We start from the raw sequence: 144,179 nt of genomic DNA, 5'->3' as shown, positions 1-144,179 counted from the left end.
TCAACCTAACACATATTAGACATACAATTCTTATTGGCCAGTAATGCTGTTGGCAGGTGTGTAGTTTTACTTTAAGCTACAGACTACAGTGATGTAAAAGGTGTTAGGGGAGACTAATGTAGACACATGGTCGACTAGGGCTGTAACCATTATGGAATTTTGGGTAACAATTAATTGACCACGGTTATTGTCATAATTATCAGTTTTTTTAATGCAAAAAGAATGCATCTGAAAATTAGCTACAATATACTTAATGAATACAACACAGCTTTGGTGATACCTCGTTTCAAAAACAAACTTTTGGGAACTAAGCTTTTCCTCCTGACCATTCCGTTCTACTCATAAAATAATGACTAACTTTAACCTCTTCATGTTAAAATGAAAAACTGCCTTTGGGGAAACTATATTCTTGAGAGAAAAAAATATCTGAGAGGTATAGCACAATGACCATGGGGGGAGGGGGGGGTTATGTGCTGGGATAACACTAGCACCCTGTTATGAACAGCTCTCATCGTTGGTGGTCAGACACACTGCACCACCCAAATAGTACAGTAGTGTTTTTTATGTCTGGACTGTGAAGTTAGGGTTGGAGGGAAAATGTAATGCATGCAGACTCACCCCCACATGTCAGACATTGAGTAATTAAGCACACAATGAAGAATCAGTCTGGGACTTGGCTGAGAACCAACTGTTTAGACTAGAATAGTACTAATCTTGACTCAGTTCCTTTCCTGACTCACAACTGAACCCACAACTCCTGCAGGGCTGTAGAACGGTCCTCGGCTCTGCATTTGATGTCAAATGCAGATCCGAGGACCATTCATTCAAAGTTGCCCCTCTCACATCAAAGTCTTCCTGTAATTCCAGCGTTTTAGGTTTCCCGTGATGGAATGGCTCATTGGCTGTGTGGGTGTGTGACAGAGTATATCTGGAAATATATCTGTTTCCGTAGCAACATGACCGACTCATCTAGGATTGACTCATCTCAGTTGCAAAAGGCCCTTCCTGTGTACCAGACGACAAGCACATTTACAGAAGTACAGAAATAGCTCCTTCTCAAGCCACAAAAAAATGTGTTTTTAATTCGTCAAAAGGAGCCTCTTACAAATAGCATGCTTGTGTAATTTGACAGTTAAAAAAATATATATATACGGTACCAGTCAAAAGTTTGGACACACCTACTTGTTCAAGGGTTTTTCTTTATTTTTACAATTTTCTCTATTGTAGAATAATAGTGAAGACATAACAACTATGAAATAACACATATGGAATCATGTGGTAACCAAAATAGTGTTTAAAAAAAAGAAAATAAATGTTTGATTTTAGATTCTTCAAAGTAGCCACCCTTAGCCTTGATGACTGCTTTGCACACGCTTGGCATCCTCTCAACCAATTTCATGAGGTAGTCACCTGGAATGCATTTAAATTAACAGGTGTGCCTTGTTAAAAGTACATTTGTGGAATTTCTCTAATTAATGTGTTTGAGGCAATCAGTTGTGTTGTGACAAGGTAGGGGTGGTATACAGAAGATGGTAAAATACCAAGTCCACATTATAGCAAGAACAGCTCAAATAAACAAAGAGAAATTACAGTCCATCATTACTTTAAGACATTAAGGTCAGTCAATCCGGAACATTTCAAGAACTATGAAAGTTTCTTCAAGTGCAGTCGCAAAACCCATCAAGAGCTATGGTGAAACTTGCTCTCATGAGGACCACCACAGGAAAGGGAGTTACCTCTGCTGCAGAGGATAAGTTCATTAGAGTTACAAGCCTCAGAAATTGCAGCCCAAATAAATGCTTCACAGAGTTCAAGTAACAGACACGTCAACATCAGCTGTTCAGAGGAGACTGTGTGAATCAGGCGTTCGTGGTTGAATTGCTGCAAAGAAACCACTACTAAAGGTCACCAATAAGAAGAAGACGAGACTTGCTTGGGCCAAGAAACACCAGCAATGGGCATTAGACCGGTGGAAATCTGTCCTTTGGTCTGATGAGTCCAAATTGGAGATTTTTGGTTCCAACCACCGTGTCTTTTTGAGACGCAGGGTAGGTGAACGGATAATCTCCGCATGTGTGGTTCCCACCGTGAAGCATTGAGGAGGAGGTGTGATGGAGTGGGGGTACATTTACATTTACATTTAAGTCATTTAGCAGACGCTCTTATCCAGAGCGACTTACAAATTGGTGCATTCACCTTATGACATCCAGTGGAACAGCCACTTTACAATAGTGCATCTAAATCTTTTAGGGGGGGGTGAGAAGGATTACTTTATCCTATCCTAGGTATTCCTTAAAGAGGTGGGGTTTCAGGTGTCTCCGGAAGGTGGTGATTGACTCCGCTGTCCTGGCGTCGTGAGGGAGTTTGTTCCACCATTGGGGGGCCAGAGCAGCGAACAGTTTTGACTGGGCTGAGCGGGAACTGTACTTCCTCAGTGGTAGGGAGGCGAGCAGGCCAGAGGTGGATGAACGCAGTGCCCTTGTTTGGGTGTAGGGCCTGATCAGAGCCTGGAGGTACTGAGGTGCCGTTCCCCTCACAGCTCCGTAGGCAAGCACCATGGTCTTGTAGCGGATGCGAGCTTCAACTGGAAGCCAGTGGAGAGAGCGGAGGAGCGGTGTGACGTGAGAGAACTTGGGAAGGTTGAACACCAGACGGGCTGCGGCGTTCTGGATGAGTTGAGTACTTTGCTGATGACACTATCTGTGATTTATTTAGAATTCAAGGCACACTTAACCAGCATGGCAACCACAGCATTCTGCAGCGATACGCCATCCCATCTGGTTTGCGCTTAGAGGGACTACCATTTGTTTTTCAACAGGACAATGACCCAACACACCTCCAGGCTGTGTAAGGGCTATTTGACCAAGAAGGAGAGTGATGGATTGCTGCATCAGATGACCTGGCCTCCACAATCACCAGACCTGGTTTGGGATGAGTTGAACCGCAGAGTGAAGGAAAAGCAGCCAACAAGTGCTCAGCATATGTGGGAAATCCTTGAAGACTGTTGGAAAAGCATTCCAGGTGAAGCTGGTTGAGAGAATGCCAATAGTATGCAAAGCTGTCATCAAGGCAAAGGGTGGATACTTTGACGAATCTAAAATCTAAAATATATTTTGATTTGTTTAACTTGTTATGGCTGCAATCCCGTTAACGGGATAATTGTCATCAACAACCGCTGAATAGCATAGTTCTACATTCAATAAATATTTTGAAAAATATTTATATTCGTGAAATCACAAGTGCAATATAGGAAAACACAGCGTAGCCTTTTGTTAATCCACCTGTTTGTGCTTTACAGCGAAAGCAATCCAAGCGTTTGTGTAAGTTTATCGATCGCTCGACAAAACATTAAGTACACTTAGCATCAAGTAGTTCGGTCACGAAAATCAGAAAAAGCAATCAAATTATTAGTTTACCTTTGATGATCTTCGGATGTTTTCACTCACGAGACTCCCAGTTACACAATAAATGTTCCTTTTGTTCCATAAAGATTATTTTTATATCCAAAATACCTCTGTTTATTTGGCGCGTTATGTTCAGAAATCCACAGGAAAGAGCGGTCACGACAACGCAGACATATTCCAAATAGTTTCCGTAATGTCCACAGAAACATGTCAAATGTTTTTCATAATCAATCCTCAGATTGTTTTTAAAATATATAATCGATAATATATCAACCGCAACGGTCTTGGTCAGTAGGAGAGGGAACGGCAATGTCTGCCCAAACTCTGTTGCGCGAGCAAAACTCATGCGAACACTTGACGCGATGTTATTGTTCTGGCTCATTTTTCAAAATAAAAGCCTGAAACTATGTCTGAAGACTGTTGACACCTTGAGGAAGCGATAGGAAAAGGAATCTGGTTGATATCCCTTTAAATGGAGCAAAGGGAGGCTATGGAACATGGAGTTTTCAAAATAGAAGCCACTTCCTGGTTTGATATTCCTCAGGTTTTCGCCTGCAATATCAGTTCCGTTATACTCACAGACAATATTTTGTCAGTTTTGGAAACTTTAGAGTGTTTTCCATCCAATACTAATAATAATATGTGTATATTAGCAAAAATAAAGAAAAACCCTTGAGTGAGTAGCTGTGACCAAACATTTGACTGGTACAGTCTATATACACTGCTCAAAAAAATAAAGGGAACATTACTTAAACAACACAATGTAACTCCAAGTCAATCACACTTCTGTGAAATCAAACTGTCCACTTAGGAAGCAACACTGATTGACAATACATTTCACATGCTGTTGTGCAAATGGAATAGACAACAGGTGGAAATTATAGGCAATTAGCAAGACACCCCCAATAAAGGAGTGGTTCTGCAGGTGGTGACCTAAGACCACTTCTCAGTTCCTATGCTTCCTGGCTGATGTTTTGGTCACTTTTGAATGCTGGCGGTGCTTTCACTCTAGTGGTAGCATGAGACGGAGTCTACAACCCACACAAGTGGCTCAGGTAGTGCAGCTCATCCAGGATGGAACATCAATGCGAGCTGTGGCAAGAAGGTTTGCTGTGTCTGTCAGCGTAGTGTCCAGAGCATGGAGGCGCTACCAGGAGACAGGCCACTACATAAGGAGGAGGCCGTAGGAGGCCAACCACCCAGCAGCAGGACCGCTACCTCCGCCTTTGTGCATGGAGGAGCAGGAGGAGCACTGCCAGAGCCCTGCAAAATGACCTCCAGCAGGCCACAAATGTGCATGTGTCTGCTCAAACGGTCAGAAACAGACTCCATGAGGGTGGTATGAGGGCCCAACGTCCACAGGTGGAGGTTGTGCTTACAGCCCAATAGCGTGCAGGACGTTTGGCATTTGCCAGAGAACACCATAATTGGCCAATTCGCCACTGGCGCCCTGTGCTCTTCACAGATGAAAGCAGGTTTACACTGGGCACATGTGACAGACGTGACAGTCTGGAGACGCCGTGGAGAACGTTCTGCTGCCTGTAACATCCTCCAGCATGACCGGTTTGGCGGTGGGTTAGTCATGGTGTGGGGTGGCATTTCTTTGGGGGGCCGCACAGCCCTCCATGTGCTCGCCAGAGGTAGCCTGACTGCCATTAGGTACCGAGATGAGATCCTCAGACCCCTTGTGAGACCATATGCTGGTGCGGTTGGCCCTAGGTTCCTCCTAATGCAAGATAATGCTAGACCTCATGTGGCTGGAGTGTGTCAGCAGTTCCTGTAAGAGGAAGGCATTGATGCTATGGACTGGCCCGCCCTTTCCCCAATTTTTGTGTGATTTTGTTGTCAGCACATTCAACTATGTAAAGAAATAAGTATTTAACAAGAATATTTCATTCATTCAGATCTAGGATGTGTTATTTTAGTGTTCCCTTTATTTTTTAGAGCAGTGTATATTCCTGCACATCAGGAAATGCAAACTTATAGTGTATTCAAGGTTGAAAAAGGCTTCTACAGTTTCCACTTTACAATTTCAGACTTGATTTGCACATACACAAATGTCCATAAATTATAATCCACACTGTATTTCACATTTTCCTGTTGCTGCAGGTGTATTTTTCGTCTGTGAGAAACTGGTCAAATGAAGATCACATATCTGTATGTGACTTTACATATAGTATAAGCTCATCCATGACAGAGCAATATCTATTGAAACACAGGATTCACCATGCACATATCTTAAGAGACCAGTAACAAAAGGGATATGAGTCAACAGTTAGATTCTGTGGTGAGATGACTGTGTAGAGTGACATTCTGGATATCTTTGTCTTATTGGCATGGGTATTGGTTAGAGACTACAATCATGCACTCAAAATGTCCACCTTATATCTGCTAGTGGTAGAATGCCAGGTATGTTTTTATGAGTTGTCTTCCCTTCTAGAATAATTTCTGGTGTAAGGTGATTAGTGCAACAACAGTAATCAGATCACAACCTTTTCTGTTGAATTAGAAGCCAGCATTTAAAAAAAGTTCACATTGACTTGAGTGGAAACAGCCAAACCCCCCTATCCTCCTACACGCAGCAACACTGAGCAAGCATTTCTCAGTCATAATGTCTCTACAGTTTCCCTTTGATGTGTAAAATATACTTCTTTGTACACATACACTGAGTGTACACAACATTCTGAACGGCTGCTCTTTCCATGACATAGACTAACCAAGTGAAAGTTATGATACTTTTTCAAATCTACTTCAACCAGTGTAGATGAAGGGGAGGAGACAGGTGTGAATGATTTGTAAGCCTTGAGACATGGATTGTGTATGTGTGCCATTCAGAGGGTAAATGGGAAAGACAAAAGATTTAAGTGCCTTTGAACGGGGTATGGTAGTAGGTTCCAGGCGCACCGGTTTGTGGCAAGAACTGCAACGCTGCTGGGTTTTTCACACTCAACAGTTTCCCGCGCGTTTCAAAAATAGTCCACCACCCAAAGGACATCCAGCCAACTTGACACAACTGAGGGAAGCATTGGAGTCAACATGGGCCAGCAGCCCTGTGGAATGCTTTCGACACCTTGTAGAGTCTTTACCCAGATAATAAATTGAGGCTGTTCTGAGGGCAAAGGGGGGTCTAATTAAAACAAGCCATGGCAGGGTTCTGTCCTGTATGTGTTAATATACTGAAGCCTGTGTGTGTGGAATGTTACGTCCACCAGTGTGGGAACTGCAGCAGAGGAAGTGTCTGTTTACAAAGGAGCTCCTCAGTTCCCATGGACCCCTCTGGAGGAGAGCCTGGAGGGTTGATCAGCCGCACTAGCCTGGGATACTGGGGATACGGATGTATAACATGACCAGAGTGTCTGTAGTCTGGGATACTGATGTATAAGATGACCAGAGTGTCAGTAGTCTGTGATATGGATGTATAACATGACCAGAGTGTCAGTAGTCTGTGATACTGATGTATAACATGACCAGGGTGTCAGTAGTCTGTGATACGGATGTATAACATGACCAGAGTGTCTGTAGTCTGGGATACTGATGTATAAGATGACCAGAGTGTCAGTAGTCTGTGATAATGATGTATAACATAACCAGATCATCAATGGTCTGGGATACTGATGTATAACATAACCATATCATCAATGGTCTGGGATACTGATGTGTAACATAACCAGATCATCAATGGTCTGGGATACTGATGTATAACATAACCATATCATCAATGGTCTGGGATACTGATGTATAACATAACCAGATCATCAATGGTCTGGGATACTGATGTATAACATAACCAGATCATCAATGGTCTGGGATACTGATGTATAACATAACCAGATCATCAATGGTCTGGGATACTGATGTATAACATAACCAGATCATCAATGGTCTGGGATACTGATGTATAACATAACCAGATCATCAATGGTCTGGGATACTGATGTATAACATAACCAGATCATCAATGGTCTGGGATACTGATGTGTAACATAACCAGATCATCAATGGTCTGGGATACTGATGTGTAACATAACCAGATCATCAATGGTCTGGGATACTGATGTGTAACATAACCAGATCATCAATGGTCTGGGATACTGATGTGTAACATAACCAGATCATCAATGGTCTGGGATACTGATGTGTAACATAACCAGATCATCAATGGTCTGGGATACTGATGTGTAACATAACCAGATCATCAATGGTCTGGGATACTGATGTGTAACATAACCAGATCATCAATGGTCTGGGATACTGATGTATAACATAACCAGATCATCAATGGTCTGGGATACTGATGTGTAACATAACCAGATCATCAATGGTCTGGGATACTGATGTGTAACATAACCAGATCATCAATGGTCTGGGATACTGATGTGTAACATAACCAGATAATCAATGGTCTGGGATACTGATGTGTAACATAACCAGATCATCAATGGTCTGGGATACTGATGTGTAACATAACCAGATCATCAATGGTCTGGGATACTGATGAATAATGGCCAAAGAGTCAATCTCCTCCTGTACTCTACTATCATGAGACACTAGTATGAGGTTATCGCTACGACAGAGGCAGTATACACACACACACACACACGCACACACACGCACACATGCACACACACACACACACACACACACACACACAGATGTCCAATTCAGAGGTCAATTTCATATCACATCCAACCCCCTCAGTTTGGGAACACACACTCCCACACCCAACCTTCCCGGGGTTCAGTGTGGGATCCTGAGAACTTGACCAGTCATTAGGGGAGTTATGACAGGCATGCAGAGATGGGAAGTGGTGGTTTTGGTGACTCAGCTAAGGCATGAGCGAATCTGATCTGCTATAGCTGCTCACTGTTTTTTCTCTCTCTAACATATCTGGATATCTGTGGTGCACCTGGTTGGGGGTGCTGTGTGACTGGGGCATTCAACTATGTGTGGGCAAGGAAAGGGTTTCACTCAGTGTGATGAAACTGGCCAATTTCTGATCGATGGAGTCTGTCTGTTGTTCTTTGTGTTCAGAGGGTTTGGGTTCTGAAGAGGACCAGGAGTGAGTGAATGGTAAGCATATGCTGGGTCATCCATGTTCGAGTGTCGTTTGTGTTGTCAATGTCTTTAGTGTCTGATGCTGTTCCTACTATCACAGGGCGTAAAGCCATGCAACTTTGTGGAAACATTGAGACCTGATGAGAAATAGAAACGGATCAGTCATGGACGTTGGCTCGGTTAAATTACATAGAAATCAGATGGAGGTCCATAGGCACATTACCATTTCAAATGATTGAGCTAATGTGTGAGTTGTAATGTATGCTGCCTGCCAAACGGAAGCACACATTGTATGCATTTGGAAGACTTACAATAACTTCCAGAGTTACTGGACCAACATGGCATAATGTATTGATCGGAGCTGACTTTGAATTGAGGACTGTTGTCTCCTGGCATGTTTCACATGTACAGTAGCCTACTTTTTAACAAGTCTCTACAATTAAAGAGATTGGAACATAGTTTCATTTCTATATACTGTTGCGCTTCTTGTTAGGCTGTAGTCACCATCCTGTTCTGAACATGCCCAATGAATCAGTAATAGGCATATTGAAAGCAGAAGTGGAATCCATTTTATTTAACACTTGACATGATCACCTAAATGTGTCCATGACCAAGATATGGTTCCTCTTCTACTCAGTCAGTTTTGTTGTATAATCAAGAACACGTGAAACATGCACAGTCTTTAAAGGTCAAATGCAGCCGTTTTTATCTCAATATCAAATAATTCTGGGTAACAATTAAGTACCCACTGGGCACACCACGTAATTTCAACGTAGAGATTTGTCTGATATTTGATTGTGACGTCGATCAATGAGATTTCAACCATTAGTCGCCCACTCAAAAAGACAGACAGAAGTTTGTTGAATTCCATCTAAAAGTAGTTTTAAGTCGCAATACAGTGTCAGATATTTTGTATTAATTAAACAACTTCATGTGTTATCACTGAACTTCATCTAATAGCACAACCAAATTACCTGGAGTGCTGTTGAGATTACGTTAAAGTACATGGTGCAAGTGCTGCATGCTGTTGGAGTTTCTGAGCAGATTATTAGAGCAATTGTGAAGCTCTCCACAGACCTGTGACCTTTGCATGCTATCTTGAACATGATTACATAAGAAGACATTTATAGTTACAGGAGGCTAACCTCAAAATGTGGCCATGGAAGTGAATAACTACTGTTACATTAGTTTATAAGATAGACTTAACTTTAGGCTATTCACTGTGTAATAAACATAGCATTGAATTGTGTTTGGTTGACAATGCAGCATTTAAAGGATATCTAATGCTTGTATAGTTTCATCTGAGCCACTGGCTTAATCCTATTCTTTAATTTGTATTTTTGTATTAGTTGAACATGTGAATCCAACACATAATTTGTTAACTTGTTAATAGGCTATTTACTGTATTGCAAAAGTTTAATTTAGTTGTGTTAGGTTGTCAATGTAAACAAATATCAACATTGAAAGAAGATGTGTCTTTTGTGCCACTGACTTAGTCTGGCTGTAATTCCAGTTTGTCTACAAATGAATAATTGATATGTTGGATTCAATGTTGTACTTAAAATGAAGAGTAGGATTAAGCCAGTGGCTCAGATGAAACTATCCAAGCATTAGATATCCTTTAACTTCTGTGTTGTCAACCAAACACAAGTCAATCATATGTTTGTTATACACTAATACAGAATAGGACTAAATCAAATCAAGCTTTAACTTCGATTTTTGGTTGAGATGAAGACGTGAATCCAACATGTGAATGATTAATTTGTAGACGAACTGTAATTAAAGCCAGATTAAGTTAGTGGCACAGATGGAACTATTCAAACAGAAGATCTCCTTCAAATGTTGATACCATTCAAAATCCGGTTTGTCTACAAATGTATAATTGACATGTTGGATTCTTGTCTCCATCTCAACCAAAAAGCTAAGCTAAATAATAGGACTAAATCTAGTGTAGTTAAACTTGGTCTATTTTTAGTTGAACCCTGGCTTGAATTTAAACAACAGCTGTTGATGACAGCAACGGCATCATTGATGGTATATGACTTATAAAGTATATTTACATTTAATTTGCTCTGTTAAACCTACCTTTCGAAATGACTTTGATAGCAACAGTGAATCTATTGAATTTTTAAGTGGGGGATTCTCAACAGTCATTCTCACAATATCACATTGGTAGTAGTCAGTTACAAATATAAAAGCTAAGCAGGGCTGGGCTTGGTTAAAACCCCGGATGGGAGACCAAATAGCTGTAGGAGGTGCTGCCCAGCCTATAATATTTTTTGCTTTTGATAGTGCATATAACATTGAAGTTCTGACGTTGTTTCAAATGTGAAAATTCAACATATTTTATACAAGGTTTGTCTATGTTGAAAATTGGTTACAATGATTACTTAATTCTGTGGTAATTCTGTGGACTTTTTTCAAATCCAATGTATTTTCCACGTAGATTCCATATCACAATACGTTGACAAATGACGTTGAAACAATATTGATTTAACCACTTTGTGCCCAGTGGGTATTTTACTGTGATTCTTTTTTTTACCTTTTTGATTAAAAACAAACAAAAATTGCTTCTTAGCAAGACACATTTCTCAAGCAATCATTTTTCTAGGACTGTCTGGGAGTGGTCTGAGTGGTGAGGGGAAACCTAAAAACGGGCTTTTTTGGCAGAGAGCTTTGAAACTCTCTTTGTTATTGGTCTATTAACTAATTTACCACCTGGTGATGTCTGCACAAACTGGAATTAAAGCCAGACTGTTTTTGACTGCACTGGGCCTTAAAACAAATGCACCTCATTGGTTGTTTGCTAGATTGATTACCCTAAGGTTTTCTTTAAGGCATAGTATAATACAATCCCCCATAATATATAGTACACATATTTCTAATGGAAAAATGTAGTTTAGTGCAAGGAATTATATAACGATAGAGTCACACTTTATAACCCAAATCAGATGGTTAAGCTTTTAGTTGAAGTGGGAAGGATTCTTGGCTGAGGTGTTTTCTGTGATATATGGGTCTCTATGGGTAAGAGAATCCCCCACCCTCATTCTGGTTCCGCTCATACTGCACCCATTTACTGTAAATGGAGCGTCTGTTGTGTTGTGTGGTGGGCGTCTGTGAAGTGCTGGTAGTTTCTGTATTATGACTAGGGTACACACCAAAAGCAGTGCAGAGTGGGTAGGTGAGTGTGGGAGGCTATGTCTGAAATTACTCAGCATTCTGTTACTGGGCAGAAAAAGGAGGCCTCCATGAAATCTGCTTGCCAAGAACAATGGAAGATCTTAATTTGATCACTCCTTTGTCGCTGGGAATTTTCCTATAGATGAACTTCATTATTTACATAAATTCACTGAAAACCCGGTACCATAACACAGTTCTATTAACAATATTGCGTTTTTCATGTAGCCTAATTTTGTCAGCTTATAGCCTAACCATTGATCAAGCAACTTTATGAACTAAAGGGTTCTTTGGTTGTCCCCATAGAATCCTATTTGGAAAGGGTTTTACATGGAACTCAAAAGGGTTCTACCTGGAACCAAAACAAGTTTCTTCAAAGGGTTCCCCTATGGGGACAGCTGAAGAACCATTTTAAGTTGTAAATAGCACCTTTTTTTCTAAGAGTGTAAACATTCAAATCCTGTTGCTGCCGGATTCTTTTGCTATAACATTACTGGTCAAATTAAGATCATACATTTGTATAGCTACTAGTCAATTAGATTAGTACATTTTGTGATATGACAATCCTTTAATTTGAAGGTAGATGAAGTTTTGTATTACACACTCATAGCAATTTAGTAATTGCTTTGTAATTGCATAGAATGGAGTTGAGTAGTTTTTGAAATAAGGATTTGTCTTGAAATGTAAGCATATGTGGGTTAGTATATTTCTGTTTAGTAGATTTGAAATGGCACAAGTATTTATGCTAGAGGTTAGATACATCTGCTAAGGTTGCTAAGAAATACTGTAAGAGGTCTCTCTGTGTAATGCGCATCTCAACATTACTTTGAATAACTTGTCAGTTATCCCGTTGTGTGGGTTTTGGTTATAATTTGTATCTTCTTTTAGAGTGGGAGGTTTATGATTCCTTGTATAGATGATGTCAGATAGAAGATGCATAAATGTCAAGTTAATGTCACTGATGAATATGAGTAGCAGTAGCCTAGTGTCTGGGTCCTGAGTGAAATGAGAGTCGTCGTGAGTTCTGATCTGAACTCAATGATTAATACCTAAACAATGTGTAGGGAAGAACTTTTCAGTACAAATTCATGTGTTTGTATGTAGTTAGATTCAGCAGACTTCTTCATCGAATACAGGGGAAAGTGTGTGAACAGGGGAAAGTGTGTGTACAAGGGAAAGTGTGTGTACTGTGGAAAGTGTGTGTACGGAGAAATGTGTGTGTACAGGGGACTGTGTGTGTACAGGGGAATGTGTGTGTACAGAATGTGTGTGTCGAGGGGAATGTGTGTGTAGAGGGGAATTTGTGTGTAGAGGTGAATGTGTGTGTAGAGGGGAATGTGTGTGTAGAGGGGAATGTGTGTGTAGAGGGGAATGTGTGTGTAGAGGGGAATGTGTGTGTAGAGGGGAAAGTTTGTGTACGGAGAAATGTGTGTGAAGAGGGGAATGTGTGTACAGAAGAATGGGTGTGTACAGGAGAATGTGTGTGTACAGAGAAATGTGTGTGTACAAGGGGATGTGTGTGTAGAGGGGACAGTGTGTACAGGAGAATGTGTGTGTAGAGGGGGATGTGTGTGTGTAGAGGGGGATGTGTGTGTGTACAGGGGAATGTGTGTGTACAGGGGAATGTGTGTGTAGAGGGGGATGTGTGTGTAGAGGGGGATGTGTGTGTAGAGGGGGATGTGTGTGTACATGGGGAATGTGTGTGTACAGGGGGAATGTGTGTGTACAGGGGGAATGTGTGTGTACAGGGGACTGTGTGTGTACAGGGGACTGTGTGTGTACAGGGGACTGTGTGTGTACAGGGGACTGTGTGTATACAGGGGCATGTGTGTGTACAGGGGGAATGTGTGTGTAGAGGGGAAAGTGTGTCAAATTATTAGACAAGAATGATTGTAGTTGAGTTGAAGCCCTAAGATTCAAAAGAAAGACTCAACTTGTTTTACTCCACCTTGGAGATATACCTGTAGTAAAAATTTAGAATATTTAGTGGTATGTTTTACATTAACAATAACTGTTTGTCCTCCTAAACTCATGTACTCTTAAAACCTGGACCTTGGGATTCATTTGTTTTCAGTTGCACTATATATATTTATATTTATAGCAAGGAATACGATTACACAACAATATGTTTAGTCAACAGTTTAAGTTGACAAATACATCAACACAATGTACCCGGAACAAAAATATTAACCCAGTGTTAGTGGTGGATCCCATGTTTCACAAGCTGAAATAAAATATCAACACATTTTTTCATACGCACAAAAAAGCTTATTTAGCTCCAATTTTACGCACAAATTTGTTTACATCCCTGTTAGTGAGCATGTTTCCTTTGCCAAGATAATCCATCCAACTGACAGGTGTGGCAAATCAAGAAGCTGATTAAACAGCATGATCATTACACAGGTGCACCTTGTTTTGGGGACAATAAAAGGCCACTGTAAAATATGCCATTTTGTCACACAACACAATGCCACAGATGTCTCAAGTTTTGAGGGAGTGTGCTTTTGGCATGCTGACTGGAGGAATGTCCACCAGAGCTGTTGTCAGAGAATGTAATGTTAATCTACCATAAGACGCCTCCAATATCGTTTTAGATCATTTGGCAGTACGTTCAACCCGGACTCACAACCGAAAACCACATGTAACCATGCCAGTCCAGGACCTCCACATCTGGCTTCTTCACCCGTGGGATCGTCTGAGGAGGGGGGAGGAGGAGGGGGGTGGGGTTTGCTGAGGAGTATTTCTGTCTGTAACAATGCCCTTTTGTGGAGAAAAACTCATTCTGATTGGCTGCGCCCCTGCCCAGTCATGTGAAATCGATAGATTCGAGGGATGTTTATTTCAATTGACTGATTTCCTTATATGTAAAATCTTTGAAATTGTTGTATGTTGCATTTAGATTTTTGTTCAGTGTAGTTACATTTCTGCTGACTCACGGTTGAGAAGCATCATCATCTCATTGGCAGTAACAGTACCTGAAAGTGTGGTTATACTTCATAGCTCCTCAGTACAACTTTTTTTATAACCTTTATTTAACTAGGTAAGTCAGTTAAGATCAAATTGTTATTTATAATGATGGCCTACCAGGGAACAGTGGGTTAACTGCCCCGTTTAGAATTACATATTTTTACCTCGTCAGCTCAGAGATTCGATCCAGCAACCTTTCAATTACTGGCCCAACGCTCTAACCACTAGGCTACCTGCCGCCCCAGCTATAATGACATGGCATAGCATCATGGCCTATAGGCCTACTGCAGTTGCCTACAGCTTTAACCTGTTACATCCGATGGTATAATGTATTGAAGTCTCTTACTTTGTAAACAATCATGACAAAATTGTAGCTACTCTGAACTGACGGGTGTCTTGTCGTTCTAGAACTGGTTGACAGGTTATAGCCAGTAGATGGCGGTAAAGTCCCAGGAAAGTATCCTAGCTCAAAAAGTTTTTGCCAATGAAAAGAGCAATTGGACATTTTTTAACACCTCATTCTACTTTTAGTTTTTCTCATTTCAACATGGTCCTAGAATGCAATGATATCAGAGTAAAATATCATATTTCATATATGCCTAATGTTTATATAGGTCTGTATGTACAGTATCACACTAGAATAGGCCTATATCAAGTTAGAATGCAGTAAATTAGTGGTCCTATAACACAGATCATCCGCATTGTGAATTATACAATCGCTATATGTACAGTACCAGTCCAAAGTGAGGACACATCTACCTATTCCAGGGTTTTTCTTTATTTTTTTTACTATTTTCTACATTGCAGAATAATAGTGAAGACATCATAACTATGAAACAACACATATGGAATCATGTAGTAACCAAAATATATTTTATATTTGAGATTCTTCAAAATAGCCACCTTTAGCCTTAATGACTGCTTTGCACACTCTTGGCATTCTTTCAACCAGCTTCACCTGGAATGCTTTTCAAACAGTCTTGAAGGAGTTCACACATATTATGAGCACTCATTGGCTGCTTTTCCTTCACTCTGCGGTCCAACACATGCAGAGATCATCCGTTCACCTACTCTGCGTCTCACAAAGACACAGCGGTTGGAACCAAACATCTCAAATTTGGACTCATCAGACCAAAGGACAGATTTCCACCAGTCTAATGTCCATTGCTCGTGTTTCTTGGCCCAGCAAAGTCTCTTCTTCTTATTGGTGACCTTTAGTAGTGGTTTCTTTGCAGCAATTCGACCATGATGGCCTGATTCACACAGTCTCCTCTGAACAGTTGATGTTGAGATGTGTCTGTTACTTGAACTCAGTGAAGCATTTATTTGGGTTGCAATTTCTGAGGCTTGTAACTCTAATGAAGTTATCTTCTGCAGCAGAGGTAACTCTGGGTCTTCCTTTCCTGTAGCGGTCCAGTTAGATCAGAGCGCTTGATGGCTTTTGCAACTGCACTTGAAGAAAATTTCAAAGTTCTTGACATTTTCCACATTGACTGACCTTCATGTCGTTTCTCTTTGCTTATTTGAGCTGTTCTTGCCATAATATGAACTTGGTCTTTCACCAAATAGGGCCATCTTCTGTATACCACCCCTACCTTGTCACAACACAACTGATTGGCTCAAACACATTAAGAAGGAAAGAAGTTCCACAAATGTACTTTTAAGAAGGCACACCTGTTCATTGACTACCTCACGGAGCTGGTTGAGAGAATGCCAGTAGTGTGCAAAGCTGTCATCAAGGCAAAAAGAGTTGTTACTTTGAGGAATGATTCATGATACATGATACATGATACATGATTGATACATGATTCCACATGTGTTATTTCATAGTTGTGATGTCTTAACTATTATTCTACAATGTAGAAAATAATACAAATAAAGAAAAACGCTTGAATAAGTAGGTGTGTCCAAACTTTGAACTGGTACTGTGTGTACATTATTACCCTGTAATGTCTGGTGGTCTATAGTCTACTTTCTCCTTTGCTGTATGTTTTTTATGCTCTAATGGCCACATTCAAATAGGTCTATCCTTTAACAGAATTATGCACATTTTATGGTAATATGTTACGCTATCTGTATTGTTATTTTGTCAAAACGAAAAATAACGTACTTTTGCTCACTCAGTGAAATGCCAACATCCCTTCCGTAGAAATGAAGTCTCACCGTGAAAATGAGATCCAAGTCATCTTCTTCAAAATATTTAGCTTACATGATTTTCACTATATGTGCGATAACAATAAGAATGGTAGATAGGATATAAATCACATTACGTTCTCATACAAATGTTCTATAATTGTGGCTGTCTATTTAATTTGGTTAGTGTGATATCATGGAATACACTGCATCTTATATGCATTTTGAAATTCCGAATAGATTTGGTGAATGGATCTTATTCAACTAAGCTATTCACATTTCTTGCTTAGTAATGTAAGCCTAATTGTAAATAATTTTACAAGTGAATATTAAACAAAAAAATTGTATGAATTGTTCAAAATGTCAGACATCTATCTTTATCTCTGTTGTTTAGGATCTGGTTTCAAATCCTCTTGAATTTAAATGATGGTATATTTGGAATTGTGTGCATTTTTGTTTTTGAGAAAAATGCTCAGTAAGCTGAGTGAACCAAAGGCTATTGTAGTCAGTAAAAAATGTAATAATTTATTACAACATTTATATTCGAAAACTATGCATGGCATAGTTATTGCTTATGAAATGATGTTGCTTTTTTACTTTGGTAAAAAGTTAACCTTAATATTAGGCTATTTGTAAATAATCTATTCATACCGTCCTGCTTATATATCAACTCCGAAAATAACTGTTGTATCTTTTTGATTTGAATTATTTGCATCCATAACAGCAGTGGTGCAGGTGTTGACACAGACGCCCAAACTATGAGTTTGTTTATTAATACCGCTTCCTGAACAAACAAATCGATCAAATGTCACGGCCTGTGCTGAGGCTTCCTGTTTGATACGGAGGTGATAAGAAAAAACCTTCACTGACATTTAATTTTGTCTGGATTTAGAGATGACTATTTGGTGCTCATTATGCAGTTCACAGCACTTTGGAGTGGTAGCCTATTTGAGGTCAATATAAAACCGATGATATATTTGTTTTTGAAACATGAATACATATTTTACTGGTGAATATGAATCAAATTTCAAATAGATGATCATCATGATTATGAAATATTGATTTAGAAGTACAAATGATTTCCCTCAAAGCATACTGAAATACCAGAGTTTTAATGAAGCAATAAGGCCCGAGGAGGTGTGGTATATGGCCAATATACCATGGCTAAGGGCTGTTCTTCCACACGACGCAACGTGGACTGCCTGGATACAGCCCTTAGCCGTGGTATATTGGCCATATACCACACCTCCTCTGGCCTTATTGCTTCATTATAGTATACCACAAACCCCTGAGGTGCCTTATTGCTATTATAAACTGATTACCAATGTAATTAGACCAGTAAACAACTAAGTTGTGTCATACCCGTGGTATACGGTTGGATTTATCACAGCTTTCGGCCATGTGTATAATAGACAAGGGTTCATTTAAAAAGCAAGACAGGACAAACATGGCTTCACATTTTGTTGCTGTGCTAACCAGGCTTGATTTGGGAAAAGTCAATGACATGTTCTCTCACATATCTGTAATAACTGATACAAGAAATGAATATAAAGTTACCGTTGTCGTTTCTACCATTATGATTGGGGATGAATATTTGTTTTAAAAGTCACAAGTGTCACTTGTTCCCTTCAGTAAAAAAGTTTGATATTGGTCGCTAGTGTTCTGGAGAGTTGTAGCCCACGCCGCTAGAAGTTTGATATTGGCCGCTAGTGTTCTGGAGAGTTGTAGCCTACGCCGCTAGAAGCCTATTGGAAAGTTGTGACTGTCCCTTTCTGACTAACCACCTTCTGACTAACCATCCTTTGTCTTTTTCACTTTCAGTCACTGGAAAAAAAAAGTCATAACTTTTAAGAGCTGTTTCCGCATGATAGGACGTACTGCTATATAAATCAAGCAATACCTTCTGATTTTATGCCACACTCTCTCGATCTCCAACCAAGCTAAATGGTTCCCTTCTGCAAGAACAAAACACTATGGGTAAATATACACAGATGATTTCAGTCTGGATTTTGTCATTTGTAGTAAGTATAGGATTTGCTATTTTTATAAGGGAACCTTTTTGCATTGAATAGTTGCATCCTTGATTAGGCATCGTGCCTCTCTTTGTTGGGCAACAAGTTTGTTTTTGTGTGTGTGTGTGTGAGCTCGTATCAAGCTCTGACCAAGCTCTGACCATCATCCAGTACCTGACAGCAGTGTTTTGACATGTGTCCTGTCTGTACTGATTGACATGTGTCCTGTCTGTACTGATTGACATGTGTAATTTCTGTACTGGTTGACATGTGTCCTTTCTGTACTGGTTGACATGTGTCCTTTCTGTACTGGTTGACATGTGTCCTGTCTGTACTGGTTGACATGTGTCCTGTCTGTACTGGTTGACATGTGTCCTGTCTGTACTGGTTGACATGTGTCCTGTCTGTACTGGTTGACATGTGTCCTGTCTGTACTGGTTGACATGTGTAATTTCTGTACTGATTGACATGTGTAATTTCTGTACTGGTTGACATGTGTAATTTCTGTACTGGTTGACATGTGTCCTTTCTGTACTGATTGACATGTGTCCTGTCTGTACTGGTTGACATGTGTAATTTCTGTACTGGTTGACATGTGTAATTTCTGTACTGGTTGACATGTGTCCTTTCTGTACTGATTGACATGTGTCCTGTCTGTACTGATTGACATGTGTAATTTCTGTACTGGTTGACATGTGTCCTTTCTGTACTGGTTGACATGTGTCCTGTCTGTACTGGTTGACATGTGTCCTGTCTGTACTGGTTGACATGTGTCCTGTCTGTACTGGTTGACATGTGTCCTGTCTGTACTGGTTGTTTGGGCATTGCTTGTCAGAACAAGCTGCAGTGTAGAGAGTCTGATGGATCTAAGTAATAGACAGCAGAGCTTTAGAATAGCAAAAAGACTACTTCATTGAAATCTCTTTATGGAAATCTGTCTTCATGACAAAGGCAACATTGTGAAACATGACCTCAGAGGCACTGAGCACTTCGGGAAATTCAGGTCGAAATAATATAAGATAACATAATATGATCCATCTATTTATGATGTGTACCTCACATCATTTATTTGTCTATGTGGTGTTATAATCTAAACGTGTTATCACGGTCACTTTTATGTAGCTTTCTATAATAACTATGTCAAACATCATGAAGATGCACACGACATAGCTAGAGTTTCAGTACGTTTTTTGTGCAAAGGAGCAAAATACATATTTTTTGTTGACAAAATTGAGGTAAAGTGTGTGTAACTTAAAGTAATCTTATCACCCTTTTTTTAGAGAAGACTCACATTGTAATATTGTCCTTGGGTATCTGACAGATAAATTGTGACATCAAGTGAAAATAAGAGGGTGACATAACTTGGTGATTGAAGCAGATTGCGTCTATGAAACTCTACTTCTGAAACGGTATTGCACAATATACCAAGCTGAGGCAGAGCGAAACTTCAGTGGACTTCCACAATGTAACTATTTCCTAGCTGTCTGACTGTGCAATTGTTCACCTCTGAAAAATGAAATTGAACAAGTGTCCTGTATTTAAGACCCTGTCATAGAAATGTGAGATGTTATCATGACAGACCCCTGATGTTCACCATAACAGAACCTGTATGCAGAGTGGTATGGCCATCAGGCAACACAACAAAGTCATTATACAAGTAACCAAGAGACTTAATAGTGAGTCATTCATGTTCTTCAGAACTGAATATTTGTTTTAATTAAAGACATACTGAGATAAAGTCAGGGTTTTATCCACACAGACAAAGGTAATATAACTGCAATACAATAACTTGTTCCAACCCTTACCATCACCTAGGGCAGTGAATACACTCCAGCTAAAATGAACAGACACACTAATTGGAAAGGTCAATGTTGACATTTGCAAAATAAATCTACCTAAATCAATGTTTCCCAACTCCAGTCCTCAATTAGTCCCAACAGTAGCCCTGGTCAAGCACACCTGATTCAACTTCTCAACAAATCATCAAACCTTCAATCGTTTGAATCAGCTGAGATATGTCCGGGGCAACAACAACAAAAAGTTGCTGTCGGGGGGTACTCATGGACTGGAGTTGGGATATGTCGGGGGCAACAACAACAAAAAGTTGCTGTTGGGGGGTACTCATGGACTGGAGTTGGGATATGTCCGGGGCAACAACAACAAAAAGTTGCTGTTGGGGGGTACTCATGGACTGGAGTTGGGATATGTCCGGGGCAACAACAACAAAAAGTTGCTGTTGGGGGGTACTCATGGACTGAAGTTGGGATATGTCTGGGGCAACAACAACAAAAAGTTGTTGTCGCGGGGTACTCATGGACTGGAGTTGGGATATGTCTGGGGCAACAACAACAAAAAGTTGTTGTCGCGGGGTACTCATGGACTGGAGTTGGGATATGTCTGGGGCAACAACAACAAAAAGTTGCTGTGGGGGGGGTACTCATGGACTGGAGTTGGGATATGTCTGGGGCAACAACAACAAAAAGTTGCTGTCGGGGGGTACTCATGGACTGGAGTTGGGATATGTCTGGGGCAACAACAACAAAAAGTTGCTGTTGGGGGGTACTCATGGACTGGAGTTGGGATATGTCTGGGGCAACAACAACAAAAAGTTGTTGTCGCGGGGTACTCATGGACTGGAGTTGGGAAACACCGACCTAGGTTGATAAAATGTTTTTATGTCAGTTTTGACCTTTCTAATTGGTGTGTCTCAAGTTAATTTTAGTTGGAGCGTATTCACTGGAGCACATGGCATTTAAAGAGAGAATTGAGGACAGGCATGAATGTGACCCCTGACTTTTCAAGGTTATGTTAGTCAAGTCAAACGTTAAATGTCACATGGCGAAGAAATCAGCCCTATGAATTTGCATGCTGATGGTAATTATAATTCTCTAGCACAGTGTAATAGAAACATACATATGACAGTTCATGCACTTCAGGTTTAAAGGACAAATAGACAAGTTCAGAGCTGTCTAGACAGTCCAGATATAATCCACGCAGACTTTTCAGAGATGATTGGTTTATGACACCCTATAGCTGGACTTCCACTGCTCTAACAGGTTTCAGAGTTAGGCAGTCTACAGTGTGTATATACAGGTATGTACCACATCATAATACTGTTGTAAACATGGAATATGATGACTATCAATTTGACAATAGTACAGGACTATGTGAATGAAGCAACAATAACTGAGTTATAACCATATATGACCTTGTGTTAGTGTGAGAGAATGTGTACAGCTCACACAAAAGAGGGGAGATTTGAGCACTGAGCAGTGAGTCGAGGTGCGCGTGGGCTTGTTTTGAATGCACAGATGGCACCAACCAAACACATAGGATGTTGAAATGTCACCCAGAAGTACCAAATCCTCCACAAAATATCTCAGTATGAATAATAAGGGTGAGCTTTTTGAGAAAACCACAAGCCTTTCTCAGTTTTGTTTTCAGGCGTAATTTGTTTACCTGGAAGTTGGTTATCTTGTTAATGTAACAGTAAAATGCACATTCTTGGAACTACCACATGGTATCTTCTTTGTTCATTTCTGAAAAGTTGCTTTACACAATAGGTGATCCAATAGGTGATCCAGTGTGTCAGAACATGTAAATTGTGATGTTTAGTCTACCACTAACAACAAGAGAATACAGTAGATGATAACAAATAAATGAATTTCCCCTATAGAGATTCACCTGTAGAAATGATGTACTATACTTTCAATTATCTACTGTAGAGTATTCAACCTCTTGCTTATACTGGGTGGATTTAATGGAGTTACAAAGAGGGGGTCTATAATATGTCCGTGTGCGTGTGTGCGTGTGTGCGTGCGTGCCTGTGTGTGTGTGTGTTTGTGTGTGTGTGTGTCAACACTCCCACCTGTGAATGTGTGTGCTGCATGACATTTGGGTTGCTCCTAGCTAGACTGTGTGAGGCCTGCAGACTCTAAACAGCTTTCACGCAGGGACAAAATGTCTGCTGCACATGAGGAACATACCGTACCTCAGTCCATGTGATGTGGAGTCTCTTACACTACAGTGTTCAGAAAATCTAACATTAATTTACTGATGGCCAGAATGGTCTGATTTTTGTGTAAAGAAAATGCTCTATTTTAAAGGCACAAATAAATGCCTTTGTGAGCTTAGTACAAGTCATAGAACATAATCTAAGGTTGTATGTATCACTGTTTAAATTTGTGTTATCATTTGAGTCTTTATAAACAAGCAATACATAGCATAATATGTTAATTTCTCATGGACTTCAGTCCTTGAATCCATAGCTTTGTTTACTAAACACACTGGCCGTGTCAAGTTGTTGAAATTGTGCCTGGTGTTCCAGTTTTCACCTGTGGGCAAATGCATTTCAAGTTACAGTCCAACTATATATATACAGTGCCTTGCGAAAGTATTCGGCCCCCTTGAACTTTGCGACCTTTTGCCACATTTCAGGCTTCAAACATAAAGATATAAAACTGTATTTTTTGTGAAGAATCAACAACAAGTGGGACACAATCATGAAGTGAAACAACATTTATTGGATATTTCAAACTTTTTTTAACAAATCAAAAACTGAAAAATTGGGCGTGCAAAATTATTCAGCCACTTTCCTTTCAGTGCAGCAAACTCTCTCCAGAAGTTCAGTGAGGATCTCTGAATGATTCAATGTTGACCTAAATGACTAATGATGATAAATACAATCCACCTGTGTGTAATCAAGTCAAATATCCCTTTTAGGTAAAAGTCAGAATCTGATGAGGTTTCAGCTTTCAGATGGAGGAAGGAGCTGGCTTTTGTTAACGTTATGTGTTACCATGGAGGCTATAGTTGACCTTGTGAAACGTTCTCTGTGTTAAATCTACTCAGATAATTTTTTTTAGTTGTGTGAGTTTCAGTATTGATCGTTGGGGTTCGTTATTACGTAGGACTGATTGACCTTTATCTCCAGTGCCCAATATCAACCTTCTCTCTAAGAGCGCTTTTAGATAGAAACCAGTTTGAAGACACCTACATTTAACTTGAATCTATTTACCTTTTGATCATTTTACAGACCATGGTAATGTCATGCTTTATGGGTGGTGCTGTTTTCAGAACACTGCAGAACACTTCCCTCCTTTTGTTGTCTTTGTCTTTGACTCTTCTGAGGGAGTTCTATATGGGACAGTAATTCTGATCAAGTTTGTTTAAACAACTCTAAATTCACATTTTTAAACTGCAAGTGTTGTATAGTTCAGCGGTCCTGTCTTTTCTCTAGCTTAATATCTCTATCGTTCTCTGTCTGTGACAAATAGAAAGGGGGGAAAAGACTCGGCAAGTGTTGCCCACGGCTCAGAAATCCTCTCAGTTTAACCACGGAACGCATCAAAGAAATGCTCTCATAACCTCTCCTGTGTCATCTGACTAATTGTGATAGTAAAAATGCACAGTAAACCCTATGTGTTGTTTTTTTACAAGCACTGTCATGTTTTCTGTTGAATACAGAAATGGGTCAAATGATCTGTTTACTGCAAGAGTTGTTTATTCGATTTTGGAAACAAGTTCACACTTAACAAACCCAGTGAAAATTGTTGACATAAATCATTGCTTGTCTTTAAATGTATCATTTTTTATGAACCACAACAAATTCCATTCTATGAAAAAATGTAAGTATTTGTTATTTTTGTTAAAGGCCTCAAAGTTCTTGTTGGGCCTCAACTTTTTATTAATATGTCAAAAGTGAACCAAATCTGCATAAATTAAGACATGTAATTGTGTAATAAACTTTGGGTAGACTTGTTTTTATATAAATAAATCTAGAAGTCATTCTGAAACTATGATGGATGGGTTGATAATATTACATATTGTATGCTTCGGGGAAACCTGCCTCATGAAATGTTCTTTCACAACCCACTCTGTTTCCCACTCAGTTTCCCACTCTGTTTCCTACTCTGTTTCCCACTCAGTTTCCAGAATCTTTAACCTTTTTCAGCAACAACAAATGTCTATCAAAAAAACAACTGCAATATATTTTTAGGCTCTATTTCTTTGTCCCCAGAGACATGTATTATTGATGGAAATGATTGTTTTAATAAAGAATTAATGGTAATCTAAAGTATACCTCTACCATGCAAACGTAGACTTAGTTAATTACAAATTAGTTTAAGACGATAGTTGTACATTTCCAAAACATTTTTGCCTGCTTTAGCCAGTATTTAAGTTTGATAACGTTTATGAAGTTTATTTCCTGTTTCACACTGGTACAGCGTGATTAAGTGTAATATTTTGTACTTAGTTGGTTTCCAATAATATTTAGATGACTCCATAGTATAATTTAATTGTGCATAGTTGAATATTTTCTGTATTAGTTGGAAGTACTTTGTTTTAGAATCTGGACTACCTGCTTTCATGACCATAAAGAAGGCACATTACAGATTACTTGTAAGTGTTATTTTTTGTTATCGTTAATGAAGTGTATACAGTATTTATCCTGTATTGTTGTGATGGCTGTCAGTTTGGTGTACAGTATAATGTGAGTGAGTGACAGATATGTCCACTGTGTTTGTTTCAAAGCTCAGAGACCTGTAACTCGTTTCACCTGTGCATGCCTCTTTAGCTCCGCAGGTTTCTACTAGTCAGTGTGTGGTTATTTCTGTCTGAGTATTGCTCTTAAAGTCCTTTATCCACTTATCATTTGGTAGCCAACTGTAACATTTTGCAATTCAAAACAGAAATCTTTGCTATTTGCATACATATAACCTCTTGATTATGCTTGATGCTGTGCGGTCCTGTATGTTGTCCTGTGTGTGGGAATGTGTTTTTCTTCAAATGGACACAGGCCATTTGTATCTGTTTTCTATAGTTTTGATGGAGATATGACATCTAAGTATCATATTAGAAATCCTTGTAAAACATGGGCCTGGTGTAATATGCCCTATGTACACCTGTATCTCAACAGACACAGGGCATGGTTAATCAATGTGTGTGTATATTTTAGGATTTGTTATATGCTTTGTTAAAAAGAAAAGGAAAGTTGAAAGTAGAAACATTACAAGATTCGGACGTGTTCTATAGCTTTTCTGAACCAGCATGCAGCCTCTCACTTCCTGTTTGAAGCTGTTTTGTTTACCATTGAATGTGCTATTTTTAAATGGCTTAGGCATATAGCTTATTCAAAAATGTCTTGGTTTCATTTGTTGTTTTTCCTCCTTGTTCACTCTTGGAGTATACTATCAATCTAAAAATGATACATTGTGACTGTTCATTAATAGAATCTGACCACTACCCAGGGACCTTCGGCATATATTTCTTTCTTTGTCAGTTGAACAGAATTAAATGTGTGCGTGCTCATAGTCTGTGTGTATACACATATATCTATACTTAGATGACTGTCTACCTGAATTGTTTTGTAAAAAGATCTCTGTCACTACTTTATCCTCATTCTGGCATCTATTTTATTCTTACCCATGCAATGCTTTTTCTCTGACACACACCCAACTGACATACTCTACCTTGTCTCTACCTTCTTGCCTTTGTGCTGTTGTCTGTGCCCAATAATGTTTGTACCATGTTTTGTGCTGCTGCCATGTTGTGTTGCAACCATGTTGTTGTCATGTGGTGTTGCTACCATGCTGTGTTGTCATGTGTTGCTGCTACCATGCTGTGTTGTCATGTGTTGTTGCTACCATGCTGTGTTGTCATGTGTTGCTGCTACCATGCTGTGTTGTCATGTGTTGTTGCTACCATGCTGTGTTGTCATGTGTTGTTGCTACCATGCTGTGTTGTCATGTGTTGTTGCTACCATGCTGTGTTGTCATGTGTTGTTGCTACCATGCTGTGTTGTCATGTGTTGTTGCTACCATGCTGTGTTGTCGTGTGTTGCTGCTACCATGCTGTGTTGTCATGTGTTGTTGCTACCATGCTGTGTTGTCATGTGTTGTTGCTACCATGCTGTGTTGTCATGTGTTGTTGCTACCATGCTGTGTTGTCATGTGTTGTTGCTACCATGCTGTGTTGTCATGTGTTGTTGCTACCATGCTGTGTTGTCATGTGTTGTTGCTACCATGCTGTGTTGTCATGTGTTGTTGCTACCATGCTGTGTTGTCATGTGTTGTTGCTACCATGCTGTGTTGTCATGTGTTGTTGCTACCATGCTGTGTTGTCATGTGTTGTTGCTACCATGCTGTGTTGTCATGTGTTGCTGCTACCATGCTGTGTTGTCATGTGTTGTTGCTACCATGCTGTGTTGTCATGTGTTGCTGCTACCATGCTGTGTTGTCATGTGTTGCTGCTACCATGCTGTGTTGTCATGTTTTTTTGCTACCATGCTGTGTTGTCATGTGTTGCTGCTACCATGCTGTGTTGTCATGTGTTGTTGCTACCATGCTGTGTTGTCATGTGTTGTTGCTACCATGCTGTGTTGTCATGTGTTGTTGCTACCATGCTGTGTTGTCATGTGTTGTTGCTACCATGCTGTGTTGTCATGTGTTGCTGCTACCATGCTGTGTTGTCATGTGTTGTTGCTACCATGCTGTGTTGTCATGTGTTGCTGCTACCATGCTGTGTTGTCATGTGTTGTTGCTACCATGCTGTGTTGTCATGTGTTGCTGCTACCATGCTGTGTTGTCATGTGTTGTTGCTACCATGCTGTGTTGTCATGTGTTGCTGCTACCATGCTGTGTTGTCATGTGTTGCTGCTACCATGCTGTGTTGTCATGTTTTGTTGCTACCATGCTGTGTTGTCATGTGTTGCTGCTACCATGCTGTGTTGTCATGTGTTGTTGCTACCATGCTGTGTTGTCATGTGTTGTTGCTACCATGCTGTGTTGTCATGTGTTGCTGCTACCATGCTGTGTTGTCATGTGTTGTTGCTACCATGCTGTGTTGTCATGTGTTGCTGCTACCATGCTGTGTTGTCATGTGTTGTTGCTACCATGCTGTGTTGTCATGTTTTGTTGCTACCATGCTGTGTTGTCATGTGTTGCTGCTACCATGCTGTGTTGTCATGTGTTGTTGCTACCATGCTGTGTTGTCATGTGTTGTTGCTACCATGCTGTGTTGTCATGTGTTGTTGCTACCATGCTGTGTTGTCATGTGTTGCTGCTACCATGCTGTGTTGTCATGTGTTGTTGCTACCATGCTGTGTTGTCATGTGTTGCTGCTACCATGCTGTGTTGTCATGTGTTGTTGCTACCATGCTGTGTTGTCATGTGTTGTTGCTACCATGCTGTGTTGTCATGTGTTGTTGCTACCATGCTGTGTTGTCATGTGTTGCTGCTACCATGCTGTGTTGTCATGTGTTGTTGCTACCATGCTGTGTTGTCATGTGTTGCTGCTACCATGCTGTGTTGTCATGTGTTGTTGCTACCATGCTGTGTTGTCATGTGTTGTTGCTACCATGCTGTGTTGTCATGTGTTGTTGCTACCATGCTGTGTTGTCATGTGTTGCTGCTATGCTATGTTGTTGTCTTATAGGTCTCTCTTTATGTAGCCTTGTGGTGTCTCTTTTGTCCTAGATTTTTATTTTTAATCCCAACCCCCGTCCCTGCAGGAGGCCTTTTTCCTTTTGGTAGGCCGTTATTGTAAATAAGAATAAGGTTATTACCTAGTTTAATAAAGGATAAATAACATTTAACAAAATATTCCCAGACTGCCTTAGCCATGTAATTCACACCTTAAATTCAGCTCCACAAAGATATTGATTATCAGCCAACTGTCTTTGTGTCTGACTAACTCCAATAGCACTTTGTGATCGGTAAACACAGACATGGGGCTAATTGTAGTTTCCGTCCTCTCCTTTTAGTGTCTGTTTACAACATGTGTGGGGGAAAGAAAGGAGGAGAAGAGGAGAGAAGTGGCGGAACAGTCACTCTCTCATGCGTATGAATTAACTATACATGTTGATGATGAACAAAGACCTGAAACCTCAAAGAGAAACGATCAGATCACACATCTCTTGTCCTTCCCAGCGTGTGATAAATGACTGCTTGTTTAGTCAACCTCCTACTTGCCCCCGCAAAGCCATTCTCAGTTGGCCAGCCACACGTAGGAGACGTTCAGACAATGTACTGTACAGGAGATGTTTACTAATCACCCCACAAACCATCCCAACCACATAATGGATGGATGCACGCCTGGGTTCTTCCCCTCTTTTTATTTGAGATTAATTCACTAAAGTGGAGTTCATCCATTAAGTAGCCATGGATGATCAATAGCTGTTTATCCATGACAGAGTGGACAAAGCGCTGGCTGCCATAATCTCTAAGCCTGGGTGCTGATGTCAATGCTGTGCTCCTATGCCTTGTCTCATTCACCACATCTGTCTGTGATGCAAGACCGAGAGAACACACCCTACAAAGATGGGACAGTGACCTTGATATAGAGTATTTGTTCTGTCTGTAGTTCTGTTCTGGGAACAGGGTCACAACAGCTCCCAGTCACTATGCTGTGCATTCAAAGCCATAAAATTGTCATTGGGCAGAAAGAGGTCTGTGAAAAAAATCAAAGGGGGAAATGTCATATGTCCATTTCAGGCAGTAAAACACTGTTAGAGTGGTTGTTTTTCAGGGTGTATTATGAGAAGCGTGTGGAAGTGCATGCAGATCTTTCTTTGTGGTGCATCTTTTCTAGTAGCTTAGCTGGTAATTCTCAGAACAATTTAACTCATGCACACTGTGTTGTTGTGATGGTGCTTTAGATGAAAACACTGTCTGTTTATCCATTGTGATGAAGAGCGAGAGTTGAGGTGTGTAGAAGTCATCTGATCAGAGTGTGGTTTGCTTTTATTGTTGTGGGCGGTTTTCTCTTCATTGGATAGAGACTCAAAAGATGAGTGAAACACTTTGAAATCTCTCTCTCTCTTTCTCTCAATTCAATTCAAGGGGCTTTATTAATTAACGTGGGAAACATATGTAAACATTGCCAAAACAAGTAAAGTAGATAATATACAAAAGTGAAATAAACAATAAAAATTAACAGTAAACATTACACTCACAAAAGTTCAAAAAGTCTAAAGACATTACAGATGTTATATTATGTAAATATACAGTGTTGTATCGATGTACTAATGGTTAAAGTACAAAAGGGAAAATAAATAAGCATAATTATGGGTTGTATTTACAATGGTGTTTGTTCTTCACTGGTTGACCTTTTATTGTGGCAACAGGTCACACATCTTGCTGCTGTGATGGCACACTGTGGTATTTCACCCAGTAATTGAGTTTATCAAAATCGGGTTTGTTTTCGAATTCTTTGTAGATCTGTGTAAGCTGAGTAAATATGTGCCTCTAATATGGTCATACATTGATTGGGCAGGAGGTTAGGAAGTGCAGTTCAGTTTTCACCTCATTTTGTGGGCAGTGTGCACATAGCCTATGTTCTCTTGAGAGCCAGGTCTGCCAACGGTGGCCTTTCTCAATAGCAAGGCTATGCTCACTGAGTCTGTACATAGTCAAAGCTTTTCTTAAGTTTGGGTCAGTCACAGTGGTCAGGTATTCTGCCACTGTGTACTCTCTGTGTAGGGTCAGTCACAGTGGTCAGGTATTCTGACACTGTGTACTCTCTGTGTAGGGTCAGACACAGTGGTCAGGTATTCTGACACTGTGTACTCTCTGTTTAGAGCCAAATAGCATTCTAGTTTGCTCTGTTTTTTTAGTTAATTCTATCCAATGTATCAAGTAATTATCTTTTTGTTTTCTCATGATTTGCTTGGGTCTAATTGTGTTGCTCTCCTGTGGCTCTGTAGGGTGTGTTTGTGTTTGTTAACCGAGCTCCAGGACCAGCTTGCTTAGGGGACTCTTCTCCAGGTTAATCTCTCTGTAGGTGATGGCTTTGTTATGGAAGGTTTGGGAATCGCTTCCTTTTCAGTGGTTGTAGAATTTAATGTCTCTTTTCTAGATTTTGATAATTAACGGGTATCGGCCTAATTCTGCTCTGCATGGATTATTTGGTGTTTTTCATTGTACACAGATTATATTTTTGCAGAATTCTGCATGCAGAGTCTCAATTTGGTGTTTGTCCCATTTTGTGAATTATTGGTTGGTGAGCGGACACCAGACCTCACAACCATAAAGGGCAAAGGGTTCTATAACTGATTCAAGTATTTTTAGCCAGATCCTAATTGGTATGTCAAATTTTATGTTCCTCTTGATGGCATAGAATGCCCTTCTTGCCTTGTCTCTCAGATCGTTCACGGCTTTGTGGAAGTTACCTGTGGCGCTGATGTTTAGGCCAAGGTATGTATAGTTTTTTTGTGTGCTCTGGGGCAATGGTGTCTAGATGGAATTTGTATTTGTGGTCCTGGGAACTGGACCTTTTTTGGAACACCATTATTTTGGTCTTACTGAGATTTACTGTCAGGGCCCAGCACTTGCAGAATCTGTGCAGAAGATTTAAGTGCTGCTGTAGGCCCTCCTTGGTTGGGGACAGAAGCACCATATCATCAGCAAACAGTAGACATTTGACTTCAGATTCTAGTAGGGTGAGGCCGGGTGCTGCAGACTTTTCTAGTGCCCTCGCCAATTCGTTGATATATATGTTGAAGAGGGTGGGGCTTAAGCTGCATCCTGGTGTCACCCCATGGCCCTGTGGGAAGAAATGTGTGTGTTTTGCCTATTTTAACCACACACTTGTTGTTTGTGTTCATGGATTTTACAATGTTGTATGTTTTTCCCCCAGTACCACTTTCCATCAATTTGTATAGCAGACCCTCATGCCAAATTGAATCATAGGCTTTTGGAAATCAAAAAGCATGAGAAGACTTTGCCATTGTTTTGTTTTAGTTTGTTTGTTTGTCAATTAGGGTGTGTAGGGTGAATACGTGGTCTGTCGTACGATAATTTGGTAAAAAGCCAATTTGACATTTGCTCAGTACATTTGCTCATTTGCTCAGTAAATTGAGGATTTTCCCAAGGCTGCTGTTGACGCATATCCCACAGTAGCTTTGGGGTCAAATTTGACTCCACTTTTGTGATTTGGGGTGATCAGTCCTTGGTTCCAAATATTGGGGAAGATGCCAGAGCTAAGGATGATGTTAAAGAGTTTTAGTATAGCCAATTGGAATTTGTTGTCTGTATATTTGATCATTTCATTGAGGATACCATCAACCCCACAGGCCTTTTCGGGTTGGAGGGTTTTTATTTTGTTCTGTAGTTCATTCAAGGTAATTGGAGAATCCAGTGGGTTCTAGTAGCCTTCCATGGTTGATTCTAAGATTTGTATTTGATCATGTATATGTTTTTTCTGTTTGTTCTTTGATATAGAGCCAAACAGATTGGAGAAGTGGTTTACCTCTTGGGTAGATAATTCTTCGTGTTGTTGTTTGTTTAGTGTTTTCCAATTTTCCCAAAAGTGGTTAGTCTATGGATTCTTCAATTGCATTGAGCTGATTTCTGACGTGCTGTTCCTTCTTTTTCCGTAGTTTATTTCTGTATCGTTTTAGTGATTCACCATAGTGAAGGCGTAGACTCAGGTTTTCTGGGTCTCTATGTTTTTGGTTGGACAGGTTTCTCAATTTATTTCTTAGATTTTTTTCATTCTTCATCAAACCATTTGTCATTGTTGTTCATTTTCTTCGGTTTTCTATTTGAGATTTTTTGAATTGATAGGGAAGCTGAGAAGTCAAATATACTGTTAACATTTTCTACTGCCAAGTTTACACCTTCACTATTACAGTGGAATGTTTTGTCCAGGAAGTTGTCCAAAAGAGATTGAATTTGTTGTTGCCTAATTGTTTTTTGGTAGGTTTCCAAAATACATTCCTTCCATCCATAGCAGGTCTGGGAGAGTGTCTCGCTGGTCTGGGCGGGGTGTCTATAAATTGGATCAATCGTGTGGCAAAGTAGTTATTTATTTAAACCTATTTCTATTAAGGTTATTCATATTTTAAACATAATTAATTTTTGTAATCCGTTGTTGATTTTCATGTAATTAAAAATTGATGTTTTACTCAAGTAGATTGTCATGTCTGTTTTCTATGAAAGCCAGCCGTTGTAATGACTTAATTCAGTGAAGACAATCCTGTCGTTGCCCCTGATCTTGATCCAGTTAATACAGCAGTTAACAGAGATGCACTGTATCAAGCAGAAAGACAAAGCTCCCAAGACACTATTCAGTCTTTTTGGTATAGACTGCATAATAAATCATTCACAACACTTTCTCTGCCCTTAGGAATGTGGTCATGAAGAATGACTGCCCTTGTGAAAAATGTCTCTGACATCCATTTTAAAGTATACAAAGCCCTCTTTCCATGGAAGGATGATAAACAGCTAACTGAAAACACCTTCAAAACGTCTTTGTTCTAATTGTTGCAGTGCGTGTTGTAAATTGACGTTTTTTAATTTCATTTTTATTTTTCATTTTCTGAGGCCTCTTTAATCATAATGTCCGCCTGCTATGTTTTCAGGTGACCTGTGAAATGTGTCTTGCATAGGAGAGCCTGTCATCGTCGGCTGGGGTGACGTGGCAGTGAATGGGACTGCTCTCTGTCTATGACAGACACTAAGTAATGCTGCAATTTGAACTTAGGGGCAGTCATTTTAAGTCGGTCTATGCTGGACTTGACATTTTTGTTGTGTCCTGCAGCATCCTTCTGGAGGCTTTGCAATGAACACAGGACAGCAACACTTTGTATGTATTTTCCTCTGTCTTCAAGGGAATGTTTCACGGACATACTGTAGATAAGCCTATTCCATGACTAAATTGTACTTCAATCCAGAGCAGACCACTGAAAATATGGTTTCATGAACATGATTTAAATACTCTCCCACTCACTGACTAGTCCTCACTCTACTAAATTAGAACTATTCTGTCTAATCTATGACTGTGAAACGAACCAAAAATTTCTGGATGTGTAAATATATTTTACTACTTTGAGTAGTGTGTGGCACAGTGAATAGTCTTCTCAAATTTCAGCCTCATATACAGGGCCTTCCTTCAAACAACCTCTGATTAGTCACGGTCGACCCTCACAGTCCAGGTACAACAAGAGCACCCAATCACAGCTCCTCCTCTGACCGGTGTCAAACAAAGTCAAAGTACATTTTAAACCAACAGGAGATTCTCTTCGGGATGGAAATCTATGTTTTTTTAACTTCAAATCATAGTTTGATTTTTCGGATGTTAAACATTTTCCCATACAGTGAGAAGAAAGCTGACATTACATCAAAACACAGACCTAATTGTCATGGAAATGAGTTATTATCCTGATCAGCAATACCATTAAATATTTTGAAAAGATGAATAAGACATGTTTTATTAAGATTCAAGCAAATGTCGATACTTTAAGGTTGAGCTTTGCGTTTAATCTGCGTTTTTGCTCAATTCTCTGTTTACACATGTTTACAATACTTGACTGAGGACTTATTGTGTAAGAATGTTATTGTGAACCACTAATCTAACTATGGGTTAGGGAAGTCCTGTGGGAATGGGGGTGGGCGTGAAATGTTAGTCTTGTTCAGTCTTGTTGCTTATTTCTTTGGATCACAAAAAAATACTTGACTGAGGATGTGGGTTTTCAGACAACTTTCTGTCAATAGCTAATAAGAGCTTGGTGAGTGAGACTAGGTTGCTTGGGGGTAAGAAATAACACCCTGTGGTTTATGAGCAAGGAAAATCCATCCAAAAACAGAGATGAGAAACAGAGATGAGAAACAGAGATGAGAAACAGAGGTTAGAAACAGAGGTTAGAAACAGAGGTTAGAAACAGAGGTGAGAAACAGAGGTGAGAAACAGAGGTTAGAAACAGAGGTTAGAAACAGAGGTTAGAAACAGAGGTTAGAAACAGAGGTTAGAAACAGAGGTGAGAAACAGAGGTTAGAAACAGAGGTGAGAAACAGAGGCTCATAACAGTACACACTTAAACTTGCATTTTAGTTTACTATGGTGTGATGCAAATAATATTTGATATAATCTAGGGAAATTATATACATTATTTCCTGCTAAATGTAAGGCATGATTTATTTATCTAAATATTATTGTTTGGGTATGGCAATTTAAGTGGAGAATGGGAAATTGTAATGAAATATTTTGGCAAGACTGGTTTGTTGAAGTAACGCCTCGATTGAAGCGAGGTCCAAACATGTTACACATCAAAAATAACAAATCACTTTATCGCATGAAACGAACATCATAAAGCTTTTGTATATGATAATGATAGCAAAGGTTTGTTTGTCTGTTTACATTATTTATCTGCCCCTGAATACAATGTGTCTATCTATTTATTAGCCCTCTTTCTCTGTTCCACTTTAGATTTCGTTGGATGAGACGGATGTGTCATGAGACCGAGGTGAGATGAACTACCGTTTGAAATGTGAGGACGCTTAGACAGAGACTTCACAGTTAGATCACACTAGTTGGATAACACCAGATCACATCAGTTAGATCACACCATCTTTCTCCTAGTGTACCAAGGGAAGGTGGTAACTCAATGATTTAGTTTGAACTATACTAAATTTACTCTATGTGCATTTGACTTTTCATGTTTTGAAGCTGCAAATGAATCTCTATCTATAAGGATGTTATATCATTCATTGACAAAGGCATTTTGGTTCAGAGAAATATTTGATTGAAAGGATCCACTCAGAGGACCCCCAAAGCATTGCAATCAAATATAACTTTTTAAACACATTCCCCACTTACTGTCATAGACTGTTCTCTCTGGTGTACTGATGCACCAAGTCTGGAACCAACAGGACCCTGAACAGCTTTTACCCCCAAGACATACGACTGCTAAATAGTTAACCAATAACTACCTGCACTGTCTGTATTGACCCTTTTTGCACTAGCTCCTTTGACTCATCACATATGCTGCTGCTACTGTTAATTATCTATCCTGTTGTCTAGTCACTTTATCCCTGCCTATATGTACATACATACCTCAATTACCTCGTACCCCTGCACATGGACTCAGTACTGGTACCCTGCGTATATAGCCGAGTTTTCATTACTCATTCCTCGTGTTGTCATTTTTCTATTCCTTGTTTTTTCCCCTCTGCATTTTTGGGAAGGGCCTGTAAGTGTTTCCATGATAGTCTACACTTGTTGCTTACAAAGTATGTGACAAATAAAATTTGATTTGACTGTAATATGATGTACTATATGTCTCTGTTAGTGTGGTTTGGGATTTCCTGTGTGAGCCTGCTATGTGGCTCTCCTCACCTCGTCCTCTCACTCTGGGGGCCCTGTCAATAGCCATATTCCGTTTCCATTTCCTCCCTCTAGAACACCAGGCAACCCATTACTCTACTGTTAAAGCAGGATGGACTTTTTGGGATAAAGCACCTCATAGCTCCCAAGTGATGACATGGATCTGTTAGATGGCTCTAAAGCTGTTTCTGCCGACTATTGGCTTTAAAAAAGGCCTGAGGCTGAAATACTAGGAGACTACCTTTTAATGACTAGTCAAGAGACAGAGGGAAATGGCTGGACGCAGGAGTTCACGGTAAGCTGGGTTCATGCTGCTGGTTTGTTGAAGTTGACTCCTTGATGTCTCAAAATGGTTCTGTACCTCTAACATAACAACGATAAATGATTTTATACTGAGGACATTTTCTGACTTAAGTTTTTTGTTATATATGGATAATTATATATGTTTGAAATAATTGAAGAACCATAAGTTCACCCTGATGTGCCAAAAGGCCAAATAAATGTTTCGCATAAATAGTGTCTCAATCCTAAACTCTTCTGTAGTTGACAAGGAAACGCTCTTGACTTTGAGCTCAGTTCTCAAATGCAGAATGATTAGTGAGTCCATTTCCCCTCAAATCACCCAAAATAAACACTAGCTTCCAATGAAGACACTGTCATTTTGTGTCCCGATCTGCACAATGGGGTGTGTTTAGGGTCATGAAGGAAAGGGGGGTATCTGGGGGCATGCTTCTGAACAGGGTTAGTCTGATTCAGGGTGATTTAAAAAGGGTGTTGAGCGTGATTCTGACAGGTTCAGACAGCAATAGTTGAGGTCATGGACAGGGTTTCCCCAGGAGGTGAGGTTGGAACATACACTGCTGTAGTAGAATGAGAAGTTATCCTCTACAGTTTGTCTGTGATATGATGCTGAAGACAGCCACATACAAAACACTTACAGCTATCATCAGGGATTACTGAGGTTTTACAGCCCAAGTTCATTCTGATTAGGACTGTTTTTATGGCTCATTTGTGTCATAACATGTTTCATTGTTTATGACCAAAGTCCTGAATTCAATCAAAACTGGTTTATTGGGTAAGGCAATACGACATTATTATGTAGGATTTGGGGTGGCATGGATCAGGCTTCAGAATATTTGTCAATCTGTGTGAGACAGAACATACCCAGGATGCACCTGGCTCCACACATAACGTCACAGAGAGTGAGGAACAAGCCCACTAAAGCGCTGTGCGGTTGTCTTATTCCGGTCTTGTTCATTTGGATTCAATTGGGATGCTCCTATACAGCTTTTTAAACCACTGTTTCTCATGTTTAGTGGATCTGGTATTAGATTCTATACAGTGTTATGTTATAATAGGGGATTCAATAGAATGTATTATTGCATTTTGAAACTCATTATATATTGTGGTCATGAAGAAAATGCTATTTGTCAAGACAATGTATCTCTGACATAACACTTTTGTCTTTTTACATGACCTTGTTACATCTGTCTGTGTTCCCTTTAACAACTCTGGTGACTCAGCGAAAATACAGGAAGTTGTGTTACTTCCATAGTTATGTACTGTATGTCTCTGAGCTTTCGGTCCAGCTTGGCTTATAATTCCCATTTCTCCCGCTCCTTGCAATGGACACCCACCAAATCACCAGCTCTTATCAGTTAACTGCTTTCTTAGCTATATTAATTGATATTTAAAAAAAATAAATCAATAAACTATATTACATGTAATAAAAGAGAGGGGTTATTATGTCCAATGCTTGTCGACAGCAGCGTGTCAAGGTCAACAGAGTGGAGAATGTGTCTAGAGCAACACAGACCTGCAGGAGCCAGGGCACACGTGATACACGTCAGATGAATATCTGTTTACACGCCACTGAAAGCCGCCACACAAAGGCTGGAGTGACTCATGGTAACCAGAGACACAAGCTGTGCTACTAGCTCCTCTCCTGTTGTTAGGCTCACTCAGGGCCACTACTGTTAAGGTACACAGTTGCAATTGGGAGTAATAGCACTAAGTTGACACTAACTCATTTAGTACTTATTTGTGTGAGCATGTATGTACTGCGTGTGCCTGTTAGAGCATGTTTGTATCTGTTAAATTCGTCATTATATTCCTGACTGAAAGACTGACTATATCCCAATGATAGGACACACATCACTACCCCCCCGCCAAAACACAATCCGACCACACGTCCACTCATATAATGATCTGTGGTGAGGTCATCACTCCAAGATGGCTGTCTGCCTTTTGTTCCTTCATGTCCGAACTGGCTACAGTTACAGGCAGATAGAGTGAGCGTCTGAACAGTTTCTGTCTGGCTCTCGTGAGGGTGCTCAGTAGGGCCTCAGGGTTCTGGCTCTACAATGTACAGACAAGGATACGCCCAGACATGTTGAACAGTCAGTAGCTCACTCCCCCCACCCGGTTTACTGCTCTGTCCAGTGTAATATAAACACAGCCTTGTTGCAATCTGAGCCAGCTGCTGTTCAGCTATAATGCAGTGTCCTAGTGAAACGTGTGTACTGTATAGCCTGCTACTTAAAGTCAGCACACGGATCCTTCATTCAACTCATTTTAGTAATTTAGCAGAAGCTCTTATCCACAGCAAATTTCAAACAAGTGCCTTACTCAAGGACACATCAATAGATTTTTAACCGAGTCAGGGATTTGAACCAGCGACCTTTCTGTTACTGGCCCAAATCTCTTAACTTCTAGGCTACCTGCCTTCCATTATCATAACCTAATGACACAGTCCCCCACCCCCAATCAACAGGCTTCCTACTGTGTAGAAACCTGCAACTATTCTGTTATAGAATTTAGGCTACATTCAATCTCTGGCTTGTTTAGACTCACTATAACCCACTATTGGCCTCTTGTACATAATTCAGTGTCACTTCAACACCTCCCCTTCACCCATGTGCCCCTCCAACACCCCCCTAACACTGACACAGCCCCTAACACTTACACCAGTCAATTACCCTGACATCTCTCCCAAAAACGTCACCTTTCTACCACATTTCAAGAAGGCTTCTCTTAAAGGAGCATAACTTTATTTTTGTGTGAGACAAAATTAGAATTGAAGGTGTAACTGGCAGGAAGTGAAAGAAAAGGGAGACACTAACAGAACTGTTGGACGACTACTTTATTCTCAGCACCGTACCAATAAAATGATGATCCTTCTTCGAACCCAGCTTATATCCCTGCAATAAACACTTTATACCCAATGTGATAATATGAGTCTGTTCAAAACTGTTTGTTTCCTGCTTGCCTAGGACAACTACATAGCAGTGAATTCAGAGGTGGCCTCTTCCCCACAACTGATGACTCATCATAAATTCACCATTAGAACTCTGGGTGTTAACAGATGCTGTCCACTGATTACTAATGCTTGACAACAAGTGCTTTGCCAGTGAGGTATATCACACAGAGGCTTTATCATTGAACTTGGGACCAAACTTGGATTAAAAAGCAGATTTGAACCATGCTGAGTGTCAGGAGCACATAGTCTCATGGGTGACTGGGCAGTTCAACCTGATCAGAACTCTGGTGGTGGTTCCCTTGTTTGGATAAACTGTTACAGATGTAGGATCTTAACTTGATCACCCTGGTGCAGGACATCTTTCCTGAAATGCAGTTTTTTTTCTGTAGCATATACAAGGTTTAAAAGGACATCTGAAGTTTGTAATTTCCACTTTGACATCTCAGACTTGATTTTCCCTTACGAAAAACGTATCAAACCCTACAAAAATGTCTATTCATTATAATCCACATAATTTCCTGTTGCTGAAGGATTATTTTCCTGTTGTAGCAAACTGGCTCAAATTAAGATCCTACATCTGAAGATGGTCTAGTCATGTCACAGGGATGTGACTGTGAGCTGGGTTGGGTTGTCAGGACTGGGGTTGTGATAGTCAGATTCAAGGCTGGAGTAATTTGGAAAAAATAAAAGAAAAAGAGAAGTATATTCTCTCTCATTGGATAAAAAAATAAGCAGGGTACTATAATCCTCAGCTGAAAAAGACAGTCAGTGGTTTGTAACCACAGGAACTAGGGTTGGGCGGTATTCAGTTTTTCATACCTTCATACCGTTTTTGTACCACGCCGTGGTAAACGGTACTACTAGAAGTGCACACAAGGGGCGCTATTTCAACAACAACAGAACTTGACATACAAAACAATTCAGGCAACAGGGATCTTGATCCAGGAGGGGATTGCATGTCTCTGTTGTAACCAATAAACTTGATCTTGACTTCTAGCCACTTAGCTAGCAAGTTAAAAAAACAAATGCAAAGCTAGATCCCTGAACTGGATATAATTTATTTGACACATATTAGATCTCTTATAGTTACACTTAATTTAGTTAGTTAAAAGCAGATATAGGATATCATACCATCAGTATTTCAAAATACCCTGGTATACGGTATAAATGGTATATGGCCAAGCCTAACTGGAACTTTAAATGGCTACCAGTATGACAATGCTGTTTGCATGGATTGCAGTCCACTTATAACACCACCCACAGGAGCATTTGCACTACAATCAAATGGAACATGTCTAATTAAATAATTATTAGTAGTACAGTCTAATATTCTTCAAAAAGCATATGAAGGGTTAGTTACATGTTCTCTCTGGTTAAAAGGAGAAGCTCTGTGTTGCTGAGAGGAGGCACGCAATCTCTGTCAACTAGTTTCAGTGACAGGACCTGTTAACTCATTGCAGGACTCTTTCCTGTTCAGGCCGCAGTCATTTTGATTGTGTACTCACAGAGGGAAATGCAGATTCATGTAACAAAAGAAGCTCATGTAACACATCTTGTGTTAGGAAATACTTGAACTATGATTTTTTATTGTTTACAGTTTCAACGAAGTTGACAAAATTAAATATTACATAAGGCCTGCTTCACGTCATAAATATGTTTGAAATTATAAGAAAAAACACTGTCTAAGAGCATCATGCAGCGATATGAGTTTGGAGACTTTCATCCCTGAGCTCATCTACAGAAACTATCTACCGCACTCTGATTATATACTTTGGAAAGTATTCAGACCCCTTGGCTTTTTCCACATTTTGTTACATTACAGCCTTATTCTAAAATCTATTAAAAATAAAGAAATCCTCAGCAAAGTACACACAATACCCCATGATGACAAATCGAAAACAGGTTTTTAGACATTTTTGCAAAAAAACAGAAATATCTTATTTACACAAGTATTCAGACCCTTTGCTACAAGACTCGAAATTGAGGTCATTGAGAAACTTGGTCATTGAGGTGACCAAGAACCCGATGGTCACTCTGACAGAGCTCCAGAGTTCCTCTGTTGAGATGGGAGAACCTTCCAGAAGGGCAACTATCTCTGCAGCACTCCACCAATTAGGCCTTTTTGGTAGACTGGCCAGACGGAAGCCACTCCTCAGAAAAAGGCAATTGACAGCCCGCTTGGAGTTTGCCAAAAGGTGGTGGTGGCAGCATCATGCTGTGGGGACTGAGAGACTAGTCAGGATTGAGGCAAAGATGAATGGAGAAAACTACAGATAAATCCTTAATGAAAATCTGCTTCAGAGCGCTCACGACCTCAGACTGGGGTGAAGTTTCACCTTCTAACAGGACAATGACCCTAAGCACACAGCCAAGACAACGCAGAAGTGGCTTCCGGACATGTCTCTGTATGTCCTTGAGTGGCCCAGCCAGAGCCTGGGCTTGAACCCGATCAAACATCTCTGGAAGGACCCTAAAATAGTTGTGCAGCTAAGCTCCCCATCCAACCTGATAGAGCTTGAGAGGATCTGCAGAGAAGAATGAGAGAAACTCCCCAAATATAGGTGTGCCGAGCTTGTAGCGTCACACCCAAGAAGACTCGGGCTGCAATTGCTGCCAAAGGTGCTTGAGTCACGATAATATAATACCCACCAGAGAGGTTTTACCCTCAGACTCAATGGCCAAATATCTGGATCAAGTCTATGTGTTTACCCTGTGTTGAAACCACTGCCTGGAACTGTTTAATTAGTCAAGCTTACAGTAAGTACAGACATCTATCCTCTTTCTCATTCTATTATAATTTCAGTAAAACAAAGTACTGAGTAAAGGGTCTGAATACTTATGAAAATGTGATTATCATTTTTTATTTTTTAAGAAATTAGTCAACATGTTTAAAAAAAATGTTTTTGGTTTGTCATTATGGGGTATTGTGTGTAGATTGATGAGGTGCAAAAAGTATTTAATCAATTTTAGATTAAGGTTATAACTTAACAAAATGTGGAAAAAGTCAAGGGGTCTGAATACTTTCTGAAAGCACTGTACCTGCATGGAAATAGCCTAGCCAATCACAAGTGAGAAGAGTAGACTGACAGGTAAGATGAGCAGCAAAAAGAGCTCAACATGACAAAAGCTCAGTGTTCTGAGATATTATAATAATAATAATAACTTTATTTCTATACCGCTTTTCAATACAACAAAATGTTTCACATCATGTGGTCCTTCTGTGGCTCAGTTGGTAGAGCATGGTGCTTGTAACGCCAGGGTAGTGGGTTCGATTCCCGGGACCACCCATACGTCGAATGTATGCACACATGACTGTAAGTCGCTTTGGATAAAAGCGTCAGCTAAATGGCATATATTATTATTATTATTATATAAAATAACTAAATAAAAGTACTTACAAAGAAACAAAGACAGGAGGAAGGAGAATTAAGGAGAAGCATTCCAAATGTTTTTGTCAAACAAACTGAAACATTAATCTTATCAAAGAAAAACCTTCAAAACCCTAAATAACAATTAGTCATCATGCCATCTCTTGATATGAATCAGGGTGTTAATGTGAGAGCTTCCTGAGTGTGTTAAATTATGGCTGCAGGGGCAGTATTGAGTAGCTTGGATGAAAGGTGCCCAGAGTAAACGGCCTGCTCCTCAGTCCCAGATGCTAATATATGCATATTATTATTAGTATTGGATAGAAAACACTCTGAAGTTTCTAAAACTGTTTGAATGATGTCTGTGAGTATAACAGAACTCATATGGCAGGCAAAAACCTGAGAAGAAATCCAAACAGGAAGTGGGAAATCTGAGGTTGGTCGATTTTCAACCCAGCCCCTATTGAATACACAGTGGGATATTGGTTATGTTGCACTTACTAAGGCTTCCACTAGACGTCAACCGCCTTTAGAAACTTGAATGAGGCTTCTACTGTGATGTGGAGCCGGATGGGAGCTGTTTGAGTCAGTGGTCTGGCAGACAGCCAGGTCCTGGTCACGCGCATTTCACATGATAGCAACCTGCGTTCCATGGTATTTCTACAGACAATGGAATTCTCCAGTTGGAACGTTATTGAAGATTTATGATGACAACATCCGGAAGATTGATTCTATACTTAGTTTGACAAGTTTCTTTGACCTGTAATATCACTTTTTGAAATGTTCATCCGACGTTCGGCTGGACCTGTACGAGCGTTTGGATTTGTGTACTAAACGCGCTAACAAAAGTAGCTACTTGGACATAAATAATGGAGTCGCTTTGGATAAAAGCGTCTGCTAAATGGCATATATTATTATTATTATATATTACATTATCGAACAAAACAACATTTATTGTGGAACTAAGATTCCTGGGAGTGCATTCGGTTCAAGATCATCAAAGGTAAGGGAATATTTATTATGTTATTTCTGATTTCTGTTGACGCCAACATGGTGGATATTTTTTTTTTTTTCTTTCTGAGCGCCGTCTCAGATTATTGCATGGTTTGCTTTTTCTATAAAGTTTTTTTGAAATCTGACACAGCAGTTGCATTAAGGAGAGGTATATCTATATGTCCGTGTCTAACAATTGTATTTATCGACATTTATAATGAGTATTTCTGTAAAATGATGTGGCTCTCTGCTATATCACCGGATGTTTTTGGAACTAGTGAACGTAACACGCCAATGTATACTGAGATTGTTTTATATAAATATGAACTTTATCAAACAAAACATACATGTATTGTGTAACATGAAGTCCTATGAGTGTCATCTGATGAAGATCATCAAAGGTTAGTGATTCATTTTATCTCTATTTGTGCTTTTTGAGACTCCTCTCTTTAGCTGGAAAAATGGCAGAAGTTTTCTGTGAGTTAGTGGTGACCTAACATAATCGTTTGTGGTGCTTTCACTGTAAAACCTATTTGAAATCGGACACTGTGGTGGGATTAACAGCAAGATTACCTTTAAAACGTTATAAGATACATGTATGTTTGAGGAATTCTCACTTTCACTGGCTGTTGTCATATCGACACCGTTGACAGGATTGCATCCCTAAGAAGTTGAGTGAGGCAACATGTTTCATGACTAATATCTTAGGAAAGTACTGAAGATTCTTAAACTGACAATTTATAGCCCCGGGGCAGGATAACCCTTGCTCAAGGACATATTTTTCACGTAGCCGGCTCTGGATTTGAACCAGTCAATCAATCAATCAAATTATTTTATAAAGCCCTTTTTACATCAGCAGATGTCACAAAGTCCTATACAGAAACCCAGCCTAAAAGCCCAAACAGCAAGCAAAGCAGATGTTGATTGATGTGAAACTCTCCACTTAGATGGAAGTGAAAGTCTTCAGTTAGATGGATGTGAAACTCTTCAGTTAGATGGATGTGAAACTCTCCAGTTAGATGGATGTGAAACTCTCCAGTTAGATGGATGTGAAACTCTCCACTTAGATGGATGTGAAACTCTCTACTTAGATGGATGTGAAACTCTCCACTTAGATGGATGTGAAACTCTTCAGTTAGATGGATGTGCAACTCTTCAGTTAGATGGATGTGAAACTCTCCACTTAGATGGATGTGAAACTCTCCACTTAGATGGATGTGAAACTCTCTACTTAGATTGATCTGAAACTCTCCACTTAGATGGATGTGAAACTCTCCAGTTAGATGGATGTGAAACTCTTCAGTATTAGGGCCCCTAACATCACCCTTCTACTCTGCTGAAGCTGATAATAGGGCCTCTCACTCAGCCTCACACCTCTAACCCCACCAGAGGAGGCTGGTGGGAGGAGCTATACGAAGACGGGCTCATTGTAATAGCTGGAATGGAATCTATGGAACGGTATCAAACACATCAAACATATTGAAACCACATGGTTGACTCCGTTCCATAAATTATATTCCAGCCATTACAATGAGCCCGTCTATAGGTCCTCCCACCAGTCTCCTCTGAACCACACCTCTCGGAGGCCAGTTTAACAGTTTAACCCAGTCCCTTGCTTACAGAGTAAGACCAACTCACCCATGAGTAGGTCTAGGCTCTGACAGGTTAAAGGCATCAGGATGCTTCAGTTCAGGGAAGCATGCGAACATCTTTACTCTGTAAGCAAAGGACCGTGTTAAACAATTAAACTGGCCTCCGAGAGGTGTGGTTAAGAGGAGGCTGGTGGGAGGAGCTATAGGAGGATGGGCTTGATAAGGCACTCAGCTCTACTGCTCCTGTAAGTTGCTCTGGGTGAATGTAATTTATTTTTTAAATTTGATTTTACTAGGCAAGTCAGTTAAGAACGAATTCTTATTTTCAATGACGGCCTAGGAACAGTGGGTAGAACGACAGATTTGTACCTTGTCAGCTCAGGGATTCGAACTTGCAACCTTTCAGTTACTAGTCCAACGCTCTAACCACTAGGCTACCCGGCCGCCACACTTTTCCCAGATAGTCCTCTTCATGTCCTCAACTCTAACCCCAGCCATAACCCTAACTTCATGTCCACATCAAGGCTCAACCCTAACCCCATCCATAACCCTAACTCTAGATTCATTTCCACACACCTGCTATCACTCAGACCAGTATGGGGGTATCACTGCTCCCCCGGTTTTCCTACCTACCCTGCTGCTCCCCCATGGACATTTCCAACCCCCCATCAACTGACATTTAACTTTCCCCCACCCCAATGGACATTTACTATTGCGCAGCTGTTAATATGTATAGATTATTATTTATGTTTTTATTATTATCAATTTTTATTATATATGTATTGTTTTATTTCACTTTGTCCTGTGTTGATGGAGCTCAGAGCTCAGTAATTTCACTGTACCCTGTGATTACATCTCCAACCCTGTACAAGTGACTATTAAACTCTCTAGTCTAATCTCAACCCTAACTCTAGTTATAAACCTAACCTTAACCTCAGAGATCAAGTCGCACCCTGGCCCCTTTCCTGAAAATAGCTGCTATCAGAGAGAAAAGGGAAGGCAATAAAAGTGCAGGGTGGATGTAACTATTTGTTTGTTCTGGGTCAGTATTACCAGAAACCCATGGTTTCTCTTCCTCATCTCCTGGTATGTGGGGATTCTTCAGCCTGAGTCACTGACACTCATAGCCCTAGGTGTCTATGGGATGGGCAAGAGTGTTGCTTGAATTTGAGGAAATAGGTGGCATAACCGAATGCCAGTGGGGCCTGCCAAAAACAGCCTTCCAAAAACATTTGGGGCGGCAGCCTCGGAAGCCCACCCCTAACTACGCCGATGAGGATGGGCATAACTTTACAGTTCTTATCTGAATATTTGTTTTAAATATAAAGTATCTGTTACACAGTGTGTTTTACAATATGTGACCCGATTCAGGAAACTAGGTGGCTGGCTGGCTCCCTAGTTGACATTATTATTTGTTTCCAGGAGCCGTTTGCTTTTCTAGTTGGAGCCTAATGTTAGCGAGCCAACATTTGGACTTGGTTGGTGAGCACCCAGTACTGTTGCATTGTTGCCACTTTGTTCATTGTTGTTTAACTAGCTAACGTTAGCAGGCTGGCTCGTTAGCTTGTGGTCTTAAACGTTGTTTACCTAGCTAGGTTCATTGTTTACCTAGCTAGCTCGCTATAACGTTATGTCTTAAGCTAAAGTGTACTGTTAGCTAGCTAACGTTATTAATCGTTTCCCAGAGCTGTTTGCTCTTCTAGTTAGAGCCGAGTGTTGGTACTTTGTCTATTTTTATCCAATGTAAAAAACACGATTTCACATTTTGCTACATAAGTCCGAATCCAGGTAGTGATATATGGTCAAGAAATGACAGCGATACAAAGCCCATTCCAAATCTCCATGGTTTTGTTGTAGGTTTATTTTAACATCTTGGAACATATGCACAAACGTACAGTACCAGTCAAAGTTTGAAAACACATACACATTCAAGAGTTTCCCTTTATTTTTTACTATATTCCATTGTAGAAAAAAATAATAAAAAACAGAAATATAACATTTACTTAAGTATTAAGACCCTTTACAGTACTTTGCTGAAGCACCTTTGGCAGCAACGACAGCCTTGAGTCTTCTGGGTATGACGCTACAAGCTTGCCACACCTGTATTTGGGGAGTTTCTCCCATTATTCTATGCAGATCCTCTCAAGCTCTGTCAGGTTGGATGGGGAGCGTTGCTCCACAGCTATTTTCGGGTCTCTCCAGAGATGTTAGATCGGGTTCAAGTCTGGGCTCTGGCTGGGCCACTCAAGAACATTGAGACTTGTCCCGAAGCCACTCCTGCGTTGTCTTGGGTGTGTGCTTAGGGTCGTTGTCCTGTTAGAAGGTGAACCTTCGCATCAGTCTGAGGTCGTGAGTGCTCTGGAGCAGGTTTTCATCAAGGATCTCTCTGTAATTTGCTCTATTCATCTTCCCCTTGATCCTGACTAGTCTTCCAGTTCCCGCTGCTGAAAAACATCTCCACAGCATGATGCTGCCACCACCATGCTTCACCGTAGGGATGGTGCCAGGTTTCCTGCAGACGTGATGCTTGGCATTCAAGTCAAAGCATTCGATCTTGGTTTCATCAGCACAGAGAATCTTGTTTCTCATGGTCTGAGAGTCTTTAGGTGCCTTTTGGCAAACTCCAAGCGGGCTGTCATCTGCCTTTTACTGAGGAGTGGCTTCCGTCAGGCCACTCTACCATAAAGACCTGATTGGTGGAGTGCTGCAGAGATAGTTGTCCTTCTGGAAGGTTCTCCCATCTCCACAGACGGCACCCTTCCCCAGATCTGTGCATTGACACAATCCTGTCTCGCAGCTCTATAGACAATTCCTTCGACCTCATAGTTTTTTCATGTCCAATCAATTGAATTTACCACAGGTGTACTCCAATGAAGTTGTAGAAACATCTCAAGGATGATCAATGGAAATAGGATGCTCCTGAGCTCAATTTTGAGTCTCATAGCAAAGGGTCTGAATACGTATGTAAATAAGGTATTTTTTAATTGAATACGTTTGCAAAAAATTCAAAAAACCCGTTTTCATTTTGTCACTATGGGCTATTGTGTGTAGATTGATGAGGGGAATAACTATTTAATCAATGTTAGAATAAGGCTGTAAAGTAACAAAATGTGCAAAAAGTCAAGGGGTCTGAATACTTTCCGAGGGCACTGTACCTGCAGTAGGATTTCAGTTGGGAGGCCAGTTTGTCTTGCTACACTTAGGCAGTAGATCAGGAGTTTAACCTTTTTTTAGGATATACCTGATGTGCTTGTCCCAGGTCAGGTCAGCTGACACCATTACACCCAGCAAAAGGAAGGACTCCACATGTTCAGCTGGCAGTTTACAGCAACCACTGGTGGAGAGGCCTTGTCAGCAGCCTTTTTGAAGCAGATTACCATATTCTTGGTTTTATCTTCCTTCATGTAGAGGCAGTTGGTTTTCCCCCACTCTGCCACTGCATTGATCACTACTTGCGTTTGGCCAGGTAGCTTGCCAGGGAGCAACTCTGTGAGTGTAAGTTCATCAGCGTACTTTACAGGGTGGACGCTGCTTGGGAGGCTGGAGTATAGGGTGTTCATGCATAGCACAAATATTAGAGGAGAGAGCAATCCACCCTGGGGTATTTTAGCTGGGACTAGCTGTGGGTTACCTCACTGTTCACTTGTGGTTGTCGAGGTAGCTCTTGATGGTGTGAGTAGAGTGAGTAGGAGCTGGCCATGGTCCATGGTGTTAAATGCTCTTCAAAAGTCTATAAAGGTTACATTAACATCTTGCTTTGGCACTTGGTTACAACTGTAGGAGATGGAGAATAGCAGACCCTGTTGACCTGTTCTTCACGAAGACGTCGTGAAGACTTGATGTTATGAGCAGTCTCCTTCTCCAGTATGTCACGTAGCAACCCATTAAATATTTTCGCCATGGAGTTGAGATTTGCCTGTAGGGGAGGTGGGGCTTTTTCACTTACGCACAGCATAGACAATGGACTGTTTCCATTGAGAGGGGAAGGATCTGTGTTCCATACATGAGTTGAAGATATGGCACAGAACTGGTGCTAGCTCCTCGCACTATGTTTTCAGGAACAAGGGGGGAATCTTGTTGGGGCCCGCAGACTTCTGCCCATTCAGTCGCTTCAGACAGGTTTTGATCCAGCCAATGCTGAATCTGCAGGGACAGAGCTCTTATTTAGAATAACTTATTTGTTGTAAGGATCGGTTCATCAAAAGTTACTCCTCTTTCTCACATATTTCACTTCAGATCTTCAAGAGGAGTTTTTGATGGGATTTTAGTTCCCTACGGTAAGAAGTAACATTTGATGTATATGCACTTCGATTCTGAAACATTTGGTGTAAATTACTGCAATAACTACAGAGGTTACACTCTTAGGTTTTAACTAGGATTTAGTGCACTCTATGCAGATTATCAATGTTTCAGTACTTGTTTCTCTGGTAGTGACTCAAGGTCTGGTGAAATATAGCATGAGGGGAATACTGACAGGATAACCACTCATAGTGAATCACTGAGAATCACAAGCTGTTAGCTCAGTCACAGAACACAACTCAGGATTATAGTGAGGAACAGCCTATCATTACCGCATGAGGCTAGTGGTACATATACAGTAAATAGCCAGTACTGTTCTAATTGTGTTTTATATTTATAGTTGGTCAAATAAAATGGAAATTAAATTCTATTTTGGTGTGTTCTCTCTATTGCATTATTTCAGTGAATGTGTTCTACTACACTTAGAGTATAATTACAAATTCTGGAGTTGTAAGTGTCACTGAGCTCTTGACCACAGGGTTTGGTTTCAGTCAGCTGTATTCATATGAAGTGACCACTTTACACAAAATGGCTCCAAACCTGTAAAGTTTATAGTATCACACAAAACATTGATTTTACTGTATGCTGTAGGACCATTGAATTCAATGGATACAGAACTGTCTAAAGTAAGTTACCCTTAACTGCATACTGTGTCTGACATCAAAAAGCCTGTAGTGGGGTTGATGTAAATGTGATGTAATCCCTGCAAAGGTTCAACCGAGATGCAGGCCAGAGAAACTGTGCTGCACACACACACACACACACTCACATCCCGTCTCAGGAGGAAAAGAGAGAAGGGGGTGAAACACAGTTTAATCTTGTGATTATCAAAAGGGACAAGTGATGAGCTCAAAGGAACTATTCTGAAATTCTTATGAATACATTTTCAAAAAAGAGAACTTGCGAATGCATGATGTAATTCTAAGAATGTTGTTTCATAGTAAATGGTTGTGTACTTATAATAGCATTAAAACAAATCAATATAACTCTGCTTGTCAACATTTCAAGCTGGTCACACAACTAAACTGTACAGGGCCCAGTGAGATAAAGGGAGTGATTTCAGACACAGTATGCCTTGGCAGCCCGAGTGGGCCCATAAAGGGAAGACACAAGAGTTTAGTTCAAGTCGTTCTTGTGGCATGCACTGCTCTAATATAAACCAAATACATTGAGAACAGGGTATGAAGTTGTACTGTATCTCAAAGCACTCAATATAGGATTTGACTGGGGTCTTTGACCACGGTATCCTGAGTACGTTGCTTCTTGGCAGAGGTAAAAAACGATTCCGATTAGACACAGAAAGAAGGCCTTTGGACTGTGCATTTCAAGCTGTAAAAGCTGTCACTGTGTTATACCAATGCACTATGAATTTTATGGCTTCTAGTAATCTCAAGTGCAATGAATTTCTAATTCTGTAGATATCCTCATTCTGTATTTATTTAGATCAAAATTCCATATGCTGTGAATTCTTCCCACTGAAGTGAAATCAAGGTTATATGCCCTGGAGCCTGTATCATTGTAACAAGAGCAACACTGAATACAGCGAGTAAAGAACTGAATAAGAAATACAATTAGCATATTACAGGTTTTCTCAATTGTGTACAAGCATTTCTTTGGAACTACGTTGTCGATTTCCAAAACAGAGTCCACAAGACACCGAACTCTGTGGCCTTTGGCAAAACAGTAAATGTGTTTTCAAAATGTATTTGCCTTCTCAAAACATAAATACATGAATTCATCAAAAGTGTATTATACCGTCAAAATTGCAAATATGTTCATCAAAAGAACATGACCGCCTGCAAAAAGATTAACACAACCACACTTATTTTTTGAGTCCGAGCAGACAAAACAGAAAGTTAGTTTGTCTTTTAAAAATCCAGGTAGATCAATAAATTGTCTTTGCAGTCAACTATCCAAAGGTTGTATAGATGGAAGTTGCAGAATTATGGGCAATTACTCTCCTTTTATACATATTTCACCAAACAATTTCACATAAAATCGAATATTATTCCTAATAAAAATGATAATAATAAGCACATTGTGTGCAGGATTCATTCATCAGTATCAATCATCACAATCCAAATCCATGCATTTCAATACATAGCCTTGTTTCCTCCTAGTTTCGTAGACTTTCCATTGGTGCACAGAAACACAATCCACAATAGAAATAAGGAAAGATGAATACAATGGCGAAAACAAAACTGATATGGATGTATAGGCCTCAACTCACACCAAAGCACAGCTCTAAAATGGAAGGTCACAATGTTGGAGATGATGACTTACTTAGAAGTAACCCAACTTCCTTCACGACATCTCTATCCCCATTGCCTAGACCTTTCCCTATATTGTACATGGTTTGACACTGAGGGGGTGATTTAGAATTTTGCGCAGTAGTATTTACCGAAGTCAAGGCTATAACCACTTTTGGAGTTAACTAGTGGTCTCAAATCGTATCCTGATGTTGACAGCAGATTGGAGTCATAACATTGCTAACCTTGCTAGCTAACATACATTTTGAGAAAACAAGTTATATTAAGTGGCTAGCAAGCTAGAATTAGCAACGTTTGATGGTCAATGAGACTGAGAGCTAGCTAGCCAGCTGAGCTAGCAAACAATGTAATACAAGTATAATTTCAGATTCTAAAAAATACTCCAGGAGGCTGTTAATTTCAGGAATCACAGTAGCAAGTACTCCTGGTGCACTGTTTAATTATTTGTCACATAAACATGACTTTTCAAAAGAAACTCAGTTTTTGCCATAGCCCTCACTGGCATTCATGCAATTTAAACGTGAGTTTGTCGGAGGTGTCAGACTCGACAACATTTAAAATCCATTGGAGCGCTGCAACTGGTTGGCCAAAATTCTGGGGGGGTGTTTAGCGAAGGGTCAATTGCACACATTTCTCTCCCGATGAAAACAATGTGTTAAAATTCTGTGAACAACACACTTAACAGTGGATTTTGTATTCACTGATGACATTTGTGTTTAAAGTTTAGCAAAAGGTGGTCTAAGATATGAAAGCCATGTACAAAGACAAGATAATTATCAGAAATTCTGTACATGTATTTTGCATTTGATCATTGCTGCTCTGCTATCGATACGTTTCAACTTGTGCTATTCTTATCAAAGGGTTGATATAGTTGGTATTTAGTGATCCTTCAGGTGGTAGTCCACTGCTATGAGTATTCCCATGGTGATACATGAGTCTGTGGTGAAGAGGGCAAGCAGACACATGCTCAAGTTACAATTTTGTTTAATCGCTTTGGTACTATTTTCACAAGTATGTGGTAAAATGTCACAACTCTTAGTACAAAACTCAAAACAGATCATATAAAAGGCTGTTTTTAAAAACTTTAAACACATTTTTAATTTGCTGCCAAAGCAGCAGCTACTCTTCCTGGGGTCCAGCAAAATTAAGGCAGTTTATATAATTTTTAAAACATTACAATACATTCACAGATTTTACAACACACTGTGTGCCCTCAGACCCCTACTAAACCACTACCACATATCTACAGTACTAAATCCATGTGTATGTATAGTGCATATGTTATCGTGTGTGTGTGTGTGTATGCATGTGTCTGTGCCAATGTTTGTGTTGCTTCACAGTCCCCGCTATTCCATAAGGTGTTTTTTTAATCTGTTTTTTTTAAATCAAATTTTACTGCTTGCATCAGTTACTTGATGTGGAATAGAGTTCCATGTAGCCATGGCTCTATGTAGTACTGTGTGCCTCCCATAGTCTGTTCTGGACTTGGGGAATGTGAAGATACCTCTTGTGGCATGTCTTGTGGGGTATGCATGGGTGTCTGACCTGTGTGCCAGTAGTTTAGGCAGACAGCTCGGTGCATTCAACACCTCTCATAAATAAAAGTAGTGATGAAGTCAATCTCTCCTCCAGTTTCAGCCAGGAGAGATTGACATGCATATTATTAATATTAGCTCTCTGTGTACATCCAAGGGCCAGCCGTGCTGCCCTGTTCTGAGCCAATTGCAATTTTTTTGTGGCATCTGACCACACAACTGAACAGTAGTCAAAGTGTAGGACCTTCTTGTTGATAGTGTTGTTAAGAGCATCGCTTTATTATAGACTTCTCCCCATCTTAGCTACTACTGCATCAATATGTTTTCACCATGACAGTTTACAATCTAGGGTTGCTCCAAGCAGTTTAGTCATCTCAACTTGCTCAATTTCTACATTATTTATTACAAAATGTAGTTGAGGTTTAGGGTTTAGTGAGTGTTTTATTCCAAATACAATACTTTTAGTTTTAGAAATATTTAGGGATAACGTATTCCTTGCCACCCACTCTGAAACTAACTGCAGCACTTTGATGAGTGTTGCAGTCATTTCAGTCTCTGTAGTAGCTGACGTGTACAGTGTTGAGCCATCTGCATACATAGACACTGGCTCTACTCAAAGTCAGTGGCATGTCATTAGTAAAAATTGAAAAAAGCAAGGGCCTAAACAGCTACCCTGGGGAACTCCTGACTCTAGATTATATTTAAGAGGCTTCCATTAAAGAACACCCTCTGTGTTCTGTTAGACAAGTAACTCATTATCCACATTATAGCAGGGGGTGTAAAGCCATAACACATACGTTTTTTCCAGCAGCAGACTATGATCAATAATGTCAAAAGCTACACTGAAGTCTAACAAGACAGCCCCCACAATCATTTTATCATCAATTTCTCTCAGCCAATCATCAGTCATTTGTGTAAGTGCTGTGCTTGTTGAGTGTCCTTCTCTATAAGCATTCTTAAATTCTGTTATTCATTTGTTTACTGTGAAATAGCTTCGTATCTGGTCAAACACAATTTTTTCCAGAAGTTTACTAAGGGTTGGTAATAGGCTGATTGGTCGACTATTTGAGCCAGTAAAGGGGGCTTTACTATTCTTGGGTAGCGGAATGACTAGCTTCCCTCCAGGCCTGAGGGCACACGCTCTCTAGTAGGCTTAACTTGAAGATGTGGCAAATAGGAGTGGAAATATTGTTTGTTGTTATCCTCAGTAATTTTCCATCCAGATTGTCAGACCCCGGTGGCTTGTCATTGTTTATAGACAATTATTTCACCTCTTCCACACTGACTTTACAGAATTCAAAAGTACAATTCTTGTTTTTCATCATTTGGTCCGATATACTTGGATGTGTAGTGTCAGCATTTGTTGCTGGCATGTCATCCCTAAGTTTGCTTATCTTGCCAATGAAAAAGCCATTAAAGTAGTTTGCAATATCAGTGGGCTTTGTGATGATTGAGCCATCTGATTCATTGAATGAAGGAGCCGAGTTGGCTTTTTCCCCAAATTTTTTATTTAAGGTGCCCCAAAGCTTTTTACCATCATTCTTTATATAATTTATTTTGTTTCATAGTGTAGTTTATTTTTATTTGTATTTATTTTAGTCACATGATTTCTTAATTTGCAGCATGTTTGCCAATCAGTTGGGCTGCCAGACTTAATTGACATACCTTTTGCCTCGTCCCTCTCAACCATACAATTTTTCAATTCCTCATCAATACAAGGGGATTTAACAGTTTTTACAGTAATTTTCTTAACGGGTGTGTGCTTATTAGTAACTGGAATAAGTATTTTTATAAATGTGTCAAGTGCAGCGTCTGGTTGCTCATCATTACACACCGCAGACCAGCAAATATTCTTTACATCATCAACATATGAATCGCTACACAACTTCTTGTATGACCTCTTATACACTATATTAGGCCCAGGCTTTGGAACTTTGGTTTACCTATGTATGGCTATTATATTGTGATCACTACATTCAATGGTTTTGGATACTGCTTTAAAGCAAATATCTGCAGAATTAATAAAGATGTGATTAATACATTTTAATGATTTAATTCCTGTGCTGTTTGTAACTGCCCTGGTAGGTTGACTGACAACCTGATCCAGGTTGCAGGCACTGGTTACAGTTTGACATGTTTTCCTGAGTGGGCAGCTTGATGATAGCCAGTCAATATTTAAATCACCCAGAAAATATACGTCTCTGTTTTATCACATACATTATCAAGCATTTCACACATATTATCCAGATAATGACTGTTAGCACTTGGTGGTCTACAGCAGCTTCCCACAAGAATGGGCTTTAGGTGAGGCAGATGAACCTCTAGCCATATTACTTCAACAGTGTTTATTTAACATTAGATCATCTCTAAGCTTTACAGGAATGTGTTTCTGAATATAGACCGCAACACTGCCTCCGTTGGAATTTCTGTCTTTTTGGTAGATGTTATAACCATGTATTGCTACCATTGTATCATCAAAAGTATTATCTAAGTGATAGTCAGAATATGAACATCATCTGTTACAAGCAAGTTATTGACATCATGGACCTTGTTTCTTAGGCTACATATGTTAATATGGGCTATTTTTAGCACTTTTCTGGGTTGCTTGAATGTTTTTAATGCTTTCCTGGGAAGATTATCAGAGGTAGACTTACACATATTATTTACATTGAAGCTGATAGTGCAAGGTGAGCTGCATAAAGTGGTCTTTCTAGTGTTGCACACCGCCTCAGTGCTAACAGTGTAACTCTGGTTTATAGGCTCATGATTACTGCTTACAATAGCTGTAGGATAAACAGACGTATTCGGTGCAATTAGGGGTACATAAATTAAATTACTTACATTGTGTTTGCCAATGCCCCTAAGATCACGTACATTTGATGCAGCATTGTGACGACTTATTGTCACAATGGTAGGGATTAACTGAGCCGGTCTTGGATCATTTACCAGTCACTGTTTCAACGCAGCCTTGAAATGCGTGGACAGAGTCCAGGAGCCAAGAGGATTTGGATGGACTCCGTCATTCCTGTAGAGTATCTTCTGTCTCACCATAGAGCTGCCTATGATGACAGCTGGTGATGTTGAATGGGCTGGTCTCTCAGGCAGCCTCACGGTCTGGTGTTCTGAGCTGGCGCTCTGAGGATCACAACCGAGGACGAAGACGCAGGTACTTCCGGATTTGATCTTGATTGGTAAGCCACAAAGGACGAAGGCTCCAGAACCTCTGGATCGAGTGCTGCAAAGCTGTTTCTGGTCTGTGTCAGTTCTGGGCTCAACATCTCCATGGAGACCCCCGTTGCCAGAGGAAGCCTTCTTCAACTTCCACGGCGAGTGACTTACCTCCATGGCTGGTTGGTTTGGTCGAGAACAGCTCCATTCTCCAGGGAAGGGGGAGAACCCTCCGGGGATGGAACCCTGCCGAGTACCAGCCAGTCGGCTGTAGAAAGCCGACAAGGCGGCGAAACTTCCACCAGACCAGAGCGTCGTCAGGCTACTGGGGTGGGAGAAAGAGAAAAAGTAGGTGAGCGTGGGTTCCCCAGTAGCTTATGTACAGTTGAAGTCGGACGTTTACATACACCTTAGCCAAATACATTTAACCTCAGTTTTTCACAATTCCTGACATTTAATCCAAGTAAAAATTCCCTGTCTTAAGGTCAGTTAGGATCACCACTTTATTTTAAGAATGTGAAATATCAGAATAATAGTAGAGAGAATTATTTATTTCAGCTTTTATATCTTTCATCACATTCCCAGTGGGTCAGAAGTTAACATAAACTCAATTAGTATTTGGTAGCATTGCCTTTAAATTGATTACCTTGGGTCAAACGTTTTGGGTAGCCTTCCACAAGCTTCCCACAATATATTGGGTGAATTTTGGCCCATTCCTCCTGACAGAGCTGGTGTAACTGAGTTTGGTTTGTAGGGCTCCTTGCTCGCACAAGCTTTTTCAGTTCTACCCGCAAATTTTCTATACGATTGAGGTCAGAGCTTTGTGATGGCCACTCCAATACCTTGACTTTGTTGACCTTAAACTATTTTGCCACAATTTGGGAAGTATGTTTGAGGTCATTGTCCATTTGGAAGACCCATTTGTGACCAAGCTTTAACTTCCTGACTGATGTCTTGAGATGTTGCTTCAATATATCCACATAATTTTTGTCCCTCATGATGCCATCTATTTTGTGAAGTGCACCAGTCCCTCCTGCAGCAAAGCACCCCCACAACATGATGCTGCCACCCCCGTGCTTCACAGTTGGGATTGTGTTTTTCGGCTTGCAAGCCTCCCCCTTTTTCCTCCAAACATAACGATGGTCATTATGGCCAAACAATTCTATTTTTGTTTCATCAGACCAGAGGACATTTCTCCAAAAAGTACGATCTTTGTCCCCATGTGCATTTGCAAACCGTAGTCCGGCTTTTTTATGGCGGTTTTGGAGCAGTGGCTTCTTCCTTGCTGAGTGGCCTTTCAGGTTATGTTGATACAGGACTCATTTTACTGTGGATATAGAAACATTTGTACCTGTTTTCTCCAGCATCTTCACAAGGTCCCTTGCTGTTGTTCTGGGATTGATTTGCACTTTTCGCGCCACAGTATGTTCATCTCTAGGAGACAGAACGCGTCACCTTCCTGAGTGGTATGACGGCTGCGTGGTCCCATGATGTTTATACGTGTGTACTATTGTTTGTACAGATGGATGTGGTACCTTCAGGTATTTGGAAATTGCTCCCAAGGATGAATCAGACTTGTGAAGGTCTACACATTTTTTTCTGAGGTCTTAGCTGATTATTTAGATTTTCCCATGATGTCAAGCAAAGAGGCACTGACTTTGAAGGTAGGCATTGATATACATCCACAGGTACACCTCCAATTGACTCAAATTATGTCAATTAGCCTATCAGAAGCTTCTAAAGCCATGACATACTTTTCTCGATTTTTCTAAGCTGTTTAAAGGCACAGTCAACGTATGTATGTAAACTTCTGACCCACTGGAATTGTGATACAGTGAATTGTAAGTGAAATATTCTGTCTGTAAACAATTAGTGGAAAAATTACTTGTGTCGTGCACAAAGTAGATGTCCTAACCGACTTGCCAAAACTATTGTTTGTTTTTCAAGAAATTTGTGGAGTAGTTGAAAAACAAGTGTTAATGATTCCAACCTATGTGTGTGTAAACTTTTGACTTCAACTGTAGGTTTGCTACTTGCTACATAGCAAGCAGTTGCTTCATTGAAAGTCAGCGGGGTCCACATTGTCCCGGAACAAAGCAAAGTCAACACAGCCCCTGTAATGCTGGAAACGTTCAATAGCGTCCTCCATTTGAGATTGCCGAGCCAGCTAAGCTAGCTGGGCTTTTGCGTCTCTCCCCCTATATGGAATCTGGCAGGATTCCAGGACAGATAGCAGCGCTCACAGCAGTTTAGCCCAACAGAGCCGCAGGATTCAAAATTAAATAAAAGTATATAAAGACACTGTCATCTTTAAAAACGAGGTTCAGCATTCGACAGCGTTTAACAACGACAAACATACGTAGTGATGACGTAGTGATTGCCTATTGATTGCCTATTAATTGACTAAGTACAACACACAAAATCACACAGTAACTTTTTCAACAAACTGAATCAGTTTTCATCTTAAAACACCTTTCATATAAAGTCATTGTCTTTCCCAATGCAATGCTCACAATACTTTTCATAGGATTCTCTTCTCATTTGTTAAAATACATTTTACCATCACTTAATCCAACTGTGCTTGATGGTTAATCACTTAACCGTTTGGTAAACCTTTAGATTTTAAACTTGTTTGTGTACCACAGTGGTTCCCAAGCGTACCCCCTTTAGCACAAGGGTCAGCGCACTTTCAAATGTTTTTTTTGTTTTTGCCATCATTATAAGCCTGCCACACACACACTATACGATACGTTTATTAAGCGTAAGAATGAGTGTGAGTTTTTGTCACTTGTGGGAAGTGACAAAGAACTCTTATAGGACCAGGGCACAAATAATAATATAATAATAATCAATAATTTTTCTCTTTATTTAGCCATCTTACATTTAAACCTTATTTGTTCATCAAAAATTGTGAACAACTCACCACAGGTTAATATGAAGGGTGTGCTTGAAAGGATGCACATAAGTCTGCAATGTTGGGTTGTATTGGAGAGAGTCTCAGTCTTAAATAATTTTCCACACACAGTCTGTGCCTGTATTTAGTTTTCATGCTAGTGAGTGAATCCACTCTCACATAGGTACGTGGTTGCAAAGGGCATCAGTATCTTAACAGCACGATTTGCAAGACACTCTTAAATTGAATTTTCACAGAACCGCTTGTTGCAATTTCGATGACGCTCTCCTTGTTCAGATATCGGTAAGTGGACTGGAGGCAGGGCATGAAAGGGATAACGAATCCAGTTGTTTGTGTCGGCCATTTCGGGAAAGTACCTGCGTAATTGCGCACCCAGCTTTTGGTCACCATATAAAAGGGTGTGTGTGAACTCTTGTAATTTATTTCAACATGGAGCAGGATAGACAGCAAGGGAGAGGAAGAAATCAAAGAGCTCGTGGACAAGGGGCCTGTCAGAGAGGTCGTCATGGGCCCCATCAAAGAGGTCAAAGAGGTGGACATGGGCCCCATCAGAGGTCAAAGAGGTGGGCATGGGCCCTGTCAAAGAGGTGGACATCAGAGAGAGGGAGGCAGACGGCAGGGAACGGTTGCGTTTTATGAAGTCTGGGCCATCGTAGTTGACCATGTGGTAAACAGAGGCCTTACCATGGCAGAGGGTGACAGATTAGTTCACATAAATCTGAAAAGATCAGCTGTCAATTCGATCATCACAACATTTTGCCAAGAAAAACAGTAAGTCTGCAGGATATGCAGCATGCGTTACCACTACATTTACAGTAAATTACATATTGTAATGCATGTAAATTCACAAAACATGTCACGGTATTCTTACATTATGATCTATTGACAGTATACTCTGTTCTACCCTCAGAATTGACAGAAGACCACATGGTGGTGGCCGTGGCTGTGTGCTGACCGACCAGCAGGAGTGGGCAGTGGTGAAAATGGCGAGGGCCAGGAATGTCCGAAATAAAGCATGCCATTGAGGAGAAACGATGACACCGTTGTAAATGTGATATCCAGTAGCCAGTGTCCAGACCTGAACCCAATAGAAAATCTTTGGAGGGAGCTGAACCTCCGTATTGCCCAGCGACAGCCCAGAAACCTGAAGGATCTGGAGAAGGTCTGTATGGAGGAGTGGGCCAAAATCCCTGCTGCAGTGTGTGCAAACCTGGTCAAGAACTACAGGAAACGTATGATCTCTGTAATTGCAAACAAAGGTTTCTGTACCAAATATTAAGTTCTGCTTTTCTGATGTATCAAATTCTTATGTCATGCAATAAAATGCAAATTAATTTCTTAAAAATCATACAATGTGATTTTCTGAATTTTTGTTTTAGATTCCGTTTCTCACAGTTGAAGTGTACCTATGATAAAAATTACAGACATCTACATGCTTTGTAAGTAGGAAAACCTGCAAAATCGGCAGTGTATCAAATACTTGTTCTCCCCACTGTACTTTCTGTACTGTCCTCTCAATCGAGTTTACCATCCCACTAAGTGGTTAAAATGTTATCTCTATATGGATGCTGGACTGTGCACTGAGTCACATGGAGCTGAGTGAAGCAGCCACTGACTGGCTGAATATGGGATGCATAATTATCTTGGGTGGTTTGTGCCAAGTTGGGGAAGGTGCCGTACTTTCCGTGTCCTGCAGATGATCAGAGATAAGCATAGTCGCCACACAGAATGAGAGTACTCTTTTTACACGGTTACATAAATTAATGGTCTGCCCTATTTTCACCTGAACCAAAGTAGAGAGACCGTTGTGAGAATTGATTTACACAAATTAAGATATATATATACAGTTGATATATATTCAGTTATAAAGTTGAAGAGAGTTGAAGACAGAAGTTTACATACACTTAGGTTGTAGTCATTAAAACTCGTTTTTCAACTACTCCACAAATTTCTTGTTAACAAACAATAGTTTTGGCAAGTCGGTTAGAACATCTACTTTGTGCATGACACAAGTAATTTTCCCTACAATTGTTTACAGGCAGATTATTTCCCTTATAATTCACTGTATCACAATTCCAGTGAGTCAGAAGGCACAGTCAACTAAATTGACTGTGCCTTTAAACAGCTTGGAAAATTCCAGAAAATTATGTCATGGCTTTAGAAGCTGCTGATAGGCTAATTGACATCATTTGAGTCAATTGGAGGTGTACCTGTGGATGTATTTCAAGGCCTACCTTCAGTGCCTCTTTGCTTAAAACCTGTTGGGGATAGGGCTGTTTACGGCCCCGTCTGGAGTAATTGCGTGCCCATAGTAAACAGAATTTTTTTTGGTCAAAAGTTGCTAATATATGCAAATAAAACATATTATTGAATAGAAAACACTCTAAAGCTTCTAAACCCGTTTAAATTATGTCTGTATGTAAAGCAGAACTCTCAGGGCAGTCATTCTCCCAAACTCTCTCTTGTCATCAGAAAAGTTGGCCCAACTTTGACGTCATCGCCCCCACCCTTCCCAAGCACCTACAGGTCTGGGAACAGTCTCTTTGTCTTCAGCGCGATGTCTGCTTCCAATGGGGCTTCTCATTGTGAGAATCGCACGCTCACGAGAGTTTTGGCGGGCCGAAACCTTTCGGTCACGCGAAAAAACAGGTTACTCTCATGCACGCTCTGCTCCGGTTCTGTCTTTTTTCCAAGATCGATTAAACGGTGCCTGTGTTTCTGTTCGTCCTCACAATTGCTGTACACCTTTATAACATGTTAAAGCTTGATTATGAACTTAGTTTGACAAGTTTAGTTGACATATAATATGTCATTTCAACGTTTTGGTGCGCATCCACTTGACTTTTGGCTGCATTTCAACCGAAATGTGTCGTGTTTGAGAACCGAAAGACACAGACTGCAAAACTAAACGCTGTTTTTGGTAAGTATAGTTCCTTCCAGGTCTTCTGATGGAAGAACAGCAAAGGTAAGGGAATATTTATGTGGTAAATTTGGGTTTCTGTGGACTCCAAGATAGAGGAGCCATAATGCTACTTTTTGAGCGCCGACTCATAGTATAGCCTAGTGAACGAAACCTGTAACGTTAAAAATAAATGTAACACAGCGATTGCATTCAGAAGAAGTATATCTTCCTATATATATGTAGAACATGCATATTTAGTCAAAGTTTATGATGTATATTCCTTGTTAGCTGACGTTATCTGCCGGAGCTATCGTCATTTCTCAGGACATTTGAGTAGCATTTTTTGAACGATGCATTATTGTAAACAGAGATTTATGGATATATATAGCATATTATTGAAAAAAACAAATGTACTGTGTAACATGTTATATTACTGTCATCTGATGAAGATTTCAAAAGGTTAGTGAAATTATTTTTCTTTTAATCCTGCGTTTGTTGATTGCATATTTTTTTCAACTTGGCTATGCAAATTAGCTGTGTCTTCGGTGGTGGTTTGACATAAATATGTGCTATGTTTTCGCCGTAAAACATTTTAGAAATCTGACTTGCTGGGTAGATAAACAAGGTGTTTATCTTTCATTTGAGCCATTGGACTCGGAAATATTTTTGCGTTCCATGCGCCACCTTCCAGCTGAACGTGGGAAATGGGAACCCTAACCCCCTTCTGGTTAACATCATGGGAAAATCAAAAGAAATCAGCTAAGACCTCAGAAAAATAATTGCAGACCTCCACAAGTCTGGTTCATCCTTGGGAGCAATTTCCAAACCCTTGAAGGTACCATGTTCATCTGTACAAACGATAGTACGCAAGTATTAACACCATGGGACCACACAGCCGTCATACCGCTCAGGAAGGAGACGCGTTCTGTCTCCTAGAGATGAACGTACTTTGGTGAGAAAAGTGAAAAATCAATCCCAGAACAACAGCAAAGGACCTTGTGAAGATGCTGGAGGAAATAGGTACAACAGTATCTATATCCACAGTAAAACGAGTCCTATATGGGCACAACCTGAAAGGCCACTCAGCAAGGAAGAAGCCACTGCTCCAAAACCGGCATAAAAAAAGTCAAGACTACGGTTTACAAATGCACATGGGGACAAAGATCGTACTTTTTGGAGAAATGTCCTCTGGTCTGATGAAACAAAAATAGAATTGTTTGGCCATAATGACCATTATGTTTGGAGGGAAAAGGGGGAGGCTTGCAAGCCGAAAAACACAATCCCAACCGTGAAGCACGGGGGTGGCAGCATTATGTTGTGGAGGTGCTTTGCTGCAGGAGGGACTGGTGCACTTCACAAAATAGATGGCATCATGAGGCTGGAAAATTATTTGGATGGAAAATTACATGGATATATTGAAGAAACATCAGTCAGGAAGTTAAAGCTTGGTCACAAATGGGGCTTAAGTACAACAAAGTCAAGGTATTGGATCACAAAGCCCTGACCTCAATCCTATAGAAAATTTGTGGGCAGAACTGAAAAAGCGTGTGCGAGCAAGGAGGCCTACAAACCTGACTCAGTTATACTAGCTCTGTCCGGAGGAATAGGTCAAAATTCACCCAACTTAGTGTGGGAAGCTTGTGGAAGGCTACTCGAAACGTTTGACCCAAGTTAAACAATTTAAAGGCAATGCTACCAAATACTAATTGAGTGTATGTAAACTTCTGACCACTGGGAATGTGATGAAAGAAGTAAAAGCTTTTTACTAGGATTAAATGTCAGGAATTGTGAAAAAGTGAGTTTAAATGTATTTGGCTGAGGTGTATGTATACGTCCGACTTTAACTGTATGTAAAAAGGACAGTTTGCGTAAAAAAGATAGTCACAGGCAATTCAAAGAAAGTGTGACTAACTCATTTTGACTGCAATATGTGTGGTTATAGTTATAGAACAAGGACAGTGGCTTATTGATTTTCATGAAAAATGATGTGGTTTAATCAACAATGAAAGAAAATTCCAGATTTTTTTAAAGATGAAAAAAGGCTTTTTACAGGCACAGCAGTATTGCACAATTGAAATCACAACATTGCAATCTTTCAGTGCAAATTAGAAAATATAAAAAATAACAATGACATTTTGCTACAAATGTACTGGGTCCTGTGAGTCAGATCAATTTCTGTCTGCGCAGAGTGCAAAAGGGTCCTGAACAGACTGAATTCTGGGTACAGTAATCATTGTGCAAGAGGTACAAACCTGCACTTCCTCCACCAAGATGACACTGGTGAAAATGTATGGATCCAACGTGGGAATTTTGATGTGTCTGGGGAAAATGCTATTCCTATTTATGGTTTCTACCCATATTAAGATGGATGGACAGTATGGACCATGCCTTCACTCAACACATATATATCTAGAGTACATGGAACCATTGGCTGACTGTCGGAGAAGTTTCCATATCAGTTTCAGAAGGTGACAGTTGAGCTTTCAGTTGTTCTCTTGGAAAGCATCTCTAGACACAACTACATACACCCTTCTGAGATACAGTACTTTGAAATGAGGTTTTTGGTTTCATTTGGCAACACCAAAAAATATACAGTCATACAAGATATAAAACATGGCAGAGCAGTAAAATGTTGGTACCAAGACAAACATGACAGAATGAAACATCATGCACTTCTCAAAATTGGGTTTGCAGAAATGTCATCAAACAATTACCATCAACCTTACATTTCATCTACATGGTCAGCAAAACATTTATTTTGTTAAATAAATGTAAAAGGCAGATTTTTGGCACATAAAACCTTGAATGAGCTGTAAGTACTATGCTATTTTAAAAATAGGCTTTCATCATCACATGTTATACTGTCAACATGCAATTTCCTGGATAATGTGTATTGAACTGTGGGTGTGGAATAGGTTTTCACATCAAATACCAACAGACTGACAGATAGGAGCCATTGGAATCAAAAGGGTGACCAAGGTAGTTGGTCTGAACCACACCAATACTGTACTTTACAATAGGAACCAACCAGCAAAATGACAGTATAATCAATCTTTGGGTCACATTTGGGGACAGACACAATGTAAAACCCATGATGCAGAATGTGGTAACATTTAACATCCAAAGTAACCCTACTTCACTTTCTTAAAATCATTCTACCACAGTTCAGAAATACAAAAATTTTTCAAGAATTTTGTAAAGAACATTTGGTGTTTTTTCTCACTGTCTATCCATCTAAGTTCTCAAGCATTGTGATTGATCCCACCCATTCAAACCTGTGTTGAATCCACTGTCTCTCTATGCCTGTTCCTCTGACTAATGTCAGCTCAGAGTTTGGTTCTCTTCCAGCAAAGCTTCTATGAGCTTTTAATGACCTAGCAACACTGCACTAGACTTGTCTGGGCCAACAGGAGTGTCAGCTGGGCTAACAAAGCACTGACAACAGCAGGTCCGAGCCAGAGGCTAAATGATAACAGGAATGATGTTTGACAGCTGATAAGGGCGGGCGGAAACAAATGAGACAACAGTAAAATACGTTGTTTCAAGAAGTTACATTGTTTGCCCTAATTCATGTAGATCTACTTTGATTTCAATATATCTCATTCTTATAGGCATTGTAGTTGCTTTCAAATGTTTTTTTCTTCTGTTCTCTCAATGACTACTAACATCCATGCTATTGCTCTTAATACTGAATATGTTTGGAAAGGAAATACATTTTTTTTAAATGGCGTCTTCAGTTATTGCTCGAGGTTAATACCTAAAGGGTTCATATAAAGACTATTGGAGTGCACACTGAATCATTGTCTAAAACTACTGGACTTAAAAACACTTTCAATGGAGACTCTCCATTAAACAGACTTCATCTGGGTCCATGGAACCGGCAATGGAACCGACTGCATCAAAGGAGAATTGCAGGTTAGTTTTGGGAGGGAAACAGTGAGTTGCCATGAGGACCAGGAGGAACAGACACAGCGCAGACTCTACACATCTGACCATGGGTAAACTCACAAACACATAGAAACAAACAAACACAAAGAAAGAAAACAGCGCAGTAAAGAAAAGGAGAAGCTGTACAAGGTACATGTAACCTCCACAAAGCCTTATCCACACAACGTTATCCCTGTGAGCGCTCCGCGATGGGACACTCCATCTTTGGTTCTTTGATTAGGCTCAGCTTTCCAGATCCGTGCAGGAAACATAGGTGCAAAATTCCAGGTGTTGTTGAATTTCCAAAGAAATGATTCCCAAAGCATTACAGATTCCCTGTCCCAATTTATGCTGGACCAGGGAATCCTGAGGCCATTCAAGGTCAAAAACCATCAAGACAAAGTTGTAAAGGTTCACATATGAAGGAGAGTCCATTCTGAAAATGTGACAATTTTACATATTCATATATGTATAGGGTCTTTAACAGAATTCTCCCAGGTTCTACAGTATGTGCCTGCTGGGTGCTCCAGAGGATGGGATTGGGGCTTCTGTCTGTCAATCATCTTCTCCGCAGGATTATCTGTAATAGTCGTCCAATCAGAAGACCCATCCACAGTAGGAAGGCGGGCTCTTGGTGCATCTGCTGCAGGTTTCCCTGGGCAACCTGACCGTTTCTGCCTGCAAGGCGCTGTGGAGGACACAGAGAAAGGAGCCGTGTTACATCCTCTTGTACATACAGTATAACCACGAAAGATACTACACAAACAGAGCATTCAACATTATTGCCACAACACACAGCGTAATAGCGCCACTCACCTTTAATCCAGACATATGATTCAAACAAATTGCACTAATAAACAGATTTTTCCTCAGTGAACCCATGGGGGTCTTGGCTGACCACCATAAAGACCCCTGCTGTGTATAGAAGACAGACAGCTGAGGTTTGCTGATAATACTGGACACGGCTGAGCTCAACTGTGGTCAGTGTGCCAGCCCTTTCATGACACACATGCAACCCTAACAAACAGAGGAAGCAGACCAACACAACTCAACATCCTGCCCCACCTCACCCCAAACCCCTGCTCCCTCTCCGGGTGTTAGGATCAGTGGGTTAACTCCACACTTAAGACCAGAGGCCCAGGCAATCAAATGAAACGTTCTTACATGTGTTTGCTCCTGTGAAACTGCCAGGATGCGCTTGTGTACAGTATGTGTGTTTGTTAATTATGTGTACACAGTATTGAATTATATAAGCACAATTGAGCATTAAATGAGCAACCAAGGTAAAAGTATTTACCCTTTCAATATGAGGGTTGATGTTCTGCTCTTTGAGTCAACATTGCTGTGTTGGGCAGAGGCCCTGCAAACTACCACACTAGAGCCTTGGGCTGAACTGAACCATCACACACGAACATACCAGGTTTACAACATGAGTCATACTTCTTAATGAGAAAAACAGGGCAGCAGCACGGTCATAAAAGCCATTCTATTAGGTCAGCTACTTCAGCTTCAGATGGAAGAGGTACTTGATGACCTACACATAAATAGGGACATTTTTACTGTGAGATGAATGGAGAGATTAGGGAAGAGATTGAGCCATTCTATTAGGTCTTTAGCAGTGACTTGACAAGGTCATAGGGTCCTGATAATGGTGGATGAGTGGACTACTCCCTCCTCAGAGACAATTACCTCTGCAGACATGGCAAAGGGGAGATGAAAACAGGTGGCTGTCTTGGCCCGGCCGTCACGTTGGCCTGCGGTCACTAGTTTGGCAGGGCTCTTGCAATAAACGTTGGTAATTTCCACTGTGGCCTCTTTGGCAGAGGGGACTGAGGAAACACCAAGTCTGAGTTAGACTTTTATCAGAAACTATGTTTCTGACAGGAACTGTGCTGAATATGACTGGGGTATCGCTCCATTAGTGAATCACTGCATGTGTGTGGATTCAGAGCAGCTGGGCAGGGAGCCATACAGTGCTGACATTTAGGAACTAATGCAAGGGGGATATCAACGCTTTGTTTTAGCTGAAATGAGTCATGCCAAGAACCACAAAAGCCTGGAGTGACTGTGAACAGTGTCTGAGGAAACAGGTGATGAGGAAGTGGAGTTAAATGGAAGTGCATTAACCCTTCGGTAAGAAAGACAGAGCAGAACTGGGAACCTTGCAAGACCCCATTCACCTTCGGGCCAAAAATGAGGAGTTCATGAAAGAAATGGCAGATCGATGGTTTAGCTCGATATAAATGATTGATCTGAAAGATTTAACAAGAACTTAAAACACGCTGTTGAAAGGTTGTTTGATTAGAACATACAGTGCATTTGGAAAGTATTCAGACCCCTTCACTTTATCCACATTTTGTTACATTACAGCCTTATTCTAACATTGATGAAAGTATTTTTCCCTCATCAATCTACACACAGTTCCCCATAATGACAAAGCAAAAACATTTTTAAAAAACACATTTTTGCACATTTATAAAAATACAAAAAAACTGAAATACCTTTTCTTTTTACATACAGTTGAAGTCGGAAGTTTACATACACCTTAGCCAAATACATTTAAACTCACTTTTTCACAATTCCTGACATTTAATCTGAGGAAAAATTCCCTGTCTTAAGGTCAGTTAGGATCACCACTTTATTTTAAGAATGTGAAATATCAGAATAATAGTAGAGAGAATGATTCATTTCAGCTTTTATTTCTTTCATCACATTCCCAGTGGGTCAGAAGTTAACATACACTCCATTAGTATTTGGTAGCATTGCCTTTAAATAGTTTAACTTGGGTCAAACATTTCGGGTAGCCTTCCACAAGCTTCCCACAATAAGTTGGGTGAATTTTGGCCCATTCCTCCTTTCTATAGGATTGAGGTCAGAGCTTTGTGATGGCCACTCCAATACCTTGACTTTGTTGACCTTAAGCCATTTTGACACAACTTTGGAAGTATGCTTGAGGTCATTGTCCATTTGGAAGACCCATTTGCGACCAAGCTTTTACTTCCTGACTGAGGTCTTGAGATGTTGCTTCAATATAGCCACATAATTTTCCTTCGTCATGACGCCATCTATTTTGTGAAGTGCACCAGTCCCTTCTGCAGCAAAGAACCCCCACAACATGATGCTGCCACCCCCGGGCTTCATGCTTGGGATGGTGATCTTCGGCTTGCAAGCCTCCCCCTTTTCCCTCCAAACATAACAATGGTCATTATGGCCAAATAGTTCTATTTTTGTTTCATCAGACCAGAAGAGAGGACATTTCTCCAAAAAGTACCATATTTGTCCCCATGTGCACTTTTTAGTATAGTAGTATGGCAGTTTTGGAGCAGTGGCTTCTTCCTTGCTGAGCGGCCTTTCAGGTTATGTCGATATAGGACTCGTTTTACTGTGGATATAGATACATTTGTACCGGTTTTCTCCAGCATCTTCACGGGGTCCTTTGCTGTCGTTCTGGGATTGATTTGCATTTTTCGCACCAGTATGTTCATCTCTAAGAGACAGAACGCGTCTCCTTCCTGAGTGGTATGACGGCTGCGTGGTCTGATGGTGTTGGCTGATTTCTTTTGATTTTCCCATGATGTCAAGCAAAGAGGCACTGCGTTTGAAGGTAGGCCTTGAAATACATCCACAGGTACACCTCCAATTGACTCAAATTAGGTCAATTAGTCTATCAGAAGCTTCTAAAGCAATGACATAATTTTCTGGAATTTTCCAAGCTGTTTAAAGGCACAGTCAACTTAGTGTATGTAAACTTCTGACCCACTGGAATTGTGATACAGTGAATTATAAGTGAAATAATCGGTCTGTAAACAATTGTTGGAAAAATGACTTGTGTCATGCACAAAGTAGATGTCCTATCCGACTTGTCAAAAGTATTGTTTGTTAACAAGAAATTTGTGGAGTAGTTGAAAAACAAGTTTTAATGACCAACTTAAGTGTATGTAAACTTCCGACTTCAACTGTAAGTATTCAGACCCTTTACTCAGTACTTTGCTTTACTGAAATTATAATAGAATGAGAAAGAGGAAAGATATATGTACTTACTGTAAGCTTGACTAATTAAACCGTTCCAGGCAGTGGTTTCAACACAGGGTAAACACATAGACTTGATCCAGATATTTGGCCATTGAGTTTGAGGGTAAAACCTCTCTGGTGGGTATTATATTATCGTGACTCAATGTTGCATTTTGTATTGCATTATATAACTAGTACACACAGTATGTAATCACATGCCACTTCACACCCTGAGGCATGCAACACGAGAGGCTGGTGTAATGCAAATCAATAGGTGAATGACACCTTTAGTAATTTGTTATTAGTTGTGTAAAACTGACTGAAGGAGGGGAGGTGGATCAACTTAAATATGGGATCAATGTAGCTTTCATGTTTTGGCAGTGATGACGTTAATACCCAAATTCACTGAATACTGACAGTTTCACCCATAACCAGCTAATTGGTACAATATTACAAAACGTTAACACTTTTAAATCTAATGGATCTGGGCCTGAGTATTCAGCTGTTTCTGTTCCCAAACTGTGTGATATTCAGGTACCTACTGACTGACTAATCTCTCTCTTGACAATTGATCTGGTGTGAGAGAAATCTGCAACACCACATGCAAGCAAAACAAAAACTTACAAGGCCAGAAGAACACTGAAAAACAATTTGACCAAACCGGGAGAGCAGCCACAATTTGACCAAACCGGGAGAGCAGCCACAATTTGACCAAACCGGGAGAGCAGCCACAATTTGACCAAACCGGGAGAGCAGCCACAATTTGACCAAACCGGGAGAGCAGCCACAATTTGAAGTAGAAGACGTGCAATTAAAGTGACTCGCTAATACGTTCGCAGATGTCTGCCTGCAATTGCTGCCTGAGGAAAAACAAAGTTGTCACTGATACTCATCGACTGTGTTTTTATTTGATTAAAACAAGTAATTACGCAGATGCTTAAAATAGTTTTTAAAAACAGACAAACTTCTCTCTCCCTCATTCTTCAAGACATTCTTCAAGACAAAATAACATTGCGTCACAAATAAGAGGGTGCTTATTTGCTGCTTCCTACTGAAAATCCCTTTGAGGAACAAACCCAATTTAAAAATAAAATAGAAACTCCACAAAGACGTGAGCTGCCATGTGAATGCTCAGATAATGGCAAAATACAGACGTTAGTTATCTTAGAATAACAACATGTTTCTGTGGCCAGACATCTGCTTTGCATTAGCAGGGCGCTTGTCCTTTTGGGTCTCACACTACCATCTGCCATATTCACCACTGGAGAGACGTCTCACACTACCATCTGCCATATTCACCACTGGAGAGACGTCTCACACTACCATCTGCCATATTCACCACTGGAGAGACGTCTCACACTACCATCTGCCATATTCACCACTGGAGAGACGTCTCACACTACCATCTGCCATATTCACCACTGGAGAGACGTCTCACACTACCATCTGCCATATTCACCACTGGAGAGACGTCTCACACTACCATCTGCCATATTCACCACTGGAGAGACGTCTCACACTACCATCTGCCATATTCACCACTGGAGAGACGTCTCACACTACCATCTGCCATATTCACCACTGGAGAGACGTCTCACACTACCATCTGCCATATTCACCACTGGAGAGACGTCTCACCAGGCCTTGGCTCTAATAATACTTGGGATTCTATCAAATACTTTAGCTGCGCTTGATTGAGCTGGCCTGGTGCAATAGAATCGCTCAAAAAGTACAAACCCTGTCCATCTGGCACTCTGGAAAGGCTCAATTAAACGCTCAAAATGTTTGAAAGAAAACAAATGATTTGTGTACCTCTAGCAGGAGGAGTGCCCTGAATTAAAAGCCTCCTATATCAGCCCATAGGACAGAGGACCTACACATGAAAAGCTAACTTCACAGCGATGCAACCACTAAACACCTACGCAATCATCACAGAACCAGAGAAAGGGAGTATGGAGACACCCAAACCCACAACACACTCAAAGACTCAACAGTGGATCAGCTCCACTCAGAAGTTCTTTCCAGCGCCTCACACAAGCATGACACCCGTTGGAGCGCGTCTCCATGGCGCTGGGTGAGTGAGGCCTGTAAAGGCAGACCAGTGGATAATTAGAGCCCACAGTTGGCTCCCTGAGAGCCTTAACCACAGGGCAGTCACGTAGACCTGCAATTCTGCAACACAACCAATCACTCACTAACCAGCTCCACTGCCCCGTCATTGTAACCTGACCCTTCCTCCTGTCAGTCTCAAACCCCCGGGCTTGGCCTCTTTGACCTTGAGCACACACTCAGACAGCCCTAAGAGTATTTTCCATGATGGCTATTAGGCAGAGAAGGAATGGTGTGTGTGTGTGTGTGTGTGTGGCAAAACAAAACCTGGACATCGCTAGAGTAATGCAGGTCACTGGTCAGTTCTGTGGGTGGCCAGAGGCCATAGAGCCAATCAGAAGGAAGGACAGGGAAGTGTCACAGATGACACATACCTGATGTGTCAGTAAACAAAGTGTGCAGGAGGTTTTTTGATTCACCTTACGTGACACCTGAAAACACACAAACAATTTGTCAACAATGAAATGACTCACTTTATAGTCACTAGCTAGGAAGTACTAGAGCTCATCCAGATACAAGCATTATGACAGTTATTGGCAGTTGACAATCTATACATAGAACTGTATGAAACACCTGCATTTGCCAGTAACACACAATGCAATCACCTGTAGAAAGTTATGTAATAGACAATTGTGACAGATGGGAAAAGTACAAGACAGCTCTAGATTCTAGAATGGGACAGTCTTTCAGAATTCCTCTCCCTGATCGCAACCAAACACCTGAGACCAGAACATGGAACACAATATGTTCTGCTTTTTATTGGGCTTTTTGTTCTCAAAATACATAAACCTCCCTCTATACAAGAGAGCTATTTACATGTACCACACACACACACACACACACACACACACACACACACACACACACACACACACACAGACAGACAGACAGACAGACAGACAGAGAGGGCGAGAAACCCTGTTCTGCTCTACAGCCTCACCTGTTGAAAGGTGTGTAAATATTTAGTTCTCCCCAGACACCCAGACGCCATTAGTAACACATTATTAATAGGAAATGCTTATGCACTCATTAGAAGTAAATATTTCTGGGGGGGTTTGTGAGAAAATACAAAGTCCAGTCATCAGTTTATATATTTGATTTTACAGACAAACCTTCCCCTTTTATGGGTACTGGGCAGTGTACCTTGGGGATGGTGATGGGTAGCATAGTGGTTAGAGCATTGGACTAGTAACCGAAAGGGTGCAAGTTCGAATCCCCGAGCTGACAAGGTACAAATCTGTCATTCTGCCCCTGAACAGGCAGTTAACCCACTGTTCCTAGGCCGTCATTGAATATAAGAATTTGTTCTTAACTGACTTGCCTAGTAAAATAAAGGTAAAATAAAATAAAAAGAAAACAGAATAGAAATGTCCATGACGAGAACAACCCGGGGTTATGAACTGGCAAGAAAAACAGTTTTCAACAAATTCCATGCACAGTCACATTGAAACTCCCTAAAATGCATGGAACATGCACTGTCGCATTGAAACTCCCTAGAATGCATGCAACATGCACTATCACATTGAAACTCCCTGGAATGCATGCAACATGCACTGTCACATTGAAACTCCCTAGAATGCATGCAACATGCACTGTCACATTGAAACTCCCTGGAATGCATGCAACATGCACTGTCACATTGAAACTCCCTGGAATGCATGCAACATGCACTGTCACATTGAAACTCCCTAGAATGCATGCAACATGTACTGTCACATTGAAACTCCCTAGAATGCATGCAACATGCACTGTCGCATTGAAACTCCCTGGAATACATGCAACATGCACGGTCACATTGAAACTCCCTAGAATGCATGCAACATGCACTGTCACATTGAAACTCCCTAGAATGCATGCAACATGCACTGTCGCATTGAAACTCCCTGGAATACATGCAACATGCACTGTCACATTGAAACTCCCTAGAATGCATGCAACATGCACTGTCACATTGAAACTCCCTAGAATGCATGCAACATGCACTGTCGCATTGAAACTCCCTGGAATACATGCAACATGCACTGTCACATTGAAACTCCCTAGAATGCATGCAACATGCACTGTCACATTGAAACTCCCTAGAATGCATGCAACATGCACTGTCGCATTGAAACTCCCTGGAATACATGCAACATGCACGGTCACATTGAAACTCCCTAGAATGCATGCAACATGCACTGTCGCATTGAAACTCCCTGGAATACATGCAACATGCACGGTCACATTGAAACTCCCTAGAATGCATGCAACATGCACTGTCACATTGAAACTCCCTAGAATGCATGCAACATGCACTGTCGCATTGAAACTCCCTGGAATACATGCAACATGCACGGTCACATTGAAACTCCCTAGAATGCATGCAACATGCACTGTCACATTGAAACTCCCTAGAATGCATGCAACATGCACTGTCGCATTGAAACTCCCTGGAATACATGCAACATGCACGGTCACATTGAAACTCCCTAGAATGCATGCAACATGCACTGTCACATTGAAACTCCCTAGAATGCATGCAACATGCACTGTCAACAGCTTTCAAACAGATGTGGGGCAGCAATTAGCCCAGCGTCTAAGAGCGTTAGACCAGTAACCGAAATGTCGCTGATTCGAATCCTTGAGCCGACTAGGTGAAACATCTTTCAATGTTCCTTTGAGTAAAGCACTGAACCCTAATTGCTCCTGTAAGTTGCTCTGGAAAGAGTGTCTTCTAAATTACGTAAATGTTAAAAAACATTTTATGGGTCTTTCATATCAGCCAATTCAAGACTGCGCAGAAGGAGAGTGACAAGAATGGAGCATGGAAGAAGATTCCCTATAAACTAAAAATTCCCACAAAAAAGTTACCCAACAAAACTCTGAGTATAATTAGTGTTCAAGTGTAAGATCTGAAAAGAGTTATGAAATTAACCAGGAAATGGGTAACCCCGGGTAAGATGAATCACCACCTGACAGAGATTGTTTTAGCTACAAAGAGCCTGTCCTGTAGCAGATGTTGGATCTTAATTGTATCACTCTTTTGTTGCTGAGAATTTTCCTGGAAACTCAGTTTTGTGATATACATAAATTAACAAAAAACCTGCACTAATACGGTTATATTAGTGCTATTGCACTTTTCATGTAGCCTCTCGCTCTCTCTCTCACCCTCTCTCTCTCTCTCTCGCTCGCTCTCCCTCCCTCCCTCTCTCCACACAACCTTTTCATGTCGGTGTTGAAGGCAGCCTCCTGCTGGGTGTGTCTTTTGAACATTAGGCCGGTCCCATAACAGCTGATACAGGGTAGCCTAGTGGTTAGAGCGTTGGACTAGTAACCGGAAGGTTGCAAGTTCAAACCCCTGAGCTGACATGGTACAAATCTGTCGTTCTGCCCCTGAACAGGGGCCGTCATTGAAAATAAGAATTTGTTCTTAACTGACTTGCCTGGTTAAATAAAGGTAAAAAAATATAAGATATTCACCCCTCCACGGCATATGTCATAATGAGCTCACTGAAAATGAATAAGGTATGCAAATACAATTATTTTGTTAACACATTATTCTTATGCAATGTTCTAAAGCCAGAGTGCCCTCAGTACATAAGAAACGAGAGCACAGAATGCTAGGTCAAGGAGACAAATAGAAATCATCTAGAATGGCACATGTTGAACTGAGCACCTTATCAGCTCCATTAGATCCAGTGCAGTTCTTGACAGGGTTTGTAAATAAGGTGATGCAACCTCCAGAAATGAAAAGTAGCAAGAGAAATGTAAAGTAGCAAGAGAAAGAAACCAACTTATAGCTGCACACGCAATTTCTTCAACGATGCTGTCATGATTTCGGCAGCAGGTCTGCGAAAACGCTTAAATTATTGACACTATCTAATCGGAAGATTAACTTTCCCATGCACTGCAGTGACCATCATTGATTTATATTTGACCTTTATTTAACTAATTTGATCGTGATAGAATTGTTTTTGCAGTGCCTGTGTATCGTATCCTATGAGAGTGGTTGACAGCCACAAACTCCCTTAGGGATATTTGAACTGAAGCTACCAATTCCCTGAAAGTGATTGTTTAATTCATTGTTTTCCCCCCGAGAAACTACATATCATCAGGATATATGGGTCTCTTTTTAGGATCCTCCCGTCTGTAAGTCTCAGTGCTGGTGTAACACTCACCCCATGTATGAAGAGGTTGTTAAACTCATCTCCAATGCGCTGAAGCTCCTGACCGATGAGTATCTCTGGCCGCATGTCCGCCGCAGTCGGTGGCGGGCGTGCTCTATAGGGCCGGAGGGGGTTGGGCCACACGTCTGGGGGACAAAGAACAAAATGCTCTCAGAACTCATTGGAACACAATCTTAATAACAAAGACCAAGCTACAACAATACTAAGAGGAGTCCAGTATGACTCTTGGTTTATGTACTATAGTGTGGTTTAGTTATGAATGTGTTCGGATCTCTTGTTATGACTCATGTGTCATGAACCATATGTCTAATATTTCTCATATCCCTCAAGGGCCCTACAATATCAGTTGCACCATATGTTAATATGGAAACACTTTACTGCAAGTAGCCTGGCATAATGGCTTTATATCACTGTCATAAGAGAGACGTAACAATAACACATAGCACAGTGTCCATGAGTGTAAGACTATTGTTATGAAATTATCTTTTGTTATCTTATGACAATCTTATGAGTGTGTTTTAAAGGCTATTTGTCAACAAACCTCAAGTAAAGTTGTCAACATCTAAATGTAATTGAATCCACCAAAGGCATACTGTATATTACAGATACAGTATATATATATATATATATAGAGCAAGAATCATCAACTAGGTCCAGCCGCGGGATGATTATTTCTTATGCGGATGTTCGGGGGTCCGGAAAAAATAATGACTAATAATTTGTAGTCGCCAAATTCACCACAAGAAGCCCAAACAGATATAATGTTTGACTAAAACATAATCATTTCGAACCTTGCTTACATTTGTATACGATCACATTTCTCTCGATTATGTGCGGGAATACTTGTGAACAGATTTCTAAAATTAAAATCACTTGGAGCAGATTTCCTGGTGTTTTTAGTCCATTATGTTCAACAATAAAACAAAAATACATGTAAAAAAACATGTTTTTTTTCTTATTTGCTCACAAAACTTGGTGGCCCAAATAAAACCACCTGTCAGTTGGGGAAAGCTGACATAGACTATCAGATATTACACCTCATTTGTGGTTTTCTATACGTGTGCTAGGATCAATCATATCTGGTATTCAGAAAAGAAAGTCTGAGTAAATAAAACAGGTACACAATTCCTCCCCAGCGTCTGTCTCCCTCAGGCAATAACAGGCAGTGGTAATACAACTGGAGAACATTGATGTTATTCTCCACAAACAAACTCTTCAGACTTTATCTTAAGAAATGGCTTTGAGTGGGGCCCAATCATTGGCTTCCCAACATCAGAGATAGAAAAGTTGTTTCCAAACGGGTTCTTTGACTGTCCCCATAGGATAAACTTTTTGGGTCCCAAGTAGAACTCTCTGCGGAAAGCCTTCTATATAGAACCCAAAAGGGTTCTACCTGGAACCAAAGGGGTTCTACGTGGATCCATAATGGGTTCTTCAATGGGTTAACCTATGGGGACAGCCAAAGAACCCTTTTAGGTTCTAGATAGCACCTTTTTTTCTAAGAGTGTACCCATTAAAGGAAAATTCCACCCCAAAAAATATATGTTGGTAGTGGTAGCAGAGCGCATCATACTGGCTGTATTTAGAAAGTTATATATCTTGAAAACTTGATTGTTGACATGCAAAATATTCCTACGGAGTAATAAAACAAATACCAAAAGGAGTTTTCCTTTAAGAGTAGTCTCTTTTGGATTAGAGATGTGTGTGAAACAGTACAGATAGAGATGTATCTGTCCCTCATATCAGCTGGCTCCTAAGGAGAATGAGCAGGGAGGAAGCCCTGTTTGCTGTTGACCAAAGACACAGAGGGCTATTTGACTGGCCTCTACTCCAACTCACTATATGTGGCCTCTACTCCAACTCACGACATGTGGTCAAATAAAAGTACACAGGTGAATTAGGCTGCTCAAACACATATATTATGAACGAAGGGGGCAAAAAGCAGTGCCTGTTTGTCCCAGTGTATTTCTTTTTGCTTGTCTTCTATGGCCACTTTGTCGGGGAATGTTATTGGGGTTGAGTGTTAGTCTGTGTGCACGTACAGGTGCCGTTATTAACAAACACATGCGCATGCATGTTTTGCTATCACTCACACTCCTTGGTGGCTTGTTATAACACAACTCAGTAAACGCAGTGCAGATACTGATCTAAAAAAACTTCCTGCCGAGGTTGAATCCAACTATTGGCTCATCGTCACGTTGTACATGAGTCTCGACCCATGCAGATATCGTAATGACTACGGTATTTAAGTAAATATAACTACAGACATTACAAACAACACCAGGACCAATTAGCGCGCAATAATCCAAGACGCATCCGTGCATAATAGCCCGCCACCCCCCATATCAATAAATACGATACAGAATCAATGGTCCTTAGTACAATGTAATAGTCAGGGGACGTCGTCAAACAGTGTACTTTCTGATTGCCACAAGGGCAGCGTAAATAGTTTATCATGTGCGCCATGCCATGCCTTGAACCAGCGCTCTGAATTGAGTAACACTTTTTATTTTTGCGACACCAGCAAGCGTGCGTGCCTTACCATAATCTCGCCAGGCCTCCAGTGCTCGAGACATGCGCTGCAGTGCGTGGGTAATGACTTGGCTAGATGGGCTCGGAGTCTGTGTGGACTTGTTATCTTTCAATAGCGGGGAGCTTGGAATAGAATCGCTGTCGAACGAAAAATATCCACTGGAGGACCTGGACAGTGTTCTGAACACCGGCGACCTCGACTGGAAACCAAGCAGACTATTCGGAATCATTATTCCTCCCCGTGACTGCTGGTCCCCTTCGCAGGACTGGGGGGTTGTCAGACGGTTCGGCACCGGAGGCTGCTCCGCCACCGGGATGCGACTCTCCGCTTTTCCCTCACTCAATGAGGGTGGTTGTGCCATTTGGACCGATTTTGTGGTCTGTAGGATAGATCAAGTATCAGAGTTAGGCTATTTAAAATGTATATATATATTTGTCCGTGCATTGTCATTATTTGTTGGAGATTTCCTCTAATGGAATCAAAAATCTAAAACAAAACAAAACGCGCATGGCTAAATATCCCGCAGGATCGAGTCCAGTGTCCAGTCTATCTAAGTTTTTGAGTCGGCCGTAATTTCTTCCTCTCCACGTACCTCCATTGTTTGTACAGAAGTGCTGATTGCAGCATTTCTAGCAGGGAAAAACAGTTTGCATGAAATTACAAGCCGTAGTAACTGCGTCACAACTCAAACTCCAAACCAAGTTAACTTCTTCAATCCGAAATGAAAGTTGTGAATAGCCTATTGTGGATCCCCATGAAAAATCTAGATATAGTCATGTTTTCGAAATAAATCTGATCGTTACTTGTATTCCATACTCGAATTGGTTCCCAATTGCGCACGAAGGACCGCAGGCAGCGTACACTTTTTCACTATTATGCCTATAGGCTCTGTCGACTTTATAATACTTCCAGTAGCCTACTATATCACAAATACTTACTCATATCAAACACATTCAAAGTTAAATCGAAAGCCGCATTTTAGAGACAACCAAAACGCACAGACAGTCAGACAACGAACAATAGAGTACAAGCACATATAGCAGTTTCTTGCTGGAGAGTCTGCACACATTTGTTATGAAAAGTTCTCTACGAACATGTGTTGTAAACAGACCTGATTGGATTAGAGCCTTTGTGACTGGCAGGCGATTGGATTAGCTAAATGAAATGCATCCAAAATCATAGGCTAGCCTACTGGTCCATTATCGCCACCCACAGGTTGCAGTAGTAGCCTCTCTTTTTTAATTTTTTTTATTTTGTCTTGAAAATGGAAATACATGTTGACCCCTTGCCTATATATCACCGAATCACCTGAGAACAGGAGTCCCATTGTCGTTCAACTTCAACAGGTGATTAATTTATTGCTGGATCGTCTGAGAAGAATGAGGGTAGGTTAAAGTGGAAAACAAAAGGGAAACAAACAGGTACCTTTCATCCCTATCCTCAAAATAAAAACGACCTATTGGCGTATTATAGGCGATATAATATCATGCATCGCATTGTAACCGAGAATAAAGTAGACCAATAGGCCTACAAAAATATCGCAGTTTAAATCTCAGGCAGCAGTTGTAAAAAAAAACATGTGAATATGGTCTTTATTTTTCATTAAATTCAAGTCCAACGCGTTCAGTGTTTCAATGTTTTCTAGAACGATGATAATAGGCTACTAAAGATAATCAGGAACGATTGACATCGGTTAAGATCGTATAATTCTCACACGCTAAATCGCTGTGCAGACACCGGGGTGGACTTCATCAAAACAAGTACGAACTTTCTCCAATTAATGTCAAAGCGCTGTCGCGGCGAGGCGTGCGGTGTGAGCGGAACAAGATACTTTTGTTGCATTACGAAAACACACGATATGGTAGCCTAAAAAGTAAATGCATTTAGACAAGACACCATAGCCTCATTAATTGTTATTTAGAGAACTATCTTGGATATTTTTTCTCAGAATCACGGTTTTCTTGACAACTGAGTGAAGTCTAAAGTTGGGAGAACCGCGGTGCAATTTTATGTTACATTGTCTATTCTTAGTCTACTGAAATTATAGCCTTTTTAAAAACAGTAAATGCATATGCGATATCCTGATGTTCATGTTGCACTCACCTGGACGAATCGGACATGTCCTAAACCGCTTTAGTAGCGGGACATAAGAGTTGTCAATAACAGTAAAATATCTGAAAATCCACCTTTGAACTTCTCACACCTCCGAAACGCAAACGATTAGAGCCCACACAGTGTCGTTTTAATCAGAAAACGGCGATGTCAACATCGAAAGAATAGTGGTTCCGCCTTGTAAAAACAGATCCTTCAAAATGTAGGTTGGGTGAAGGAAGGGAAAAGCGTTCGACTCTTTTGTCTCCGGTGTGGATATCTCAGCTGAGGATACTTCCTTGCTGTAGCAGCTCACTCGCAACTGATAGAAAAAGTTGAAACGTCTGGTCGGTGTCAAGAGTGGGGTGACGCCTGTGTGCCATCCTCCGCCTCTTGACCCGCCTACTCTTTCAATGGGTGGGATCTCAGCCTCCTTTCAAAGCATCCTTTCAAGTGTCCAGAAAAACCTTCTCTCTCTCTTCCTCTATTTAGACTAGAAAAACATTCTCTCCCTCTATTTAGCCTATCTATTGATCCTGCTCCTGGTAACTGTTAACCTACTCTTGTTGCCATGTTGATATTACCATGAGTATATTACCATAGTATGAATACATTTCTGCTATCAGTCACTTTTCAGCCTTGTTTTACACTGCTACTATTTGCTATTATTTACTACTATTATGTATCCTGCAACCAGTCACTTTCTCCCAATCCCTGCCTACATGTACATATCAACCTCAACTACTCCAGTATCCCTGCACACTGTACATTTGGTACAGACACTGACCCTGTATATACTGTTTTATATGTATTGCTTTCTTATTTATAGTGTTTTTCTAGTTCTACTGTTTTGATATTGAATACTGTATCATTGGGAAAGTTAAGCATTTCACTGTACTTGTGCATGTCACAAATAAACCTTGATAAAACTTGAATCTCTCCCTCTCTCTCTGTAGGTGAGCAGTTTACAATATTGTAGTAGTACATTAGCCTACTGAATTCAAAGAGGGGCAACTTCACATGTCAAGATCCTATAATGTACCTACGAACATTTCAGTTGTCAGAGAAATGTCAGAGAAATTCTGAGGGTCTCTTTCTATTAAAATAAACTCCATTAGATGATAATACATTTCAGCCAAATAGTTTTACAGATAATCAACATTGGGAAGAATTGTAACTTTCTAGAATCATTTAGTACACATCATTGAGCCCCTGAGAGAGTTGTTGGATCGGTTCTTCACACTTTCGCCCACACATTCTCAGTTAGAAGAACAGCTATTTCAAAAGACAGTGTTAAAAAGCCAGCTACTCCTTCTCACAATCATGCATGTGTTGATCATTTGCACAATGAAACACGAATTATATAACTGGTTCACAACAAATTAAAACACGGCATTGTATGTCATTTTATGAATATTGAGCAGACTACTTTAACTTCTTGTTTTAACTGTTGACTGCAAGTCTTCAACAAAGATAAAAAATTCAAAAGAGAAAACATGTGCGAAACAAGACACACTATACAGCACATTTATTCCTATTAAGTACATTTATTAAGAGCAGTGACAATTGATTTTCAGATATGACAAAGATACAGTACAAAACTGATGACACTTTGTCATGGAACAGTTTTAATGTATATGCAAGCGCAAGTAACCTACAGAGCAAACAATGTTTGTTCATCAAGAGTCAATCAACATTACAGGCCTACATGTTATGCAGATAACTGATCAGAAAATTTAAGGATATAAAGTAGCCTACACTTCCCACATGTATTGTGTCACAAACCATTTGCTCACTGTGCTCATATTAATAAAATATATTATAAACATATCTTGTGTAATTTCCATTGTTGTATGTTGTTGAATCAAACAGCTGGCCATCACGGTCTAGCTGGTGTTGGTGAGGGAAAGTGTCTGGCAGAGAGATTCACAGTCAAAGTGCATCTCTATATACTAGTGTCATGAATACATTTAATTTCAAAGCTTTTTTTTGTACAAACAAAATTAGCACATTTTCAATAAGCAACACTGACTGTGTCAAGCTATTCTGAGCCACATAGGCATCCACTGTATGTAATGAATTGGACCAAGCAAAGTACAAAAGCTCCCAAATGCACACATATCAAATAAAACCCAATGATTTGACAGTATAACAAACATGAAGCATTTCAACATTTCTTTGAGAACTGATAAGAGATTTAAATAGAAATGAATCAAAATGAGACTGTCCTGTGTATTATGCCTGCGGCTAATGGCACTAGTCTAGACAACAACTGGGTCTGTAGTCTTCAGACCGTGTCCAGATTAGGCAAAATATCATGGGCTCTGTTCTAATATCCACACTACGTCACTTAGAATGCATGCCAAATAAGTTGCTTTATTCTAAGTGGTGTGCTAATATGGACATTGTAACATAGCCCATGGCTCTTCACTGAGACCAGGATGAGTCAAGCAGTGAGCAAGGCCCGTATCCACAAAGTGTCTCAGAGTAGGAGTGCTGATCTAAGATCAGTTTAGCCCTTTAGATCATGATGAACAATATTATATGGACAGATCCTAGATCAGCACAGTGGGGCTCATAACTTGGAGGCTCTGATGGGGTGCTCCGGTGCAGAGTAGAAGGCCCACTCAGCCCGGGGGTTGGCCACCCCAGCAATTGGCGCCTGGATGCAGCAGGAGGGAACGTTGAAGTCAGACACCACCTTCAGGGCCTCATCCTTCACCAATCTACACAGCTCCAACAGCTGGAGGATAAACACAATAGGAGTCAATTACATTTACATAAATCAATGCAATCAATGTGAGAAAATGGTTAGCCATGGATAAAGCTGATATGAATTACCTTGTAAGTAGCTTGTGTCAAAGGTTGAATTGGTGTTTTTTATAATGATTATCTATTGGAATTCTAGACAATTTAGGGCAAGGTATAGACAAATAATGCAAATTAATCTGATTTGATTTGAGATGAACTTCAAGTCAAAGTTCAGTACAATCTTCTACTTTTCACAACAGTCCCCAGAAGGGGGAATGATTCAGCGTCTTGAGTAAGAAGCATTGGCCATCATGGTATTGGCGGTACAGACACAGACAATAGTCAACTCTGGGCAGACAGGTGGCAGGTGTTGTATTGCACTGAGGATCTAAGTGTTCCAGTAGCAACAGAACGTCCAGACTGACTCAAGGAGCTAAACAGCAGAGCCCATTGTCTTTAGAGTTCAGACTTACAACAGATTCAACTGCCTATCAACAAAGTGTACTTGCATGATTGGGGGCGTTATGGGAGTTTATAAAAGATACCAATGGGACATCATAGTGCAGAATGACTTAGTCTTCCTAACTGTAACTGCTAAAACAATGTGTCTGACTTTCTTGGTTTCCACTAGTTACCACAGCCGCAACATCAACATTGGCTATATCATAAAAATGTATGAGAGGGAGAAAAATGGCCTTAATTTAAGGTTAAGGTTAGGCATAAGGTTAGCAGTGTGGTTAAGGTTAGGGTTATGGCTATGGTTAGGTAGAACATCTCCTTTTAAGAAGATACATTGTAGAAATAGGCAGGCTTTGTGACTTTGTGGCTGTGGTAACTAGTGACGACTGACTTTGTTGTTTTGATATTCAAAGTCTCTTGTTCTAAGAAAATGCTGGAACCAACACCCAATCTGAGCTATCTGTGTTCACTGTGCAACTAAACAGGAAGGTAACTACACAGCAATAGGCAAACCTAATTATAGCAATAAACATTGAGATTAGCAATTGACTAATGTCACAGGTGCAGGCAGCCTCCCTCATTGGCCGACCAGTTTTCCATTGCTGTTATGCGGACAGTCATACTCATAATAATCTCAGGAGGGCCTATGATGTCATTGTTCCCAATCAGTAGGAGGGTAAACGTAAACAGCCTTATGGGATAGGGGTGTGGGAGAAGAATTGCCTGTGGATAATTCAGAAACCCATTAAAACCAATGTGGTGGAAAGGGTGAGTAATGCACGCCAACCCCACAAATCACTGAGACAGTGTGAACAAATAGAACACAATGATGGGTATATTTCTTAAGACTAGAAACATCTTATTTTTTCCCCTTATATGCTGTAATTAATTTATTGAACATTTTTCAGCTCAACACTTAGTAAGCAATTCAGTTTGTGAAGTGAGGCAACAGCAAGCATAATTGTTAAAAAATCCAAAATATTAGCCCATCATAGGCCTGAGTAAATATAGATCCTCAATTCTGCTTTCATGTAGTTAATCTAGTATCATGTCACTGTTCATAGAGGTCTCTAGTTGTATGGATAATCTTCATTTCATGAACAGTGATTGTTCCCTCAGATTCACAGCTTGTTCAAGACCCATTGTAATGCCTGCCACCTAGTGGCTCTTAAGCAGAAAAGCACTAGCACATTTGACTCCATTATGTTGACTACAAGGCAATCTACTGTGCATTCAAAAAACGAAGTATGTACCTGTCCATCTGGTATTTGTTACCATACATTTGTGCTATTTTCTTCCCCTCCAGGAAATGGGGAAGTTTATAGACTGTGAAATACTGCAATACAACTTGGATATCATTTAGTCCTAAAAAAGTAACCTACTGATGAAAAAAACAGAGACCAGGCCTGTGATACAGTGTTCAATTTAACCAACTCTTCAGTCTTTTATTTGCATAACCCCATCTTATCTGTAGTCTATTAGGCACTAAATGATGCTTGGGCATGTTTGACGTGTACTTGCACTCTGCACCTTTCTAAAGAGCCCCCCATAAAAGGTACTGAAGGGTGTCAACCTGTCTCTCTGTTGATCATATATCCTTCCTCACTCACTCTCTCTCTCGCTCTCTCTGAAGTCTCATTCCCCCCTTCTCACCCTACTTGTCAAAGATGAAAGGAGCGCAGCGCCCAGACTAGAGAAAGCAAGAGGAGCGCCAGGTTTAAACAAACAGGGAGAGAAAGAGGAGCCAGAGGAAAGGTCACCATCTCCACATTGATGGGGGGACAGAGGGAGAGTCAGCATTAATAGTCTGTGTCAGCTAGTGAGCAGTGGCTATAAGGTTAAGAGTGTGTGTGTGTGTGTGTGTGTGTGTGTGTGTGTGTGTGTGTGTGTGTGTGTGTGTGTGTGTGTGTGTGTGTGTGTGTGTGTGTTTGTGTTTGTGTTTGTGTGTGCGTGCGTTTGGGGTTATTGACGACTAGTTATTTACAGCTACAGCAGTCCACCCCTGGCAGAGCCCAGGTTCCCATGCAGAGAACCCCATTACCCCCACGTGGCTGGAAGGGCTGGACACATGCTGAGAAAACCACATCTATATGTTACAACTGTTCTCTTTAGTAAGCCTTAAGAAAGACCACGTGGAGCCACCATGCTATTTAACTATCTATCTCACAGTCAACAACAGACATTCTTGTTATGAAGTAGAGGAAGAGAGGGCCACATTAGAGAACACCAGGCTTTTACAACTCCCTCATAAAGTCTCTCCGACTCAAGCAGACTGTTACTACACAGTATTAAAAACAAAATACAGGGACCGTCAGGAACAGTTCCAATATTGAGCTGACAAGAACAGCAACAGCAAGCAGCAGTGTGTGGGTGTGTTGGCACACATAAACTGTAGGTGCGTGCATAGAGATCAATCTGATGATCATCACCCACCTCGCCTAGTGTACAGGAGGAGCCGGTTTCTGTCCAGGCTCACACAGTACAGTGAGGTAGGCAGGGTTTTGACTAGATGGGATACAGCTTTTGTCAGATTTGACTTTTCGTCGAAGGTTATGAGAACTTACGTAGCAGGTTAGGAGAATTAAAGTAGCAGGTTAGGAGAATAAGGTTAAGGTTAGGAAAAGGGTTTCAGTTAGGTAAAATGCAAAACAATTATACTTTTGACATCAAAAGCTGTATCCCATCTAGCCAGGACCGGTGGGCAAGGGCATTTGCATAGCCTGTTTAATACTGCTGCCTGTGTGGTGATAAGCAAAGACAGTCACTCTTATCTGTTCTGTTTTTCAGTGACTCTCACTCAACCTTCAGAGGAACTCACCTATGAGAGACGAGGATATGAGGCTTAGATATGTAGGAAATGGAAGTTACAGCAGATTGGCCCGTTACATAACAACACAAGTTAAATATAGATAAATACCTGACATAAGGAGTGTGGGAACCAAGCCTGTGTAAATGTCTGAACACAGCCTACCACTTCTATTCTGAAATATATATCATTCTCTCTACTAACAGATGTAGGATCTTCATTTGATGACCCTATTGCAGGAGAACCTTCCTTGTAGTGTATTGAGGTTTAAAAAGGCTTCTAAAATGTGTTAAATCAACTTGATTTTCCCTTATGAAAATCAACCTCTACAAAAAGGTCCATTCATTTTAATCCACATAATAATTCACATTTTCTGTTGAGGCAGGATTATTTTCCTGATGTAGCAAACTATTAAGGTCCTACATCTGTACACTTTTCCTACTAATTTTGTTCAGGGTCTACAAGTGATATTTTCATCTGTTCCAATGATCTAGTCCAAGACCATGTTAAATAACTGTCTCCTCAGATATGACTGTTCCCAGTTGCCGCTCTGGCAGTAATGAGGGGTATTGACACAGCAAGCAGCAGCCATTTTGTTCCTCTGGAGGCAGTGTAAACACATAGCCTGAGCACCTGCTGGTTAGATGCTAGCACAGTGGTGTCGACTCCCCCTACTTATCGGCTCCGACGTGCTCTGCAGGGTGGGATAGCGCCCGTCATAAACACTGCTGTTTGATCACAGCTAGCTGTGAACAACTGGAATGACAGTGGGAATACAAGGGGCTATGGAAGTGGGGTTCTTGTTTTTGACCAATGCTAATTATCCATCTGAAGTTAGCATTTTTCACAGTTGTTCTCTGACAGTACAACAACAAGACATCAGGGAAACTGACTAATCACTGACTAATCACTGAATAATCACTGTTTATCCCTCCACGTGGGTACACACACATAGAAGGAAGACATACAAGAACATATGCATGCAGTCTATTCTATAGGGCAGATATCTTACCTGGGTGCGTATCTGTCGGCTGGTAGCAGGGGTCAGGTAGTGATGCTCTAGATACCAGGCTCTCTCCTGGTACACCAGACTGGTGCCATGGAGGAGGCAGAACTAAGGAGAAGAAGTGAAATGTGTCACGTTCTACCTGCTAGCACAACGAAAAGGCTGTGGATGAGAACATCCTCTATAGTAACACACAAGTTGTGCACATCAGTTGTTCAAATGAAGACACAAGGTATATTTGATTTAACAATAGAGTTGATGTGGTCCTTCTGTAGCACAGTTGGTAGAGCATGGCGCTTGTAACGCCAGGGTAGTGGGTTCGATTCCCGGGACCACCCATACGTAGAATGTATGCACACATGACTGTAAGTCGCTTTGGATAAAAGCGTCTGCTAAATGGCATATATTATTATTATGTTTCAATTGCGAAATGCAACTAGGTAATACAACTATTGCATTATATCAGTTAAACACAGAGGCCCCCAACTTAATGCACCACACACACACACACACACACACACACACACGTTTCTGACTACGCATCCGGTTATTGTGTTAGAATAACATGTTTGTTCCTGTCTGGTCAGAGCTGGTACTGTGTATTCTGAGGACCATGAAGGAAATGGAAAAACAGAAACGGGTGGTCTAATATCTTGTCTCTTCAGAGGTGATAGTGATGACAGCAAACCGCCACAGAAGATCAAAAGAGAGGAGTGGAAAATAGAGAGAGAGAGAGAGAGAGAGAGAGAGAGAGAGAGAGAGAGAGAGAGAGGAGAGAGAGACAGGAGAGAGAGAGAGAGACAGGAGAGAGAGAGAGAGACAGGAGAGAGAGAGAGAGAGAGAGAGAGAGAGAGAGAGAGAGAGAGAGAGAGAGACATGATAGAGAGAGAGAGAGAGAGAGAGAGAAAGAGAGAGATAGCAGCCCCTCAACTCTACACGGTGGACACAGCTCTCCACTGAGAACCAAACAAGACCATTGACCTCTAAATAAAGAACAAAGTTCAGGAGGTTTATCACGTTTCGGCAGCTTTGCTCATTTCCTTGGTTCACACAGTTTGGCTAGTGAAGGGTTGCCCACTGCGTGAGAGTAGTCGAAACCGAACATGACTACACAGTCCATCATCTCAGAAACCCAGAACTAAAATCTTGCGTAATTGCATACAATGCTCGATTAAGTTCTGGGGGAGATGTTAAGAGAAAGATACTAACTCGAACTGTAAAATCTCCACCTCCCACCTCCCATACGGAAACTCTCTGCAAGTTTCAGGCAAGGCTATGACCCAAATGTCCCCTCTCCTTCCATAATGCTACAGATGTGAGCACCTGCAGGGCTGGATTAAGAAATCATAGCCCCCTAACCTAATTGAGTTTCCCATTAAGGGTTGATATGAACAGCTGTTTTTCCAATGTCATGTCACAGTGCCATTGCCATCATTAAAAAAGTCAAGCATATCTCTCCACACAAGAGACTCAGCATGTGCTATGTATGAGAAATACAATGCATTTGATATCACTAGCAATGTCAACATCCGTACATCAGATGTGTGACACTGCACTTTCAATACTTAAGTGAGATGTATGCCAAGTGCCTTCGGAAAGTATTCAGACCCTGTGACTTTTTCCACATTTTGTTACGTTACAGCCTTATTCTAAAATGTATTAAATATTTTTTCCCCTCATCAATCTATACACAATACCCCATAACTGAAATAGTATTCAGACTCTTCACTCAGTACTTTGTTGAAGCAGCAATTACAGTATCGAGTCTTCTTGGGTATAACGCTATAAGCTTGGCACACCTGTATTTGGGGAGTTTCTCCCATTCTTCTCTGCAGATCCTCTCAAGCTCTGTCAGGTTGGATGGGGAGCGTTGCTGCACAGATATTTTCAGGTCTCTCCAGAGATGTTAGATGGGGTTCAAGTCTGGGCTCTGGCTGGGCTACTCAAGGACATTCAGAGACTTGTCCCGAAGCCACTTCTGTGTTGTCTTGGCTGTGTGTTTAGGGTCGTTGTCCTGTTGGAAGGTGAACCTTTGCCCCAGTCTGAGGTCCTGAGCACTCTGGAGCAGGTTTTCATCAAGGATCTCGTATGGGTGGTCCTTCTGTGGCTCAGTTGGTAGAGCATGGCGCTTGTAACGCCAGGGTAGTGGGTTCGATTCCCGGGACCACCCATACGTAGAATGTATGCACACATGACTGTAAGTCGCTTTGGATAAAAGCGTCAGCTAAATGGCATATATTATTATTATATTATCTCTCTGTACTTTGCTCCGTTCATCTTTGCCTCGATCCTGACTAGTCTCCCAGGCCCTGCCTCTGAATAACATCCACACAACATGATGCTGCCACCACCATGCTTCACTGTAGGTATGGTGCCAGGTTTCCTCCAGACGTGACGCTTGGCATTTAGGCCAAAGGGTTCAGTCTTGGTTTCATCAGACCAGAGAATCTTGTTTCTCATGGTCTGAGAGTCTTTAGGTGCCTTTTGACAAACTCCAAGCGGGCTGTCATCTGCCTTTTACTGAGGAGTGGCTTCTGTCTGGCCACTCTACCATAAAGACCTGCTTGGTGGAGTGCTGCAGAGATGGTTGTCCTTCTGGAAGGTTCTCCAATCTCCACACAGGAACCCTGGAGCTCCTCCCTGACCAAGGCCCTTCTCCCCAATTGCTCAGTTTGGCCAGCTCTAGGATGGAGTGTTGGTTGGGAAAAACGTCTTCCATTTAAGAATGATGGAAGCCACTGTGTTCTTGGGGACCTTCAATGCTGCAGACGTTTTTTGGTACCCTTCCCCAGATCTGTGCCTTGACACAATCCTGTCTCGGAGCTCTACGGACAATTCTTTCAACTTCATGGCTTGGTTTTTGCTCTGACATGTACTGTCAGCTGTGGGACCTTACATAGACAGGTGTGTGCCTTTACAAATCATGTCCAACCAATTGAATTTACCTCAGGTGGACTCCAATCAAGTTGAAGAAACATCACAAGGATAATCAATGACGAGGATGCACCTGAGGTCAAGGATCTGAATACTTATGTAAATAAGATATTTCTGTTTTTTATTTGGACTAAATTAGCAAAAATGTTTTAAAAAACTGCTTTTGCTTTGCCATTATGCGGTATTGTTTCTCGAGGATTTCTTTTTATTTAATCAATTTTTGAATAAGGCTGTAATGTAACAAAATGTGGAAAAGGTTAAGGGGTCTGAATACTGACCGAAGGCCCTGTAACTGGTGAACTGTGACAGGTGCATTGTGAAAACCTAACTGTGCATTGTTGTAGTTTAACGGTCTGCACAATGGACAAGCAGTCACAGTATCTGCAATGAGCAATGTTTTTTTTCCCTCTATGGTTTTGGTGGGGAACAGTAATACCCATTTAGCAGGATGAAACTCAAGGACCCCAGTAAAAGCTCTTTTGTTTGAGAACAGCTGTATCACTGTTGCTGGTTCTGTACTGTCCAACAAGCTGTATTGATTGATTTGTTTGTTGCATAAGATGTAGTGTTTCATTGATGCACAACGAGTCACATGGAGAGAAGCTTCAGGGACACTTGAGGCTCTCTGTGCTTAAACAACAGACAGAGGCTGTATCAGGGAGAGTTTGAACTGCCCTACAGCCTAGAGTAATTCCTTTGAAAATAAATATTGACGAGAGTTGATTCAATGTGTAATTGTACAAGCTAAGTAATATGGGGGAAAACATCCTAGCAACAACATTTTAGGGGAGCATCGACAACATTGTGGAAACACCTAAGGCTTTGTTGGATAGACATCAAGAAGGTGTCCACTAGATAAATACTCTGATAAACAGCTGATGTGTTGTTCACGCACAGTTTCTGTTGACCAAAACTTAAATTAAGAATCACCACTGAACGTCATTCTTATTCCCATTGTAACATATACTGAGTCCTCAAAAAAGGTGATTTCCAACTCTGTGTCATCACATTAAACATAACTCAGATTTTTTAAATATCACATGTCCTTGTATTCAGATGTTGGGTTCAAATCACTGGCTTCACTTTACAATGTAATGAATAAACTATTGGTAAGTAGAGTACATATTAAATTAGCATTCCAGTATATAAAAACACACTTTTTTAAAGCATTGAAACGTATTTATAACTATTTATAATGGATTATTCATGGGAGTTACTGAAGTCTAATCTTCACCAAGAAATGTGTGTAACATTGCACATCCTCAGATAAACAGTGTTAGTTCAGTACATATACACGTAAATCTAACCAGTGTAAGTAAGAGCTGGTATAAAACATTACTGGGTGAAGATGAGGTAATCAGTAGACATCAAACTCAATCTATCAAATTAAATAAATACTATTGATATGATATCTGTTTAGAGTGGTTGCAATTCATAACAATTTTGTAACCATGCGTGTGGAACAAAGTAACAGAATCATATGATGTAGCATCATTTGGAATCTGGGTCTGACTTTTGTCTCCAGGCGCTAGGTCAGACAATTGGTCAGACATTGGTGCTCCCTACGGCCACTTACATGCTTGCTTAAAATGTTAAAAGAAAACATTTTTATTTCTAAAAACAAAAAGTCAGACACAGATTCCAAATGATGCTACATCATATGATTCCATTTGGTTCAATACACGAAGCAATGGTTTAAAAATAGATGCCTACCATCTCCATAATGAATAGGCTAGCCAAAAAATTGCGTAGTCATTTCGAGATTCCAATAGATAACTCTGACATATTTTTATTTTCTCATGTGACAAAAGTGACAGTAAAACATTGTGAACCAGAAATCTTTAACATCAACACAGATATCGTAATTTGTCCAAATGATCAGTGACGCAAAATCTGCGTAGCTACCATGATTTATGTTACGTCACTCCACAAGGAACTACACGGTCCATAAAATATGGTTCGTAACCAGTAATGTTTAATTATTGGCAACTTTCTCTTTCTTGAGTGGACTGAATGCTAATTTCCCGGTGTGTGTGATTTATTGTGGTAAATGAGGACGAGGGGTGTTTGTGGCAGCTCTTGTTAAATATGAGGTCTGGCCCATTATGACATTGTGTTGACATTGCTGTGTGAATAGCACACGGAAGCGTCGGGCCTCTCTCTCTGTTCCCACTCTCTTCCTATTATGCAAAACTGGTAACCTGGCAAAAAGGGCTGGACAGAAACTTATCACAAGGTCATTAAGTTTCTTATCGATAACAGTCCTCCCAAAATGCTCTTTAAAGGCAGGTCTACATGGTAAGTATTAGAGCATCGTGGGGCCATCAGAGATTATTTGACATCAGATTGGATGTCTGACCTTGTAAGCAACATTGCTTGGAGTAATCTGAAACTGACTAAAACCACAACACAGCACTGACTATAAGAACGGCATAGGAAGACTGCATTTGAGCCATATTCAAATCAAATAGGACCGCCAATATACACTACATAACCAAAAGTACGTGGACCTGCTCGTCGAACATCTCATTTCAAAATCATGGGAATTAATATGGAGTTGATCCCCCCCTTTTCTGTTATAACAGCCTCCACTCTTCTGGGAAGGTTTTCCACTAGATGTTGGAACATTGCTGCGGTGACTTGCTTCCATTCAGCCACAAAAGCATTAGTGAGGTCGGGCACTGATGTTGGGCAATTAGGCCTGGCTCGCAGATGGCGTTCCAATTCATCCCAAAGGTGTTTGATGGGGTTGAGGTCAGGGCTCTGTGCAGGCCAGTGATGTTCTTACACACCGATCTCGACAATCCATGGACCTCTGTATGGACCTCGCTTTATACACAGGGGAATTGTCATGCTGAAACAAGAAAGGGCCTTCCCCAAACTGTTGCCACAAACTTGAAAGCAAATAATTGTCTAGATTGTCATTGTATGCTGTACCATTGAGATGTCTCTTCACTGGAACTAAAGGGCCTAGCTCGAACCATGAAAAACAGCCCCAAACCATTATTCCTCATCCACCAAACTTTACAGTTGGCACTAGCATTCGGGCAGGTAGTGTTCTCCTGGCATCCGTCAAACCCAGATTCGTCTGTCAAACTGCCAGATGGTGAAGTGTGATTAATCACTCCAGAGAATGCGTTTTCACTGCTCCAGAATCCAATGGTGGCAAGTTTATACCATTCTAGCCGACGCTTGGCATTGTGCATGGTGACGTTAGGCTGGTGTACGGTTGCTCTGCCATGGAAACCCATTCCATGAAGCTCCTGACAAACAGTTATTGTGCTCATGTTGCTTCCAGAGGCAGTTTGGAACTCAGTAGTGAGTGTTGCAACCATGGATAGATGATTTTTACACGCTATGCGCTTCAGCAGTCGGCGGTCCAGTTCTGTGGTTTTGTGTGGCCTATCAATTCGCGGCTGAGCCGTTGTTGCTCCTAGGTGTTTCAACTTCACAATAACAGCACATATAGTTGATCAGGGCAGCTCAAGCAGAAATTGGACAAACTGACTTGTTGGAAAGGTGGCATCCTATGACGGTGTCACTTTGAAAGTTCCTGAGCTCTTCAGTAAGGCCATTCTATTAACAATGTTTGTCTATGGAGATTGCATGGCGGTGCACTCAATGTATGTATTATGTAAGGCGCTAACCATGTAGTTTAACATAGGGTATGTACTTACTATGGGACCTACATTATGACCTCTAAGTTTCTATGAGGTCAGATTATAGTCAGGCTTTCTGGACACAGCCTTGCTACATCATATTGGTGTACAATATTAGCCTCAGTCCCAGTCATGCTCTAATGTGTAAAAGGACCCTCATGACATGCCAATTGTATCCCAACATTACGGCCATATCTGTCTGACCCAAAATAAAAGGGTTGAGTGATATGAACAGCACAAACCATGTTATTGTGGTAATCACACGATAGGTCGAGCAGATGCGACCGTTGGCGTTTGAAAGCAGTAAACTGTTAGGCCTGTTAGAAGCATAACGATTTAATTCCACGTAATGTGGAATGAGTCAATGGAGGCACTTTTTAGTCTACTCACACAGTTCGAACACTGCTCAGGTTTTATCCCTATTATGTTAACAGAGTCATCACCACACCATCACCACAGCTCTGGTTTCTGTATGTGCTTTAATGTTTTTGCTTACTGGATGGTGTATGAATATCACTGTAGAAAACTATTTTGCTTTTTGGATTACTGGTGTTTTCCAAGTAGTCTTGTTGTCAATGCTGAGATGCTTAAGGGCAATTCCATGGAAACAGAATTTCACTTCAGTTTAACAAGCCATAAAACTCTGCAGTCAATAATTTACACAGTAAATCAAATTAAAACATTTACTGGAAAAACTGTGCAGATGAAAAGTTTGTAAAGATTTCAGTGGAAATTGTTAAAAGTAGTCATTGTGCATAGAGTTCTATGGTTTGTTAAACTTTGAAATCAATGGTTTTTGTTTGGTATAGATTTTATAATGAAAAATCTGAGTCTATGTAATTGCCCTTAAGCAGTGTTGGAATGTGAACATTTCCAACGCTAGGCTCATTGAACAGACCGCAGGTATGACATCAGTCAGCTTCTGCTTCAATAGCTAATGCCGCGTTCAAGACAACTCGGAACTTAGAAACTCAGAAATGTCCGACTTGGAAACTCATTGTAGAAAGATGAGCTCAGATTTTCCCTCGAAATGATCAGATTCAACCAATAGGAAGCTATATGGAGAGAAAAAAATCTTTGCATATTTCAACTCTGAGGTTCCAAGTTGTCTTGAAAGCACCATGAGCATCAGGAGTATACAGACGTCATCCACCATGCCCAACCTGTCTGTCCAACGAGAGGAAATCATAGGATGCCTCCCTTCTGACTCCAAGTATGTGACATTTACATAAGGCTACTATTTTGCATCCACACACTGTCGCCTGACTGACTGTCTGCCAGTTCTACACAATGTTCTAACACTGAAACCAAACGTGTGTTTATTTGAGTAGTTCACATGCAACCAGAAGCATCACACAAAAACAAATACTTACCATCTTGAAAACGTATGATATTTTAAGAGCAGTAGAGGGTGTTTTCCATCCTAAAATGAAGTATGACCTTAATGCAGCCCATAACATACTGTCAGAGATACAGAGGTACAGGGGAGAGACCTTGATAGTGCCCACAGAAAGGGGCTTATCTGCCTATGCAGGACTCAAGGCAGCCCGGCTAAGGCAAAGTAATCAACCACATACAGGATGGGTAGATAGCTGTTGTATAATAGGAGCAGCTGACACTATGCTTGATGCAAATATACAGTACCTTCAAAAAGTATTCACACCCCTTGACTTTTTCCACATTTTGTTGTGTTACAGCCTGAATTTAAAATGGATGACATTTACATTTTTGTGTCACTAGCCTACACACAATACCCCATAATGTTAAAGTGGAATTATGTTTTTAGAAATATTTACAAATGAATTACAAATGCAAAGCTGAAATGTCTTGAGTCAATAAGTATTCAATCCCTTTGTTATCACAAGCCTAAATAAGTTCAGGAGTAAAAATGTGCTTAACAAGTCACATAATAAGTTGCATAAACTCACTCCGTCTGCAATAATTATGTTTACACAATTGTCTGTAACGTGAGACAAAAAATTAAATGAAATCTATTTTAAATTCAGGCTGTAACACAACAAAATGTGGAATAAGTCAAGGGGTAGGATTAATTTCTGAAGGCACAGAAAGGGAATCGCAACTGAACCCACACACGTGGCAGAGGGACAGCTTATTCACACTCCATGATGGTCAGTGCTTCCCTATATTAAATTTAGCAGCGATAGCCCACCACTCTTTGCCCCGATGACAGCTTTGCACACTCTTGGCATTCTCTCAACCAGCTTCATGAGAAAGTAAACTGGAAATAATTTCAATTAACAGGTGTGCCTTGTTAAGTTCATTTGTGGAATTTCTTTCCTTCCTAATGCATTTGAGCCAATCAGTTGTGTTGTGTCAAGGCATGGGTGGTATACAGAAGACAGCCCTATTTGGTAAAAGACCAAGTCCATATAATGGCACGAACAGCTCAAATAAGCAAAGAGAAATGACAGTCCATCATTACTTTAAGACATGAAGGTCAGTCAATCCAGAAAATGTCAAGAACTTTGATGGTGTCTTCAAGTGTAGTCATAAAAACCATCAAGCGCTATGATGAAACTGGCTCTCATGAGGACCGCCACAGGAAAGTAAGACCCAGAGTTACAGTTGAAGTCGGGGAGGTTTACATACACCTTAGCCAAGTACATTTAACCTCAGTTTTTAACAATTCCTGACATTTAATCAGAGTAAAAATTCCCTGTCTTAGGTCAGTTAGGATCACCACTTTATTTTAAGAATGTGAAATATCAGAATTATAGTAGAGAGACTGATTTATTTAAGATTTTATTTCTTTCATCACATTCCCAGTGAGTCAGAAGTTTACATACACTCAATTAGTATTTGGTAGCGTTGCCTTTAAATTGTTTAACTTGGATCAAACGTTTCGGGTAGCCTTCCACAAGCTTTCCACAATAAGTTGGGTGAATTTTGGCCTATTCCTCCTGACAGAGCTGGTGTAACTCAGAGTCAGGTTTGTAGGCCTCCTTGCTCACACACACTTTTTCTGTTCTGCCCACACATTTTCTATATACCTTGACTTTGTTGTCCTTAAGCCATTTTGCCACAACTTTGGAAGTATGCTTGGGGTCATTGTCCATTTGGAAGACCCATTTGCGACCAAGCTTTAACTTCCTGACTGATGTCTTACGATGTTGCTTCAATATATCCACACAATTTTCCACCCTCATGATGCCATCTATTTTGTGAAGTATACCAGTCCTTCATGCAGCAAAGCACCCTCACAACATGATGCTGCCACCCCCGTGCTTCACGGTTGGGATGGTGTTCTTCGGCTTGCAAGCCTCCCCTCCCCCATTTTCCTCCAAACATAACGATGGTCAATATGACTAAACAGTTCTATTTTTGTTTCATCAGACCAGAGGACATTTCTCCAAAAAGTACGATCTTTGTCCCCATGTGCAGTTGCAAACTGTAGTCTGGCTTTTTTATGGGGGCTTTGGAGCAGTGGCTTCTTCCTTGCTGAGTGGCCTTTCAGGTTATGTAAATATAGGACTCATTTTACTGTGGATATAGATACATTTGTACCTGTTTCCTCCAGCATCTTCACAAGGTCCCTTGCTGTTGTTCTGGGATTGATGTGTTCTTTTCGCACCACAGTATGTTCATCTCTAGGAGACAGAACGCGTCTCCTTCCTGAGCAGTATGACGGCTGCGTGGTCCCATACTTGTGTACAGATGAACGTGGTATCTTCAGATATTTAGAAATTGCTCCCAAGGATGAATCAGACTTGTGGAGGTCTACATTTTTTTTTCTGAGGTTTTAGCTGATTATTTTGATTTTCCCATGATGTCAAGCAAAGAGGCACTGCGTTTGAAGGTAGGACTTGAAATACATCCACAGGTACACCTCCAATTGACTCATATTATGTCAATTAGCCTATCAGAAGCTTCTAAAGCCATGACATCTTCTTCTCACCTAATACCTTTTTTGCACTATTGGTTAGAGCCTGTAAGTAAGCATTTCACTGTAAGGTCTACCTACACCTGTTGCATTCGGCGCACGTGACAAAAAAAAGAAAAGCTGTTTAAAGGCACAGTCAACTTAGTGTACGTAAACTTCTGACCCACTGGAATTGTGATATAATTGAAATGTAAACGATTGTTGAAAAAATGACTTGTGTCATGCACAAAGTAGAGGTCCTAATCGACATGCCAAAACTATAGTTTGTTAACAAGAAATTTGTGGAGTGGTTGAAAAACGAGTTTTAACCGAAGTGTATGTAAACTTCCGACTTCAACTGTACCTCTGCTGCAGAAGATATGTTCATTAGAGTTACCAGATCAAGTAACAGACATCTCAGCATCAACTGTTCAGAGGAGAGTGCGTGAACCAGGCCTTCATGGTCGAATTTCTGCAAAGAAACCACTACTAAAGGACACCAATTAGAAGAAGAGACTTGCTTGGGGCAAGAAATACGAGCAATGGACATTAGACCGGTGGAAATATGTCCTTTGGTCTGATGAGTCCAAATTTGAGATTTTTGGTTTCCACTGCCGAGTCTTTGTGATGCGCAGAGTAGGTGAACTGATGATCTCTGCATGTGTTTATTTTTGAATTTTTTATGTTCACCTTTATTTAACCAGGTAGGCTAGTTGAGAACAAGTTCTCATTGCAACTGCGACCTGGCCAAAATAAAGCATAGCAGTGTGAACAGACAACACAGAGTTACACATGGAGTAAACAATTAACAAGTCAATAACACAGTAGAAAAAAAGGGGAGTCTATATACAATGTGTGCAAAAGGCATGAGGAGGTAGGCGAATAAATACAATTTTGCAGATTAACACTGGAGTGATAAATGATCAGATGATCATGTACAGGTAGAGATATTGGTGTGCAAAAGAGCAGAAAAGTAAATAAATAAAAACTGTGGGGATGAGGTAGGTGAAAATGGGTGGGCTATTTACCAATAGGCTATGTACAGCTGCAGCGATCGGTTAGCTGCTCAGATAGCTGATGTTTGAAGTTGGTGAGGGAGATAAAAGTCTCCAACTTCAGCGATTTTTGCAATTCGTTCCAGTCACAGGATGCAGAGTACTGGAACGAAAGGCGGCCAAATGAGGTGTTGGCTTTAGGGATGATCAGTGAGATACACCTGCTGGAGCGCGTGCTACGGATGGGTGTTGCCATCGTGACCAGTGAACTGAGATAAGGCGGAGCTTTACCTAGCATGGACTTGTAGATGACCTGGAGCCAGTGGGTCTGGCGACGAATATGTAGTGAGGGCCAGCCGACTAGAGCATACAAGTCGCAGTGGTGGGTGGTATAAGGTGCTTTAGTGACTAAATCGATGGCACTGTGATAAACTGCATCCAGTTTGCTGAGTAGAGTGTTGGAAGCCATTTTGTAGATGACATCGCCGAAGTCGAGGATCGGTAGGATAGTCAGTTTTACTAGGGTAAGCTTGGCGGCGTGAGTGAAGGAGGCTTTGTTGCGGAATAGAAAGCTTACTCTTGATTTGATTTTGGATTGGAGATGTTTGATATGAGTCTGGAAGGAGAGTTTGCAGTCTAGCCAGACACCTAGGTACTTATAGATGTCCACATATTCAAGGTCGGAACCATCCAGGGTGGTGATTCTAGTCGGGCATGCGGGTGCAGGCAGCGATCGTTTGAAAAGCATGCATTTGGTTTTACTAGCGTTTAAGAGCACTTGGAGGCCACGGAAGGAGTGTTGTATGGCATTGAAGCTCGTTTGGAGGTTAGATAGCACAGTGTCCAATGACGGGCCGAAAGTATATAGAATGGTGTCGTCTGCGTAGAGGTGGATCAGGGAATCGCCCGCAGCAAGAGCAACATCATTGATATATACAGAGAAAAGAGTCGGCCCGAGAATTGAACCCTGTGGCACCCCCATAGAGACTGCCAGAGGCCCGGACAGCATGCCCTCCGATTTGACACACTGAACTCTGTCTGCAAAGTAATTGGTGAACCAGGCAAGGCAGTCATCCGAAAAACCGAGGCTACTGAGTCTGCCGATAAGAATATGGTGATTGACAGAGTCGAAAGCCTTGGCAAGGTCGATGAAGACGGCTGCACAGTACTGTCTTTTATCGATGGCGGTTATGATATCGTTTAGTACCTTGAGTGTGGCTGAGGTGCACCCGTGACCGGCTCGGAAACCAGATTGCACAGCGGAGAAGGTACGGTGGGATTCGAGATGGTCAGTGACCTGTTTGTTGACTTGGCTTTCGAAGACCTTAGATAGGCAGGGCAGGATGGATATAGGTCTGTAACAGTTTGGGTCCAGGGTGTCTCCCCCTTTGAAGAGGGGGATGACTGCGGCAGCTTTCAATCCTTGGGGATCTCAGACGATATGAAAGAGAGGTTGAACAGGCTGGTAATAGGGGTTGCGACAATGGCGGCGGATAGTTTCAGAAATAGAGGGTCCAGATTGTAGTTCCCACTGTGAAGTATGGAGGAGGTGGTGTGATGGTGGGGGATGCTTTGCTGGTGACACTGTCAGTGATTTATTTAGAATTCAAGGTACACTTAACTAGCATGGTTACCACAGCATTCTTCAGCGATACACCATCGCATTTCACATTTGGTTTGCGCTTAGTGGGACTATCATTTGTTTTTCAATAGGACAATGATCCAAGAAGGAGCGTGATGGAGTGCTGCATCAGATGACCTGGCTTCCACAATCACCCGACCTCAACCCAATTGAGATGGTTTGGGATGAGTTGGACCGCAGAGTGGAAAAGCAGCCAAGAAGTGCTCAGCATATGTGGGAACTCCTTCAAGACTGTTGGAAAGCATTCCAGGTGAAGCTGGTTGAGAGAATGCCAATAGTGAGCAAAGCTATCATCAAGGCCAAGTGTACTGTATTTCTGCTGAGACGCGCTTTTAAATGGATAGTCGTGGGCTCAATGACTGGAAGTCTATGGAAACAGCTAGCATTTCTTTGCACTAACGCTAGTAGCAATGCACTCCCCTTCGCTACACTTGCCACCACTACTGAAAAATTCATAGGGAAAACACTGATGGTACAGTAATGCAGAAAATGTATACAAATTAAAATTCTACTGCATAGGATATTAAGTGAGAATTGTACTGTTTTCTCAGCCTGTTTTTTACGAGGACAAGTAAGAATTATGGGAAAAAGAACATTAAGACTTTTGCATTCTATAGTTGTATTCTTTGTAAAAACACAAAATGTGAACAGGACAGGTGTGACTAGGTTATACAGGAGGTTCATATGAGGACTTATCACATTATTACCTTGTAAGGAACTCATGAAACGTGTTCAAAGTGTTGTTTCTGAGAACTTTCCATAGGACCTAACTGATGACTCAAAAGCAGAGCTTCTGGTTTCCTATTGAACGGTGAGAGACAGAAGAGTGGAAAACTGGTTTCACACATACCTTCGTTAGCAAGGTGTGGTCTTCTTCGACTGGGCACTCTTGAACGGCCAGAGCAAACTGCTCCAGAGTTACTATGTAAACAAACAAAAAATCAGTGAGGCTAAGCAAAAATATTACCCAGCTAGGCAGTGGGTCACTATTGTTCAGCCTCAATGCAGTGACAGTCACACAGAACAACATTGCATGGAAACATAATGAAATATTGGGTTCTCTTTTACTGTTCGTTGCTTTGTAATACAAAACAGGATACCATATGCTCATAATGAATTATAGTCCGTAGATAATGAATAAGAATGTGATGATCGACTAAATAAATCTTAACAATTGATGAACAATAAACACACTTAAGAAAGTGTTGAGGAAAACAAATTTTGCACCCACAAAAGTATCTGAATATGAATCTTGTGTAAGTAGCATAGAACTGAATCCCTGTTCAGAATCAATATATGTCGGTCGGCCAATTGTGGTGGGGAGACCTACAACTACAACAACAGTATTAGGGGACCATGACATCTAGTCATAGTGATACTAGGTATAAGCACTAACCCACGTCAAGGCCATCACACTGGGTTATGTGCTACTGCACCACCAAGAGACAACTACTATGCAACTTCACTGCAATTGAGGAAACTTTTTTTCAAGTCCTGTCAAAGCTGTAGGGCAAAGGCATTATATTGCTAAGGAATGGAATATGACAACAAGACCATTTCACTCTGAGGGTGCCTCTATGTATCAGTCAGCCTCCAGACCGCTCTTAGCTTTCAAACATCAGACACCTTTGTGCTCTTTAGTACCTTGCGGCTGGTTAAGGTTGTAAGACTGCTTGTGTGTGTGTGTGTGTGTGTGTGTGTGTGTGTGTGTGTGTGTGTGTGTGTGTGTGTGTGTGTGTTGTGTGTGTGTGTGTGTGTGTGTGTGTGTGTGTGTGTGTGTGTGTGTGTGTGTGTGCGTGTGCCGATGTGTGTGCCGACGTGTGTGCCTGTCAGTTTGTGTGTGCCTGGGAGTTTGTGTTTGCTTGTGTGTGTGTGTGTGCCTGTGAGTTTGTGCGTGCCTGTGAGTTTGTGTGTGTGTTCCTATGAGTTTGTGTGTGTGTGTGTGTGTGTGCCTGTGAGTTTGTGTGTGCCTGTGAGTATGTTTGTGTGTGTGCGTGTGTGTGTGTGTGTGTGTGTGTGTGTGTGTGTGTGTGTGTGTGTGTGTGTGTGTGTGTGTGTGTGTGTGTGTGTGTGTGTGTGTGTGTGTGTGTGTGTGTGTGTGTGTCGGTGTGTGTGTGTGTGTGTGTGTGTCTGTGTGTGTGCGTGTGTGGGATGAAAGTGAGAGAAGGGAAAGGTTATGGTCTTTAAGAGACAGTGGTGTCTTTACATAGTCCCACTGGTTCAAAACACAAACCCCTATTCTTATGCACACAGTTTTAGTACACAAAAACAGATTCTGCTATCTTACTTTTCATACGTAATGACCACTATATTCGTTCATCTACTTAACGCCTAGGAGAGTTACAAAAATTCACATATGATTCAGATAATCAAATCAAATCGTATTTGTCACATACACATGTTTAGCAGATGTTATTGCAGGTGTAGCGAAATGCTTGTGTTTCTAGCTTCCACAGTGCAGTAATATCTAAACTAATCAACTAGTCTTGATGCACAGATGAATCATATGCTAATGCTAGGCCGGAGGAAAAAGCCTGCACAGTGCACACCCTGTAACTCTCCAGGACCAGGGTAGGCTGTAGTCTACCCACCTGTAACTCTCCAGGACCAGGGTAGGCTGTAGTCTACCCACCTGTAACTCTCCAGGACCAGGGTAGGCTGTAGTCTACCCACCTGTAACTCTCCAGGACCAGGGTAGGCTGTAGTCTACCCACCTGTAACTCTCCAGGACCAGGGTAGGCTGTAGTCTACCCACCTGTAACTCTCCAATAACAGGGTAGGCTGTAGTCTACCCACCTGTAACTCTCCAGGACCAGGGTAGGCTGTAGTCTACCCACCTATAACTCTCCAATACCAGGGTAGGCTGTAGTCTACCCACCTGTAACTCTCCAATACCAGGGTAGGCTGTAGTCTACCCACCTGTAACTCTCCAATACCAGGGTAGGCTGTAGTCTACCCACCTGTAACTCTCCAGGACCAGGGTAGGCTGTAGTCTACCCACCTGTAACTCTCCAGGACCAGGGTAGGCTGTAGTCTACCCACCTGTAACTCTCCAGGACCAGGGTAGGCTGTAGTCTACCCACCTGTAACTCTCCAGGACCAGGGTAGGCTGTAGTCTACCCACCTGTAACTCTCCAGGACCAGGGTAGGCTGTAGTCTACCCACCTCTGTGTATGTGTGCTAAGGCCAGGCTGGTCACATGATGAAGACAGGAGTTCCAGGCATCAAAAAACTCCTCTCTTTTCTTCTCTACCTGCAGGAGACAATGGACAGAGCAATATAAGGCTTCATTTATGAGCTCATAAAGTATTGATCAAACCTTTCCAAAACCAACTGTGAATCAATTTACACCTAGCTGTATCAACATCAAACAGACGTTTGATAAACTGGTGCTAAAATAGTAAATTCATGCTTTCAACATTTCTGTTGTTCGACTTCTCTTATTGTAGTCCATGCCTTTAGATGAGATGGACTGACCTTGTTGTAGAGTCTGGTTGTTAGGCTGCGCTGTAGAACCCTCTCCCTATAGGACACTGCTTTCAGCAGGAAACTCAAGTCCCCCACCGTATCTACATTGAAGCCAAGGAAACTACCGAAGATGGACATGAACAACATTATTCACCTGAACAAATTCTATCATTGCACAATTCTATACACATGAGGAAAGTGGGCAGTTAGTGTACTATTTTAGTGTACTAAAGCACTCACACACACACACTTCCACAAGTGGGTACAAGCAAGACTATTCTCTCATTAAGGACTTTTTAGATAAATTGTTTTCATTGTACAGTATGTTCAAGCAAATAGGCAGAATAAACAGCATTGGACAAATAACAACTGCATCGTCAGTACACGTCAAACACATTTTCACATGATGTTCAGTAAAAACAAAGCAAAAAACAAATGAGAAAATAAACCCTAAATGAAACCCACCCCATCCACCCACCCAAGTGACCTGTTCAATTTAACTCCTTAAAGCAAGAGCCCTTTCACTTTCAGCAGGGTTTGACCACATTGTTAAGGTTCTTTCATTAACAACTTCTAATAACTTTCAAGATGGTCTCATAACCAGCCAAGCACAGGGATTGTGTAAAAGTTGTACACACTAAACGGACATGACACCTAGACATCTCACCAGATAGTGGAAAAACACACTACCATAGTAGCAGTGTGTAAAATGAAAGGGGGACTCTATTCTGGGAAACAGTAGCATCTTAAAAGAACATATATCTTAATGTTCCACTTCACAATAAGAAGAATGAGTTTGTGTGATAGCTTGTGAGAAAAGAGATGTGGTTTCCCCTACTAGGAAATATGAGAATATACAAATAAATATGAGAATACATGTGAATAAATGATGTATTTGAGAGGAGTTGAGAGTGTGGACAAATGTCTGGGCTTTTCTGTTGTATAGAAGACTCAGCATTATATTTTGAATAGTAAATTCTAGAGGTTTATGGGTGTTTAGTGAGTCTTAAACTGTCCCCATGAACAAGAAATAGTTCACGTGAATGTACTTATTTGACACACAAAGAATAGAAGACAGTGGCATAAAAAGCAGTGTACTGTATACATTTTGAACCCATTTCCTAAAGTGTAGCTAATAAAAATAAAATAAAAATGGTTTTGTCACATACACCTGATAGGTACAGTGAAATGTGTTGTTTTATCGGGTCAGCCATAGTAGTACAGCGTCCCTGGAGAAAATGAGGGTTAAGTTCCTTGCTCAAGTGCAAATCGATAGAATTTTCACCTTGTCAGCTTGGGTATTTGAACCTGCAACCTTTCATTTACTGGCCCAACGCTTTAACCTCTAGGATACCTGCCACCTTCAATATATGACCCTCTATAACGATCTTGTGGCGTTGAGTGGCGTTCACTGACCTGGTTCTGAGCCTGTCAGACACTGAGCTCGTCCAGGTTTTGATGAGTCCGCCCACCACACTGTTTCCCAGCTGCCTGGTGAACTGGGTCATGAGCTCCTTTACCACCACCTGGGACAGGTCAGAGGTCAAAGGTTGAGAGCTTGAATGCTGAGTTGCCAAACATGCAAACCTCTTTTGTACTAGTACATTTACATGTATTTAAGAATGGGGACAATGGTGGATGATCAGGATTTATATTGGATAAATGTATAGATATGCTGCGTGTCAACATTCATTGTGAAAAACAAGGCTGGGGGAAGCTAAACTGAACTGGTCTATAGCACCAAGACATTTTAACCGCTCATACAGTAGCATAACTAGTCTTTCAATGTAGAGCTGGATGATTAATTGCCATCTCATGATAGGTGAAACACTTGCAATGTCATAAATGGGCAAATCCACTTTTGGAACTGTAAAAGAGAGACCCTATACAATCTGGCACACCCTTCATGTTTAAATGTGGGTAAAATGTCAGTTTGGGTCAGCTGTGGTCTTCTTCATGCTTTCAGGTCAGTAGTAAACTGATTAAATGTGGTGGGGGACTGTCATCTTCATTAGGGGTGCAGTTTTGATACTCTTAGTGGAGGGTTGAGTTCAGCTGGCATAGCCTCCTCTCTCCTTGTGACTGCAGTCCAGACAGTAGACACCTTAGTTGCCATAAATATTTAATTATGTTTGACTTGGCACTGTGTTTGACTTCAAGTTCCCACACCGATCCTTCCCACTGCAATTTTTCATACTTCACTTTGCACTACATGTCCTATACATCTTACCTTTGATGTATATGAAGCAAAATAAAATAGTGACTATACTGTACAACAATATCAAAATGATAAGAACATATAATTGCACAACAGTTGGTCTGACACAAAACCACCTTCATGTTCAGTCACACCCTTGTAAATACATTCTGTCAACCAAATTAACCACCTGTCTACAGAAATATAATTTTCCATAATTAAATCAAACTGGGACAATGATTTCACTATCCACTTGATGGTTTATGAATATTTCCCAGGGTCTGCGAATAATTTTAGTTTATGATGAGCTATTCTGATTTCTGAGTCTCCCTCAACAGCACTGTATCTGAATGGTGACCTTGTTCCTATTATCTCAAGAGTTCAGAGAGTTGTGTGTGTGTAGTACACTCATCACTTGCTTTGTAGTTACACTCTACACTTGCAAACAAGGAGAAATCGCCCTCATCCCCAATAAGCCAAAAATAATAATATCCAATTGTGTGAAAACACATCCTAATGAAATTCTCTCAAAGCACAATTCCTTTATCAAGTTGCAGGGGCTTCACTCTAGAAAATATCAGTATATAGTTTTTGCCAAAACTAAGGTTCATCTGACTGTTTTGAGAAATAAAGGCAGACTCTGTGAGCTCTATCAACTTGTCTGTCTAGAAGCCATGGTTAGTATACAGTAAATGTGAAAATCACATTACCAGTTTAAAACATTTCACATCAAAAGTGTGATGAACAGCAAAACAACATAAGTACTTATAGTTTTAGAGAAGGTGTGAGTAAAATATTGAAGAGGACTTTGCCCTCTTTGGTTCTTTTACCTGTAACATGACGACGTTGTCCCCTTCAAATGTGACAAAGACATCAGAGTCACACTTCAGAGCAGGGATTCGGTTCTCCATCATAAAACCCTAACAAAGGTCAGAACCCAGAGAAACACGTCATCCACTGATATAAAGACACACCTAATTTATATACAGTAGTAATGGGTTTCACATTCACATGTCCAATTCATGTACGTAAATAACATTCAATTAGTGGTCAACATATTCCATCACAAATAAGATTACTGCACTTTTATGCACATTCTTACTAGGAAACCACAGTATATGACAACTGTAATAATTACTCATAAGGAATTAGAAAAGTTTTGGGCTATTATTGGGGAGATAAATAGGATGGTGCCTCAAGTGGAAGAAGTTTACTATTTTTTGTTGCTATAGTAACCTCCCTTCAACAATACATTTATTTCATAACCAAATTATAAAGTTATGACTGGATGGATCGCTCAATAAATAGGATGTATAAATAAATGGATAGATACATAAAGTAAGGACACAGAATTAAATACCTAATGGATGGAGGAATGATGGGATAAATGCAAAGATAAAAGGAAGTTATGGAATATGGATGAATGGACATTTTCAGTATAATGAGAGTTGTGAATGTGTTGTGCAAGTCAGAATGTCTTGCTTTACACCACACAAAGAATGTTTGAAATCAAAACAAAGGCGTCTCCAATCCTACTTCCGTGTCCTAGTCAAGGAATTTTAGAAAATTCCTTGGTTCTAGAGGGTGGTGAGCACAGAATTGCACATCAGCGCCACCAGCTGGATGAGGGTTTAGCACTGTGCAAGGCAGCCTACAGACAAGTACTAAAGGTAAACGATAACTACATGTAGACAAACAGTGGTAGGTTAGTTCAGTGGATTGGAGTGAGCTGTGTGGCATAGTAAGTCTTATGTGCTCCCCCATTGTTCAATTTACAAGTTCTGAAAAGTTCCATGGCAGTTAATTCAACAGTGTGAAGTTAGTAACAACATCACCTCATTTAGCTAAAACAGCAGTACCTCTTGATTGGTAGTAGATAATTCTGTTCTGATTTAAATAGCAGAGAAGTAGACCGAGATGTCATACCCATCTCTTTAGACAACTTAAAGGGTAAGTGGTCAAAAATTCAGTTGTTTGTAGAAGTTGAGACAAAAAGTAGCTGATGACGTTACTAAAAAAGCTATCATGTTTTATTAGTAGAAGATTATTCTGTTCTCATTCCAGATTTGAATAGCAGAGTAATAGACCAAGATGTCACAGTCTCTAAGTTGTCTAAAGTGCTGGGAAGGTGGTAAAAAATTCAGTTGTTTGTACAAAGTTGGATATTAGGTTTGCTAATGCAGTTACTAAAACAGCTGTAACGTTTGATCGGTAGGAGACATTTTGTTCCTACTTCAGACTTGAATAACAGAGAAGTGGAGAAAAATGTCTTACCCTCCAACATTTTGTCTAACTTGTTGGGAAAGTGGTAAAAATGTCAGTTGTTTTTAAATGTTAGAGGAAATGTTAATGATGAGGTTACTTAAAGAGCTGTAACGTTTGATCGGTACCAGATCATTCAGTTCTGATTTCAGATTTGAACAGCAGAGAAGTAGAGGAAGATTTCACATACTCTAACTTTTTGTCTAAGTTGTTGGGAAAATGGTCAAAGTAGCTGATTTGTATCAAAAGTGACATTGTTTATAGTGAATAGAATAGAATGTTGGGAGTGGTGATGTCACAATGGGACCTTAAAAATGCAGAGGAAATCCCATGAAAGTGGATGGATGACAACAACAAAAAAAGGACAAAGTGTAAAAAATGAAAAAGTTGTATGCAAGCACACTATTCCAGACCATTCTACATGTTTTAAAAGTTAAAACAGCGTTAAAGTTAAAACAGCGTCTAGTTTAAACGGTGTGGGAGGAGTCGCGTTGTAAAGAATAATAATAAACTATAAGTCAGAAATCATTCTTACAATATCTAAAGAATATTATGACTTGAGAAATGGAGACTCATAGATGTTAATTGTTTCATAAATAATAAAAAAAAACATTTCAAAACAGCTTCACTTTTGAAAGCAGTGAAATAAACAGGTAAAAGTCAGACAGTGTCAGTACAAAATGCGGTCTGTGTAGGATCAGACACTCAAGAGATGCGAGCACTCCCACATGACAAGGCGCAGCGTTGTGGTTTCCCAAGTTGCCCTTAGATCACCTCAACGAGAAACACTCAAACCTATTCATCACAGCATTAGGGACTTATTACAATGAAACTATCCCCTACAACAGCAGTATTGAATCAACTGAAAGAGTAGACAGAAATGACCTCCAAGAACCCTCTGCACTCTACATGGACATGGTCACAGTGGCATCCAAAAACAAGATCCAGAACTAGACAATGGATCTGGGTCTTTAAATGAAAGAAACATGGTTAGCAGATGACTGGGGAGTAGTGGTATTTAAATAGGATTGGAATAATGTGCGTCACATACACATGTACAGTGTGGCAAAAAAGTATTTAGTCAGCCACCAATTGTGCAAGTTCTCCCACTTAAAAAGATGAGAGAGGCATGTACTTTTCATCATATGTACACTTCAACTATGACAGACAAAATGAGAAAAAAAATCCAGAAAATCACATTGTAGGATTTTTAATGAATTTTTTTGCAAATTATGGTGGAAAATAAGTATTTGGTCAATAACAAACGTTTATCTCAATACTTTGTTATATACCCTTTGTTGGCAATGACAGAGGTCAAATGTTTTCTGTAAGTCTTCACAAGGTTTTCACACACTGTTGCTGGTATTTTGTCCCATTCCTCCATGCAGATCTCCTCTAGAGCAGTGATGTTTTGGGGCTGTTGCTGGGCAACACGGACTTTCTACTCCCTCCAAATATTTTCTATGGGGTTGAGATCTGGAGACTGGCTAGGCCACTCCAGGACAATGAAATGCTTCTTACGAAGCCACTCCTTCGTTGCCCGGGCGGTGTGTTTGGGATCATTGTCATGCTAAAAGACCCAGCCACGTTTCATCTTCAATGCCCTTGCTGATGGAAGGAGGTTTTCACTCAAAGTCTCACGATACATGGCCCCATTCATTCTTTCCTTTACGGATCAGTCGTCCTGGTCCCTTTGCAGAAAAACAGCCCCAAAGCATGATGTTTCCACCCCCATGCTTCACAGTAGGTATGGTGTTCTTTGGATGCAACTCAGCATTCTTTGTCCTCCAAACACGACGAGTTGAGTTTTTACCAAAAAGTTATATTTTGGTTTCATCTGACCATATGACATTCTCCCAATCTTCTTCTGGATCATCCAAATGCTCTCTAGCAAACTTCAGATGGGCCTGGACATGTACTGGCTTAAGCAGGGGGACATGTCTGGCACTGCAGGATTTGAGTCCCTGGCGGCGTAGTGTGTTACTGATGGTAGGCTTTGTTACTTTGGTCCCAGCTCTCTGCAGGTCATTCACTAGGTCCCCCAGTGTGGTTCTGGGATTTTTGCTCACCGTTCTTGTGATCATTTTGACCCCACTGGGTGAGATCTTGCGTGGAGCCCCAGATCGAGGAAGATTATCAGTGGTCTTGTATGTCTTCCATTTCCTAATAATTGCTCCCACAGTTGATTTCTTCAAACCAAGCTGCTTACCTATTGCAGATTCAGTCTTCCCAGCCTGGTGCAGGTCTACAATTTTGTTTCTGGTGTCCTTTGACAGCTCTTTGGTCTTGGCCATAGTGGAGTTTGGAGTGTGACTGTTTGAGGTTGTGGACAGGTGTCTTTTATACTGATAACAAGTTCAAACAGGTGCCATTAATACAGGTAACGAGTGGAGGACAGAAGAGCCTCTTAAAGAAGTTGTTACAGGTCTGTGAGAGCCAGAAATCTTGCTTGTTTGTAGGTGACCAAATACTTATTTTCCACCACAACTTGCAAATAAATTCATTAAAAATCCTACAATGTGATTTTCTGGATTTTTCTCATTTTGTCTGTCTTAGTTGAAGTGTACCTATGTTGAAAATTACAGGCCTCTCATCTTTTTAAGTGGGAGAACTTGCACAATTGGTGGCTGACTAAATACTTTTTGCCCCACTGTATGCACGCAGGCATGCACACCCACACACACACCATGCCCCCGGTGCACTCGCGGCACTCTTGAAGGCAGGCGAGGTTCTCCCAGGTACTATAGGCTTTGAGTCCAGCAACCAGAGCCTGGAGAGAACTATTATTCTGTAGAACCTCTCCTTTGCACAGAGCATGGTCCATCGTACATGCTGCAAACCTGAAACACACACACACACAAAATGGACACATAACATAAGACATTAGAACACATTCCTAGTATGATGTTCTATAATTATAATACCATATAATTGTGAGGGGCATACCTTCAAATGAAAAAGGAGAGAATATGTACAGACAAAACACTGACACTACAATGCATCATCATAGTGACAAGACTATCATTTACTGGCATTAGATACAACTGCTCTTTTCACCACTATGTCAGTTAACATCAAACCCATCAGCATGTGGGGGAAATAACACCGTTTAAGAGTAGTGTCTCTCTTTATATATCCCAGCGTAGGGCCATGAGAGTAGAGGCAGTTTCAAGTGGTGTTTGACTACAGTTCTCTCTGATATTGACGTGTGTAGAGCAAAAAAACCTGATGCCCATAAGCCGAAACGCATAGGTTTTACTTTTTGCCATAAAGAAGCAGTTTTATTTATTAATTCCATTGTAAAGCAAAGTAGCGGCAGTGATCCCTTCCCTTTACACTACAGAGGAAGTGCTAACATTACCTGGTGGTGAAGGTGAGAGCCAGAGCTGCAGCCAGGTGAGGCATCAGTCTGAGGTACTGGGTCTGGTGCTCAATGATCTTCACCTCCTGCTGGTCCTTAGGCCCAAACTGACGCCGACTGGAGAGAGAGAGAGAGGAGGGAAAGAGAGAGAGGAGGGAAAGAGAGAGAGGAGGGAGAGAGAGAGGTGGGAAAGAGAGGGAGGAAAATGTGTGTGCGAACAGGAGTAGAGCGTGAAAGAGACTCACATTTTGTGTGTATGTGTATGCTTGCGTGTGTGTGTGTGTGTGTGTGTGTGTGTGTGTGTGTGTGTGTGTGTGTGTGTGTGTGTGTGTGTGTGTGTGTGTGTGTGTGTGCACTGTGAATATGTACAGTGCCTTCAGAAAGTATTTATAACACATTGAAATATTCCACATTTAGTTGTGTTACAGCCTGAATTAAAAATTGATTGAATATTTTTTTTTCTCACCATCTATACATACATACATAACAATACCCCATAATGACAAAGTGAAAACACGTTTTTAGAAATGTTTGCAAATGTATTGAAAATGCAGAAATATCAAATGTACATAATTATTCACACTCCTGAAACACCTTTGGCAGCGATTACAACTAAGTCTCTAAGACCTTTCCACACCTGGATTGTGCTACATTTTCCCATTATTATTTTAAAAATTCTTCAAGTGTTGTCAAATTGATTGATGATCATTGCTCGACAACCTTTTTCAGGTCTTGTCATAGATTTTCAAGTAGATGTAAGTCAAAACTGTAACATAGTCACTCAGGAACATTCACGGTCTTCTTGGTAAGCAACTCCAGTGTAGATTTGGTCTTGTGTTTTAGGTTATTGACATGATGAATTTAGGTTGTGTTTTAGGTTATTGACCTGTTTATGAAACAGGCTTGCCGCTATGATTTTATTTATTTTTTATCCTGAAAAATCCCCAGTCCTTAACAATTACAAGCATACCCATAACATGATGCAGCCACCACTATGCTTGAACATATGTAGAGTGAGGAAAGGGGGATACCTAGTCAGTTGTACAACTGAATGCCTCTCTGAATCAGAGAGGTGCGGGGGGGGGGCTGCCTTAAATCAACATCCACGTCTTCAGCGCTCGGGGAACAGTGGGTTAACTGCCTTGCTTAGGGGCACAACGACAGAGTTGTTCAGTATTACTTTAGTGCCTTGTTGCAAACAGGATGCATGTTTTGAAATATTTTTATTCTGTGCAGGCTTCCTTCTTTTCAGTCTGTCAGTTAGGTTAGTATTGTGGAGTAATTACAATGTTATTGAACCATCCTCTGTTTTCTCCTACCACAGCCATTAAAAACCTCTACAGGATTGGTGTCCCTAAACCCAGACGGTTGTTGCTCAATACGTGATAATGTGACTAGAAAACGTTGAATACAACAGCCAACTTTCCACGACATAGACATGTCTTATATGGGCATAAAGCTAAATTTGTGTCCAGTTTACAGTACCTATTACAGCAGAAAAATACCATGCTATTGTTTGAGGATAGTGCACAACAACAAAACACTTCTATCACGGCAACTGGTTTGATACATTCAGTAATCTTGCTCTGATTTCTCATCTTAAAGGGTCCCAGAGATAAAATGTAACATAGTATGTATTTTCCAGAGGGAAGCTAATGATTCATCATGTATAACATTCCTGGGATTGTGTAAACTTAAATGTTTATTTACCATAGCATTTTTGTAGTTATATACTTCAAATGTACTTCAAATGTATAAATATACCAATTCGGCACATTAGGGCAAACTCCTGGCAGACTTGATGTAATTATTCACTGGATCAGTCTATAACTTTGCACGAACTGCTGTCATCTTGTGGACAAAATCTAAATTACAACTAGAGTTCTCTCTCAACGTATGGCCTTTCTCTTGCATTTCAAAGATGGAACAAAAAAAATGAAAACGCATATTTTTTTGATTGATTTATCTTTTACCAGATCTAATGTGTTATATTCTCCTACATTAATTTCACATTTCCAAACTTCAAAGTGTTTCCTGAGCTACAGGCAGTTAGATTTGGGAATGTAATTTTAGGCATAAATTGAAAAAAAAACTGCCAGATCCTTAAGAGGTTTTAAATTCTGTAACTTCTTTAAAGTCATCATTGGCCTCCTTGAGCAATTTCCTTCTTCTCCGGCAACTGAGTTAGGCAGGACGCCTGCATCTTTGTAGTGATTGGGTGTATTGATACACCATCCTAAGTGTAAACACTAACTTCACCATGCTCAAAGTGATATTAAATTTCTGCTTTTTTTTTTACCCTTCTAACAATAGGTGCCCTTCTTTGAAAGGCATTGTAAAACCTCCCTGGTCTTTGTGGGTGAATCTGTGTTTTAAATTCATTGCATGACTGAGGGACATTACATATCTCGACTCAAGAAATGTCAGCTTTTCATTTTTCATTCATTGGAAACATTTTAATAAAACATTACTTCACTTTGACATTATGGAGTATTGTGTGTAGGCCAGGGATCTAAAATCTAAATGTAATCCATTTAAAATTCAAGCTGTAACACAACAAAACGTGGAAAAAGTCAAATCGGTGTGAATACTTTCTGAAGGCACTGTATGTGCTGATGTGGTGGAACATTAGTTTTGTGGAGTGTATGTTGAGTGTTGAGATGTGGTCACCGTCACACACATGCCTTGTTGTGCACCTGTTGCTCTGGAAGCATTACAAAGTTTATCTCTGAGTATATCTGCACAGGTGTCTCAGTGGGGAGAGTGGGGGAGGTGGGGGGGCAGATGAAGGAAAATGTAGATGCTGCAGTCTCGAAGGGATGGCACTGTTATCATTCCTACTCTGATTTCTAGACTGAGGAGCAAAATATACTAACCGAGATACTGTAAAGTTAATGTAATGTGACACTCCAATATACTTCAGCTGTATGGTTTAAGTTGTACACTAACTGTGTGATTGACAGTCCCATGTTACTAAATAATGTGTTAACCAGAAAGATCACACGGATGTTTCTACTATGTCAAGGTTTGTCCCCTGCCAGACCACAGAAGAGCGCACACCTGGGTGTTTACACAGAGGGGAAGTCCTCACAGATGATGATCCCACAACCTCTCCTCAATGTATAGTAGACTCAACTCTGAAAACAAAGCTGACAGTGGTTACACAATGTACTGTTAAAACACAGCTAACCCTAATTGTATGGGGATAGCTGTGTTCTCTTTAATGCTAGTCACTGACAACACGACCATCATTATTCTCACTACCAAGACCACTAGCCCCACTTCAAGTTCCTAAAGGTTTTACCATGCGTGTTGGTGGTGCATTGGAGGGTTTGGTGGGGGGGGGCAGGACGTGTGTCACAAAACAGGAAATGTGTCCTCCATGTGCAGTAGTCTGCATCAGTGTTGTGATTACCTCCCTCCCCCTTTCTATCTCTCTCTGTGTGGGGGTGATTTGGGGTGATTTTTGGGGATGCCAACCACAGAGAAAACCCTCCCCTTTCCGCCAACCCACGCACTCGCCCCCACATTGGAAACTTTAGCAGAACACACGCAACCCACACATGAGGATGCACAAAAACAGATATGGAAAAACAAGAGACTCCCTCAATAGGGCTGTGCATTTTAAACATAATAGGATTTGAATGGAGTTGAGTCAGCTCTGAATGGAAAAAATAACCAGCTACGTAATTTATTACATTGATTATGGGATGAGTTGGTGTGGAGCTAGTCTCGTGTTGCCATACCTCCAAAATCACGTCGTTGTCACGCCTCACTTGAAGGTCTGGAGAATTTCATATTGCAAAAACTGTTTGAATGGTCCACTTGCAACCAGATTTTGATTGGATGTTACATTTCAAGAACCCTCCCCCCACACTCCCGTAGAAGGGCTGCTGTGTGTTATGTGTGCCACTGTTTTCCGTTCGGTTTGGACACATTTTGAATAAAAGTAGGTTTCAAGTGCTCGTTTTCAAGTCATCAAGTGTGGCTGACAGTCTGCGATTTATATTTATTGAAATTGAAAGTGAATTATGCTTGTAAAGTCAAACGTCACAACACGTTCTACACCGCTCTGGTGGCAAACACTTTTTGGCTCGTCTCCATTCATCCACTCTTTGCTACAGCCAATAAATACCGAAAGGCACCCAAAAAAACAAAGGAAGTGGGAGAACCTATTCAAGTAAGTAAATAAAATAAAAAATTAAAATGTAAAAAAGCAAAGTATTATTAACTAGCTAGCTGGCTATAGTATGCCACTTTGTAGGCTAACTCAGCTGAGCTGCTATTAAGGTAGCTAATTTACTTTACATACTGTTTAGCTAAGTTAATTAAATGTCATCAGCTAGCTAACTTCCTTTTAGCTAGCTATCTTGATGTAAGCATTGTAAATTAAAAACACAGTCTCCAAATCCATTTGTAGATAACAGCCATGGAAGAGGGTGAAATTGCAGCTCCAGCTGTCAGTAAAGGTAGAGTGTAGGCATTGATCAGTTCAGTGAAGTATGGAATGGGAGAGTTCTGATAGCGGACTGTACGTGTCATGGGAGTGTTCGGTTTGCTGCAGTTGCGGGTTGCCTGTCCAGTAATCTGCTGTCTCGAAAGTGTCTGTTTCTGTGTTGCATGCTCAAATTAACATTTTCTTTTTGTCTAGTTGTAAGATCTCCCATGTGTTTTATTTGATTGGTGGGTGGGGACAGGATGTGTGTCACAAAACAGGAAATGTGTCCTCCATGTGCAGTAGTCTGCATCGGTATTGTGATTACCTCCCTCTTTCTATCTCTCTCTGTGTGGGGGTGATCTGGGGTGATTTTTGGGGATGCCAACCACAGAGAAAACCCTCCCCTTTCCGCCAACCCACGCACTCGCCCCCACATTGGAAACTTTAGCAGAACACACGCAACCCACACATGAGGATGCACAAAAACAGATATGGAAAAACAAGAGACTCCCTCAATAGGGCTGTGAAAAGAATGTGTGTTCTCAGAGGTAAACTAAATCATGCTCAATATCTATTGCGGTTTTCTTCCCAAATTGAGCCGTTTGTTCTTTTGTTGATATTCAGAAGCATTTTAAACATAATAGGATTTGAATGGAGTTGAGTCAGCTCTGAATGGAAAAAATAACCATCTACGTCATTGTCAGGCCTCACTTGGAGGTCTGGAGAATTTCATATTGCAAAAACTGTTTGAATGGTCCACCAGATTTTGATTGGATGTTACATTTCAAGAACCCTCCCCCCACACTCCCGTAGAAGGGCTGCTGTGTGTTATGTGTGCCACTGTTTTCCGTTCGGTTTGGACACATTTTGTATAAAAGTAGGTTTCAAGTGCTCGTTTTCAAGTCATCAAGTGTGGCTGACAGTCTGCGATTTATATTTACTGAAAGTGAATTACGCTAGTAAAGTCAAACGTCACAACACATTCTACACCACTCTGGTGACAAACACTCTAAAGTGTCTGTTTCTGTGTTGTATGCTCAAATTAACATTTCCTTTTAGTCTAGTTGTAAGATCTCCAATGTGTTTTATTCAATTGTTACTCTTCTTCAGAATATCAACTATATGAATCCATTTTGCAGCTTATCATATGGCATGCATCACCAATGTAGCCATAGGCCTACAATATGATGGCATTACTGGCTTTATGGGAATCTGTCATCTGAAGCAGAGAATAGCTAAACTCACACTTTTACATGTTGAGCTAACTATATGTTCTCAATTTAAAATGATACCAGTATTACAATGTATATGAGGTAAACTATATACCAGATTTTGTAGATTCCTTTTAAAGTGCTGACATATCATTTTTGGGGGGCAATTAGGCTACAGGAAATGAACATAACAGGTAACATATGAGGCTAATTTTATTTCACTTATGTTGCTCCTACAGCACTAATCTGGTGAGCACCTTTGGAGCTCCACCCAAGCGTGTGGGTGATTTTTGGGGATGCCAATTACAGAGAAAACCCTCCCCTTTCCCCCCACCCACGCTCTCGCCCCCACATTGGAAACTTTAGCAGAACACACGCAACCCACACATGAGGATGCACAAAAACAGATATGGAAAAACAAGAGACTCCCTCAATAGGGCTGCCAAAATAATGTGTTTTCTGAGGTAAACTAAATAATGCTTATATCAATTGTTTTCTTTCCATATTGAGCTGTTTGTTATTTTGTTGACATTCAGAAGCATTTTGCACATAATAGGAATTGAATGGTGTTGGGTCAGCTCTGAATGGAAAAAATAACCATCTACAGTGCATTCAGAAAGTATTCAGACTCCTTGACTTTTTCCACATTTTGTTACGTTACAGCCTTATTCTAAAATTGATTAAATTGTTTCCCCCCCTCATCAATCTACACACAATAACCCATAATGACAAAGCAAAAACAGGTTTTGAGAAACTTATGCAAATGGGTAAAAAAAAGGAAATAATCACATTTACATAAGTATTCAGACCCTTTACTCAGTCATTTGTTGAAGCACCTTTGGCAGCAATTACAGCCTCAAGTCTTCTTGGGTTTGACGCTACACGCTTGGCACACCTGTATTTGGGGAGTTTCTCCCATTCTTCTCTGCAAATCCTCTCAAGCTCTGTCAGGCTGGATATTTCAGGTCTCTCCAGAGTTGTTAGATTGGATTCAAGTCCGGGCTCTAGCTGGGCCACTCAAGGACATTCAGAGACTTGTCCCGAAGCCACTGCTGGGTTGCCTTGGATGTGTGCTTAGGGTCGTTGTCCTGTTGGAAGGTGAACCTTCGCCCCAGTCTAAGGCCCTGAGCACTCTGGAGCAGATTTTCATCAAGGATCTCTCTGTAATTTGCTCTGTTCATCTTCCCCTCGATCCTGACTAGTCTCCCAGTCCCTGTCACTAAAAACCATCCCCACAGCACCATGCTTCACTGTAGGGATGGTCCCAGGTGTCCACAGAGGAACTCTGCCAGAGTGACCATTGGGTTCTTGGTCACCTCCCTGACCAAGGCCTTTCTCCCCCGATTGCTCAGTTTGGCCAGGGCGGCCAAGAGTCTTGGTGGTTCCAAACTTCTTCCATTTAAGAATGATGGAAGCCACTGTGTTCTTGGGGAACTTCAGTGCTGCAGAAATGTTTTGGTACCCTTTGCCAGATCTCTGCCTCGACACATTCCTGTCTCGGAGCTCTATGGACAATTCCTTTGACCTCATGGCTTGATTTTTGCTCTGACATGCATTGTCAACTGTGGGACCTTATATAAACAGGTCTGTGCCTTTCCAAATCATGTCCAATCAATTGAATTTCACACAGGTGGACTCCAATCAAGTTGTAGAAACATCTCAAGGATGATCAACTGAAACATAATGCACCTGAGCTCAATTGAGATTCTCATAGCAAAGGATCTGAATACTTATGTAAATAAGGTATTTGTTTCACATTTTTTATAAATTTGCAAATATTTCTAAAAAACTGTTTTTGCTTTGTCATTATGGGGTATTGTTTGTAGATTGATAGGAAAAAATAATTGTATCAATTTTAGAATAAGGCTATAACCTAACAAAATGTGGAAAAAGTAAAGGGGTCTGAATACTTTCTGAATGCATTGTAGATAACAGCCATGGAAGAGGGTGAAATTGCAGCTCCAGCTGTCAGTAAAGGTAGAGTGTAGGCATTGATCAGTTCAGTGAAGTATGGAATGGGAGAGTTCTGATAGCGGACTGTACGTGTCATGGGAGTGTTCGGTTTGCTGCAGTTGCGGGTTGCCTGTCCAGTAATCTGCTGTCTCGAAAGTGTCTGTTTCTGTGTTGCATGCTCAAATTAACATTTTATTTTTGTCTAGTTGTAAGATCTCCCATGTGTTTTATTCAATTGTTACTCTTCTTCAGAATATCAACTATATGAATCCAATATGATGGCATTACTGGCTTTATGGGAATCTGTCATCTGAAGCAGAGAATAGCTAAACTCACACATTTACATGTTGAGCTAACTATATGTTCTCAATTTAAAATGCTACCAGTATGACAATGTATATGAGGAAAACCATTCACCAGATTCCTTTTAAGTGCTGACATTTTAGGCGATTAGGTTCATTTTATTTCACTTATGTTGCTCATATGGCACTAATCTGGTGAGCACCTTAGGAGCTCTACCCAAGCAAGGAATTTGATTGGTTTGATGTGTTGCGAGGCGTCACTGATTTACACCGGGTTCCGATCCCTCGGAAAACTCTAAATGGTTCTCCAGTAGATTAAAAAGGTTCATCCTTTGTTTAAAAATGGCCTTTTCACAGACTACAACTTCTCATTTCTGACTAATTGAAAATGAATTTTGTTTGAAGTATCGCCCTTTCTTAAAACAAGCTATACAAAGCTGGTTACAATTTCAGTGTTATTGTTTTTTTTAAATTGTATTATATCTATTAATGAATGATATTATGAATATAAAATCGGTGGAGTTGTCACATATGCAGCTATCGAAAATATATGGGTATTTCTGCTCAATCCAAACTTACAACCAATTGATTGCAGCATTATCACAAAAATTGAGGAGGCAAGTCGAAAAGGGAGAAGGTAGGGAACTTGTTTGCCTGCCATATATTAAAGATACAAATTGGCCTAAAAGGAATTGGCATATATAGAAAAATCTACCAGTTTGTCCTCAGTTTCATTTGAGGACAAAATTGATGACAGCTGCGCCACACAGGTTGCAAAATAAATGGGAAGAGATTTTTGATGTACCGATTCCATGGCACATGGTTTATGAACTGGTACAAAAAAACAACACTTGATTCAAGACTTTGAGTTTTTCAATTTAAATTATGCAAAATTCTTGCCACCAACAGAATCTCATACAACAATCTCAGCTCTGTAGCTTTTGCTGCATAGAGACAGAATCACTCGATCATTTATTCTGGTATTGTCCCTATGTAGCTGGTCTCTGGTCACAGGTATGTTTTTTTAAAATCATAGCATTCACTTAAAATTAACCTTACAAATAGCAGAGTTGGGCACTTTGGAAAGCCATAGTCAGTCAATAAATCGTATAATAATACTTGTAGGAAAGGTTTTCATCTTTAGCTCACATTTTGTGGATACTATACGATTAGAAAGGTTCAAAATGTATGTAAAACATGACAGCACAAATTAAGCATATATGGCACATGGAAACCAAACGAGGGTGGTCTATGGTGATAGGTGGGATGGTCTGAGAGTGGCAGAGGGTTGGGATTAAAGAGCTTATGTTTGATAATGTACTATTGTTATGTGATTGCTTTATATAAAAGTATGTATGCAAAATGTTTACGTAAAATTAACAGTAAACGTCGAAATGTTGGACACAGCTACTCATTCAAGGATTTTGCTTTATCTTTTTACACATTTTCTACATCAAAGACATCAAAACTATGAAATGACACACATGGAATCATGTAGTAACCCCAAAAAAAGTGTTCCAACAAATTTTAAATATATTTGACAAGTAGCCACCTTTTGTCTTGACAGCTTTGTATACTCTTGGCATTCTCTCAACCAGCTTCATGAGGTAGTCACCTGGAATGCATTTCAATTAATAGGTGTGCCGTGTTAAAAGTTAATTTGTGGAATTTCTTTCCCTCTTAATGCATTTGAGCCAATCAGTTGTGTTGTGACAAGGTAGGTGTGATATACAGAAGATAGCCCTATTTGGTAAAATACCACGTCCATATTATGACAAGAACAGCTCAAATAAGCAAAGATAAATGGCAGTCCATCATTACTTTAGCACGTGAAGGTCAGTCAATCCAGAACATTAGAAGATCTTTGAAAGTTTCTTCAACTGCAGTTGCAAAAACCATCAAGCGCTATGATGAAACTGGCTCTCATGAGGACAACCACAAGAAAGGAAGACCCAGGGTTACCACTACTGCAGAGGATAAGTTCATTAGAGTTACCAGCCTCAGAAATTGCAGCCCAAATAAATGCTTCACACAGTTCAAGTAACAGACACATCTCAACATCAACTGTTCAGAGAAGACTGCGTGAATCAGGCTTTCATGGTCGAATTGCTACAAAGAAACCACTACTAAAGGACACCAATAAGAATAAGAGACTTACTTGGGCCAAGAAACACAAGCAATGAACATTAGACTGGTGGAAATCTGTCCTTTGGTCTGATGAGTCCAAATATGAGATTTATGGTTCCGACCGCCATGTCTTTGAGAAGCAGAGTAGGTGAACGGATGATCTCACATGTGTGGTTCCCACTGTGAAGCATGGAGGAGGAGGTGTGATGGTGCTTTTCTGGTGACACTGGCTGTGATTTATTTAGAATTCAAGGCCCACTTAACCAGCATGGCTACCACAGCATTATACCATCCCATCTCGTTTGTGCTTAGTGGGATCTATCATTTGTTTTTCAACAGGACAATAACCCAACACACCTCCAGGCTGTGTAAGGGCTATTTGATCAAGAAGGAGAGTGCTGCATTAGATGACTTGGCCTTCACAATCACCTGACCTCAACCCAATTAAGATGGTTTGGGATGAGTTGGACTGCAGGGTGAAGGAAAAGCAGCCAACAAGTGCTCATCATATGTGGGAACTCCTTCAAGACTGTTGGAAAAGCATTCCAGGTGAAGCTGGTTGAGAGAATGCCAAGAGTGTACAAAGCTGTCAAAGGCAACAGGTGGCTACTTTGAGGAATCTAAAATCTATAATATATTTGGATTTGTTTAACACTTTTTTGGTTACTACATGATTCCATGTGTTATTTCATAGTGTTGATGTCTTCACTATTATTCTACAATGTAGAAAATAGTAAAAAATAAAGAAAAACCCTTGGATGGGTTCAACAAAATAAATATAATAATAATGAGGTTCTTTTAATTTTATTTCACTTATGTTGCTCATATGGCACTAATCTGGTGAGCACCTTTGGGGCTCCACCCAAGCAAGGCATTTGATTGGTTTGATGTGTTGCGAGGCGTCACTGATTTCACTGGGTTCCGATCTGTCTTTAGATGATTTCTGCAATGGAACTTCCCCATGCTTACTGTTTACGGAAGCCTGGTTCATGACAAGGCTAGCGTGGAGCTAACCCATCACTTCTATCGGCTTTATGTAAACGTTCCACATTATGAAAAGTGCTACTGTGTATGAGCAGGAATACGAAAGACTACCACTAGAATGACTGTTAGAACCTTTTCAGTTGAAATACAACGAAGAAAATCATATAATTCCAATCTCAATCACATCCATTGCATATGTGCATACATGCATTTGTCAAATGAAATGTAAAAGCAACTCATTTTTAGTTAATGTGGGATGTATGGGAGCGTCAGAAGTGCACTGGGGCAGCAGGTAGCCTAGAGGTTAAAATGTTGCTGGTTCGAATCTCCGAGCCGACTAGGTGAAACATCTGCCGATGTGCCCTTGAGCAAGGCACTTAACCGTAATCGCTCCTGTAAGTCGGTCTGGAGAAGAGTGTTGACTAAAATGTAAATGTACTGTACCTGTGGCTGTAACGCACTGCAATGATGAGGCCCAACTGTCGGTGAGAAAAACAACAGACACACTGTAAGATCTCTACACAGAACAGCACTGATGCTACATGCCTTTATCTGTAGGTAAAGCTTCAGTGCAAAATCATATCCACATTTGTTTTGTGTAAAGTTCTTACAGACCCAAAAACAAAACCATAAGCTTAAATATGAAACGGTGTTTATTTGAAACTGTCTATGGACCATAATGTACTATTTTATTTCACTTAAAAGACAGCTGCAAACTTTGTACAGGTTCAAAGACTAAGTTACTGTGACCCACAGCCAATACACACTGATAAGATCAGTCTAAAAGTACACCATAGACATAATCTGGGCCAGATCTATTAACAGCTCTATTCCTATGCTTCTCTGCTCTCCCCAAGCTAATAACAGTCCATCATATTTTGAAGAAGTCAGATCTGTTTTAGCAACTCATTCAGAGTATGACAATTCTATTTATGCAACCATCCAACATCACCAAAGGGTCACCTGTGGTCAGAGCTTTGTATGATTGTCTCTTGGTTACCTGCCAGACTTGGGACACAACCTGGAATTCAGTCCCGTCATTGGGTATACACAGCAGACTATGACGCCAACCCATCTGGCCTAGATTTACCCAGACCGAGGCCCATAATCCACTCAAACTGCAGATGACTGAGCTGATTTCTCTCATTAGAATAGCACATAGAACATAAAAGAAGGTGTAACAAAGGCAGTGTTATGCTTTGTCCCTGTGACAGTGTTGAGGGAGGTAACGTAAATCAAGACTGCCCTCTAGCTGTCACTATCCATCACAGTAAGATGGTAAACATGGTCAAAGCTAAAGAGAGCTAATTAGTTTAAATACACTAGTCTAAATCATAATGCACATGGCCTTGTAAACTCACCTTCATGGCAGCTATGGCCTGGACAGTGAGCCCCAGCCTGGTAGGGGTGAGAGCAGCCAACATGGCGTTAAAACGTTTGCTCTTGTTCTGGACAGGAGAAGAGTACAGCCCATCTGCCGACACACAGCCAAACCTGGAGCAGGAGGGTCATAAAACACATTGATGCTGCATACTGTACACAGCTAGGAATCATTAAAGTGAGGACATATTCCAATGATGTCTAGAATGCATTCAACTTCCAAAGGCAGTTCTAGAGAACTGTTTAATGACCCGGCAGTGGAGCACATGTTACAGTCCACTCACTTGCTGAGCAGGTTCGTCCTCGGTATCCTGACATTGTCGAATATCAAGATGCCATTGTCAACCCCGTGTAAGCCTGTGACAACACACACAGCATGGCTAAGTTTCAAATGTTCAATGAAAATCCACGTATTAATACACAACGGTGTGAATTTGTGACAGGAATGATTGTCTCACAGCATCATATTCATGTGTTTGTCATACAGTCGGAAGAAGAACGCTGCTTAGATGAAAAAAAGGCCATTGAAAACTAGCTACCTTCTTTGTGCTTCATGTCAATGGCTGTCACTCCAGGATTCATGACTCCATGTCGGTCTCGGATTGGAACAATAAAACAGTGAGGACCTATGGGGATGAATAAAACATGTTAACACACAGTAGTAAATGCACAGGGGCTGTTGCTAAACACAATCCACAGCAGACAGACTGTTGTATTGAGTGAGTCCCACCTTGGGAATCTCCATTGATGATGAGCTGAGCGAACACAGAGGCGTAATTCCCCTTCATGGAGTTTCCGATGTACATCTTCTGGGCATCCTCACACGGTGTGTGGATGATGAACTCCTGAAGGCCAAAAGATGAAAGTATAACTAAATATGATGATATCGATGCTTCTTTTGGACTCCATGAGTACAGGGACCAGTAAAGAAAGGCATGAAACACAGACGAAGAGGGAACATACTGTATGTACTAGATATGACCTGCACATTTCACATACATATTGATGTAGTTATGTAACACAATATGATCTAGTCCACTGTGTTACGGACCACGTACAACAGACTATCATTTGGGGTATGTGGTAGATTGTCCTCTGCACATAGTGTAACTGTAACTAGTGGAATTAGTTACAGTTAGAATTTCATCCTAATCCAACTGACTGGTACAGTTGGTCCATGTTGAGTGGTGAAAAGTGGTCGCTGCCTTGTGGAACCAAACGACTGTCCATCAGTTCAGAATTCCGCATTGCCTCAATGGTGTCACATGATTCGTGAGTGTGTTATGCATGTTATTAAGCTGACCTGTGTAGATGGCTCGTAGCAGGCCTCTGTAAGGATTCCCCGGACGTTACTCCCATGACCCCTCTCTGTCATGGCAAACATCCCAGTGAACTCCGAATCCTGACAGAAGTCACACCCAGTCATTCAACCAAAACAATTAGGATGATGATTTGACAAAGAGTTAAAAATTAAAGGCTAAATCCATTGTTGTATCAGATAAATGACAACATCCAATGGCAATATGTGCTGTGGATGAATGAATGTGTATGACGGAAAAAGCTATATACAAGTGCATGCATTGTAAGAATGTAACGACAAGAGGCAGACATTGAACAAAAGCTGTAAATGATCTGTTATATTACTTTGCATGTGAGCTGTGTGAGTGGCAGTGGACTCATACCGTAACCGGGAGATACCATTTTTTCTTCTGACCAGGGCTTCCAAGGTTTGTGACTGCACCACCAAACAAGCCACAGACAACACCCAACTGTGGACCAGAGGGGAGAACACCAAAGAGCACTGTACAGACAGCGAGTACAGTGTAATCATACATGGATTTGGTTATGTAAATAAATGCCTATGACAAGCTGTGTGTGTGTGTTGGAGAAGTCAATTAGCATACCTTTACTCCAGTGGACATATCTGCAGAGCATATCAGCTCCGTGATACCCAAGCTCTTGGCTATGAAGCCTGGTTGTTTCTCTTTAATCTAAAACCCCTCAAGACATAAAAACACAGTTTCATAACTGAACAACACCCAGACAAACATTTGCAATTGCATGGTGTAAAATTGGTATCAGTTGAGGGGTGTAAGACTGAATTCGTTCACCTGATCTTTAAGGTGATGTCGCATTAGTGGCCTCGTTAAGACATACTCCAGTCTCTCCACCGTTAAATCTCTATTCTGGTCCAACGTGAGACCATAACTGTAGAATAAAAATGTATTACATTTTAGTATGTGACAGAACATTTAACATGAACATTGAACTGAAAATGAACATCGCAGCGGGAAATTAGCATTATTTTTATCCAGATGTGCGCGCAACGCGCAACAGCTGGTAGCCGCACAAACCCTTTTCATAAAGCCGTGACATGATTTGCCAACCGCTGAAAACTGTAGATAGATACGTAAAAGAGCATGTCCTTAAACCTTAGCTAGCACAGGATTAAATCGTGATGATCAACATATGATAGAAAAGTTGGATAAAACCACCAGTAAGAGATCACGAACCTGCTAGTTCGAAAGGGCTCGCCTTGGGATATTTCTTCACGAATATGATCTTTGGTTTCCCAAAATTCACCATCGAGGTATCTTGCAAGACTACTTGGAGTAGATTTGTCAGCCATTGATGTCTCATATGTCCTCTCTTGTTGGGAAATATCCATTGTCAAGCGGAACACACAGAGCACAACCAGACACAACTGAAGATTGTCACTTTCACAGTCAACTTCCGCGTCCGGATGATGTCACTCGATGTGTAGCTGAAACGTGTACAAAATTATACATGGTTGCAATTACTAAGGCAGCCCAATTCTGATAGTTTTCCACTAATTGGTCTTTTGACCAGTCTTCAGAACTTTTCACATTAGATCATTTTCAGAGCTGATCTGATTTCTCAAAACACCATTTTGTGTTATTTTTTTTATTGGGCTGTGTACATGCAGCAGTATCATATGTTTTTTTTTTGTAAAATGTCTCTGTCAGCAAAATGAGAGAGAAAAGTGTTTGAGACAGACATGTAATGTTTATACATGCCCAGAACTTGCTCATAAATATTGATGATGTAGTGTACGTGTATAGGTAAATGGTAACAATTTAATCCAACGATTCAATGAGTAAATAAATATTAGCATGTAATGCACTGCATCATTTCTTTAATGTCTCATCATAAAGTGCACTGAAACCCAGGAATTTAAATTCAATTATGTTGTGTGACTTACACTCACTAGATGTCAGCAGAGAATAGACTATAGCCAACAAACTGCAAACACTTGAGTAAACGAGGGATACAAAGTATATTGAAAGCAAGTGCTCCCATACAGGTGAGTTAAGCAATTAACATCCCTGAGCAGGCCCTTATTTAGACTACCATGGCCTGCCCCCATAAAATGTAAACCACCTCAGTCACCAGATCTCAACCCAACTGAACACTTACAGCGGTTTCCATCAACAAAGCACAAAATGTACAGAGGAAGAATGGTGTTGCATCCCTCCAATAGAGTTCCAGACACTTGTAGAATCTATGCCAAGGTGCATTGAAGCTGTTCTGGCTTGTGTTGGCCCAATACCCTATTAAGACATTTTATGTTGGTGTTTCCTTTATTTTGGCAGTTACCTGTAGTATATGGTAGCGACTGTAAACGCAGAGGTAGGTCTACTCTATGTTACAAAACCAGTCTATTTTTTTAACTTGGTATTTCTTGAGCTACTAAAATAAATGTATGGATGTGTAATGCTTGACTGTCCACAGTGGATATTAATAGATTGATTATCTGATTGATTGACCAATTAACAGGGTGGTTGATTAACCAATATCTAGATATGTAGCTAGTAAAGATGCTTAGGCTTCATTTACACAGGCAGTCCAATTAAGATATTTTGCCAATTATTTGCATGTCTGATACCACAAGAGTTTGGTGGCACCTTAATTGGGGAGGACGTGCATGTGGTAATGGCCGGAGCGGTATAGGTGGAACGGTATCAACAACATCAAACACATGGTTTCCATTTGCTCCGTTCCAGCCATTATTATGAGCCGTCCTTCCTTCAGCAGCCTCCACTGTCTGATACCTATCTGCTCTTTTGCCTAATGTGTAAACAGCAATAACAAAAAACATGGAATCTGATCTTTTCAATCCTGATCCTCCATATGCTGTCTCTGTCTGGATGCTCAGATGTGATTATTGTTTTTGCTCTGAAGTTCTTTGTTGTTGCACTTGACCTGCAATAACCTTTTTTTTTAAAGCATCAGTGACAGGAAATTGTATCTGTGCGCTACCAGAGATCTGTATATAGTGTTGAGATGCTCATGTCTCCAGCTTAACAATGGGAGTCGTTGTCTTAAAGGCGGGAAGGCAGGTAACAAGCTTAGGTCCAAAATATCATAGAAACGCATTGGGCTTATTTTGGCGAGAGTGAAACCTCTCGCTTTGCCTCTTCCTCTCTGGTGCTACTTCAGAGGTTACATCAGTGTGAATGTGCACATCAGATATCAGTCACATGTCAAACTGAGTGTGTGGATCAGATATAGAAAGAAAATAAGATTTGGGTTCTTAGAGTGGCTGTGTAAACACAGCCTTAGTCCCATGTTAAGAAAGTACCAATGGCAAGCAACTAAAACATTATCAATAACAGGTAGCCTACAGTGCATTTGAACATTTTTGTTCTATATTGTACCGACTGGATATAGACATTCTTTCACTAAATCAAAACGGGTTTCACGGATAATGGAAATGATCAACTAAGGGAAGAAATGGTGCCATCCCCAGTGTAGGCCCTCATACAGCACAAATATCATAGACAATATATATGGTGAATATTGCAATGTATACCGTATCTATGGTGAATATCACGATGTATACCGTATCTATGGTGAATATCACGATGTATACCGTATCTATGGTGAATATCGCAATGTATACCGTATCTATGGTGAATATCACGATGTATACCGTATCTATGGTGAATATCGCAATGTATACCGTCTCTATGGTGAATATCACAATATATATACTGTATGTATGGTGAATATCACATCAGTAGGCTACCATAGTCTCAGTTTTTTTTTAATTTGATTGTCACTCTTTACAATAAAGAATTTATGGAACGTTTTACTTTACATTTACAGACCGTCTCATCTTGGTCACCTTTTCCAAATTGAATAATTCTATTTGCTTTGAATCTAGTATTGTATGCATTGCAATCCAAGGGTTTTATTGTATGCAACCTGTCACATCGCTGGCCTGCAGTAAAGTAGGTTACCATATGATCTCAAATGTGTTATAGCAAGGAATTTGAGCATATGATTATTATAGTTTCATGTGGCATGTCATTTGTAGAACTAGACTTTTTGACACATTCCATTACTCTGAACTGAAAAGTACAACATCTTGCACAGGTTGTTGGTGGCACCTTAATTGGGGAGGACGGGCATGTAGTAATGGCTGGAGCGGTATCAACATCAACACATGGTTTCCATGTGTTTGACATTCCATTCGCTCTATTCCAGCCATTTATGAGCCGTTTGCCCCTCGGTAGCCTCCACTGACATCTTGAAATGTTGTAAAATACATACAAGAAGGCCGATAATCAATTAACCAACTTTAATCTACAAACAGTGATATAAAAACAAGGATTACAAGGTAAAGAAATCTATCATGAAGTCTCATTGTCATGTCTACTTTTTCTCATGCAGTGGAATCTGGTGGGAGGAGCTATAGATTACAGGCTCATTGTAAAGGCTGGAATGGAATTAATGGAACAGTATCAAACATATGGAAACCATGTTTGACTTTGTTACATATAATCCATTCCAACCATTACAAGGAGCCCATCCTTATCTAGCTCCTCCCACCAGTCTCCACTATTCTCATGTCACACTTTTACAAAAATGTCCTTCAATGGCTCCAGTGTAGGATAGCCAAGTGGAATAAAGTGTTTCTGTAGTAACAAGTGTTGCACCACCAAATACCTCATTGTGAATGTCAGTTAGCTACTGCATACCAGCCTGCCTGTTGGAGTTGAACTTCCCTGTCAGTGTTTCCCTTGTATCCTGTCTCAGCTCAGTAAGTGTTTGTCCAGTCTGCTGTCTACTTGCAGTACAGGTCATACTTTAGTTTGGCCCCCAGTGTTGTCCCTGCCAGGTGCTTCTTGAATGCTGTGTCCATCTCCTGGCTTTGGGCTAGGGTAAAATGGTTCTTCCAGTCCCCTACTTCACCTGGGGAGGAAATACCCATCAAAAACACATGAACAAGACAAACACATGATCAATGTACAGCAAGAGTGACATAACATTCTCTAGTACTCTGTAGTTTGGACATAAAGCATGAGGCAAATTATCTTTAGATTATTAGATTAAAACATTCACCATCATTGTAAAGCCCTAGTTATTTTTGTTGCTTTTGACAGTCATTTGTGAAGATTATTGTGTGATTTATGGAGAAAAAAATGTAAAACCGTCCCTCATTTTAAGGTCAACCCTATTACATGAACTGAACTCGTGTTTTAATATGGTGAAACTATTCTTATTTTTTTTCTTCTAAAAGGAACATTGAACATCTAGTCAAATCATAGTGTAAAAGCAGGTGAGCCTGTTCTGCTCTTATAAGCCATTTTCTGGTGTTTTGTGGTGTAAAACTGAGCTGGTCGAGCACAACATGTCAACCCTGTACCCACAGATAGGCAGGCTAGAATAACATGTCAACCCTGTTACCCACAGATAGGCAGGCTAGAATAACATGTCAACCATGTTACCCACAGATAGGCAGGCTAGAATAACATGTCAACCCTGTTACCCACAGATAGGCAGGCTAGAATAACATGTCAACCCTGTTACCCACAGATAGGCAGGCTAGAATAACATGTCAACCCTGTTACCCACAGGTAGGCAGGCTAGAATAACATGTCAACCCTGTTACCCACAGATAGGCAGGCTAGAATAACATGTCAACCCTGTTACCCACAGATAGGCAGGCTAGAATAACATGTCAACCCTGTTACCCACAGATAGGCAGGCTAGAATAACATGTCAACCATGTTACCCACAGATAGGCAGGCTAGAAATGTTTTAACAATTAGAAAATGTTTGAAATTTGCATTCAATTGTCCCTCCCTGTTGCAGACAACAAGCTTCCATTCCCCCTGTCATAGGGAGATTTATGGCTGATTTGAAATCATCAACCCTGTTACTTTTTTGGCACTTAATAATTAATTCAACCTATAGGAGGTTACCAAAGGTCAGTATAACAATGCTTTATTTCCCTGGAAAGGACAAGGGATGTTAAAGGATAAAGAGGACCAGCAGACCGGAGACATGAGTCTGTACTCATAGTCAACATACATATCAAGTGTTTGTTTGTGTTGCCATTAACCCACAATTTCTGTTTCCAGTGGGTGGTATTAAACAAACCCTGGAACAAAGCTCCCTCTATCCACATACAGCGCTCTTTCTCTCTCTTGCTCCCTCTGTCACTCTCTCACGCATACATACATACACACACACCTTTCCTGAAGAAGACGTTGCCCATCTGGCCGTGTGAGGCCTTGGAGCTCTCCTTCATAGCATTGAAGGTGCTCTCCTCTGCGATGGTCTGGACCTGGGCATCACTGAGACTGAAACCAAAGAACTCAGAGACCCTTCGCACACCGTCACTCAGGTCCTGTGTGGGTCACAATTAACATGACAGAATGTAAATGACAGAAAGCAGACCGATCAAAACTAATGTCTGTATTCAAAACGAAAGGAATACCTGATACCTGTTTTAACTCCTCAAAGGTGACTATCATCACGTTAGGGTCATCCATTCTCCTCTCCCAGCCAAGTACATGGTCAAAATATGAACCCCAGGGAACTAGGAATAGGAAATGACTGTTCAGGTGAGGCTTTGTACTGTAAAGGTACAAATCTTACTGTAATACAACTGACTCAAGTTATACTTTTGTATAAAGCAAACTACAACATATAAACCCAATTTTCATAAGGGCTCTTCACATTAGGTACCTTTTCCACTCATAAACTCTGAGAAGAAGCAGTCCCAGGACTTTGCAGTGGGTAGCACTGGGTTCTTGTTTGAGAAGTGATAAAAGGAGACCACTGTGTCTTTCGGGTTCCTGAATATCACCAGCATCTATTTTTGATCAACAGAAGACCATGCATGACATGATAATGACAACAGTATATTTTTATAGACTGATCCAGGACATTCTTTAAAGTTTATATCCTGAGTGTAACGTCTGCTTCCAACCCACACCCTCAAACACGTAGATCCCCTGAATGCAGCTCACTTTCCAGATCCTAATCAGCTGAATACACACCTCTATGTCATTATCACACACTATTTAGTTCAGTTCTTTGCACCCCATCACCGTGAGGTATTGTTTGTTTTGTGACATGTCTTTTGCCGTGATTTACGCCTCCCGTGTATGATAGTGAGGCAGGCAAAAACTAACAATGCCTTTTTGGCTATTCCCTGCCTGTACTTTAGCCTGTTATCTACCTATTGCCTGATCTCCTGAACTACGTTACTAGCATTTTCACTGCCTGTATTGTTACCTTTGGACCCCCTGTGTAAGACCTGCTGCCTGCCCCTGGACCCAGCTACCTGCCTCCTCCTGTGGTCCTTTTCAATAAACACCTGCAGCTCCCTGTGCTTGAAACCAGCTCTCTGTCTTCCCTCGTGTTCATTACACTGAGGGAAGGGGAGGGCAGAGTTATGGCGAGTTGTGAGACACACTGTACTGCAAGTTGGAGGTTTTATATTTAAGTGTAGCATAGTTACTGTCTGCTGAAAAGTGTCCTACGTGTGTATGCTATTTGATTATTCCGTCTACCTCCGCGTGTGTGCTTAATCAGTCTACTATGTACTCTGTACAGTGTGTGATTTGCAGTGTATATGTGTCTGTGTGGGACGCTCTCTGCTGTGGCTGCCTCTGCAGAGAAACACTAGCTGCCATACTACACAGGAAAAGCTTTCACTCTTACATAACAGGGGAATTACACGTTGCTGTTTGGAGGAAGTTGTGATGGAATTTTGTATAAAAAGAGGAACTACTGTGGAGCATTAAAAAAAGCTGTAAAAATGTCATAGTAATTGTGAGTTCCACAACACCTGTATTCTGGTTGAAAGTACATACCTTTGTTTTCTTTGTGGTGAAGGATTCAGGAATGTTATCTGGGTGCATGTGTGTCCCCAGAAATCTAGGGGACGGTGCTTGGTGAAAAACCTGCGAGATAGACAAGGCATCCATTTAACGCTACGTGAGCCATGGTATGCTGTTGCTCTAACTCATCTAAACAGACACTGTGCAAATAGGCATGTTATGTCATTTTAGGCACAGTAGCTCGCAAGTTCAGTGAACAAACTCTTCACTCCTGACACAGATAGCCATAGAAAAAACTTTTATATGAATGAATCTCACTATATTCTCCACAGTTAATTACATTCGATGTGAGAATCACTGGTGAATACCTTAGGTAGACCCCTCTTCTTGGATGAGGTCAAGCTGTGCTAACATTTCCATACACAGAGGCTCATGAGGGCATTCAGTGGAGGGCACTCACAGAACATGTGTTAGCAATTTACTAACATTCACTAACTAGCCTTATTGGATCACAGCACGATTGCAACACCTGCATGTAATTATTGTGGCCAGTTACAGAACAGCAAAATGAAATTACTATTTAGCCGATGGGGATCTGTGAAACTCACTCCTCTGCCTGAATTGTCTCAACTTGCGCTGCCGACTAGATAGATGCATCGGGAGGGTGGTCACATGTGTTTGCGAGGCAGACATTCTGAGTTTGAGTCTCGGTATGAGCCAACTCAGGAGAAAGCGGCACTCGCTAAACAAGCAGTGTGACGTCCTTTACACCTGACCTGAAAACCTACTTTATAGACCTAAAGTTACCTGAACACCGCAGGGTAGCCTAGTGGTTAGAGTGTTGGACTAGTAACCGGAAGGTTGCAAGTTCAAACCCCCGAGCTGACAAGGTACAAATCTGTCGTTCTGCCCCTGAACAGGCAGTTAACCCACTGTTCCTAGGCCATTATTGAAAATAAGAATTTGTTCTTAACTGACTTGCCTGGTTAAATAAAGGTAAAATAAAATTTTAAAAAATATATATAACTATAGAACCTGCAGACTACAGGGGATCTGTGCATTAGTGAACCAAACAACCCATAAACAGCATTTCCAATAAACTACACATGTAGTATTTCTATATTTGACTTATTTGAGGCAGACAAACCTGCAGTGTTGCTAAAGCTACAGGAAGTCAACCAGTATTGCACAAACCTGGAGCATTTCGGTCCCAAAGAACTCCATCAATGGAGGGAATTTGGACTCTGCTTTTTCACCAGTTGCTTGTGCTATTATTTTACGCAGCACCGCCACCATCCAATTAAAACCTGCCAGACACAGAGAACATTCAGGTCCATTTACACTTGAGCATTGAGATAATGTTTTTCAATTTACACAGAGGGATCGGGAAGAGAGAGGTGTAGTGTCCTTTGATATTCTTCGAAAAGTGTCATGTTTCACCATGAGACAAGAGTTATTATTGCATTATCCCTAAATATTTGTAATATCAGGGGCAATCCCATTCAGATATTGAGTCTAGTCATGGATAAAAAACCATTCTCCATTGAAAGTGTACTTTAGTCCAGTACTAGGCTTAATCTGGATCTAGGAAACCAGCCCCTAGTGTTTTGTAAGATCCATAAAATAGTTTCAGCAATAGTAGTACAGTGTCCCTGGAGCAAATTAGGATTAAGTGCCTTGCTCAAGCACACAGACGGATGTTTCACCTTGTTTACTCAGGTATTCAAACCCGCAACCTTTTGGTTACTGACCCAATGCTCTAACCACTAGGCTACCGGCCACCCAGCAGGTACATGACCACATAAACCATATTTATGTCATATGCAGATGATTACAGAAACATGGGGCTTTGTCCTCATACAGGGCCCATAGAGTTAGATAGAGGACTCATCTTTGTATCTGTGCCATTATGGTGTCTGTGACAGCTTGGGCAGCGTTGTTGAAGCTATCTCCACTTGAAAGTAGTAATTCTTTTAATGATTTTGTGTTTGAAAAAAGCGTAAAGGTGATATTGGGGATTCACCTTCACTTGCATTATTTCATTATATTAAATTGACTGCATTATATGTGCATGTCCAGTTATCTTGATAGTGTCAAATATGTGCATGTACTGTAGGGAGATGGATGTCTCTATACAGCAGAGAGATGGATGAACCTCATAGGGAAAACCTGTGTGACTGACTTGGACCCCTTGGTTTTGTTTGTCCACCCGCCTCCTTGAGGATTGACCACAAGTTCTCAATGGGATTAAGGTCTGGGGAGTTTCCTGGCCATGGACCCAAAATATCAATGTTTTGTTTCCCTGAGCAACTTGGTTATCACTTTTGCCTTATGGCAGGATGCTCCATCATGCTGGAAAAGGCATTGTTCGTCACAAAACTGTTCCTGGATGGTTGGGAGAAGTTGCTCTCTTGGAGGTGTGTTGGTACTATTCTTTATTCATGACTGTGTTCTTAGGGAAAATTGTGAGTGAGCCCACTCCCTTGGCTGAGAAGCAGCCCTACACATTAATGGTCTCAAGATGCTTTACTGTTGGCATGACACAGGACTGATGGTAGCGCTCACCCTGTCTTCTCTGGACAAGCTTTATTCCGGATACCCCAAACAATCAGAAAGGGGATTCATCAGAGAAAATGACTTTAACCCAGTTCTCAGCAGTCCAATCCCTGTACCTTTTGCAGAATATCAGTCTGTCCCTGATGTTTTTCCTGGAGAGAAGTGGCTTCTTTGCAATTACTATTTGTGTCATTCGCAACTTTTGGCAAGTTTCTTTACGATTGATGTTGTATAAACATTTTATGTGTGTGTGTGCATTTAAGTATGTGATTCTGAGTGTGTGTTTGTGTGTGTGTTAGCAAAAGGTGGAGGATAGTATGTGTATTAAAATTAGGGAAATCTAACGTGATGCATAGATTTTGGAATGGTATTACATGATCGGTTAAAGTTACTACATTATCAATTTAAAAATGTTTAACATTTAGATGTTAACCAGTGTTATTACATTAAGGTATTACATTAACCTGTGTTATTACATTAACCTGTGTCATTACATTAACCTGTGTTATTACATTAACCTGTGTTATTACATTAACTGTTGTTACAAGGTATTACATTAACCTGTGTTATTACATTAACCTGTGTCATTACATTAACCTGTGTTATTACATTAACCTGTGTCATTACATTAACCTGTGTTATTACATTAACTGTTGTTAAAAGGTATTACATTAACCTGTGTTATTACATTAACCTGTGTCATTACATTAACCTGTGTTATTACATTAACTGTTGTTACAAGGTATTACATTAACCTGTGTCATTACATTAACCTGTGTTATTACATTAACTGTTGTTACAAGGTATTACATTAACCTGTGTTATTACATTAACTGTTGTTACAAGGTATTACATTAACCTGTGTCATTACATTAACTGTTGTGACAAGGTATTACATTAACCTGTGTCATTACATTAACCTGTGTCATTACATTAACCTGTGTTATTACATTAACTGTTGTTACAAGGTATTACATTAACCTGTGTCATTACATTAACCTGTGTCATTACATGAACCTGTGTCATGACATGAACCTGTGTCATTACATTAACCTGTGTTATTACATTAACTGTTGTTAAAAGGTATTACATTAACCTGTGTTATTACATTAACCTGTGTCATTACATTAACCTGTGTTATTACATTAACTGTTGTTACAAGGTATTACATTAACCTGTGTCATTACATTAACCTGTGTTATTACATTAACTGTTGTTACAAGGTATTACATTAACCTGTGTCATTACATTAACTGTTGTTACAAGGTATTACATTAACCTGTGTTATTACATTAACTGTTGTTACAAGGTATTACATTAACCTGTGTCATTACATTAACTGTTGTGACAAGGTATTACATTAACCTGTGTCATTACATTAACCTGTGTCATTACATTAACCTGTGTTATTACATTAACTGTTGTTACAAGGTATTACATTAACCTGTGTCATTACATTAACCTGTGTCATTACATGAACCTGTGTCATGACATGAACCTGTGTCATGACATGAACCTGTGTCATGACATTAAGCTGTGTCATTACATGAACCTGTGTCATGACATTAACCTGTGTCATGACATGAACCTGTGTCATGACATTAACCTGAGTCATTACATTAACCGGTGTCATTACATTAACCTGTGTTATTACATTAACCGGTGTCATTACATTAACCGGTGTTATTACATTAACCTGTGTTATTACATTAACCTGTGTCATTACATTAACCTGTGTTATTACATTAACCGGTGTCATTACATTAACCTGTGTTATTACATTAACCGGTGTCATTACATTAACCTGTGTCATTACATTAACCTGTGTTATTACATTAACCGGTGTCATTACATTAACCGGTGTCATTACATTAACCGGTGTCATTACATTAACCTGTGTCATTACATTAACCTGTGTTATTACATTAACCGGTGTCATTACATTAACCTGTGTTATTACATTAACCGGTGTCATTACATTAACATGTGTTATTACATTAACCGGTGTCATTACATTAACCTGTGTTATTACATTAACCTGTGTCATTACATTAACCGGTGTCATTACATTAACCTGTGTTATTACATTAACCGGTGTCATTACATTAACCTGTGTTATTACATTAACCGGTGTCATTACATTAACATGTGTTATTACATTAACCGGTGTCATTACATTAACCTGTGTTATTACATTAACCTGTGTCATTACATTAACCTGTGTCATTACATTAACCTGTGTCATTACATTAACCTGTGTTATTACATTAACCGGTGTCATTACATTAACCTGTGTTATTACATTAACCGGTGTCATTACATTAACCTGTGTTATTACATTAACCGGTGTCATTACATTAACCGGTGTCATTATATTAACCGGTGTCATTACATTAACCGGTGTCATTACATTAACCTGTGTCATTATATTAACCTGTGTCATTATATTAACCTGTGTCATTACATTAACCGGTGTCATTACATTAACCGGTGTCATTATATTAACCTGTGTCATTACATTAACCTGTGTCATTACATTAACCGGTGTCATTACATTAACCGGTGTCATTACATTAACCGGTGTCATTATATTAACCTGTGTCATTACATTAACCGGTGTCATTACATTAACCGGTGTCATTACATTAACCGGTGTCATTATATTAACCTGTGTCATTACATTAACCGGTGTCATTACATTAACCGGTGTCATTATATTAACCTGTGTCATTACATTAACCTGTGTCATTACATTAACCGGTGTCATTATATTAACCTGTGTCATTACATTAACCTGTGTCATTACATTAACCGGTGTCATTACATTAACCGGTGTCATTACATTAACCGGTGTCATTATATTAACCGGTGTCATTACATTAACCGGTGTCATTACATTAACCGGTGTCATTATATTAACCTGTGTCATTACATTAACCTGTGTTATTACATTAACCGGTGTCATTACATTAACCTGTGTTATTACATTAACCGGTGTCATTATATTAACCTGTGTTATTACATTAACCTGTGTTATTACATTAACCGGTGTCATTATATTAACCTGTGTCATTACATTAACCTGTGTCATTATATTAACCTGTGTCATTACATTAACCTGTGTCATTACATTAACCTGTGTTATTACATTAACCGGTGTCATTATATTAACCTGTGTCATTACATTAACCTGTGTCATTATATTAACCTGTGTCATTACATTAACCTGTGTCATTATATTAACCTGTGTCATTACATTAACCTGTGTTATTACATTAACCGGTGTCATTATATTAACCTGTGTCATTACATTAACCTGTGTCATTATATTAACCTGTGTCATTACATTAACCGGTGTCATTACATTAACCGGTGTCATTATATTAACCTGTGTCATTACATTAACCTGTGTCATTACATTAACCGGTGTCATTACATTAACCGGTGTCATTACATTAACCGGTGTCATTATATTAACCTGTGTCATTACATTAACCGGTGTCATTACATTAACCGGTGTCATTACATTAACCTGTGTCATTACATTAACCTGTGTCATTACATTAACCGGTGTCATTACATTAACCGGTGTCATTACATTAACCGGTGTCATTACATTAACCTGTGTTATTACATTAACCGGTGTCATTACATTAACCTGTGTTATTACATTAACCGGTGTCATTACATTAACCTGTGTTATTACATTAACCTGTGTCATTACATTAACCTGTGTCATTACATTAACCTGTGTCATTACATTAACCTGTGTTATTACATTAACCGGTGTCATTACATTAACCTGTGTTATTACATTAACCGGTGTCATTACATTAACCTGTGTTATTACATTAACCGGTGTCATTACATTAACCTGTGTTATTACATTAACCGGTGTCATTACATTAACCTGTGTCATTACATTAACCTGTGTCATTACATTAACCTGTGTCATTACATTAACCTGTGTTATTACATTAAACGTTGTTACAAGGCATTACATTAGCCGGTGTTATTACATTAATCGGTGTTAATATATTAACCTGTGTTATTACATTAACCTGTGTTATTACATTAGCCGGTGTTATTACATTAGCCGGTGTTATTACATTAACCTGTGTTATTACATTAACCTGTGTTATTACATTAGCCGGTGTTATTACATTAACCTGTGTTATTACATTAGCCGGTGTTATTACATTAACCTGTGTTATTACATTAACCTGTGTTATTACATTAGCCGGTGTTATTACATTAGCCGGTGTTATTACATTAACCTGTGTTATTACATTAACCGTTGTTACAAGGTATTATATTAAACGGTATTATTACATTAACCAGTGTCATTACATTAACCTGTGTCATTTCATTAACCTGTGTCATTACATTAACCGGTGTTATTACATTAACCTGTGTTATTACGTAAACTGGTGTTATTACATTAACCGTTATTACAAGGTATTACATTAACCGGTGTTATTACATTAATCGGTGTTAATATATTAACCTGTGTTATTACATTAACCAGTGTTATTACATTAACCAGTGTTATTACATTAACCTGTGTCATTACATTAACCGGTGTTATTACATTAACCTGTGTCATTACATTAACCTGTGTCATTACATTAACCTGTGTCATTACATTAACCAGTGTTATTACATTAACCAGTGTTATTACATTAACCTGTGTCATTACATTAAGCTGTGTTATTACATTAACTGTTGTTACAAGGTATTACATTAACCTGTGTTATTACATTAACTGTTGTTACAAGGTACTACATTAACCTGTGTTATTACATTAACTGTTGTTACAAGGTATTACATTAACATGTGTTATTACATTAACTGTTGTTACAAGGTATTACATTAACCTATGTTATTACATTAACCTGTGTTATTACATTAACCTGTGTCATTATATTAACCTGTGTTATTACATTAACCTGTTATTACATTAACCTGTTATTACATTAAACATTGTAACAATGTATTACATTAACCTGTGTTATTTTGTTAGCCTATTTTATTACATTAACCTGTGTTATTACATTAACCGTTGTTACAAGGCATTACATTAGCCGGTGTTATTACATTAATCGGTGTTAATATATTAACCTGTGTTATTACATTAGCCGGTGTTATTACATTAGCCGGTGTTATTACATTAACCGTTGTTGCAAGGTATTACATTAAACTGTTTTATTACATTAACCAGTGTCATTACATTAACCTGTGTCATTACATTAACCTGTGTTATTACATTAACCGGTGTTATTACATTAACCTGTGTTATTACATTAACCTGTGTCATTACATTACCCTGTGTCATTACATTAACCTGTGTTATTACATTAATACATTAACCTGTGTTATTACATTAATACATTAACCTGTGTTATTACATTAACCAGTGTTATTACATTAGCCGGTGTTATTACATTAGCCGGTGTTATTACATTAGCCGGTGTTATTACATTAGCCGGTGTTATTACATTAACCTGTGTTATTACATTAACCGTTGTTGCAAGGTATTACATTAAACTGTTTTATTACATTAACCAGTGTTATTACATTAACCAGTGTTATTACATTAACCTGTGTCATTACATTAACCAGTGTTATTACAATTACATTAACCGGTGTTACAAGGTATTACATTAGCCGGTGTTATTACATTAACCGGTGTTATTACATTAACCTGTGTTATTACATTAACCTGTGTTATTACATTAGCCGGTGTTATTACATTAACCAGCGTTATTACATTAACCAGTGTTATTGCATTAACCAGTGTTATTACATTAACCCGTGTTATTACATTAACCTGTGTTATTACATTAACCTGTTTTATTACATTAACCGTGGTTATTACATTAACCGTGGTTACAAGGTATTACATTAACCTGTGTTATTACATTAACCGTTGTTACAAGGATGCCTCTCTGCCAGTGTGCAGAGTGGCCCGTGTTTAATTCAACATTCCTCAACACTGATTACCTTACTGACATAGTGTGCAGTGGAAAGAGCTGACAAAGCTGCAAAACTGTGTTGTTTTGACAAGGTTATAACCAGAAACAGACTTTTTGCAACCATTTTTGCCTGACAGGGAGGGCCTACCGAAAAGCACACAGATCGTATTCTGCAAGTCCAAACATTCAGAGGCCCATCCATTGTGAAACTGAATTTTAGATCACTTCAAACCCAGTTCGCAAGTCAAATACCTTTTGTCTGTCTCCTTTTTAAATACACAGCAAGACAAAATATCATAGGCTATGAGCTATGTGTAAGACACTATGAGCTATGTGTAAGACACTATGAGCTATGTGTAAGACACTATGAGCTATGTGTAAGACACTATGAGCTATGTGTAAGACACTATGAGCTATGTGTAAGACACTATGAGCTGTGTAAGACACTATGAGCCATGTGTAAGACACTATGAGCTATGTGTAAGACACTATGAGCTGTGTAAGACACTATGAGCTATGTGTAAGACACTATGAGCCATGTGTAAGACACTATGAGCTATGTGTAAGACACTATGAGCTATGTGTAAGACACTATGAGTGCGTTTCATTACCCCAATTGTATTTTGAACTTGAGCCCATTATAAAAAAGGTGCTATCTAGAACCTTAACCTTTTACTGCAGTGGGCTAAATCATGGTCATACAGCATTTCTTGGTAGTCTTACATCTACTTTGAGACAAAAGTATACACCTCACACACATGGTTATGGACTTACCTGGAGCCAAGAAAGGTTCTACTTGGAACTAAAAGTTTTTTTTTATGGGGACAGCCGAAGAACCCTTTTGGAACCCTTTTTTCTAAGCGTGTACAGTAGGTATAGGCAGAGAGTAGACTTGTAAATACCAAGTGGAACACACCTTTTTCCACTGATTAAACTTGATATAATAAGGTAGTCAGTGACTATTAGAAAACATAAATGCTTAATCAAGATGCTCATTGCCAAAGGATGTCTCTCAAGGAAGTAACTACACATGACTTTACTAATGCACATTCTTCTGACCATCTAAATACAGTTTTTTCCTTTAAATATTTTTGACTTACCACATTTGGGATATGCAACTAACATGACATCATCTGCTCTTGCTTCCAGCCTCTCCATAGCCTTCAGGTTCTCCTCTGGACTCATGAGGACAGGGTACAGCACTCCGTTATATCTGTACAACTTATCCTCCTCCTTCATATCTTTAGCCAGTTCCATTTTGGACTGGATTTTGGCTGAGAAAGAACTGCTCATTTTGGATAATCCTGTAGAAAATCTCAAGCGTGAATCTTTTCAGTTTACACCTCCAAGTGTATTTGTTCAGCTGGACTGCCACAAGCTCCACTCTGTGTATGAGTGTGGGTGTGTGTGTGTGAATGTGTTTGTGTGTGTGAGAGTGAGTATAGTAAGAGGAGAAAGAGGTGTGTCCTTCACAGATAAAGCTTGCATGAGAAGTAGGAGTTTCCTGGTTTCCTGTGTGTGATATCTCAGATGTTGAAATGTCCTCCCATGAGTGCTTATATAAACCATTCATATGTGCAGGAATTTCCCTTTGAATCTAGTGGCCCCTATAGCTTAATCCACTCAAAGACTAAAGTAAATACTGTTGCCTCATTCACATTTCTAACTGTCACTTGATTAACTGTTTCTGTACAATGTGACTACTCATGTCCAGAAATAAGCAAATAGGCTTCCTCTCTGGCCT

At 40.4% G+C, this 144,179-nt stretch overlaps 3 protein-coding genes and 1 long non-coding RNA gene across 6 annotated transcripts in view; 1 reads left to right on the top strand and 3 right to left on the bottom strand.

The window, feature by feature from the left end:
- Positions 1-60,602, top strand: part of LOC118369828 (uncharacterized) — a 65,001-nt gene extending 4,399 nt beyond the window's left edge. The window contains exons 2-3 of the long non-coding RNA XR_004822686.2: positions 34,955-34,991; positions 60,160-60,602. This is a non-coding gene — a long non-coding RNA (uncharacterized LOC118369828). The remainder of the gene's footprint in view (positions 1-34,954; positions 34,992-60,159) is intronic.
- Positions 60,603-64,114: 3,512 nt separating this feature from the next.
- bcl2l11 (BCL2 like 11) lies at positions 64,115-81,766 on the bottom strand. Of its 3 annotated transcripts, none has more exons than XM_035754553.2 (4): positions 81,001-81,766; positions 78,907-79,276; positions 76,356-76,489; positions 64,115-66,766 (listed from the first exon to the last, which is right to left on the bottom strand). In XM_035754553.2, the coding sequence occupies exons 2-4, from the start codon at positions 79,256-79,258 to the stop codon at positions 66,638-66,640; spliced, it is 615 nt and encodes a 204-aa protein (XP_035610446.1). In that variant the 5' UTR covers positions 79,259-79,276; positions 81,001-81,766; the 3' UTR covers positions 64,115-66,637. The 3 variants fall into 3 exon arrangements, with proteins under 3 accessions (XP_035610446.1, XP_035610447.1, XP_035610448.1); XM_035754554.2 differs by lacking the exon at positions 81,001-81,766 and adding an exon at positions 79,836-80,959; XM_035754555.2 differs by lacking the exons at positions 78,907-79,276; positions 81,001-81,766 and adding an exon at positions 79,836-80,941.
- Positions 81,767-82,487: 721 nt separating this feature from the next.
- acoxl (acyl-CoA oxidase-like) lies at positions 82,488-127,552 on the bottom strand. The gene is made up of 19 exons (XM_035754552.2): positions 127,317-127,552; positions 126,915-127,011; positions 126,708-126,794; positions 126,486-126,572; positions 126,107-126,205; positions 125,534-125,648; positions 125,343-125,429; positions 125,088-125,160; positions 124,785-124,917; positions 123,868-123,902; positions 112,409-112,525; positions 111,734-111,887; positions 107,616-107,705; positions 106,005-106,114; positions 104,598-104,709; positions 104,286-104,373; positions 101,971-102,041; positions 88,017-88,118; positions 82,488-83,731 (listed from the first exon to the last, which is right to left on the bottom strand). The coding sequence occupies exons 1-19, from the start codon at positions 127,469-127,471 to the stop codon at positions 83,564-83,566; spliced, it is 1,980 nt and encodes a 659-aa protein (XP_035610445.1). The 5' UTR covers positions 127,472-127,552; the 3' UTR covers positions 82,488-83,563.
- A 2,841-nt stretch (positions 127,553-130,393) lies between these two features.
- Positions 130,394-143,878, bottom strand: LOC118369825 (sulfotransferase 6B1-like). The gene is made up of 7 exons (XM_035754551.2): positions 143,536-143,878; positions 135,099-135,211; positions 133,938-134,027; positions 132,805-132,931; positions 132,561-132,655; positions 132,307-132,463; positions 130,394-131,022 (listed from the first exon to the last, which is right to left on the bottom strand). The coding sequence occupies exons 1-7, from the start codon at positions 143,726-143,728 to the stop codon at positions 130,895-130,897; spliced, it is 903 nt and encodes a 300-aa protein (XP_035610444.1). The 5' UTR covers positions 143,729-143,878; the 3' UTR covers positions 130,394-130,894.
- Between the last annotated feature and the right edge of the window lie 301 nt (positions 143,879-144,179).

This window comes from Oncorhynchus keta, chromosome 36 (assembly GCF_023373465.1).
Source record: "Oncorhynchus keta strain PuntledgeMale-10-30-2019 chromosome 36, Oket_V2, whole genome shotgun sequence".
NCBI lineage: Eukaryota > Metazoa > Chordata > Actinopteri > Salmoniformes > Salmonidae > Oncorhynchus > Oncorhynchus keta.
The sequence above is the reverse complement of the archived record's forward strand: the minus strand, read 5'-3'. Positions and strand labels throughout refer to the sequence as shown.

Excerpts from the sequence above, each read along its gene's own strand:
- bcl2l11 (XM_035754553.2), bottom strand. The coding sequence starts at position 79,258 with ATGGCACAACCACCCTCATTGAGTGAGGGAAAAGCGGAGAGTCGCATC. Across the intron at positions 76,490-78,906 it reads GGAGGCCTGGCGAGATTATG|ACGTGTGGCCCAACCCCCTC; the intron begins GTAAGGCACGCA and ends TTTGTCCCCCAG. Across the intron at positions 66,767-76,355 it reads ACAACCTCTTCATACATGGG|CGCCTTGCAGGCAGAAACGG; the intron begins GTGAGTGTTACA and ends TGTCCTCCACAG.
- LOC118369825 (XM_035754551.2), bottom strand. The coding sequence starts at position 143,728 with ATGAGCAGTTCTTTCTCAGCCAAAATCCAGTCCAAAATGGAACTGGCT. Across the intron at positions 135,212-143,535 it reads AGTTGCATATCCCAAATGTG|GTTTTAATTGGATGGTGGCG; the intron begins GTAAGTCAAAAA and ends TGTGTCTGGCAG. Across the intron at positions 132,932-133,937 it reads TCACCACAAAGAAAACAAAG|ATGCTGGTGATATTCAGGAA; the intron begins GTATGTACTTTC and ends GATCAAAAATAG.
- acoxl (XM_035754552.2), bottom strand. The coding sequence starts at position 127,471 with ATGGATATTTCCCAACAAGAGAGGACATATGAGACATCAATGGCTGAC. Across the intron at positions 125,430-125,533 it reads CATCAATGGAGATTCCCAAG|GTCCTCACTGTTTTATTGTT; the intron begins GTGGGACTCACT and ends TCATCCCCATAG. Across the intron at positions 102,042-104,285 it reads CTTAGCACACATACACAGAG|TAACTCTGGAGCAGTTTGCT; the intron begins GTGGGTAGACTA and ends TTGTTTACATAG.